The 120,934-nt window shown below is 42.3% G+C and overlaps 9 protein-coding genes and 1 pseudogene across 11 annotated transcripts in view; 3 read left to right on the forward strand and 7 right to left on the reverse strand.

Annotated features, from left to right (window-relative positions):
• The window catches only part of LOC110977244 (neurotrypsin-like), a 10,896-nt gene extending 4,508 nt beyond the window's left edge, over positions 1-6,388 (reverse strand). Inside the window, exons 1-4 of the mRNA XM_022231190.2 lie at positions 6,204-6,388; positions 5,829-5,885; positions 4,330-4,443; positions 1,817-2,022 (exon numbers count right to left, since the gene is read on the reverse strand). Of these exons, the coding sequence (XP_022086882.2) occupies positions 1,817-2,022; positions 4,330-4,443; positions 5,829-5,885; positions 6,204-6,255 (429 nt within the window). The 5' untranslated portion in view covers positions 6,256-6,388. The remainder of the gene's footprint in view (positions 1-1,816; positions 2,023-4,329; positions 4,444-5,828; positions 5,886-6,203) is intronic.
• A 2,478-nt stretch (positions 6,389-8,866) lies between these two features.
• On the reverse strand, positions 8,867-17,868 carry LOC110977207 (neurotrypsin-like). The gene is made up of 8 exons (XM_022231121.2): positions 17,606-17,868; positions 16,253-16,309; positions 15,674-15,790; positions 13,595-13,797; positions 12,661-12,793; positions 11,737-12,066; positions 10,712-11,023; positions 8,867-10,158 (listed from the first exon to the last, which is right to left on the reverse strand). Exons 1-8 carry the CDS (start codon positions 17,655-17,657, stop codon positions 10,154-10,156), a joined length of 1,209 nt encoding a protein of 402 aa, XP_022086813.2. The 5' UTR covers positions 17,658-17,868; the 3' UTR covers positions 8,867-10,153.
• A 4,490-nt stretch (positions 17,869-22,358) lies between these two features.
• On the reverse strand, positions 22,359-30,841 carry LOC110977149 (neurotrypsin-like). The gene is made up of 8 exons (XM_022231011.2): positions 30,578-30,841; positions 29,842-29,898; positions 28,959-29,075; positions 27,155-27,357; positions 26,160-26,292; positions 25,128-25,457; positions 24,271-24,582; positions 22,359-23,754 (listed from the first exon to the last, which is right to left on the reverse strand). The coding sequence occupies exons 1-8, from the start codon at positions 30,633-30,635 to the stop codon at positions 23,750-23,752; spliced, it is 1,215 nt and encodes a 404-aa protein (XP_022086703.2). The 5' UTR covers positions 30,636-30,841; the 3' UTR covers positions 22,359-23,749.
• Positions 30,842-37,757: 6,916 nt separating this feature from the next.
• LOC147800117 (neurotrypsin-like) lies at positions 37,758-46,970 on the reverse strand. Its single transcript, XM_087133800.1, has 8 exons — positions 46,721-46,970; positions 45,814-45,870; positions 44,020-44,136; positions 42,973-43,172; positions 41,867-41,999; positions 40,979-41,308; positions 39,484-39,795; positions 37,758-39,132 (listed from the first exon to the last, which is right to left on the reverse strand). The coding sequence occupies exons 1-8, from the start codon at positions 46,770-46,772 to the stop codon at positions 39,128-39,130; spliced, it is 1,206 nt and encodes a 401-aa protein (XP_086989926.1). The 5' UTR covers positions 46,773-46,970; the 3' UTR covers positions 37,758-39,127.
• Positions 46,971-50,125: 3,155 nt separating this feature from the next.
• Positions 50,126-50,992, forward strand: LOC147800118 (growth hormone secretagogue receptor type 1-like). The gene has a single exon (XM_087132612.1). The coding sequence runs from the start codon at positions 50,126-50,128 to the stop codon at positions 50,990-50,992; it is 867 nt and encodes a 288-aa protein (XP_086988738.1).
• A 3,050-nt stretch (positions 50,993-54,042) lies between these two features.
• Positions 54,043-63,062, reverse strand: LOC147800119 (neuropilin-1-like). The gene is made up of 7 exons (XM_087133506.1): positions 62,518-63,062; positions 61,407-61,463; positions 59,910-60,023; positions 58,775-58,977; positions 57,905-58,037; positions 56,026-57,238; positions 54,043-55,480 (listed from the first exon to the last, which is right to left on the reverse strand). The coding sequence occupies exons 1-6, from the start codon at positions 62,573-62,575 to the stop codon at positions 56,898-56,900; spliced, it is 906 nt and encodes a 301-aa protein (XP_086989632.1). The 5' UTR covers positions 62,576-63,062; the 3' UTR covers positions 54,043-55,480; positions 56,026-56,897.
• A 1,364-nt stretch (positions 63,063-64,426) lies between these two features.
• On the reverse strand, positions 64,427-69,696 carry LOC147800120 (uncharacterized). The gene is made up of 3 exons (XM_087133505.1): positions 69,514-69,696; positions 67,030-68,321; positions 64,427-66,694 (listed from the first exon to the last, which is right to left on the reverse strand). The coding sequence occupies exons 2-3, from the start codon at positions 68,312-68,314 to the stop codon at positions 64,755-64,757; spliced, it is 3,225 nt and encodes a 1,074-aa protein (XP_086989631.1). The 5' UTR covers positions 68,315-68,321; positions 69,514-69,696; the 3' UTR covers positions 64,427-64,754.
• A 379-nt stretch (positions 69,697-70,075) lies between these two features.
• trap1 (TNF receptor associated protein 1) lies at positions 70,076-97,113 on the forward strand. 2 transcript variants are annotated; one of them, XM_022231098.2, is made up of 17 exons: positions 70,076-70,229; positions 75,886-76,062; positions 76,680-76,762; positions 77,847-77,996; positions 78,698-78,769; positions 80,319-80,488; positions 81,477-81,586; positions 82,266-82,339; positions 83,433-83,712; positions 84,460-84,529; positions 85,193-85,340; positions 86,033-86,160; positions 86,994-87,187; positions 87,387-87,472; positions 88,075-88,220; positions 89,188-89,260; positions 97,036-97,113. In XM_022231098.2, the coding sequence occupies exons 1-17, from the start codon at positions 70,091-70,093 to the stop codon at positions 97,096-97,098; spliced, it is 2,163 nt and encodes a 720-aa protein (XP_022086790.1). In that variant the 5' UTR covers positions 70,076-70,090; the 3' UTR covers positions 97,099-97,113. The 2 variants fall into 2 exon arrangements, with proteins under 2 accessions (XP_022086790.1, XP_022086789.1); XM_022231097.2 differs by lacking the exon at positions 97,036-97,113 and adding an exon at positions 90,345-92,068.
• On the reverse strand, positions 92,302-101,032 carry fbxl3 (F-box and leucine rich repeat protein 3). Its single transcript, XM_022231117.2, has 5 exons — positions 100,790-101,032; positions 98,116-98,496; positions 97,354-97,527; positions 96,151-96,313; positions 92,302-94,708 (listed from the first exon to the last, which is right to left on the reverse strand). The coding sequence occupies exons 2-5, from the start codon at positions 98,488-98,490 to the stop codon at positions 94,041-94,043; spliced, it is 1,380 nt and encodes a 459-aa protein (XP_022086809.2). The 5' UTR covers positions 98,491-98,496; positions 100,790-101,032; the 3' UTR covers positions 92,302-94,040.
• A 2,698-nt stretch (positions 101,033-103,730) lies between these two features.
• On the forward strand, positions 103,731-116,848 carry LOC110977198 (acid-sensing ion channel 1C-like; annotated as a pseudogene). The gene is made up of 10 exons (XR_015423456.1): positions 103,731-104,116; positions 108,544-108,850; positions 110,184-110,436; positions 111,045-111,176; positions 111,875-112,021; positions 113,393-113,532; positions 113,933-113,997; positions 114,501-114,738; positions 115,349-115,440; positions 116,176-116,848. The product of XR_015423456.1 is annotated as an acid-sensing ion channel 1C-like (transcript).
• The last annotated feature ends 4,086 nt before the right edge of the window (positions 116,849-120,934 follow it).

The following is a 120,934-nucleotide window of genomic DNA, read 5'->3' on the forward strand; positions in this document are numbered from 1 at the left end:
GCGAGTAGCCGGTCCCTCAGAGAGATAATAACTCGCCGTGTCGAGACAGTAAGTAGCCATGGCGAGAAGTCATTTAAAGGGTGACTGCAATAGATTTTTGTGATTACAAACCTATGAAATGTACCTTTCTGCCTGAGTTAACCTTATTTTCAACTTCTCAAGGGGGTATTTTAACACATTTTTGGCTTTCATGCTAGTGAATATTTCCATATTCATGAGCAAAACTGTGATGTCATCTCAGGAAGAAGCCTGAGTTTTACATTGGTTTGCACCCAAAAAGTCCTACACATTTACAGATTTTCCTGGACTCAGTCTTCCCTTCTTTACTGATTCATTGTTGCTCATGTACATAGCAACTAGAAAACGTCAATCCCTCTCTAAAAAATAATTCAGTAGGTAAATTCTGGGTTCACACTTTGAACAGAAACACCTATGCACTGAACTTTGTCTTCCCTAGATGATGTCACAGCAAAGGCGCCCTCAGTTCCAAGGATAATTTTAATTGTTTAAAAATATGCACTTTTCAGTGCATTTAACTTAATAGGAGTCTAAAAGAGTTTTCGTATACCACAAAGAAGAGTAGAGTACAAAAATGCAGAAAAATTGTGTAAAATAAAAATTCATTGCAGCTACACTTTAAAGAAAATAAATGTGGCACTTAAACTCTTCTTTGAATAAGTAAGTAAAAGGTGCTTTCACCAGTTAGTCAACAAAATACAAGAAATTATTTACACATGTTTAACTAGTTTGTTGAATTAATTTGCTTGGATTTAAAGCTTGTTGTTTGTCCTGTTGTTTACGTCTCTGTGTTTGCTTCTCTGTGTTTGGTTTTAGTTTTTAAGGAATTACCTCCTTTTCAAAGAGAACTAATTAGACATTAATAAAGAACTGAACTTAAATGCCTTAGTGAAGTACACGCTCCCGTTTCGTGCATGGCAAAAGAGTTATTTTGTGTTTTCATGATTATATAAATGACTCTGTGTAAGAGTTAGAATGCGTTAATGAGCAACCCCAAAGGTGGAAGATCCCATAAACCCGGATTCATCGATTTTTGGTTACAAAAACTCACTTTTGAGACCCGTTTCTGCTGAGCGCCATGGTTAGCTTTCGTGGAAGGAGTGTGTTGTCGTCGCTTCATTTACATCTCATGATACGGGTTTTTGAGGATTTTGTCGACGGAGCACCCTGGAAACGGTTCTCCGGCTGGTGCATGTACGCAATGAGCCTGCGCGGTCACATGCACATAATTACACGTAGTATAGTAGTGCATGTGTATAGTTACCGTTGGTTGTCCCAAGTCCGAGGCGCAGAGCCTCACCGCTTCGAATCCATCGTGCCACCGGAGCGCCAACGGGATCCCAATCGGGCTAACGATAGAGCCGCCGCAGGTGAACCGTGGGGCGGTGAAGGAGGCGAAGATCGTTTGATAAATACGGCTTGGTAAGTTCAGAGTGAAGGACAGATGTTTTGAATGTTTTTATGTTGTTATTTTATTCCAAAAAAGTGCGCTGCTCAGGTGTGCAGGCCTTTGTACGAAAACATACCCACGAAACCAGGTCCTGCGTGGTCATGGCGAATTTCGTTTCCACGGTGGTGCGCACTGTTAATATTTATTCAGAAGTCACAGCGCACATTTACATAACTTATATAACTTATTACTTAGATACCACGTGAGTATATTAAACTGTATTCCCCGGTTTTTTTCACCACCATTGGGGTTGCTTTTTAGATTGTGACATACGTGTTAATGACTGCTGTGATTCTGGTGGGAAAATGGTCGATGGTCAACGATTCACAATTATTATCGAGTACTCACCAGTTTGCCTCCATCTGCATTGCGTAGGTCCTGCCAATCTGACTCGTGACTTACACGGTACTGCGCCTTGAATGCCGTCACATACCGGTAGCCAGTATCACCATTTCCATGTCCCTGTATCACAACCCCTGTGACTGCTACGTGGCTACCGAGAGAAACCTTGATCCACTGGTTAAATGGATTGCGTGGAGTCCATCCAACGTAGCCTGTTGGACATAATGACATTTACACGCAGTAGGTTACTTTCTTATCATATTACTCGATACAAATCTAGCATCAATGATGTAGTGCCTCTAGGATCCCTCAAGCCTTGATTGTTAGGGCCTCGCGGCCTTCACCTTGAGGACCAAAACCTCTGCTCAAAAACACCCTCTTTTAATAAAACAAAAACCATTAAGATCTTAAGCCACGAATACCAGTCTGTGATCTCTTAACCGAAATCTGTACTCCTTATCTGCCAGTGCATATTCTCAGTTTACAGAAAGTAAGTGGTGAAAGCATGTACAAGCAAAGTCTGTACAAGCCTGTACAAGCAAGGAAAATGGGATTGAATATATGCATATTTTCAAAACAGAGCTTATATGGAAAGCCTTGAAGACAGCAAAAGACAAACATCAGACACGTAGACAGGACAAAACCGGATATAACAATGACTACGAACTGACACCACATAAAAGGGAAGTCTCCAATTAACAAAGAACAAACTCAGGCCGTGTCCGAAACGGGCTTCCAGAGCTACGGCTAGGTCTATTGTCTACGCGTCGCGACGCATTTCCTATGCAGCGAAGACCTAGACCTAGCTCTAGACAAGAGATTCGGATGCAGCCTCAATCAGAAGGCACTCTAGCGTAAATGCTTGGACAGAGTAGGTTGGTTGCCCTCCGATGAACATTATATTATAGTTGCTAGCCTGTTGTTTACATCATGGAACTACATTAATTGATAGGCCTAATTGGATAACCATAAAATATTGTGTGACGATATTTTTTCGAAGATTTTGTAATAATTTTAATTTCATAACCAAATTGTTCCGTGGACAATGATTAAGAAATCATTTTTCAAGTAAAATAATCCCCCTGGGGTGGCGCCTGCTGGCTGTGAGACAGTCTGCTACACAAGTCAGAGTCCATGTCGACAATTACAATTGACAGTTTGCCTTCCCTCCAAATTTCTCTTAAAGCTTTGTTGTTTGTGCTTGTTGGAAATGATCTACTGTTTGTGCGCAGTGCAAGCGACGCGGACTGCATTCCAGAGCAAAGGAAAATATACAACTTCCGCTGAGTCTTCCTGTGTTTATAAGTCTTGTCGTGGTGACAGGATAAACAGGGTTTTCTTCAGCAAGATGTTCCACAATTTGATATTTTTAGATCAAGGAGTCAGAAAACTGGGCCGCACGAGAAACACATATTCTTGGGCGGTGCTTAGTTTCAGGTGTTGCTACTGAAACATTGAAACTCCCGCATATGGCAGTAAGTCCGGTTTATATTATGGACAAGTGACCCAACTGAAGTTTCAAACATTTAAACTGTATCGTTTTAAACTATGTAACCTTAAATTTCCATTGATGTAGACTGGCTTGGTGGACTTTAACAACACGAGTTAACCAAGTGTGTACGGGTTCCTTCGTCAGCGGCATAATGAACAGTTTTAGAAAGACGTTGGCTTTTCGGATTAACCAATAACCTTTGGTTGATTTTGTGAAAAAGCATAAAAAATAAGTGAAACTGACGAAACACAAGCGCTGAGATGACCGCGAGCATATGTAATTCAAAGTATATTTCGCCCGTACTCTAAAAAACGTCCGGGTCAGATTGAGTCAGAATTGGGTCCTATTCGGTATAACCCTTTTCAAATTATGACCAAGAAAGGGTCAAATATGGCCCGAGAGGGTGTCATATTTTGACCCAGAAAAGGGCCATACCGAATGGGACCCAATTCTGGGTCAATCTAACCCCGGAGTTTTTAAAGTGTAACTTTTCCCACATACTGGGCATTTAATGGCCTTTCTACGGGAACCTGATGGAGGATAATTATCGTGTTCTATTAAAGGTCACGTTACGGAGTGCGATGAATATCTCTTCTGCTGTTCCCTTTGATCTGGTGATAGTTTTCAATTTTCGCACTTTTTGCAAGTTCCTTTTAATACACGTATAGCCTGAAAGTTGATATCTGATAATCGACCGTTTCCGGACCCTTGGATTGGCAAAAAAGCCTGCAAAAATTTTAAAATGAGTGGTCATTATTTGTTGTTTACATCTTCTTAATGTAGGGATCTGGGAATTCCCAAGTTTGATACCAACAAATTATAATTTAACCTTTGAAATTTGCATGTGAGCAGGGCGTGATGTGGACGCAGGCCCATATGTTTGTATTGGGTTGGAAGTGGCCTGAAATATATTACCTCTTAGCGCGACTGGGAGGATAGCTAGAAGTTTCCGGACCGCTACATTAATAAATATCACCTCGGAAAATGCCTTTGTAACACCAACAGAGATCAGAGTCCAAATGCTTACCGGTATTCAGTCGTGCATCGCTTGCGGGGTGACTTGACCTAGAAGATGATGCAGTTATGCTACTGTCCTTTATGGCTCCACTTTCCATACCAAGTGGGCCACTGACACAGGGTGCTAAAATACAAAGGAATTCACGTAGAGGTTACATGTTATACGACTGTGAAGCTACAGTGTTCATTTCTGACCGACCATCAAGCAAACCAACCGACCAAATGACCCATATCGGTAAATCCATGATCGAGTCTACCAAATCACTGGACCCCCCAAGTCACTTGAATCAACGGACCTGCAGACGAACAACCTATCACTGGTCATCTCATACCCTTCCTGCCTATCAACCACCGAACTCAGCAACCAATACTCTGGGCGTATATCCGTGGGGACGAGGAGCATACATCCCCTTTCTGGCCAGGGACTGGCTCATTAAATCACCCTCTCTCCAACGTTTTCTTGGTGAAAAAAAGAAAGGGTGGATTGTAACAAAATTCGATCATTAACACGTTTTCCAAAGGGGGAGAACAATTTTTAAAAGCGATAATACGCTGTTTTAATGTAAATTTCTGCGGGAGTGTCATACATATTAGGTCTACAGATTTACACCTGTATCACGAACGTCGCCTCGGCATATTGTCCTATGGTGTCAGCATCACCTTCCCCCGGTTTTAAAATTTTCCACGGTCAGGCAAAGCATCCTCCTTAAATCCTCACCCTCCTTTTCCGGTAAATATTTTCACCCCTGCTTTACACACCCACTAACTCACCCCTTCTCATGGATAAAATAACGGATCGGCTGCCAGCAGTCTAATGCACTCATCCAGTGTTCTAGTTCTATGGGATGCCAGACTGCCCGAAAGACGAAGTTTATCGAGCAGATACACAAACAACTTACCAACCAACCACAGACCCGATTAAGTGACCATTACTCCACTGGCAAAACCTGCAATCGAATGAGTCTACTACAGACCCACTTGGACCTTCCAAATGGTCCATCAACTACCCACAAACCCGATGACCATGCAGTTCTGTGTTTGCTGGTCCAATCCAATGCCTTGTCCCTCTCATCCCTCGAGCCGATCAACTGACATCTCATTAAACTAACCCCAAAGACTGACCCACTGATAAGTTATCAGTGGGTCAGCCTTTTGGATTTAGGGTTAGTTTAAAGGCTAACCGATAACAGAAGCCCACCCACCATTGGCTTCTTTGCAACAAACAATCGATGTATTGAGCAATCTATAGCTACCTATCAGCAAACCTTTCTAGCTAATTTGATAACAAACCAAGTATTTTTTCAGCTTAAAACCTACCCGCTAATATACATCTCATCGAAATGACTAGCATCCGCAAATTAAGAAGACCTTCTACTGACTAGCAAGCCCGTTTGTCAAGGAAATGTCTTGATTGCTGCAAATTCTGATTCCCAAAAGTTAGAAAACTCTTTGTCTTGTGTCTTGCATTATTTCTGCCTTTACGTTAGGTAACAGTAAAAAGCTCCCTACCAGACATTCCTCCATCTGGAGTTGGTGCCCTGTTGACTGGAGAAGCGAAGCTCAGTCCTGAAACAAAATATACGTATGCCGGACTCTGAAAGGAGGACGGCAACTTGAACACAAAGATTATTTATTCAAGCTTTGTATATTAAAAAAATGATAATAATTCAAAATGGTGCGGTTTAAAACAAAAAATGACAGACCGAGCGTTATATTCCACTTGGCCAAGAGAACTAGGAAAAAGATCCTCCCATCTCTCTCCTCGTGAAATTACTCTTATCATTACGAAGAGAAATTTGTAGCACTACACGCTTCAGCATGATCAATTTATCTAAAAGGCTACTAGCAAACGTTATGTAATTAATGATGGAGTTGGAAACATACCGGCAAGTACTATGACCACCAACACTGCTCCAATGTAGGGAGATGCCATCATGCAGGAATTGAATGCGATGTCCCCAAATCGCAACTTTCGCACGAAAATGTAAGTGTAACGTTCAAAATCAACTAGTAAGTACGCGTAGCAACGAGCGCACTGAAGTCAAGAGTCGTTTGCGGCTTTAAATACCTCTCGACTATTGCAAGTCATCAGATCGTGTGTATTTACTGGGAGCAAGAGTGTTTTTACAAGAAAATAGAATGCAGGGATTTAAACATAAACACGCACACAATGACAAAGCTTACAGATCGCAAGGAAGTTGATTTACCCTCGAAAGTATAGGAACATTTGTCCATGATTCGAACAAGATTACCTTATGGGTAAACTTCAAACACGAGGACTTCAAAATCATCAGGTCATGCGGATGTAGAACCATTGGTAGGTTGCTGTATACTGCAAAGGAACGGAAGAAAAATACTTACACAGGATCAGGAGATACAAACTTTGCGAGGCCCGATGTCACGCAATCGCTCGATCGTATGTAAAGTGTGGGAAAGTTGCTTTGTGTCAGCAAAGTAGAGACCTGAGTTTCCACCTCCAATTGCCTTGAACCAGCTTCCTCTGGAAAAGGTATTCAATTGTTTATTTCCCCTTTAACCTCTACTTGGTTCGAAACTCGGCCTATTTGGAACAGCAGACAAAACTTAATGTGCCCCATTTGGAGGATACTGTAGCGTCAGCTTTCCTCCGTAAAGGTTCACAAAACCATCTAAACAACTTCACCGGTTAACAAGTTAAGCTTAGTATTCATATCGGCGTGAAGAGACGCACACATAATAATTAATACAATAATAAACTGATTTAGCAAACGCCCTCCGTTAAATTAACCTAACCTAAATTAACTTAAGTAAACTTATTTACAATAAATACCAAGCACACGAAGATACATACAAATCACAAAAAAATTGCTAAGGTCAATATCAATTCAGAATAGTAATATATGTTACTAGTGTGTACCAGCCTAGCATAAGCAAGCTGTTAACTGCAACAGTATATCAGAGGGAAGGAGGTCAGGCGTTGGCAATCAACCAGACACACAGCACTTAGTCTAAAACAGGTCCCGCAAGGTCGGTCGTTTCCCAGCAGTATAATTAATTAATTAATTAATTAAGGACCCGGGCCCTGCCGGTTTCCCCACAGGTCCGGTAGCGTGCGGTTGATGAGGGGACGATGGCGCTGAGTGTCTGGTCAGTCATCCACATCCACTCTCCAAGACAGACAGAACCCGCAATTTAAGTAGAAATCAGTGTAACAACAACAACAACAACAACAACAACAACAACAACAACAACAACAACAACAACAACAACAACAACAACAACAACAACAACAACAACAACAACAACAACAACAACAACAACAACAACAACAACAACAACAACAACAACAACAACAACAACAACAACAACAACAACAACAACAACAACAACAACAACAACAACAACAACAACAACAACAACAACAACAACAACAACAACAACAACAACAACAACAACAACAACAACAACAACAACAACAACAACAACAACAACAACAACAACAACAACAAACAACAACAACAACTACAACAACAACAACAACATCACACACACACACAAAAGAGGACTATAAGTTAAACATATTTTTGAAGAATTTGGAACAACTGACAGCAGGGGCAATTCTAACATAGAGAGGCAGCTTGGTCCACTCAACTTGCGCTGCTACAGAAAATGATCCGTCGCCATGGGCAGAAAAAGTCCTACCCTCTACTTGAGGATGAAAAGAAAGCAAGAACGAGACGTTCAGTAGTAGCCCTATCTATGAACCTCCTGAACTGGCTATAATTATCCAGGTAGAATGAGAGGCAACAAGACACAAATTGTTGATGTGAGATGTGTTGCGTGATCATCAAAAACAGCATTTAGATTACGTGACAGGGTTTACCTCGACAGGACCAATGTACACAGGAGGAAGTAACTCCTTATTCCTCCGGAAGCGTGAAGTAATGTGAATAACTTCAGTCTTGGGGTCATTGAGTAGCAACTTTTTGTTAATGAGCCATGATCTAATATCAGCTATGCAAAAGCGTGGAGGGCACCAAGAGACTGGGATCTAGAGAATGAATCGCAGGTTACGTCCAGTTATGTCTTATCCGCATACAATAATCCGCTGTTGTTGTCAGAATCTAGTATAGCAGCTACAGGCCCAATATACAAAGTGAAATCTTTACGACCAATGATGAATCTTTGAGGGACGCCATATAATACTAGCTGCTTGGTAGGTGAGGCTTTGCCTATAGACACAGATTGATGGCTATCGTCAAGGTATGACGTCATCCAGCGGAGATCAGCTCCTTTAAAACGATAGAGCTTTTCCAACGATGCAACAACATCCCGTGATCGGTGGTATTAAAAGCAGCGGACAAGTCCAAAAGCAGTGGGATGACATCCTTTTTCCTTGTCAATACTACGCAGAATGTCGTTCTGTTAACGGGTCAAGGCTGTCTCTGTGGGAGGGTTCTTCCTACAGGCTGACTGAATCTTGCGTTTAAGCTTACTGTTCTTGAGGTATTCTTGCAGCTGATATGCCACAACTCGCTAAATAATCTTACTCAGGATCCAAGTTGGGTTTCTTTAAAAATGGTGTCATTATATAGCAGTACAGTGTGGGGGAGACAACGCCGGTCTGAGGAGATAGGTTGACAATCTTAACAATGATAGGAAAGAGGGAATCAAGGTACTCTTTCATCAAGGACATTGGTATTGAGTCAAGATCTCAGCCTTATTTTTTTTCATAATATGATTGTGAGTTTATGTCAAACTTGCAGGAAACAGTGTTTTCTATAGGTGAAATTGTAACACTCAATTTCAAGTGTCTCTTGCAGTAAAACCGTGCCACTTTTACCACTGCAATCTTCTCGTTCCCGTTAAATAGCCTAGTTTTGTCTCTGAAATTGAAAATGAAGACCTTTTTCTCAAGATGGCTTCCGGTAGCTTTAGCATTCAGAATTGTCAACACTTTTTGTTAGTTCAATAACTGCTAGCTACTGTTCAAGTCAAACATTCTTTAAAAAACTACAGAATCGTGCTCTATTTAACCGACTAATGTATATTCCTTAATTTTACCCGACCTGATTCCTGACAAAGATGTAATTTTAATACAATGAAGACTCGGATAATGATACCGAAGCTTCTCTTCTTTGTAACACGTTGTGTAAAATGGAAGTTTAATATTATTTATTTTGGGACCTTCTTAGGGATTCAACTGTTGACTATATCGGCAGAATTCACATAATAAAACATAATGGGGTACAGAAAAATTGAAATAGTGTAAAAAAATGGGAATCGGTGCATGTTTTAGAGAGTTTGTGCACGAACCTTACGAACAGCAACTGATATTATTCTTAGAGAGTAAATATCGTCTTTTTGTTAATTAATATGTGTTACATATAAATGACAGAGTAAACAGCGATTATAGTTCTTTCTGCAACCACGTCAGTACTAAACAGTAACAAGACTAAAAGCAAAAGCAGTTCACATACCTAGACAAGTTGACTTGCTAGAAGACATCTTAGTTTGATAAACTTAGATAAATTTGCCATTGTAAGTAGTTTTAGCAGTTTCTGAGTAATATATAACGATGAAACTGATATCATTTAGCTACCGGAAATATTACATCAATTTTAAACTTTTGGATTTGCCATTAATATCGCGGTCCATCCAATTTTGACCGAAACCACGATTGGGCGCTATTGGAAATAGATTAAGAAAAAAATACATAAAAAACAATAATACAATAAAAAACACATTCTATTCAATGGAAGCCAAAAACAATCGTGTAAGCGAGAGACAACATGATGCAGTCCAGACAGGAAAATGTCAAGGGAGTCATGGACACCGAAGAGATACACCAGTCTCTATCCTGAAATGATACAAACACAGAATATTAGAAAAATGAGAAGATGAAAAAAATGATATCAAAGCCGTAGAACTGAATGTTATGCTGAAATGGTAAACAGAAAGGTGGGATGGCTTAACTTGAATGACTTAACCGTTAGTTCAGGAAGCGTCTGATTTTATTTGTCTTTTAGCGGGGGGGGGGACTAGACCTTAAAGGGTCTTAGGAGGTGTCCAAATTACTTGGCTGTGGCTTAAAATTACACACCACCGTATCGGTATTGTCTGCAGCTACTATCATAGACTCGTGGGTAATTGCAAGCCACGGCAAAGTAATTCGAACACAGTCTAACCAGCTGCTTGTGTTGATAGTAGTAGTAATTAAAATGACCCTTTGATATCAATGCAAGGATATCAACCAAGCAATAGACTCTGATGTTGGAAATGTTCACTTTCTACAACTCGTCAAAGATGCATAGCCTTCCAAGCCTAATTGTCGATTCAACAAGCTCACCTCCTCGCAACAGAACAAATATATGCTGCCGCCAAGCGGCAGTAAGCCCTGTAACTGCTCTTACCACTTTGACAGATGACACCGGCATCTTGATTGTGGCTGCATTGGGGCTCCTCCCAGCACGAAGACGGGCAGTCACCGAAGTTACCCTCTGATCCAGTGCACGCCACACCGTCCATGTGGATAGGACCGGAACCTTGACCGAAGTAAGCACCGGACTTAGCCGCCTGCGCTCCGGAGAAGCCCAGCACACGACAGACCACAGCAGCGTCGTTGATATCCCAGTCATTGTCACAAATGCTTCCCCAGGTGTTGCTACGGTAGACCTCCACGCGGCCGCTGGAGTTGTTGGAACCTCCCACCAAGCGAACAGTGTCTGGTGAGGTTGAAGAAAATGCGACGTTAACATGATCACCACTAGCATGTTCACACCCGCAAGAACGACGTTCGAATAGAATGGCTTTAAAATCTAATTAAATTTCTTTGAATACAAAACTGCCAGAGCCCATAAAATAAACTGTGGACCTTGAACATTAACGCCTGATTCTTTCTTATGATCTTAAATGAGAATATTTTTTGGACAGCTTTTCTGTCATAGAGACATGTTAATGCTCAGGAATAGATTGTCAAAATAACACCCCAGTATGTGTCTTGACACAACAGAGTTGGAGTAATGCAGGATTGCAGCCAATATAGAAAATATTAGTTTGATAAGAATGATCGGGGAGAAAAAGGAAAGATCTTTTATGTTAGGATTGCAAGCCTATTAGCATAGACTTTCAGATGGTCTCAACAAAGCGTTTGCTTCCCTTATTGAAAAATGAGACAAGTTGGGTTTGGGTACAAAGAAATAAAACGTGTTTAAGGAATTTAGAGGAGGCTGTCATACGATAACAATGATGAGCAAGGGAAATTGAGAAAAGAGAGATCTGAACCTGCATCGTATTGGAGAATTGTACGGTGCTCTGAAAGGGACCTCCTTTATTTTATGTCAGTTGGCAGTCTAATTTTGTAAAGGTTCTCTGCCTTTGTCCGGGGTAAAGTACATGCGCGAAGAATGTGTTTCCAGAGTGACATATAACAACGTACTCATTTGGGGTCGGCAAACCACCGTGGCGACACGAGAGCTATTGCACTGCTGATATTCGGTGCAAATAAACGGGCAGTCCACCAGGCGATTCTCCGTGCCTTTACAGGCGACTCGGTTCATAACGATCGGGAGGTCAGTCCCTGCCGAGCTCGCTGCAGCTTGAACTGCCTCCAGGAAACGGTGGTGTTGGCGGCAGGCGATATGGGCGTCGCTTAGATCCCAGCCGTTGGAACAGACTGCACCCCAGGAAAGTGTAGCCTCGTGGTAGATCTCCACACGACCGCTGAGGGCGTCATCACCGGCTACTAGCCAAAGCATTCCATCTGATACTGTAAAATAAATTGCACGACGTATGCACACTCCATCATGCACGTAATTGTTTCATCTGAGACTCTAGAAATAGCAATGGCATGTAAGATAATGGTCTCGTTTCATCGATTAACACGCTTTATCTGGATATATATGTATATATATATATGCTTATTAATAAACATCTTGTTTATTTTTTCCTGAGACCAACTTCTCAGAATGAACACGTTGTGGTCACTCAGTTTAATGTTAAACCCCAAAACTCTTGTTTTTAATACCAGTATAAGAATTCAGTTAATGGGGAAACGGGGTAATCCCCTGACTTTTTCAATTTAATGAAAGTCTTTTTTAAAGACATTTTTCATTGTCTTTCCTTCCGAAAGCTTGGAATTGTTTCATAAAGGTTATTTCAAAAATATTGCATTTTCCCCCCAAAAGATATTTGCTGCCCCTGAGGTGTGGCTTCTGAACCGCTTTTGGTCAGCATTGACTGACTGACCTGCGTATCTTCATTTGCAAACGATATCTAAATGAAAAGAAAGACGTGCTTTATTCACAAAAACGTAATTTTTCTTCCTGCTGAATTGACTGCCATTTCAGTATGGGTGTATTACCTCGACACCCCAGTACTTCGAATCTCAATCTGTATTCTTTGTGATCCCAGGTCTGAGGTAATATACGGAGATACCTTGCCATCGGTACCACGGGGAACGTCACATTTGTTGGTCGTCCACTGCTTACACTAAACTGAAACCAATTCATAGTGCATAATGTGTCATTAGTAGCATTCAAATGGTAAACACCCCTTTCAAAATGAGAGATTATGTGTACGTTACAGATGAGCATTTGCATATTTTAGTTTTGCCACTCAAATTGCCAAGTAGGCCTACAGGTCGGAGTCAAATAGGAGTGCATGGGAATGGAAAATAAAGATATAAAAGAGACACAATGCTGCATGGTTGTAGGAAAACTATGGGGATTTTTGCTATGTAGACCAGGTGAAAAAACTCCTTAAGTGTTTGTGATGCACAGCGCTCTTTGGACCCCATTGTAGGTTTCTGATTAACCGTTTTAGTACAGAATTAGCGAAAAGACAGCCTTTCATCGAAAGGCATGACAATTTCTTGAAGTCATTCACTTGCCAATGGTGCATTTTCATCAGATAGTCTACAAATATACCGGAGAACCACTCATAGTATCATTTAAACTAACGTCAGTTTCAGTAGTAAATATTTTTGTTTAACCTGAATATTTCTGTGTAATCTAAGTAATTTCCTGTCTGTCCGATAGACATGCGTTCCGTTATATCTCCCTTTCTTTCTGGGTATTTTTTTGGTTCTGTTTACCGTCAGATATGTCATGCCCAATTAATACATATAACCAATGGTCACGCTATTCGATGTTATATTTTCCATTGATACGCTGTCACAGGCAGACACCAAAGCGTGTGGGCATGCTACCAAAATGTAACACCAAGTTGGCATAGTCTCAAATCTGTTCATTTGCAGCAGTGATCAACAAGCACCGTGTTTCATAAGTCAAACTCACCCGGATAATGTCTCCGTCTGCGTCAAGCATGTCCTGCCAATCTGACCCGCCACTCACGCTGTACTGCACCGTGAATGCAGTTATGTAGTTGCTAGATCCTGTGCTATATCCCTGTATCACAACTCCAGTGATTGCAGTGCGTCCACCGAGATCGACCTGGATCCATTGGTTAGCTGGAAGGCTTGGTATCCATCCCTGGATGCCTGTTGGACATAATGCCAAATTCATGACGACAGTTACTTTCTTATGAAACTCTCCATCGCAGACTCAGCATTTTCAAGCCGTTCTTATTCACTTACAATCACCAACTAGAAGAGCTCCGTCTATGAATCCCAATCATACTCTATGATTTGTTTTCCGCCTACAGAGATGCAAAGGCTTGTGGGTGCGAGACTCGAACCCACGACCTTATGGTTACTAGCAGAGGCATCTTTGATAATCATGAATAATAAAATAGTCGGTTCCAGCTGGCCAATTTGAATCCAGACGAAAGATAATCTTGGAATAATTTAAAAAGAAGACCTTAATAATTTTCATTTCTGAACTACATTTCTCAACGAATTTTACACTTCGTTGTTAACAATATCGACCGTGGTAAATCTCTTAGTTACACTGCAACTGCATGGATTAATGCAGGGAGATGGCTTTTTCTACTTCTAAAAAGGACAAATGTAATCCAAGAAAAGTATATTGAACAGAAACATATTTTCGAAAGCAAAGCTTCTATGAAAAACCTTGAATGAATGTTCACATTGCATCAGAACAATGTGAAATATTAGCATACCCTTTACTGATATTATTCTGGCAATTTTTCAAATACTAAAGGAAAGCGCAGAAGCAAGCAAGCAAGCATGAGTAATTGAAATTATCAAAGAATATAGATGACTATGCTAAACGAATTTAATCAAAGTTGTGAACTTTTTTTCAAAAAACTGCATGACCGGAAAAGTAAAAACATTAAAACTAATCTAACATTTAAATCTCGCAATCATATTGGTACTTGACAATGATTTTAGAAAAGTTCCTCCTATATTTGGGAATGACATACTTTTGTATACATAGTTAGATTCCGTGACGTCCCTTATAATGGACAGTTTGTCTTCCTTCTTAGTACATGTATCTTTGAAGTTTGAAGTTTTGTTTGTTGTTGTTTTGATTAATTCTAATTTTCGTGTAATTCAAACAACCCTGCTCTAGCTCTCCAAAGCAACGAAAAGACGCAACCGCCCTTACGTCGTCTAGTGTTCACAAGTCTCGTATATAGGATGACGGCTTTTTTCCAACATTGGGCAGGAAGTAATGCAGAGAACAAGGTTACGTGGCCGCGCACGAGATCACTAGATTCATTCTTCGATGATGTGTTAGATTTCAAGTGTTACCACTGAAACTCACTGGTGTAGCAAAAAAATTCATTATACACAGCAGAAGTGGCTTAACTTCAGTTATTGGCGTGCAAAATATGCCTCGTTACTAGTTGCAGACTTCAACGAAGCATACTGACTCAAGTTATTGCTCTGGGTGGACTAGCAGTAGTTAACCCAGTATGCGTTCCTATATCAGCATATAACACGAGTAAAACTTATGCAGGCATGCACGTTGGTTAAATAAACGGCCATTCAGTTGTATAGGAATGTAAGCCATGAAGAGTTGTCAGAGCGAAAATGCAATGAGCAATCGTCAGTGTGGCTACTTTGGCAAAACAAACACACTTTAGTACTACTGGGAGATCATTTCTCGCTCTTTTAAACCTTTCCTCGTCAGATTCCTGCTCCAGCCGGAATTTGTCAGCTGAATTGTGAGCTTTCTAAGCATGAGGGTATAAAATCGGCAACATTGTGTGGGGAGTATTCAACCACTCCCCACTTTTAGTGGTTGGGAAAAATTAAGGCAGTTGATTAAGAGTTTGTTGGATTTCTTAACAACTAAAATGTATCTAGCAGCACTCAAAAATGAGAACAATAAAAAAGCCCTCCCCCTCCCGGTTTTCAAATGTTCCCCATCCCCGAATTTCTGGCACCAATTTACGCCAATGTTTCTAAAGTGAGAGATAAAAGTAATTTATACGATGACGGGTCTTACCAACATTCAGTCGAGCTGTGTGTGGTTCAAAACCACTGTTAATGAAAGAGGATGCTGTTATTCTGCTGTCCTCGATGGCTCCGCTTTCCATTCCCAGCGGACCGCTTGTACAGGGAGCTATAACACACACACAGACATACATATAAGTGTGCGTTTGCCTGCAACTGGGGACCCTATTGTTCCTCTTTTGTTTGTACTTTAACTTTTTTAGAAGACCATCCATATGTTTTGTACACAGTTGTCAATCGGGGACCTTCTGTCAATCGGGGACCTTATTGTCCTCTATTGTTCAAGGTCCCCAATTGAATGCAGAAACAAACTCACACACACAAAACAAAAAACAAATAAAACCCACCTGTTACGTGTATTAACATATTACTAACGAACTGACCGACCAACTTTGCTTACCGGTACCAATGAATTAACTAACCGGCAAACCTGTTGGCGATCAAACTGCCCTCTAACCTCTCTGGGGAAAGGTTTTCATGCTGAAAAATTTAATTTTCGAATGATCAGAAAACTGTTTTTTTTCTAGCATTTTATTTCTACATATACAGAGAGCGTCCAAAAGCTCCTTACCGGAAGTTCTTCTTGGTGGCGCTGGTGCGTTGTTGATTGGATGAGCGAAGCAAAGTCCTTTAACCGAAAAAGTGCAATGATTACAGTGACGAAAGAGTGTGTGCCCTCTCAGACATCGATCATTATGTACAATGCATGATGTCGCTTTTTTACTATAGAATAATTAGCCTCAAGTGTACCCAGAGAGGGCGCTTATTGCCTAACAACGGAGGCTTTCTCGGTGGGATGTGCACTTCGCTGGTTTGCAAAGGACTATGAAATGCATGCGTTGCGGTCGGATAGCTATCAACTAAGCTAGCAATTCCTTACTTCAACAGACGAGGGGGTGCTTCTACTCAAGGCAGATAAAGATTTTAAATATGTCACCTGCCTTCGTTAACAATTACTTTAGACCATGGTTTTGTGAACGGAATTTTGCTTGGTGATCTGTTGATCGTACGAGTTGGACAACTGGGATACTCATTGAAATCCGACAGAAGCGAGCTACTTGGAATGCAATCGAGTGTTGGCCTCGTACTCGTGGATGCAGGAAAACGAAAGAACTCTCGAATCTGCAAAGCTGTACGCGTATGCAAGGGGTATATATAAGTCGTAAGTACGAGATGAACACGTACGTATAAGTTGTGATTCACATGTGGCTTGTACAAAGTACAGCTCGTACGAGTGTTGCCCGTAAAGGCGCCTTGCCGTATGCGCATCAACACTTGCGCCAAGCGTTGCGTATATCCGTCACAATGGCTCCCGGGGCGGCTGGGAGGGCCGAACACAATGCACACGTGTGTTATGTTAATGATGTCGATTTCTGTGTCACGAAAGTGAAACGCATGTACGCATTGTGTTTGCAATACACCGTAAAAACGCATATATGGAAAGGTGGCTTAAGGCGCACGAGATTATACGTACAAATTAATATGATTTCATAAGTCCTGCATAGACATACGATCATTTTATGGGCCCAGAGAATGGCCTCCAAGCCCTAGTCATTTTTGCTAATTTCTTCAGTAAAAACGTTTTACGGCCAAATGCAATCACCTCCCATTTCATCCCCCCTCTGTTCATGCTGAACGTCGGGGATTCCCCTTAGCCAGGAAAAAAACTCCAGCCGGGTCTGGCAAAGTGCTATTCAACCGTGCTCAAACAACTCTGCCAGGCGCCCTCATCGGATTATTTACGTAGCTGACGCCAGGGCTAGCCAGGGCCTGTCATTTGTCATGTCTACCATGCTTGCAATCTTCAGACGTGAGGGGAAAAATAAACAGGAAGCGAGGTACCAACACTGAGCAGCCTCAAAAATGGTCGAAAATAAAACGGTTACAAGCAAAATATGACTAATATTGAAAGTTGCAAACATACCGTTAAGTTCTATGACCACCAACGCTGTTAGAATGCTGTAAAATGCCATCATGCTGGAAATGTAGGTGTTTTCCGAAGAGCAAAACTCTCAGCCGGCAGTTTACTGTATTAAGACCAACTGTGAATCGAAATACCGAACCGTCGTCTGAGAATATATCGTTTGAGTATTGTGCAGGGATGATGCTCACGATTGATTAAATGGGAAGAACACACGCAAAAGATATAACATTAATGCTGACACATAGAATGAACTTGGATATCTGGTGAGGTCCCACTGTGGACGGTGCATCAATCATTATCAGGTGTAGTGCGCTGAGCTAACTCAGATGGGACCACAAAATGAGTTTTCAAGACTGACTTTAATTGCCACACTGAGTTAGTGGTGACCCATTAATTCAACGCATAACTGTCTGGGTATTCAGGTGTTCTTGCTTCAGTTCATACAATTACAGCGGTCCGTAATAATAATGTGTCTCCACATACTGGTGGAGTTAGGCAGTTCCATGGTCCATAAAGCACAGACCGTCGCCACTTCATTGGCGTTGGCTTCTAGGATTTGGCGGATTGGCAATTGTAACATGCACTTGATCTGACAAACATATGCTATTGATGTAATGATAACACGAACAATTTTGGCCAAATGCTTGGCTTAGTTTTGATAATTGAGGAAGCTAATTTGTTTTCATCTAAAGACAGTCTGTTCAGCTATACTTGAAAAAAAAAGTCTTGTGTCAATAGATAGGATTTCCAGAAATTCATTCTGACTAAATATCTATAAAAATCAAGTTAGTAACATTTTATTTAACTTGATGGGTTTTTCTTTTTGAAACAAACATCTTAAACGTTTCCTATTGCCCTGGTTCCAAATGAGGTAAAACGGGAAACATTATGAAGCGCCTCATGGCCCGTAAGAAGGACACTATAACGGATGTTGAATGAATTAAATTCTTTTTAAAAAGTTACTGGCAATTAATTGTAGTACACAGATGCCCATATATTTCACAACCCCTGCCTATTATCTTACCATTCCAAGAACGTAATTAAGATCCAGAAAGTCCAAAAGAGGATTGTTACCTCTTTAGAACAGCTATATACACCAGGGTCTTTCATTTTTCTATCATGAAATCAGACACACAGGTAGATCAGGGTTGTTAGTAGGTATTGTACTCTACAAATCCTTTTCGTCATGACTTTCATTGTATAAAAAGAGGCCTTGCAACTGTCCATAATTTGACAAGTTTACAAACCAGATTGATAGAAATTTTTAAAGTCATTAATATATTATTGACGTAAAACATAAAGAAACAAAATAATGTCTTTGACATCATAGGATTTCAACACCTTGATATCATAAGACACCAACGTAATTCTTGAAGCAAGTTCGTGTTTTACACCATAAACGCTTCCAAAACACATATGTAGAAAACCTCCGTTGTTGAGAATTCGTGTGCTACCACCATGGTTTGTATGAAGGAAGATCAAGACTGTTACACATTCAAGAATTTTTCTCTGAGGTACAATTTCAAATGTGACCAAATTGGAATTTTCTGCGAAATGACATTCTCGCAAGAAAACGAGACAATGATAACAGTTCTGAGCTTACCCGAGGCGAGGGGCTCAAGTCGGTGAGTTACAGGTAGATTCATACAGGGAGTTTGACGTCCCTGCTATTTCGTGTTGGTGGCATGGCGCGGCCATTTTGATTGGAGACGGTAAATTCGAAAAAGTGCACCCCATTCGTACCGAAAGGTCAACAGCATTGTATTTTCACCGGTCACTGGACCTCCGTAAAATCGAAAAGGGGAGGGAGAGGGTTCTACACAATCTTTCAAAGGTGGCCCTGCTCCAAGCGGATGGGACAATGGATGGTGCTCCCCATACGGCTGCACTATTTCTGTCGCTCAGTGCGACATCAATAAAGGGTACTGTGCATGTAAAACGGTGTCCTCGAGATAGAGGCTCTTATTGGGTGAAGTGCAGTGCCTAACACGAGAGAATGGCCAATTGTCACAATTTCCAACCCTAGTTGTCACGCTGTCTTGGTGGCTTTTCACTATTGGTTTCAAGTCAAACAAACGCCAAGAAAAGCTTCAAACTGTACCAAATCTTTTTCAAGCTTCATATCAGGCACATTTACAATAAAGTTGTTGCTGAAACCACTATTTGAAAGGATTGACAGAACAAACTAGACACGAATACGTAAACCATACGAAAAAAAGCCAACAATTCGCATTGTAGCAACATAATTTCCAAAGAAAATAAAAGTATGAAGAGTTCTCTTTTCTCTTGTATATTGAGGGCATTCCTTATAAAACAATCGAACCTTTATGATCATGCTAAAGTTCACGATGGCCACAAAGGTGGTGCTCACAACACAACTTTTTGTACAGTACAGAAAATGTCAGGCAAGTCACTGTCAATTTAGCAAGAGCTTTAGGGATTGATCCTTTTGCCTTTATTCTCCATCCATGCATCTTCGTCTCGGTCAGGAAGTTATGCATAGTAATCAGGGGGTAACTATAGTAACCTAGATGTTGCATAAGTGAGCAACAATGTTTGTCAAACGCTCCTCCAAAACGCTTTGTATTTTTTGTGAAGGACAACATCGTCACTTAATTGAAATGACAACTCTCTGCGCAAAAAGGGAAAAGACTGGCAGCCACGAAGACAGTTGTCACCACGTGGAGATTCTCATCACCGGCCAGTTCCCGGTCATGCCTGTACCTGTGCGACTGTTTTATGGTAGCTAATACATCCCTCATGTCCCCACTAACTATATTTCATTATTCTGCTGTGGAAGTACAAGTAATACCAGGTCACAACCCAAACAGCCGTGGCCAGTCAGTACATGCTTGTGAACAAAAGAGCAGCCACGCCCCCAAAATCACACCATTACTTTATGTGGTTTTTTTTCTCCAGGTCAGTTTCCGGTCATGCCTTAACCTGTAATTTGTCGTACTTTGTTTAGAGGATGGATTATCTTTTCAGTGTTCTCGGTAGTTGGACATTCTTTTTATTTACTTACAATTCCTGCTTATTGAAAACGCTGCTCATACACCACGCGGGGCACACCAACACCAGTCTCTTACCGACGTTGATGCCGCTTTTAACTACCCTACTTCAGCTTACCCTACTTGTTTCTGATACCAATGATGCTCACACCATTCCGTCTAATATCCCAACAAATGAGCAGAGATGATGTTATTCATCTCTTGTCCCTGCTAAGGACAGGGATGGAGCTTCCCTTCCCCAAACCAGCCTTGGAAATGATGGCACGCGTATCAATTTCCGTGTGTTTGTGGTTGAGGGTCGATGTTACCTCTAAGATCCCCCTTCCACTGCCAGGAATTGTGGTATCACCTCAAACGTCCCTCCTGCTGAATTGAATGGTTCAGCTTTTCTACCCCAAAACAACCAACGGTAACGATGTCGTCTCTCTAATTCCTTCAACTGAAGATGATTGTGATATCGTTCAGTTCCTTCATCTACGGACTAGGAAAATGATAATGGTGTATCATTACTTCCCGGCCCTCTATCAGGGATGATAACAAAAGTGTGCTTTCCCAAGCTTTTGAACCTGAAGATGTTGCTTCTCTTTTCCGTCCCACTTGAAATGAAGATGTCCCCTCAAGTAACTTCTTGTGAGGATAATCATGCCGCTACTGTACAGGCTTCTTGTGAAAATGGCAAAGTCAATTCTCTAGGCACAAATGAAGACAAGTCTACGGCTCTTACCATTTAAGGTGTTACAGCTTGATGTCCTTGTAAAACGAAGGAACGAGGACGCTCAAAGCTTTGTCTCCTCGAAGCCCGGTTCCGCACAGTAACTGTCTCAGCAAGGGTGAGGGTAGGGGCAAACCTTTCGGATAGAATTTCCCAGATTTTACCATCCCTTTGACTACAATGTTGCTACTTTTGAGTGTTTCCCTGCCCCAAAGTCCAATTCCCTCCGCCCTGCAAAACCATATCGGTGGGTTTCAATACCGCTCAGAATTTGCAGGAAACAAAAAAACAAACAAAAAACATTGAGTAAAACGATTGCGGACACACCGTGGATCAATCTCTTGAGTATGTGTGGTTCTGAGAAGACTGCAGGATTCTGGCTGGGAGTGGAGCTAATATGGCGTAGAGAGGGATCCAGATGTAGGGATTAGCTCGGTGAGGCGTTAAGGCGGGAACAGTGAAGGCGGGAACAATGGATGCTGCACTGGATCCTGGTACTGCATTACCCGAGTGTGTGCTTACTCAAGTGTGTCAATTGCAGTTGGCAGTGGGAGAGTGAACAGCTGGTTGCCACGGGTAGAGAAGACCCATAGGCTAACTAAGGAGGGAACCTAACTAGGGAGTCCTAGGGTATAGGAGACCCATTGGGATGTGAGGATGGGGCGCCAGATATTGCTGATGCTGAAGCCGATGTCTTTGGGATACCACCCTTCGATGCTGGTGATGAGTTCAGCTTAAAGACGGACAGAGTACACTGTTCGAAACGTCGAGTTATTCCCCTAAAAAGAACACATTTTTCTCTTTATTTCCAAAGTGGCTGCCTGTAGCTTTAACATTAATAATTTCCAACACTTGTTTTTAGTTCTAATCAAGATGGCCTTCGGCGTTTGTTTCAATTCCACTTCTCAATTTGTATTTGAACCCGATATTAAAATTCCAACCCCGGCCTGATTCCCGTTTGAAAACGTAATTTTTATTTTCATGCACGTGGTGGAAACTGAGATACATTAACGCCACACCGCAACAAAGATCTCTTTGTAACACGGAATTGCCTATACGGCAGAAGTTGATATTTATTCACACAGTGACTTTTCAGGGAAGTCGGAATGGAATCTCGGGAAAAAAAATCGTAGTTATAATTTGTAGTAGCAAAAATTCAACGTCTAGAAGAAATGACTAACACTAGTTGCAAATATTAGGTTCTCCCAAAGTTTTTCGGCTCTTGCCAGCGCGCGTGTCAATTTCAGTCAAGCGTATTTTTTTTCTCTATGAGAGCTGCAACAGCGCCCTCTGTTGCCGCACAGCCACCTCATTTTGCAGTTAGCTCGATCTATCAGGGCGATAGATCCCGACTAGGTCGATGTTAAACGATTTTAGCAGGCTATTGATACGAGGTTGTTTGTTGTCAGAATTTGTCTCTATTATTTTATGATCATAATAAAGCTGGTCTAGTCCTGTGACACGACGACGTGTGTCTGCAGTTGTCTGTACAATCCATCCCTGGAGGAGAGGGGAAAAAACGCGTTGCTGCATTTATTTTGGAACATCAGTCTGAGCGGAGTCAAGAAATTGTTTTTCTTCTCCTTAGGGTTTTCGAGAACAAAAGTCAGGAAAAATCGATATGTGAAAATGGTACAACTCATGTACTGAACAGCGGTGTCTAAAGAGATCCACCCTGCCTAGTCACAACCACTTTCTTGATCAGAAAATGTGTAGTCCTTTATGTCAAATTATGTTGTTACGTTGATGTATGCGCCTTCAGCTGGAACGAGAAAAGTGGCAATTGTCCTAGCAACGGAGACTTTTTTGGTCAGAACTGCTCATGACTGGTTCAAAAATAACTGTGAAATCCACGCGCTACGGGCGCGTCGCTACCAGCAAAATGAACACTCCTGGCCCTGGCCCACCGATGAGGGGGGTAGTTCTACTCAAGTTGGGAAGAACAAGAATCTCCCTTCATGTAATTTGGAATAGGTAGTGTGCTAACTTCACCAACAGCAATGAATGTTATTCTCAGATAAAGATTAAAGGAATTTTAGTTCTAAGAGCCTATCTTACCATCTAAATTTAATGTGATATTGTTCAGTACCTAAATGTTATAAGTTTCACTGTTCTATATTCCTCAGAAGCTGCTACATCGACTGACATTGGCAAATTTATCATGCAAATCTAAGAGGCGTTTTGACAAAGTGATCTGTTTAAGTATATTAACAATTGCTAGTTTAATTTTCCTTGCCGCTGTTATGTTATGATATAACCAAAACAGTAATGGACTGGTGTTGGAATTCAATTTGGGACGAATCATTTCAGCTCAAAAACGAAGCACTGTATTCTTCCGCGGAGACTACACTAAAAACACGAGGAAGGCAAACACAAGGCATACTTCAAGGGAGTTGAAACACAGAAGAGATGCATCAGTCTTTATCCTGAAATGATACAAACACAGAATACCCAGAAAAAAATGAGAGGATGAAAAAAAAGAGATGAAACTGAGGTTGGAAATGTAAATTAAAATGACACTGGATATTACTCAAATGACTTAAATTTAGTGCAGTAATCATCTGACTTTTTTTGGGGGGGGGACAAACTTGACCAGGAGGGGTCTTAGAAGGTGTCCAAATTACTTGGCTGTAGCTTATAATAACACATCACTCTATGAACAATGGCTCCAGCCACTATCATAGAATCGTGCGTAATTTGGAAGAAGCAGGGATGTAATTCGGACAAGGCTTTATCAGCTACAAGAGTTCCTTCAAATGACCCTTTTGGTATTAAGAAAAGGATATCCACCAAAAATATGGATATTGATGTTGACATTCTTCGACTTGTTATGGATGCATGACCTTCCAAGCGTGATCGTCGATTCAACAAGCTCACCTTATCGAAACAGAACCAATAATATGCTGCCACTAAGTGGCAGTAAGCCACCTAGTTGTTCTTACCACTTTGACAGATGACACCGACATCTTGACTGTGGCTGCATTGGGGCTCTGCCCAACACGAAGACGGGCAGTCACCGAAGTTGCCCTCTGATCCAGTGCACGCCACACCGTCCATGTGGACAGGACCACTGCCCTGACCGAAGTAAGCACCGGATTTGGCCGCCTGCGCCCCGGAGAAGCCCAGAAAGCGACAGACCACAGCAGCGTCGTTGATGTCCCAGTCATTGTCACAAATGCTTCCCCAGGTGTTGTTACGGTACACCTCCACGCGACCGCTGGAGTTATTGGAACCCCCAACTAAGCGGACGGTATCTGATGAGGTGGCAGAGAATACATATAATGATATCAATTTTGCTTCCATAATCACTTTAGCAAGGACCTTGATATTCAAGTGAGAGTTACAATTCCCTTGACATTTTTTAAACAAGAGGCTGGAAAGTATTAAACCTCGTCTCCGTTCAGAAAAAAAAAAGAAAATTAAGATTGGTTGTGTGGATCGTGTAGATTTTCTTGCCATTTACCATTTTACCAGGTTAGAATCAACCAGACAGAGTAGACAAGTGAATTATTTCACTGAAAATGCTTTTCCTTTTGGTATTTCTTTATTCCCTTTGATCAGAATAGTTGTTGGTAGTGTTCTCGTTGAAGCCAAGTTTTAGAGTGGTTTAGCTATCCTGACAAAATGTGGATTTAAACCCGCGCTGCACGGAAGATCATACCGGTGCTTAACCAACGGAGCTCCTCCACCCCACTTCAGTTAGCGTTTGTCAATTTTTCAAGGTCTTTCTTGTTGAATGGCAACTGCAAACAAAAGAATTTCTAATTGCAACGTAATGCTTGGAGTCTTAAAAACTTACTCATTTTGGGTCGGCAAACTACAGTGGCGGTGCGTGAGCTGTTACACTGCTGATAATCAGTGCAAATGAACGGGCAGTCCACCAGGCGATTCTCCGTGCCTTTACAGGCGACTCGGTTCATGACGATCGGGAGGTCAGTCTCTGCTGAGCTCGCCCCAGCTTGAACTGCCTCTAGGAATCGGTGGTGTTGGCGGCAGGCGATATTGGCGTCGCTTAGATCCCAACCGTTGGAACAGACGGCGCCCCAGGTGGCTGTGGACTCGTGATAGATTTCCACACGGCCACTGAGGGCGTCCTCACCGTCCACGAGCAAAAGTGATCCATCTGATACTGTAAAATAAAATGCACGAAGTGTGCACACTTCATTAAACATGTAATTGTTCCATCTGAGACTGTAGAAATAGCAAAGACCTGCACGATAATGGCCACATTTCATCGATTACCACACGTAATCTGGATATTTACATTACTAGTTGGGCTCCTTTATAGACTGAACATCTTGCATTTTCACCGTGACCAATTTCATTTTGGGTGTAAAGATGGTTCTCTCTCTTAGAACGAACTCTTTTTTGGTCCCTCAGTTCCATTTTGAACCCCGTATCTCTTGTCTTTAATAAGAGTCCAAGTATTCAGCCGATGGGGAAACGAGGAAATCTTCTGGCCTTTTTAAACCCTGTGATGAAAGTTTGCATGGACGGTTTCCCCCATTTTCCTTCCTTCCCGAAGCGTGGAATGCGTCAAAAGGGTTGTATGAAAACATTTTCAATTTTTTCCCCTAAAACAGATCTGCTGCCCCTAAAGTGTGGTTTTTAAACTGCTTTTGGTCAGCATCAATTGACTGACCCGTGTGACTTCATTTACAAATGATATCGTTTTGAAAAGAAATACTACGACCTTTGGTTATCTACTTCAACTGTTTAAAGCACATCAGCATTGGTGCACTCATTTGCATGACAAAATATAAAGGCGTTTTTGCGAATTCAATTTGCTGTCAAGTCGATTTTTGTTTCCCTTTCAGTGTGCACGTATTACCTCGACACCCCAGCACTTCGAATCTCACTCTGTAGGTTGTGTAATCCCAGATCTGAGGTAATATACGGAGATACCTTGCCATCGGTACCACGGGGAACGTCACATTTGTTGGTCGTCCACTGCTTACACTAAACTGAAACCAATTCATAGTGATAATACATAATGCCTCATTAACAGTATTCAATTGGTAAACATCCCTCCAAAAATGAGAAATTATGTACACGGTTCGTCAGTGACTTCGTCAAAAAGGCGGACACGCCACGATTTGCAGGCTCCCATTGGACGATCGCTGAAGTTGTGCGTTCACTTCTGGTTCCATGGTTCCATGTAAACGGCGATCAATGCATGTAACCCTATGTGCAGTGCATGTACAGTGGGCGTGGTTTAAACTGAAGTGACGTCACACTTACGAACCGGATACGCCACAGAGCTATTTGCATACTGTAAGGGCTAAGTACATGTACAGTGGTAGCAGGAAATAGGAGCGTATGTAAGGCCGCATAAAATAATATATTTTTGATCTTTTTTTTTTTCAGACAGTTTGTTCGGGTAGGAGGCTTCTTTTTTTCCTCATGACAGCACTTACCTGACATGAAGTAATTGATTGTTGCAGTTCTAACCTAAAATAATTACATTTTCGAGTATATTGCTTTTTATCTTGGCTCCATGTCAATAATTGATTTCATTTACGATTTTTCCTATTTCTACGGAGCCAACGAGTCTGATGTAAGTTCAGAGCTGTGTGAAATAGAGCAAAATCTACTGACCTAACGCAATGTGTATCTAAGTGTATTGTGGGTGAAAAGTAGGGATATGGATCGGACACGATCATTAGTTATGTGAGTCTTCGCACGACTTTAGACGGAGCTAACTTGCGGTTTCGTGGAAGCTTGACAAAAATGGAGGTCAGGCGTTCGTCGTGTGCTTGATAAACAATGACACAAAACAGTTAACACGAACCATTTTTGACCGTGTTTCGTAAGTAAAAAACTCACCCGGATAATGTCTCCGTCTGCATTGCGCAGGTCCTGCCAATCTGACCCGCCACTCGCGCTGTACTGCACCGTGAATGCAGTTATGTAGTGGCTAGATCCTGTGCTATATCCCTGTATCACAACTCCAGTGATTGCAACGTGTCTACCGAGATCAACCTGGATCCACTGGTCAGCTGGAGTGCTTGGTATCCATCCATTGCTGCCTGGTGGACAAAATGATATGAATTTATACGGATAGGTACTTTCTTAACCAAACTCCCCGTTACAGACCCAGCATCTTGAAGCTGTTCTTATTCCCTTCAATCCCCAACCATAAGAGCTCTGCTCATGAATGTCAATCACACTCTGTGATTTCTTAGCCAAAGTTAGTACCCATTTCTGATGAATCAATTATCAACTGATGTTTTTCTTTGTTCATGTACATCCTCTGTTTCTTCTCGGTGATTTCCGCCTAATGGAATTTAGATGGACTTGAACCCATGGCTTTTTGGTTTATGGTAGAGGTGTCTTTAATAGGCGGTTCTGCTGAATTTGATTTCAGACGAAATGTAGTTTTTAATAATTTAAGAAGAAGTTCACCTTAACCATGTCCACGTCTCATAATCATTTCAAATATTACACCTAATCCGACTACCCAGCGTTGTTAACAATAACGATAGTGCGTTAAATGTCTGCAGTATCTCATCGATTAGTTTGTGTTTTAGGTAACGTGGTGGGTGCAAGACAATCTGGGCCAAAAACGGACCATAGTGGTTTGCACGTGCATTTGTATAGCTGGAGGAGGAGTCTGGGAAGGAAATTCACACCAGACAGAATTATCAAACCCAGTGGACTTTATTTGAAATTTGCGGGGAAAATAATGAGCTTGCGAAGCAACAAAGATGTTGCGCCTCGATAAGCCATCTAGCACTTGATGCCCATGCAGTATACTGGCTTGGCAGCATGGCCTGTGGCATTGTGGTTAATGATTCTTTCATGGTACCTGAATTTTGGAACGGAATATGCTAAACGACTTAAATCAAAGTTCTGAACTTTTTTCAAGAAACTGCATGACTTGAATAAAAGCTTACGATAGTAACATTTTAATTTCACAATCATTATTGGTATTTGGAGAATGATTTTAGAACTCATATTTTGGGGCTAACACACTTTCGTTAGCACTTTTAGATTCCAAGATGTCCCATAAACATGTATATTTTAATTTTTTTGGGTCGTTTTCAATAATTCTAATTTTCATGCACTAAAAATAGCATTGCTCTCCAGAGCAACCAAAAGACGCAATTGCCTTCAAGTCTCCCTGTGTTCCCAAGTCTCGTAGCAGGGACAGGACGAGGCGCGTTTTCTTACCAATGGACATGGAGTCCTGCAGAGAACCAGGTAACTGGGCCGTGCTTGAGACTCATTCTATGGTCATTCTAACTATCGAGTGTTACCACTGAAACTCATTAGTGCTGACATTAGTCCCATTAAACATAGCAAAAGTGGGCCAACGTATGTTTCAAGCCTGCAAACTATGCCTTGTTACTATGCAGGCTTTAATTTTCATTCGAGCTTGTATATGCGTTCCTGTGTCCGCATGATACACTCATTCAGAGACGTTGGCTATCTGGATAAACGATCGTCCAGTTGCGCAGGAATCTAAGCCAGGAAGAGTTGTCCGAGTAAATGCCTTGAATAATCGTTTCTGTGATCGCTACTTTCGAGTAAAAAGCATCTCAGTACCGCCAGGGAATTTGACAACTGAATGGTGGGATTTTCAAAGTGAGATAGATAAAAGCTATCTGATGATGGGCTGTGATCTTACCGACATTCAGTCGAGCAGTGTTTGGAGCAAAACTACTGCCGTAGACAGAGGACGCGGTTATTCTGCTGTCCTCAATGGCTCCGCTTTCCATTCCCAGCGGACCACTTACACAAGGCACTGTAACACAAAAAATAACACACATTACGTGCATGAGGAATGTATTTGAAAACAACAACAGTAACAACACGCATTTATAACACTAACATGGCAAATAGGCCTACAGTATTTGCCTACCATTCACATACTGGCTAGGGCCAAATCCAACTCCTTTACATCTGACCAACCAATTGTAAAACTAGCTGACTGGCTTACTGACTATACAAGTCACCTAACAACTATCTGCTTGACAAACCGTCATACCCATTGGCCGACAACCGGACATAACCACAAAACGCCAGTGTCCAACGGAATAGCAACGAAACAACCAGTAAGGGCACATTCAGACAACCTGTCGATTGATGCACTCTCTGAAGATCCCACCGACAAGCAATTATTTAACCTAGTCACAAGCCTTTTAATCAATGACTGAACGACGGACCCAGTTATACCGTATGATTGACGAACATCCTCAATACCCACTGACAATCAACCTCAATGCCGAGGGTACCGATCATTCGAATTGACGAAATGGCCTAGTGATCCAAATACCAACGACTGAGTGAACTGCTTATAGCTCCCCATAATACTGATACGCACACAAACGAACTGACCAATCAACTGTTGCTTACCAATGAATTGACTGACGCTAAAACCTGTCGGCGATCAAACTGACCATTAACCTCTCCCCGGAAAGGTCTTGATGGTGACATTTTTGATCAGTCACAAAACTCACGTTTTTGCATTTTATTTCTACTCTAGGAAGAGTATTAAAAAAGCTCCTTACCGGACGTTCGTCTTGCTGGTGCAGGTGTATTGCTGACTGGATGAGCGAAGCACAGTCCTAAAACAGAAGAGATGCAATAAATATTAAAAGTATTGATGAAGAGCATATGCACTCCGATGACTACATGATTGCCATTTACCTTTAGAATAGTGAGGATGTAAAAAATTTATCATGTATAAGCTACGATTCATACATTGAACGTACGGATTACACTCTTGCACCTAGTAGAAGTGCGAATTACGATTCATCCTATAGGATGGCAAAGTCTTAACCAAATAAGACAAAGGGCTAACACTAAACATTAATCACTGGCCATTCTTTTAACGATGCTTCTAGTACAAAGAAACCAAATTTGTATCGAAAAATAAGAGCAATTTGCCAGACAACTGTGGGAACGTCTGTTAAAACACAAACTGATTCGGAATGAAACAACTTCTGCCTGTGCCAACTGTATGCCAGACTGAGAAAGCACTGGCATTGCATCAAAGGAACGTTGAAAAATGCACATTTGTGCAGTGGGAAAAATATTTGCATTCGGTTAAAGATCGGGCAATCTATAAGGCGAGCGGAAATAAAACGTTCAATCTCTGTCGGCTGGTAATGTTCGTATACCATTTCACTCATAAACACCCATTGACATTGCGTGTATGGTATTGCGTTATAAGCTGCTAAATAAACGGAGCCGAAAGGATAGCAAGAAAAAACTTTGAAATATATGACAGTGTTAGAAACATACCGGTGAGTACTACGACCACAAGCGCTGTAAGAATGGTGCAATAGGGCGGTGCCATCATGCTGGAAATGAGTGCGATGTCCGAATAACACAGCTTTTCCCAAAGACGTTCAGTGCAGTGGCACCAAGGAACAAGTATGTCACATCGACGAAAACACTGATGTCAACAACCGTAGCCTACAGCCTTAAATACCATTCAAAAGCCTAGGTATAGTACCTTTGAATTATATCATTGTGTATGTAGAGTGAGCAAGATGCTTTATATTACAAAGATACAAGGAAGCATCTGACAATACCGGGTAATAAGGCCAAGCATAGCATACAAGTTGTTATACCTTCCAAAGAATTGAAACCTGAGACAGTACACACAACTTGATCTAGTAACACTAGGGTTGGTCTTAAAGAATTAGAGGATGTAATTGAATAAGATTCAGTTCCAGTTTAATGCAACGAAATGACACTAATATACGTCCACATGATATGATGAAACTCATATCACGCAGACGTCAAATGAGAGGGTGCGTTGCTTTGTTTTACAGGAGATGGGAGAACAATTTGTACACATGATATGATGATACTCTTGGAGGTCCGGCGTCATCCGATCATGTGTTGTAATAGAGTATGAGAAAGTTACTTATCAAACATAACCAAGAAAATATGCCAGCAAATACAACCCCTGCGATTTCAATGTCACACCAGCTGCCTGGGACCAGAGCTTAGTTTTGAGAGAGTATTGATTACTTGTTCACGTCCCCCTTTTCGCTGACCTCTGCGTGGTTTGACACTATTTGTAAGTGGGTTCACTTTCTAGTTGGTAAAGAAAATGCCATATCTTTAGAATACACTATTCCTTCTCGAAGGTTCCTTAAATAACTGTGCCTCTTAACAAGCAGATTTGAACTGAAGTTAATCCTAGATTTCACATCAACGTAAAGAAATCACCTCAGTATCGGCCTAAGTCCACAATTGTAAGCAATCTTAAAGAAACGCTTTATTACGACTGACGAAAAAAGGTCAGTAAAGTGGACTGTCTTCAAGATACCATTGTTTTGCTCATTTTGCCCCTAAACCGAATGAGATAGAGCTGATCACATGCGAAATGCTTCGAATAAAAATACAGATTTAACTCTAAGCAATAGGATGCAAAGAAAAATTTTTTAAACGATTTCTTATTCAAGTTCCAGACGTCGTTTTGCTTGCTCTCTTTCTCGAATGACGACACTCATTGTCTCTTCCTTAGTTATCTACGCGAAGACACGTTGTGTACTGTCGGCAATCGTATGATATGGAAACTGGGGTCCATACAGAACGCATCTATTCTTTAGACACTGAGTCTGGTATATCTTTTAAATTAAAATTTATCTAAGGCGTTTAATTCTCAGGCCCTGTGCGTCCCCTGGTGTTGAAAAATCAAAAACCCACTTCACGACCGTCAACTGATGTGCCCTTTCATGAATTGCCTATAATGTCCTCATCTGAAGGCCTCGAATAATCGAAATAAGAGTCCCATCCCTTTGCTGCACGGAAAGTTGTACAACGCTCACCAACCTGGTGCATCACCCATCGCACGGGTTCTTGGGGGTCGCATGTGTGTTTGCTGAGATCGATAGTCTTCAGAGCCATTTTGAGGAAAATCTTCTCGTGTCTTTATTCTCAGCGGAGAATATGATTAGCAATATTTATTAATTTTAAATACGCAAATAACTTCAAACGAACTGTAACTTTAAAAAAACCCGAAACGTTTCAGCAGCTGATCCTGTCATATCTTTGTCTTAAATACTGCTTTTCAATTGGCCCAGACCGATCACGTGACAAGGTGACATGAACACACTGTGGGGCAGGCACTAGTCATTTCGCAACGTGATATCAATGTGGCATCTAATTGTAATGGGGACAACCGTTTTTGTCGCCTGGTCATGAGATCGTTTTAGACCTGCTGCTGTTTTTTTTGAAAAGGACGCAGGTATGTTTTTGGAAAGACTCAAGTACACTGGGGTATCCGGTAAGGGATGATGTCTGCGCTGAATCTTTAAGTGTACCATCTAAAAGTTTCATGAAACGTGTTCAGCAAATGTTTGTACAAAATTCTGCACCGTAAAAAGTTAACTCTCTCATTGCTACGTGTAACTAGGCAAAGTTCACGCCCGCGGCGCATCATCTGAAAGGCCACCATGAACACGTCGCGTACACATTTTGATTTTCATAGTTAAGAGCCTCCATGTCTGGAATGCTTTTTTTCTCTCCAAAGGAGCCTGCACTTAAGCTTTACTCTTAGAAAGGATGACAGGGGCTCACACTTTATTAATTTGAGTACAGGGGCAGAATGATTGATTCCCCCCCCCAAAAAATCACAATTTAAAACACTGAGTAGGCCTACAACGCATCAACTGTAATTCCAATGTAAATGCCCAAATATTATCGTTCTGAACGCACTCTATAGGGCTGAGCCTTCAAAAGTTTTTCTGCTGGTGACCAGTTTCATTCTTATGTTACTCAGACATACCGTTTTCGCGAAACAGCCATTACCCTCAAACAGGTCAGCCAAAAATGTGTTGTTTTTCCCAATGACGCATTCGAGCACACGGACCAACGCACACGAGGCGATGAAGTACACAAAAAGATTATGCACATGGGTTTATTCCGTTTCCTTATAATGTTAATCAAGAAACCCACCCATTTGTTCTGCACCCACAATGGCCTAATGATACTCTGCGAGGTCATTTGTCATCGGATCATGTGTTAGTAGAAAATATGAGCAAGTTGATTAACATTACGAGGAAATGCAACCAAATACAGCCCGCCGATTCCAATATCATGGCAGTGCCCTGGACCAGTGTTAGGTTTAGAGAAGGCATTACTGAAGTTAATTCCCTACGCCCCGTTTTCATTGACCTCTTCATAGCTCGAAAATGCTACAGCTTCAGCGCACACCATTCCTTCTTGACGATCTGTTAACACAAAATTAATCCATTAACAAGTATTTTTTAACTCAAGCTGAAGCTCAGTTTTCACATGGACATAAAAACACTGACAGTTGTGACGGAACAGTCCTCGATGATACGCAATCGTGTGGAAACGCTTTATCACGACTGACGTAAACACAGACGCGCACAGTCGGCAAATTCAGATGATCTCCGACTCTACCGACTGTCATGAACTCCTGTTGATAAAAATATCCTATTAAAGACATCCTGGCGACATCCTAAAGACATCCTAAACATATCCAAACTGGCTTCCTCTGGTACGCATTTTGTTTGCTGTGGAAATAATGCGGGGGGGCCATCTTATGCTCATTTGCTTTTCCTTCTCAATGCATTTTTTAATATTATTAATATTGTTATATTTTTAATACACAACAGCTGAAAAATATACCGTGTAGCCTAATAAAGACTGTACTTCAGGATCATTTATACCCCTCAAATCGGTTTTTCCTTAAAACTGAAAACCTAAGAAACGGTTCAGGCAAATTGCTGTCGCGTGCAAAATCGTGATATTTTATATAGTTCCAGTGCTATCTGTAGTTCCAGTGAAACGGTAAAACTAGTTTGGCCCCACATAACTCATTGTTGCCTTTACAGAGCATAAATCTGTTAAAATAAGTAATTTGTCAAATAAAATAAATGCAGTGTAATTGGATTCTATGCAAATCTAATTTGATTCAAATAGATTTTGTCAAAAGTATTTTACCAAGTTATCTGCATAAGATTTGGTCATAAAATGCTGTTTGAAAAAGTGGCGAATTTTTTCCAAGTTCATCTCCTCATGCAAACGGTAACGACTTCGTCATTGACAGTATATTCTTTTCTATCCGGCCATTTCATAACATTCACCACTGTAGATAGGCAATGGAAACCAGACCCATGATGTCATACAAATGATTGTGATCTATTCGGAACCTCCATGAATAATGGTTTCCCTTTCCTGTTATGGACTCTGGCTTGCTGACAGATATGGGTCTTTGGAGGGAATATTGCATTGTAAATCCTTTCGTTATTCGAGTATATTGCTGTGAGATTGGTATGTTTACACCAACATTGTGACGTTCCTAAGTTTTCCATTTTTCTCAGTAGATTGAGATAGTTTGAAGTCACTGCCCCCTGATCGAGTGTACGCCACACCGTCCATGTGCACGGGACCGTTGCTTGTTTGCGGTCGAGAAACATGTTCTGAGAGTCAACAGGGGATAAATGTATGCTTTTTCCAGTCCACTAGAACAGGAGAATGGACGCTGAAAATACCTGCGCCAAAAAATGAAAGACATTATCCCTCCACTCCTCTGAAACACATTTTGAAGATTTTGTCGAGTATTTTACTTCATTTTTTCCGAACACCTTTCGAGCCAGTTTATAGTATGCATTGTTTACGACTACTGGTAACAACATCCGTATTGTGGAGGTGATGCGGAGCCAGCCAGTGCCTTATAAACCGTTCAAATAAGACAAATCACGTGACGGTCTCTCGTCCACTAGGAATGGCCGACATTTCTCAGGTATTTAGGGATGGAAATTTAAGATCTCTTAAGGGAAATGTTTCATCAGTATATTGCCTTAAGTCAAGTCCGGCTCAATATTAGGATGTTGTGAACGAAGGGAAAATTGTGGTTGGATTTCGATTGCTTCCGAGGGATTGCCACAATTTATTTCCCTTTGACCCAGTGGAGAAACTTCGATTAACCCCAAGACCATTCATTGTTACTGATTTATAATATCTGGAGTAATCGGAAAGTCGGAAATAAGGCAAATGGGCGGCGCTGTTCAAAGCAGAGGAAATCTTACAAAAGACGATGCTGTCTAGCCGTCCCCAGTTGAAGTGCACCCTCATTGACAAAGAAGAGACAGACTTGTGGGAAACTTCCCCACCTTGCAAATGCATGCACCAACACCCACGAAAAAAATTGCTCATTTCAAACAGACATTGCCCGAGTTCTGGGCTAAATGGGCACAAATGGGTGCGCAAACACCGTGGGTTCTCGAACAAAACACAGAAAGCATAACCAGAACGAAGAGGTCATTGCTATGTAAAAGCACGCCCACTCACGTTCCTGCTGGACTCAGACATAGCCCTTCAGTGCTGAAGATTGGTGCAATATTAAAAAGTGGTAGTGCGTAAAAGTCCCGAATTCATTAGGTTCTAATGAGGGAAGCTGGAGGGTACTTGTTACAAAATATTAGGCGGGCTGAGTTGGGGTAGAACCCCACCCCCATGCCTGCTTGCCCTTTTTAGTACACTCATGTCAGACTAATGAAAAAACCTTTCTAAATGTTTAGTTAATGCCAGTTTACTTCAAATATTTCAAAAATGAAACCGTGGCTGTATATTTTGAAAGGACAAACAGAAAAATAAACTAAAACCAAGACATAACACAAAAATCACATTCCAATATTGAACACTGAAGAAGCAGAAACAAAGAAGTATAAAGGGTATCAATTTATAGAGGGTCTTTCTGTTTTCAAATAAAAACATATCAAACAAATGGTGTCCCACTGAAGTTCACGATTGTCACCTAAAAATTCCCTGACGTTTTTGCCATTGCTATACGTTTGCAGGCATGTTACCGCCACTGACAAGTGCGCCCTCACCCGGAGCTCAAGAGATGGACCCCAGGACCTCCATTTCTTCACCAATGTATCCACAGCAACGCAATTCAGAAGAAGCTTTGAGAAACATAGCCATCAAGATGTTGCCTTGATCTCTGTCAAACGCTTCTTGGAAATGATCTGAATTGTATCAAGGACAACGCCGCCACGTTGCTGAGAATAATAACCTGCAATAAACTGTTTGAGGATTGCCTATAGAGCAAGCAGTGTTTTAGTTGAAACCATATTAAGGGCAAATAAAATGAGCTTATTTTGATATCCAAGTGACAAACGGGACTGAGAGATGAGAGATCTGTGAGAGAGGCCCTAGTGAATTTGAATGACCACCCGGTATATCCTGCACTAGCCAAGGCGAGACATCGGAGAATAGGGAGCAATGCAAGGAACACCGACTAAGAGAGAAGCCCCTGTGAAGTGTTAAGCCAATATGCAGTGAAACATTCCATGACTAGACCAGGCGTCGCGTCCCTTCATATGTCTCTGGCGTAGCACTGCCTTCATTTTCTTTAATCATAACGAAAGAGTCATTTTCTGCTATCTTATCATTTTAGCTTTTCACCTCTTTCCTTGCCCTTGCCACTGATAAGAAACACTGAGCAAACCCCATTAGGGATAAAGGTGTCTCGTCACCTGTTTCCACTACCAAGGCTGCTAATACCGTTACACTTTGCCAACACACCAGCGGCAATGGCGATATTCCTTCGTTTGAGTCCCATTTGAAATGGAAATGCCCTTCTTCCAATACCTTCATCTGAGGACGATGGTACCTCTTTTGCATGGCCCTCAACTGATAAACGCTGAGTCATTTTTCTTGACACGTATGAAGAAAATGGTTCTTGTTCAAGCGATAAAACTTGTTGTTCTTAAACGGCACACTTAACGAAAGAGGGCGCTCAAGGCTGTGCGGCGTTAAAGCACTGTCCAGAAAGGGTGAGGCAAGGGTTGGGGTAATGGGACTGCAATGAAAACGCATAAAGAAGTGGCCTCCCTACAACTGCTGAGTGGTTCCCCTTCCTTGAACTTCCAACCGAAAATATTAGCCACGCTAATATCACGTCGAATTTACAGAAGACACATTGAAAATTCTTTTTGCTGTAGAACGAAAATACGACAAATGCAATCAGTAAGTGTCCCTCATAGTGAACTATGGCTCTCCTGCCCCCTCTCCGTTAATGGTGTGGTTGGGTTTGCTTCATTTTTATTTAGGAAAGGAGGAAGACCTTTTGTCTTTTCGTTTCATAAGATTTAACAGCCGAAATCGCTGACTGTTCAATATCAAATTTACTGCCAGCTTTTCTTCTAATTATTCTTCTAATTCTTGTATTTTAAGTCAGCACGGATGTTATTAATTTTCACATAGGGACTTCCTTGGGCTTGCAGATATAGGTAGCTGGATACAAACAAAGTAAATATGGGATGCGGCTTCAAAATTGTATTTTTAGTTGAACACACTTATTTGGACAAAACTATAAAGAGCAGACGATCTTGTCATGAATATGTAAGATGTAAAGATGTATATTCTAGGATAGCTTTCTTCACACTAAATTTTGGATTGCAAACTATTTCAAGCACCGTACATGTCCTGGTCATTGCTCAGACGTCTTTTTTATTACTCACATATTACACGTGATTACAGAAAATGGGGAGAGGGGCAATGTTTTCAGCCACTGTAGAAAAAATGAGCTTTTATAACTTGTCGTAGATAAACATAAATGCTAAAATCGGACATAGATATAACTATCGTTCCCCACAAACGGCAAATCACTGGAAAATGAATAAAACAATACGCCATGAGTGTTAAGACTGTAAATTAATTACATTTCAAGGTTTCAAATAACAAGGTTCGGTGTTGCAATTTCATTGCGAATAAAAAGCTTGTAAAACTGTTTATAAGCTATAAAGTCGAACTTATTCAGTCACTTAAATGTAACAACGATATACTAAAGCTAAGTAGCCTAACGAATTGACAACAATAATAAACAATGGTGATAATGGTAATAAAGCTCAACGTTTAGCTAGGGTAACTGTCCCTGGTTACAAACTTGGAGGAAAAAACCCAACCCCCCCGAAACAAAACAAAACACGAGGGTCAACAGCTTGTGTATAGAGAAATTAGCGCCAACTAAGACTTTGGACCAAAATGGCTATTCATTATGTGAGCAGGAACACCATGCAGCGATTGTGTGCTAATTATCCACGTATAGTAATGCACAATCATCCATTTTGGTTCCAACGATTGAGACAATCACGTCACAACTCTGTGTATAAACAGCTCCCTCTGTGGCACTCACCCAATAATACATGGTCAGTTACTTTTAGAAAAATCTGTACGACACTCTCGAAAGATTACACTGTTACAACATTGTGTAAGAGTTATTGATGCTTCTCTGTAGGATTTGAGAGAGTCAAGCTCGAACTTAACCAACAGCAATTATTGTTAATCTCAGACGGTAAACAACTATGATTTTGTTAATAAATTTTAATAAATAAAGAAAAGCAGTAAACACATAAAGGTGCTTTTCGTACTCATGGTAGCAGAAATAAATTCGAAAAGTTTTACTTTTTAATGTAGAATGAGCAAACTTAATGGAATGTTAAACAGCTTGTGATTAATGTATAGCGATGAACCTCATATACGTAAGCAACAATTACATCTTTTCAAAAATTGAGATTGGTCCTAACCAGAGAAAGCCCACTGATTTAATTAAAACCGTGGTTAAATGACGGTAAAATTATTCTCTGGAAGAACATTTTAGCTCAATACAGACTCTGGATTCATCAATAAAGTTTACACTAAAATTGTTATACCATGTTTTCGGGAGGAGATATTTAAAACGTCCAAAATATTGTAGGCTTGAATAAATTCAACGCACAGTCTAAACATGCAAACTGCATACACTTCAAAAATAGTCCCACGTTGAACAGGACGTTGAACTCTGAAGAAATGCACTTATCTTTAGCCTGAAATGATATAGCCACAGAATATCAGAAAAGAATAAGAATAGGTTAAAATGGGGCACAAAACTCAAAACAATTCTTTTTCGATAAAAATTAAAAGAAAAATTTGATGACTTGGAGTGTAGTGATCCTCTGAATTTTAATTTTAGAGAAACTTGGGGAAGTGGCGAAACTTGACCTGGACTGGGGCTAAAGTCGTGTCTATATTACTTGCCTGCGGCTCAAAATTAAAAACAAACCAATGAGTAAAGGCTGCCGCCACTATCATAGATTTGTGTGTGAAGGCAAGCCACAGCAAAGTATCTGTACCACATCGACCTAATTAGCTGCTAGTGTTAATGAGATTGTTCTTACCACTTTGACAGATGACACAGGCATCTTGACTGTGGCTGCATTGGGGCTCCTTCCAGCACGAAGATGGGCAGTCACCGAAGCTGCCCTCTGCTCCAGTGCACGCCACACCGTCCATGTGGACGGGACCGCTGCCCTGACCGAAGTAAGCACCGGCTTTGGCGGCCTCTGCACCGGGGAAGCCCAGCATACGACAGACCACAGCAGCGTCGTTGATGTCCCAGTCATTGTCACAAATGCTTCCCCAGGTGTTGTTACGGTACACCTCCACGCGACCGCTGGAGTTGTTGGAACCTCCCACCAAGCGAACAGTGTCTGGTGAGGTTGAAGAGAATGCAAAGTACACATGACCATTAGCATGTTCACCTCAGCAATAAGGACATTTCAATGGAATAGGTTGAAAATCTGATTTCTCAAAATAAAAACTGCCAGATCCCATTGGTTAAACTGTGGACCTTAAACATTTACGTCTGATTCTTTCTTATAACTTTAAATGAGAATATTTTTCTGACAGCTCGGGAATGATTATATTAAAACTTTTGTCAAACTTACACCTTTTTGTCTTGACAACAGAATTGATGTCCTGCACGATCACAGCCAATATAGAAAATAAAGACTGAACAATAAAAGGCAGGCAGAAGAGTAACTTGGTAAGAATGATCAGTGAGAAAAAGGACCGTTTTTACGTAAGGATTTCATGCATATAGCCAAAGGGTTTCAGATGGTCTTAACTCGCCCCGAAAGCGTTAGCTGCCCGTGCTGAAATATGAGACAAGTCGGATTTGGGTCGACTCCAAAAAGATAAAACAGGTTTTGGTAATGTAGTGTGCTGGGGATTCCCCATTATCAGTAAGTTGTAAATGTAACATTCAAACTCTACAAGTGATCAGGGCGTGATTTTGGGTCGGCCCTGCACGTGACAAATCGTTCTGTAGATATTTGTTGGCCCGATTGTATTACTTTTGGGCGCGGGTTGTTATACATGTACTTTTCTTGTACACTCTCGAGTGGGATGTTGACTTGGCTATACGGACAGCAGTATGGCTGCGCTTGGGGCGACTTCAGCGAAGTTAGCCTGGAATAAAGATTGGGCAAATCCTACATCACTGTCAGTGTGTGAGGCTCCAATTGATATTCCCGGGCCGTCGCCGTCTCTTTCTGGCCGTTCTCTCCTCTTATTTTTCCTGACTCGATTCAGCATCCAATTCCTCTGACAGTGGCAGAAGGACCGCCACCCCGGAGCGATCGGCCGGGGGCTGGACCGTTACGATAAGGGTAAGAGGAGGCTTTCTTATGACCATGCTGATGAGCATGGGAAATTGAGAAGAGAGAGAGATCTGAACCTGCATCTTATTGGAGAATTGTACGGTGCTCTGAAAAGGACCTCCTTTATTTTATGTCAGTTGACAGTCTAATTTTTCAAAGGATCTCGGCCTTTGTCCCGGGTAAAGTACTTGCAGGAATAATGTGTTTTTTAGAATAATATACAGCAACGTACTCATTTTGGGTCGGCAAACCACCGTGGCGACATGAGAGCTATTACACTGCTGATATTCAGTGCAAATAAACGGGCAGTCCACCAGGCGATTCTCCGTGCCTTTACAGGCGACTTGGTTCATAACGATCGGGAGGTCAGTCTCTGCCGAGCTCGCCCCAACTTGAACTGCCTCTAGGAACGGGTGGTGTTGGCGGCATGCGATATGGGCGTCGCTTAGATCCCAGCCGTTGGAACAGACTGCACCCCAGGAGAGTGTAGCCTCGTGGTAGATCTCCACACGGTCGCTGAGGGCGTCATCACCGCCGATTAACATAATAGTTCCATCCGAGACTGTAGAAATAACAATAGTCACACTTTATCATTTGGGAAACTGTTGTCAGCTTTTACAATATCTTAAGGAGTGAACAGTAAGTTGGCCTCTCAGTACCGTAAATTGAATATCTGTTTTCAATTTCAATAGGAAAGCAACTGTGCATGAGCATTAAGCGTTTCATCTGGTCTAGATTTGAACCTCAGTGCATTGAATTAATGCATTAGAAGTATTAAGCAAGTACTGGATTTCGCCAACACCATTGACAGAACTGGGGGTGAATTAAAGTCTACTATGACCACCCCCCCCCATTAAAAAAAATGACACAAAAAAAAGAATTTTCAAATACCGACTTTATCCTCGCCTCTCAGAAAGGCCAGGAAAAGGTCAAAAATAAAAAAAAATTGGCCTTTTCAAATCTGACTTGGGTCACAGTAATTTGACCAATTTGTATGACTTCAAGGGCGGACAATATTTAAAAAGAAGAGTTAAGAAAAGAAAAGTTAAAATTTTTCAAAGAGTGTTTTATCTGCGGTCAAACTGCTAAAAAAAATTTCATAACAGTGTGCATGTTTTACCTCTACACCCCAGCACTTCGAGCCTGACTCTGTAAACTGAAGTTGTCCAGGCCTGAGGCAATAAACGAAGATACCTTGCCATCAGAACCACGGGGAACGTCACATTTGTTGATTGTCCAGTGCTTACGCCAAACTGAAACCAATCCATAGTGATAACACTCATCGCTTTATCAACAGTATTCAAATGGTAACACTAAAAAACGTGTGCACCGTTTGTGGATTAGCCTTTGCACACTGTGTCTCATGCGGAAATACAGAAAAGTTAATCAGGACACATGTCATATTTATGGGACAAATGACGATTTCGATTAATTGCCTCAAAGCATCGTCGTGATACGGAAGCGTATAAGGCAGTTTCCCGCTCCAAGAACTTAACTCTCTGCTGCGAAATGGCAACCAGTTCCAATTGAGAGAGAAAACTAAAACCAGAAAGAGACTAAATATTTCGTCAACGAAAGACAGAGATTAGAGATTCAAGTTTACATAATGGTATTTAAGTTTTCATTTATTTAACTGAATTTTCTATGGCTAATACCTCTTGCGTTGTAGGGGGCCTATGTGTTTTGTAATTTTCCTTCCCTGTTCCTTTTTTGGACTATTTTCTTAAGGAAGCGTATAAGGCACTTTTTTATGGTACCCCGCCCCCGTTCAACTTTCCCGCTCAGAGATGTTATCTCTCTGCTGCGAAATGGCTTTTGAAATTAAATGCCTGCTGCCTTATCATTCCTCACCATAGAATTACATCAAAGTACGGGCGATTCACAATAGTGCGCCTCCAATAGTTTTGCAACGCGTTAACTAATCACAGAGCACGCAATCTGTCGACCCTTTCTAGATGCGCAACGGGCCGACAGATTTCGCGCACTGCGATTGGTCAACGCGTTGCAAACTCTTGGAGGCAAACTATTGGGGAACGCCCGTATTTAAGAGATGTAATACGATACGTTGTCACTTTTAGACATTAAAGAACTGAATTAAACGCATCAATGGAGTAAATGCCTAGGCTCTGTGTCTACACGATGTCTGCATCTGGATTGATGGACACAGATGTGTTGCAGTAATCGTCGACTGTTCACTGTGCTTTAGGCCAGTTCTGAAGTACTCACCCGAATGTCTCCGTCTGCATCAAGTACTCCGTGCCAATCTGAATCGCCACTCGCGCTGTACTGCACAGTAAATGCAGTAACGTACCGATTTAAACCGCGGCCATCTCCCTGAATCACCACCCCTGTGACTGCTACATGTCTACTAAGATCAATCTGGATCCACTGGTCAGCTGGAGCGCTTGGTATCCATCCCTCGTTGCCTATTGGACAAAATAACGAATTTAAGGAGACAGTTGCTTGTTTTCTTATCCAACCATACCTGCTACGGACCTAGCATCTTGAAGCCTTTCTAATTCCCCAAGAAACACCCGTACAGATCTTTCGCATGAATACAATACTCTTATCCTCTTATCCGAAGTGAGTGCTGCTTCATATCTAATTATTCAAACATTCACTGATATTTTTGCTTTGCCATTGTTCCTATTCTCAGTTTGTTGTCATCGTTTTCACCTGTGAAAAATGCAATGGCTGTTGCAGGATTCTAACGCCGGACCTACTGGTAAGTAATACAGACGTCTTTAAGAATTTTGAACATCAAAATAGACAATGTTAATCATGCATGACAACAAACCAAACTAAGATCGCTTTTCACCCTTAATTTGCACCTCTCATGTAAGCACATCCCCTCGATTATTAAACTTAATCCAATTGCAAGTCGTTGGTAAGCCATGAATTTGACGGCTACCATTGCACACTAATTACCTGTTATGGTGGCTTATATGAGGGGGGCTTGAGCAAACATTCCTGCATTGTTACGTGTCCATGAGATTTCTGGGTCTCGGTTAACCTTATTCAAATGCAAAATAATAATAAAAAACAAGACTTCTGCGTTTCATTTTTTGCCCCCTTTTGTCGCTGCTTGTGACACCCAACTACATTGTGAAGTGTATCAAGAGCAAAAATTTACCTCGATCAGTCCGGTGTGTAGGAAGATGAGTTATAATAAACCACGAAGCTTTCCCAGGGAACTTGAAAGTTGAATGGTTGGATTGTCAAAATGAGTAAAGAAAGTTAGAGTAAATCTATGATTGTGGGCTTTCGTCTTACCAGCATTAAGCCGAGCGATGCGTGGAGGAAACCTACTGTCGTAAAAAGAGGACGCTGTTATTCTGCTGTCCTCAATGGCTCCGCTTTCCATTCCCAGCGGACCACTTACGCAAGGCACTAACATGAAGAAAATAATTGTTAACAAATAATGTTATTAGAAAAAAAAACACCCGAATTTTAAAAAAGTAAGAATCACAAGACAAAATGATCATTTAAATACTGGCTGTAGCCAAAACAACCGACCAATATACTGGCCAACCGACTGAAAGACTAACTGACCACCCTATCAACCAGAAAAAAAGTCTGATTGATGGACATTCAAACCAATTGGCCGATCGTCTTGCGTAACGGCAGTGACCAAAGCAACAGCTCGCCAAGACACCAACGGATAAACGTGGAACACTCACAAATGACTCACTCGTTGGCTTATGGACAAGCAGACTGACAGAGCAGTCAACCATCCACAAACAGACTGGCTTTCTGATAGATCCAATCGACAACCAGTTCACCAACGCACTTGTGTCGCCACATTGACTGGATGACAGATTGAATAGGTAGTCCATTGAATAACCAACTGTTTAACACACCAATGGACTGAGCAACCAACCATCAACACGTCTGAGTGCTTGGAAGAAACTACTCAATGACCAAATCATCCACCGACGGGCCTCCCCTGTCAGATGATTTATTGTGTGCGTTCGATCAATTCACAGGGCAACCATGACATTGAGATGGGTATGTGTCCTTCGCCAAAACAAGCTAGATAGTGGTTTAAACCTGAGTCAACGCAAGCCTTTGACTCTATGAGCCCCAAGCAGGGCCAGCATGCAGAGGGCGCAACTGGCAGGAACTGTACTTCGCTGGTTCACGAGCGACTATGAATAAATTAACGCTCCCCGCCCACATTGCTCTTTTCGACAGATGATGGGGGTGATGCCGCTATAGCTGAATTGACTGGAAAACCCAGTCACGGTAATGCCCAGTAATGAGAGCCAAATGATTCACGGATGCTGAAAAATGTGAAACGGTACCGTAATACAAATTTGTGCATCCTGACACCTGAAGGATGGGAAATTAAGCTACTATCACAAAATTTGGATAGTGAGTTAAAAGTGAGTTTCCAATAAACTTAAGACTATACAAGCAGCCGTTTGCGAAGTGATATTTGGCCGAAAAGCTTCATGAAAACGGGTGCACCACTACGCGCACACAGTGCGCACCACTAATGGAAAGAGCATTAACATTACGGTAGCACCACTGCACATGCACATTGTCAGGTATTGCATTTGTAAAACAAAACTAGCTAGGTTGTCCAATATGTATTCCTACTTGGACCTTTCACAGCGTCGGAAAATTAAATCTCCGCCTGTGGATGGTAAAATGCGGCACAGCATTGGTTTCTGAAGTGTATTCCCGCCTATTAATAGTCAACTAACGTACTGAAACGGTAACGATATATGGCCGAAATACCTACCATTAACTCAATCATCAGCCACTTAAATTCCCAGATGATCAACCAACCCATGCAATGTACCACTTGACCACCAAGACCATCGTTTGTCAATTTACTAACCATTCTGATTCAGTTACTAAGTAGATAGACCGGAATCCCTGTGGCCTGAAAACTTTCAAGTACCCGCTAAGCAAACCTTTTCGAGTAACTCATTAAAGTACTGTTTATATATTTACTGACATTCAGATTCAAACAGCAGACCATAAGGACTGAGTTCAAATTAGTCAGAAACCCTTAGATTTTTTCTTTCATTTGATTTCTACTTTAAACGATGCTATTACCGGACGATCTTCTGACTTGCACCGGTCCAGTGTCGATTGGATGAGAAAAACATGTTCCTAAAATCAATCAGAAAAGGGTGCAACATAACACATTTTACAAACGTTCCTCTGTGTCTTGAATATTGCTAAAATCGATAGATACTATTTTTGTTTCTTCAAAATATTGAAGGATATGAATTTTACACTTGTAACCTAGACCAGTTGTAGCTTGTGCACCGTAGCAGTGGCTCTCTGTTGTGTGGCAAGTGGGGCGCTTTTCGTGCATTGCTTATAAGACTCTAGAGTGTCGAACGTAGTCCTGTTACGATCCTATGATACCTACCTGCTTATAGCATGGCGTGTTTGGAGTGCAAGCCCTACTTATAAGTAGCGGTGGGTAGTCGGATCGGGTGCCCTGTCACATCTGACATATGATTTTGTAATTTTCTAATTTCCAAGAGTGATAAAAATTAATGCAAATTACCTTCCAAACAAATAGTAATAGTTTGAAATGAATTGTGGTGATATTTTCATGTCAAATGACAAAGGTCACATGTAACAGGGATATGAGACAATTTCTGCCTGTTCCAATTGTTTGTCAGACTGAGAAAAGAAAACGGAGACTTGTACCAAGAGGCTATAATCAGGTGTTGCATAAAACAAATTCAATTTTTTTGCAAGTTTGTGTGATGGGAAAAAATATTTCATTCGGTGATATATTTAGCATTGTATCCGATAAGTTGAAGGTGAGTAGAAATAAAATGATCGATTCGTCTCCTATGATAATTTTTCTTACCATTTCACTCATAAACACTAATTATTTGAGTGTTATTGCATGCATTATATTATGTTATGTGAAGCTACATTAACGGATTTGAGAATATTGCAAGCAAAACCTGTGTATTTAATGGAAGTATTGGAAACATACCAGTAAGTATTATGACCGCCAACGCTGTTAGAATGTAGGGAGGTGCCGTCATACTGGAAATGAACGCGGTGTCTGACTGAGTGCAACGTTTACACGAAGGTCACTGCAGCTTGTAAACCCAACCAATCTGGGAAACTGACGTAGGCAGTGAAGTCGAGAACCGTCGCTTATGGCTTTAAATACTTTTCGAGTATTGTGCCAGGTATGTTAGCGTCGGATCACGTGTTTGTACAGTGAGGAAGGTGCTTTATATTACAAGAGACGAAAATGCAGTGATTTAAACATTAACACACAATACCAGACAAGGCTGAGTATCATTTACACAGCACGAGGAAATTTGTTTACCATTCAAGGAAACGAGAAGAATAGTCCTCAATTCGAATAGGAAATAATTAGCTGTGGTAGACCTTAAGTTGAAGGAGACAAGAGAAAAAGACATAAACATGATCAGATGATCTTCCTATCATTAGGTCATGCGGATGCCCAAAGAATGGGTAGGTTGATCTGATGATCTCTCTACCGTCAGGTAATGTGAATTTCAAACAATGTCTATCTTTATTTAGGCCTACATTACCTGGAAACGGAAGGGGAAATACGTACAGGTGATCTAATAAACTTCTTGCAATCATGTCATGTGGATAAAAAAGAATTGTTACGTTGCTTGATACCCCTAGCAAAAAGAACAAGAAACATGCTCGCTTGAGCTGATGATATATATCCCTACTATGACCTGATGTCATCAAATCATGTAATCGTATATAAGGAGTATAAGAATGCTGATTCATATCACGAGGAAATGTCAGCAGAGTACATCCCCTTCGATTCCACTTTCACATCAGGTGCCTGGGACCAGTTTCTTTTGGAGAAGGTATTGATCAATTGTTCATTGCTCGCCCTTTACCGTGACCTCTACATGGTTCAACAGTAGGCCTATTTGGGACGGTTGACATCTATGATATGCTTAACATCAGCATACAACGTTTCTTCTTGAAGGGCTGTTAAACCACCTTACGCGTTCAAAACAGTTTGTTCATATTTAAGTTTAACCTAGTTTTTTAAAGAGAAGCACGCAGCATCACAGAGCAATCCTCAACTCGTACTTCTACCTTGTACTCCAGAAAGACTCCACACCTTGCATTAAGAGCAAGCCGCAACACAAGCTTCTCTCCGTCCAGCGTTCCAGCAACGTCTCCCAGTCCTTTCGCAGACAGTTCAGTCAGTCCAGCTCCAAGTGCCCAAAGATCTTTGGTCGACACAGTACATGCAGTATCCGGTTCGTAAGTGTGGCGCCACTTCAGTTTAAACCACGCCCACTGCACAAGATACACGACCATCTCAGATACGTTAGTTCGCGGTAAATTGCCGTTATTTTTTCGTTTGATTTTACGTGTTAAGTCATCCTGAAAGACTCTTCCACAAAAAGTAGAACCCTGGAAAGTCTTAATTTAACATAATTTTATGTATTTTGTGTCTTGACTCCTTACTTTACATCGTCTTATCGTTTTAAGAATTGAAGCTAACACATGCAGCCTCGTTTTCAAATGCACAAATGCGCAGATCGACGCTAAAAGCGTCGTATTGGGATCCTTCTATACTGACCTGTTACTCCAGACACCTGAAAACAAGACTGTCGTTGCTTGCACACAAGGCTTGCACACAGTGCGAAACCAGAATGCCACATAACCAACGTACCTTGAAATTTGTCATCGGGGGTATCAAAGCTTTCCAAGAGGTTAGAGAGGGGAGTAACCATAACATAAAAACTGCTCGACATCAGGTTCTTTTCAATAACATGCACATTTTAACATTTAAAACCTCAGGGTATTGGGTTTTTATGAAAATAGAAATTTAATTCCACTCAACCATGCTGAATGGGGCAGGATTTTTCCCCTTATGAAATAAAGAAGATAATACAGAGACAGACACAAAAGAAAAACAAATTACCAGATAAATTATGTGAATATGATTCATAGGTAGATCTGGATCCTCGGAAGGATATACTGCGTTACAAGTTCTTATCCGGCGTAGTTTTTCTCTGGGTTTTCCGTAAAGTACCAAAAAAGGACAATTTTCTCAACCAATTTAACAAATAGTTCTGCCTACTCTACTCTTCTTCAAAATTCAAACTTTTGAAATTTATGTACGCAATCAGACACTACATATGTTCTCAGTGTGGTGCGTTTTTTTGTACATGTAAATGTACATGTGTGTTCATGTAAGGGCAGGTGAAATATAAAATTAATATCTCCTATGCAAAGATAGATAAAACCACTAACTAGTTGCAGAACGTGCTGCTCGATTCACTTGATTCAAGCAATCCGCACGATCCCAGCAAACTTCAACAGTCGAATGGCTGAGACGTTTCCACCGGTGAGAGGTACGGCACGTTGTTGGCTCAAATCCCACCCAAGCAGGCTTGTGATGTTTTGTTTGTAAATATTTGTCAATATAGACTTAATACCAGTGTATATGCCAGGGCTCCAGACAGATATGTCCAGTTGCTGATGTCATCCAGACATCTCTTCCTCTGCCCTCCTTTACACTGTTTCTCTTCAACTTCACCCATCCCTGATCAGTGGCAGGAGCTTCAACTTCAGTTCGTTATAAAACTCATAGCGAAGCCTGGGCTGATGCTGAACAGGAAACGACCTGTCAGGATGTTGGACCCTTGTTATCAGTTCAAAGGTTGCTTCATAAGTACTATGCACAGACCAAAATCCGGAACACATCAATCACAGTGAATAAATAAGGCGTCCTCTCTTGAAACCGCCTACGCAGACTCAATGGTCTTCCTTCGCACACCGATCCGTTTTAATGGATGGACAGTGACACTGATTTGCATACACCAACTGAAGGGCTCAAGGGATAAATACCGTGGTATCTGGTGTGTGTTGCGCACTACTGTGAAGGTACACGGTGGTGCAGGATCAAGTTTGGAAACCTCCGCTACGGGGTTCTGCTGTCCGACAAGATATTACTTTCTTAATTGTGAGCACACTTACCAGATGTTAAGTGTATTTGCCGGGGATGAAGAAGCATTCATCAGAGAAGACTGGATGTGTATTCAATTAAAACACCATCTGAAGACCTGCAGCACGTCCATAGCAGGAAACACACGCAGGTCTAAGGAGTTGAGCTCTGTGTGAGGTACATGTAGTCCATTATTTTGTGAGGGACTGTACTGTTTGACACTGTGGCTGTCTGGGCAGGACATCCCAAGACATTGTGTTAACAACAACAAAAAACTAACAACAACAACAAAAGAATCTTGAGGGTGTGCTGGAGTCCTGACTGAATATGGAGAACAAAAGGCTATGGGAATTGAACACAACGCTTAAATCCACCCAAGGGGTTGTCAGTCACGCAAACTGGCTGACGCCCTTTGGCTTATTCGTAGCCATTGCAATGACGCTCACCGTCCTGCTGAATCTGCTGGTGAACCCGCTGATGTTCATCACCTTGCGGCGGGCCGCGGGCACCAGGTGCAGTACCAAGATCATCCTGGGCTCGCTGACCCTCAGCGACCTCCTCGCCGCACTGTGCCAGGCCTTGACACTGCCCGAGCTGTACATCGGAGCCTGGATGCTGGGGGGATTCCTCTGTGTGACAGTCAAACTGCTGCTGATCACTTCTTATTTCATGGGCATCATGTCTCTCCTGCTCCTGACGATTGACCGCTTTATTGCCGTTGCCTTTCCCCTGCGGTATCCTCAGCTGATGACCACGCGGAAAGCAAAGACTACCGTCTGCATCACCTGGGCTACCTCCAGCATACTGGTCATTCTCTTGTACGGGGTTTACAATCACAGTGTGGTCAGCCCCCAGCATCCCAAGATATGCCAGCAGACACTAAATGACTGGAGAATGTATATTTCGGGTGTGCTTGTAACGCTAACACTAATTGTAATTATCGTGCTGTACACGCGAATTTCTTTCATTGCGCACCGTCATGCCTGCGACATTGCCATTGTAAACCGGGTCCGACAGGCCAAGAGGCAGCAATTCAACGCAAGAGCCACGGTCACCATCCTCATCATAACAAGTACTCTGGCCGTCACCTGGATACCGTCGATTGCCTTCTTCGTGTCATCGGAAAGCGAGTTTTGGGATTACGAGACCGCTGCACTCACTGACGTTCTTGCATTGTCTAACGGCTGGCTGAATGTTGTCATCTACTACCTACGGAATCCATTTCTGCGTCAGGCGCTATGCGATCTGCTCTCTGCCAAGCCCAACTGTTTCTGTTTGTTCCAGAGCCCCTCGCCTCAATAACTGTTCACCTCATGATCTCATGATCTCTGCTGTTGCATAGCACTCTAGCCCCAAATTGCCCCAAAATGACGCAAGACATTTTTGTGGAAATTTTCATTCAGTGTGTTTCAGTACTTCTTTATTGATCCATCTGCGTAATTCTGTCTGAATACAAATATACACAGAATAACAAAATCACCTCAGGTTACTTATATTCAGTGTGACTGGGTCGGGAGGTCATGCAGTATTCAAATTCGCAAAGTGAAGTTAAATAGTTGAGAAACCACGGTTACCATACATGTAAATAGTCGACTTGACCCAAACTGCTTGTACATGTACAAGTTTGAAAAGTTGGTGTGGTCGAGGAACTCCTCGAAACTGTTCATTTTCAAGCATAAGTGCAAAACAAAAAACTTGTTATCCCTTTTTAAATGATGGGATTTTATTTATTAAAAAAGGTCCCCAGAAATAAACAAATCGAGTCTACCATGACCTACATGTACAGGCCTTGCTGATATCTGGATCTGGCTCACCTATGATGTATTTCAAACTCAAGGTGTACAATCTAGATGTCTTTATAAAAGCCAAACTGCACAAGCACGTTTTAATGCCAACCCCCTTTTTCAAAATGTGGTATTCGTACAACAACCGCGTATCCAGCTTTGGATTCAAAAGCAAATGTGGCTTCGGGCTCAATGTGCTCGAGGACAAAATCAAGGCTTTACTGTGTTGTTTTTTAAGGTTTTTGGTGCTAATATTTGATAAATAGATATACTGATTTCTTTCTTTCCCACTCACCTGTGAAGTAAAGTATTCAAATGGGTCACTTGGGAGACATTCCCATAAGAACGTGCACAAACTTTACTGTCCCATAACTCAATATTCCCTAATCTGATCGTAACCAAACTTTGCATGTTTTCCTTTCAAACCCTAATCTATCATCTCGCGAAATGTGGACGGTAAAAATTTTTCCTCCTTTTGGTAGTTGGAGCATTAGGGGGACATTGAAATGTCTCCCTAATGACCAATGTCTTCCTAATGATGAAAACTTTACTACAAAACGTCTCCCAAGTTACCTATTTGGAAATATTACAATAATAATTTTAATGATAATAATAAAATAAAACCTGTCGGGGATACTGTTGTACATCGATTTATTTAAAATGCAGTAATTTTCGCGTGATGAATCGCTCGGTGTACATGCAATACGCACTACACAATGTACCTGTGTTGCTACCATATATAGTAGAGACAGTTTTCAGACTTTACTTTATACGATTTGTAATATGCATAGCTAACTTCAAAAGCCTTTGACAAATGTTTTGGTGATTTGCTCAGTGCAGCTGCAAGACAGAAGGTTTTCAGTGTACACGTGTAACAACCCCCACATTTTCACATAGAAAATAGCACCTTCTTTTTCTGCACATAGGGCCCTCTTTTGGGGGTTTCAATATATTCTATTTTGGGTGTTTTAATAGAAATCAGCATGTTTTGATTTTTCGCTGGCTGAAAACTTAAAAATCAGCAAAGCTCCGATTGAATCGGAATGGTTGACAGCAACCTTGACTCCATGGGCTGTGTGCATGTTCTTTCACTAGCCCCTGGTCGTGTGGAATGCGAAAATGATGAACTCTTCGTTGCTGTACATATCCTGTTGGAAGGAACAGCATCATGATCGTATGCAATCTCTGATGAGGACTTGAATCACCATAGCTGGATGTGCAGTGTGCTCAATGAATGAAAATCCTGGGAAAAAATAGAAGTAGGTTTCACATCCCATTCCAACATTTCATCTACCATACACGCTGCAATGGAGCATTTGAACCTGCATTTCTGCTCACCAAGTTCACTTATGTTTCATTAAACTTGGCTAACATTCCAATTACGTAGTCAGTATCAACAAAGTTAACAGCTTAGGACCTATATGTTTTCGATCAAATTTACATTATAAAATGTAAACAAGTATCTACTGTCTGTCTCTGTGTACATGTACAGTGCATGTATTCATCTCTTGCTATGTTGTATGACCTTTGACATTTTATTGATCTTGCGTTGAAGCTCTATCTGCGCTGTGTTTAGAGAACATAGTGAACAATAACGTTTATTGTTGCCGTATTTTATTGCTCCCAAAACATTGTCTTAAGAATTGTTAGGTGAAGTACTGGTGTATTTAAGTTCTTAAGTATGGATTCACAGGAATGATGAAATCTGGAGCATGTTTTTTTATTCTCGGGCTCATTCCTATCCTGAGATGCGCATGGGCTAGGCCGATATAATTTTGGTCTGTACTGAAGTTGGTGTTGGGTGAGTTATTGGCATGTGACAATATCTATTAGGGATTATTTTAGACTACACTACTTTATTTTATTTTATTTCAGTTGTAACATGCAACAAAGACTTGCTGATTTATTGTCACTGTTATATTTCCAGTTTTTTTCTTATTGGGTTACCTGAGGTGCCAAAATAAAGAAAGAATCCGCCAAACTTCTATACTGGAAGTCCCCTTGCAGAGGTACATCACCTCAACCCCCCCCCCCCGAGATCCGCCTAGTAGGAACATCGGTATGACAACACCTGTCAACCAACCCCATCACTACACACATACAAATTTCAAACCAAAGGCCTACCAAATCTCTTTCAAGCTTCAGGTCAGGCAAATTGACAGTAAATAGATGCACAATTATGGCAATTTACTATTTGAAAGTACAGACAGGAAAAACTAAACCCAACAACAACAGCAACAAAGTGGGGAACAAAGTCGTCCCCTATCGCTAGTCCAGTTTGTTATTGAAATCGAAAAAGAAAACATTTTCTTTCCCCCAAGATGGCTGCTTGTAGCTTTAACATTAAGAATTACCGACACTTGTTTTTAGTTCAAAATGACTGCCAGCCTTTGTTTTGTAAGTATTCTACCGCCAATCAACAGAATCATTCCGTGTTGTAATTTATGCCCGTTGTGAATATTTCGTAATTCATATTTATGCGTGATTCCTGTTTAAGATGTAATTAGATTTATCTACGTATAAGTGATGAAGACTCGGAGATAATAATGCCACACCACAGCCAAGGCATTTGTTAACTCGTCCTCTACTGCCGAAGTTGAAATTTATTTACATATAGTGACTTCTCAGAAAAGTGGAGTGTGGACTCTTAGCAAAATTCAGATATGGGGAGTTGAGTACTGAAAAATTAACAAAGGATTTGGCATCCAAAATGGTATGACTGATCGAGAATATACCAGACTCAGTTTTGTCGCGACTATTCAAAAACAAAACCGCATTTTCCATTCTTTTCCTTCACATGGATCAAAAACTATTTCAGGCAAAGTATAACAGTTTTCATGCTAATACTCTGTAATGTATTACATACTTTTTAACACATGTAAACACACGATTAAAAGGATTGTTATTAGGGGAAATGATTTCATCTATTGCAGAAAAACGTGAGCTGTTTATGAACACATTGTAAATAAACATAAATACTTGGATGAGATTTGGATAGAATAATGATGCCAAAAACTGTGCTAAATGTAAATAATATATATCTGTTACAAATATTGTGATTGTAAATCATAGTTATTGTTGAAAGGAAAAGACTAAGTTTACGCTTTTGCAGCGGGCATTTTGATTATGGATACATTTATTTTGAAGACGATAGTCAAAAAGTCCCGATTTGGGTCAACACTAGAAGGGTTGAAATAAAAAAAAGGTCAATGTACAAATGTACAGTGCCAAAACTAAGGCTTGCAAAAAAAACCACGATTTTTCAAGCTTGTAGCTTTTTTTTCAGTTGAAAAAATGAATAAACAATAGCACTGATGTTCTACGTTTGAAAACTCGATTATAAATTGAAAATCATATGTTTCTGGTAATGGAATTCAACAGCCAGCTCTAATACTTTTGTCTCTGGCCGTAAGGATTTAGAAAAAAGAAACGAGGAAAGGATCCATGCGTAAGGGACCGACAACTGCAACCAACAGCGCCCTGATTTCTGAAGGCAGCCAATCCTTAGTTAATTCCACAGGTGGTTACTTTCAGAAAATTTTCAACTCTTTATAGCAAATGATGTTGCTACGTCACTGTAGGCTGAAGGAGAAACTGGAATTTCGTTGCATGTTTTGGAAAAGTTTGTGTACGAACTTTACGAGCAGGAATGTTGGCCAATCTCAGCAGTTTCTGAGTAACATACATATAACCATGGTATTTCTATCATTCATCAAACTATACTGAACAATATCACATCATTTTTCAACATCAATGTTGGCTTCAAATACTAAGTGCCCTCCATGTAACCGAAACCAGTGTTAAAATTACATTTTGACAAATATTTTAGCTCAAAATCGAAGCTCTGTATTCATTAATGATGATTACACTAAAATCCGCATTCTATTCAATCAATATTATAAACGTACAAAATGTTACTAAGTATGATATCAGAGACAGAAGCATGCCCTATAGATAGGCAAACTTCAAGGGGGTTGAACACTGAAGAGATGCACCAGTCTCTATCCTGAAATGATACAAACACAGAATACCAGGAAAATGAGAAGACAAAGAAAAAAGACGATAAGGCTGCAAAGGTAAAGTCTACGATGAAATTGTAAATGGAAAGGTGGAATGCTCACTGCCCTTGTAAGGACAGTAAGCATCTGATTTTTATTAGGAGGGGTGTAAAACTTGATCAGGGAGGGGTCTCAGGAAATGACTACTTGGCTGTGGCTTAAAATTACACACCACGTACCTTATGGGTCATGTCTGCAGCCACTATTATAGACTCGTGTAACTGCAAGCCGTAGCAATGAAATTCGGACACGGGCTAATTATCTGTACAGTTGAGAGTAGCCTACTAGGTGTTCCTTCGAAATGACCGTTTTGGTTTCCAACCAAGATATCAATCAAAGCATTAGACATTGATGTGGGACATTGCACTTTCTTCATTGTGTCATAGATACATGACCTTCCCAGCGTAATCGTCGATTCAACGAGCTCGCCTTATCGAAACAGAACCAGTATATGCTGCCACCAAGTGGCAGTAAGCCCCTTAATTGCTCTTACCACTTTCACAGATGACACCGGCATCTTGACTGTGGCTGCATTGGGGCTCCTCCCAGCACGAAGACGGGCAGTCACCGAAGCTGACCTCTGTTTCCTTCACCTGACACGTTATCACCCGCGAATACATATCAAAGGTAGAAACGGGGCATTATCCCGGGGGAAAGAGGTACATATTCGCCACTTTTTAATCGGCAGATCTGCTTTCGGATCATCCTCCACTTTTTGTGGTGAGCAAAAAATAAGGTTGACTGTGAAGATTTGTTGGACTTCCAAGTAGCCAAAATGTATTAATTACCACTGGAAATGGGAGAAAACATCAATATATAATCTGTGTTGGTGAAACGTTCAGTGTTATTTGTCAAAGACAGATTTTTTTATCATGAAAGGCGACGATGACACAAAAGTGTCCTATGTTGTCTGGACCCCTCCATTTTTCAGTTTCCGTGGTCAAGCAATTTTTGAATCACCTCTCCCTAAGTCCCTGGGAGATGTTCACGTCACGTTTTCAAACTCATATTTTGGCAAAAGGAAAACTGACAGTAAGGTCTAATAATATACGGCATAATCATTACGAAGACCGAAATTACTGACGACGAAAAGTGTGAAAGATAAAAACGGGGAAAAAATCATTTGTCTCGAGACAAGGATGACTTGGATCCAGAAAGGGGGTAAGAAGGGGCTGTTATATAAATGCTGCCGAAAGGAAAGAAAGGGGAGAGAAATCTTAACCTGCGTCCTATGGGAGTTTGGGCACCAATGCCCTAGTGAGATAAAGCGCCATTGTTATATCGCTTGACCCTTTTTTAAGGCTTTTTATTTTGGTCTTTGTTCCGGATATGGTTATATACAAGGAGAGGTAAAAGTCTTTATTTTTACAACGTACTCATTTTGGGTCGGCAAACCATCGTGGCTACACGCGAGCTGTTACACTGCTGATATTCATTGCAAATGAACGGGCAGTCCACCAGGCGATTCTCCGTGCCTCTACAAGCGACTCCGTTCATAACGATCGGGAGGTCAGTCCCTGCCGAGCTCGCCCCAGCTTGAACTGCCTCCAGGAAACGGTGGTGTTGGCGGCAGGCGATATGGGCATCGCTTAGATCCCAGCCGTTGGAACAGACGGCACCCCAGGTGGCTGTGGACTGGTGGTAGATTTCCACACGGCCGCTGAGGGCGTCCTCACCGTCAACGAGCAAGAGCGATCCATCAGATACTGTACAATAAAATACATGAAACAGGCTGCACTTCATTAATAATAATCAAATGCACAATAATGGTCACACGTCATCTTGAAAAGGTATTGAGAACATTACTTTTCTTTCTCGCAATTAAAAGCCGGTTGAATCTTCTAGAGGGCTGTTCAAACATCCTTTGATTTAATCACTACCGTTTCAGTATAATGCAACTAATGATGCGTTTTTTCAACGTATTAAAGCAAACGCTATTTGTCCCTCGGTTTTGTATTGATCGTGGACCTTTTGTTTTAAAAGCCTAAACCATGCGGTGACGGAGTTTGTCGAGATCATTCGCGGATCGGGGAGAAGGGATGGTCCATCCCCCGAAATGTTTTTTAAAACACAAGTATACTTGAGGAGAAGCCAATTAGGAGGAATTTCCACTTTCCTACCTGCCAAACGCTTGAGAGAAAAGACCTAAAAATTTACCGTCACAGCACTTTTTTATTTTTAAAGACTACCCCCAAAAATGTGGTCCTGGACCCACTTTTTTATAGCATCGATTAACTCGCTCGTGCGACTTCACTTGTAAACGATGTTTAAAAGAAATGTGTCCATGGTTTATTCCTTAAAGAAGTATTATTTATTGTTTGTAGATTTAATACATGAACGATGAAATCAAAATCTTAGTAAGTGTGTATTACCTATACACCCGAGCACTTCGAATCTCACATAGTAACCTCCTGAAGTCCAGGTCTGAGGCAATATGCGAAGATACCTTGCCATCAGTACTACGGGGAACGTCAGATTTGTTGGTCGTCCACTGCTTACACTAAACTGAAACCGATGCATAGTAATAACGCATACATGTAGTTCTCATCAGCAGTATTCAAATAGCTACAGCTCTTCAACACTGGATCCGTCTTTTACGAATTTCCATTGGATGTTTTCTTCACTCAAATATCACTTGACAAAAACAGATTTCGATAGTCACAAAGTATCGTGATGTGACCATCACATTTAGATTTTCCCAGGTCAAGGTGTTCAAGTTAGCTTAAATTTTGTAACCATCTCCTTACTTTGCGACGTAGGCCTATGGGGCAGTGTGTAGACGGCACTTTCAGTTTCTGTCGAATACCTCTTCAAATAGAGCCCTTCTTAGTTAGGTAAAATTAGGGTCTAAAAGTTCCCCTCTCGGTACTTTGTCACTAGCAAATATTAAAAACACTGAATAAATGTCTAATTAAAATTACTTCTCTTTAGTCAGCTAAAACAAAAAGTTATTTCACGTCGAATTTGTCATAATCACATGTATATCTTATTCCAAATGGCAAAATAAGGAGGGCCTGACGTTTCGATCTTAGTAGATTCTCTCTCAGAGGTAAAATGCCTTAAAGTTAGTAAAGTTTGAAAGGTTCAGCGTTGTGTTTGAGTCCACAAACACAAATGCCTCCCGTGACTGCGGTGTGAAAATGTGACCACGATACGACAAGGTCTCACAGTTGTTGATAATCACAAATTTATTTATTTTCAGAACAGCTTATAATCACCATCTTTAACAGTTATAAACTCACCCGAATAATGTCTCCGTCGGCATCAAGTAATCCTTGCCAATCTGAGCCGCCACTTACGCTGTACTGCACTGTGAATGTAGTCACGTAGTAGTTGGAGCCTGTGGAGTATCCCTGTATCACAACTCCAGTGATTGCAACATATCTACCGAGATCGACCTGAATCCATTGGTTGGTTGGAGTTGGTGGTAACCATCCAGCGGAGCCTGATGGAATATAATGACGAATTCATTCAGACAGTCATTTCTTATCAAACTACCCGTTTCGGACCCAGCATCTGAAGCCTTTCTAATGGCCAAGAAAACACCAACCACAATGACCCCTTGCTAAGAATATCAGTCATAAACGACTGCAATTTATATTTACATATAGTTTCCCTTGCCTTCGTATATATTTGATGTTTTCCACCCATGTAAAACAATCAAAGGCTTTGCTGTCATAAAAACCCTTAACCTGCTGGTTAAAAGCGTCACATCTTCTATAATTTTGATTTCCAAAATATTTGATCGTATCTGGTCGACTGAAATCATTCATAATAAGGATCCTGACTGATATCAGTTCAAGGGTATCAGAACCAGTTACCTTCCTCTAAAAGTTTTCAATGACTGAGCATTTAAGAAAGGTCGGAAAATTCTTGTATGGTTTCAGAAATTTATTAGATTAAATTTACAATGTCACAATTCACAAAAAATAAATTGAGAATAAAATTTCTTATTACGGATGATTGACTCTACCCACAAGTCCAAATGGGTACACCTTCAAATTCCTTCCTTAATCATTGTCTACCTGTTAATTAAACAATACAACTTCCAGTAACTGTTGCGCGCTGAGCAGAGACGATACCCTTTTTGGACCAAACGACCATTCAGTTGTGGATGAATTTAAGTCAGGAAGAGTTTTCAGAGCTAAAATGCCTTAACCAATCGTCAGTGCAATCGCTGCTTCGGAAAAACCACCTCAATAAAGTCGGAGGATCTTTTTTATTATTATTAAATATTTTACTGCTCTTACAACCCGCTCCCTCTTCATATAACTCCTCAATGGAATGCATCTCCAAAAGGAATTCGACAAATGAATGGTGGAGATTTCCAAGTGAGATACATAAAAGTGATCTACGACGGCGGGGCTGTGGTCTTACCAACATTAAGTCGAGCAGTGTGTGGGTAGTAAATGCTGTGGACAGAGGACGCGGTTATTCTGCTGTCCTCAATGGCTCCGCTTTCCATTCCCAGTGGGCCGCTTACACAAGGCACTATTGAATACGAAGAAAAACTTGTGTTTTAAAATTGCATTTGAAAAAAGAAGGATTTACGAACAGTCGCGAAGCTGGGATTTTACTAGTGGGTTGGGGGGCACAAGGGGCAACAGCATCTTACAGGGAGGGGCACCAGCTTTCACGGTGTGGGTTTTGGGAGGCAAGATTTAGTTAACCTTGTTCAATATCCATTTATCGGTTTTGTAGGGGGGAGGGGGCACCTGGGAGGCACCCGGAATTCGTGGGGGCACGTGGCTATGGCATTGGTTAGGACAATAGTGATAACAAATATGTATAGACTAATCCGATTAGACGCCGTAACTGCGGTGGCACCGCATTCACACGCACATTCTTCAGCTTGACGCGCGCGTGCATATGGCAAATCAAGACACCCTATTGGTCGAAGAGGCATGTAACGCGCGCGTACCACCTGTCCATGAGCGTTGTGCATGCCACCACAGTGATGGCCTCTAATTCTGCTGGTCGAATTACACTATACAGTTTTTTCAAACAATTTACAGACTGGCTACAGCCAAAACCAACACTGTTACTACTGTACAACCAACTGTAAAACCGGCCGACAATCAAATTATCTATTCGACTGATCTTCATACCGACTGTCCGACCATCGAATACAGCAATACAGCCCCACAGTGTTCAATGTAATGGTCACCTAACGACCAGTCAGGGCGCCAAGAGACAAACCGCTAACAAATAACCAACTCACTGACTGACACAACAGAGCAACCGATCAACCATCCAATGCGTTATGGCTGACTGACTTCAGACATATCGAATGACTGATCATCAACCGAATACACCGACGAAATACCCCAAAGCGGCTCAGTGACAAACTTACCAAAAGACTCAGCAATTGACAAACCCATCGATCAGAGCACCAAACAAACTGACTAACCCACCGTGAACCCGTCTGACTGACCACTGGTCCATTGATGAAATAACTCAATTACCGAATCATTCTCCGACTGGCTACAGTCAAGATCCTACCGACAAGCAATCATTAAGCTATAGTTACAAGCTTATTAATCAATGACCTATCGACAGACTCGGTGACCCTATGACGAACAATCTGTTTAACCCACTGACATTCTGACATTCACGAATCATTCTAATTGACTTTGGGGCTTAATGATGCAAAAAAACGACTGAGTGGCTCGACTTATAAATACACAACAAACTGACCAACCAATTATTGTTTTTTAATGGATTAACTGACCGGCAAACCTGTTGGCGATCAAAACGACCATTAACCTTTCTGGGAGAGATCTCCATTCTGAAAACTTTAAGTTTAATGTCAGAAAACTTATATTTTGGCGTTTAATTTCTACCTATCAGAATAGCATTTAAAAAGACCTTTACCGGACGTTCTTGTTGTTGGCACAAGTGTATTGCTGACTGGATGAGCGAAGCTCAGTCCTATGACAGAAGAGAGGAAATTAGGCCTGATGAAAAAAGGGATGACAGACGGTGTGCACTCTAACGCGTGAAATGACTAAACTTTTAAGTTCAGAATAATTTGGAGCACGTAAAAATGTAAGGACTTAAAAAGGACGACGTAGCCTGCCTTTGTCAAAGGTTACTTTTGACCATGGTTTTGAAATAGTTTTACAAAATTCTGCATTCTCAATCGACTGAAAACCAAAGTTGGACTGCAGCGAATGAAATTCAGTAAAATCCAACAAAAGCAAACAACTTAGGCTGCGGTCGAGTGCCACCCTCAATACTCGTAAATGCTTGTAAATGAAAGGCTCTTTCATCTACAAAGCTGGGGATTTATTCATCTTAACCTGCGAGTACGAGATCAAAGTGGTGCTTTTGAGATATACAGACTAAGGTTCTAATGTCGAAAGTAAGAATTAGACGTCATGTGTACGAGTTGTCAGTCACACTGGTAACCTACGAGATCACACGTGCGACTTAAGATTGTGAGACCGATAGGATGGCGTTGTCAGTGAAAAGAAGACAGGGGGCTAACGCTAACATTACGCCCTGGTATCTCTTTTAACTTATGGTTGCGTTTCTAAAACTCACATGCTTCTACCATGATGAATTATGATAATCGATTATCAAACAATAAAAGTAAAAGTTCAAGACACTTAGGAACGTCCGTTAAAACACGAACTGATTCGGAATGAGGAAAACTCTTGACACTTTGGTATGCCAGACTGTGAAGGGAAACGATGGCTTGTACTGTTTGGCTTTACTCGTGCACGCGTTGCATTAAACAAATATTGAATGTATTACAATCTTGAACAGATTGAGCGTGTTATTCTACATGGAGAAGCCACAAGGATATAAAACCGTCAATTTGTCTCCTTTGGAAATTATTTAAACCACTAAACTATCTACCTATAAACATTCATTATTTTGTGTACTATTGTATGCATGATGTGTCATGAGCAGGCACGCAAAGAGTTCTGAAAAGATGCAAGCCAAATCTACGTAATGACGGGCAGTGACAAAAACATACCGGTAAGTACTGTGACCGCCAACGCTATAAGAATGCTGCAGTAGGACGGTGCCATCATGCTGGAAATGAGTGCACCGTCCGAATAAAACAGCTCTTGCAACGACGTCCAATGCAGTGTCTGAGCCCAAGCAGACCAACGTAAACACTGAAGTCGAAACCGTCGCCTACGGCTTTAAATACTCCAAGTAATGTGCCCGGCATAGTGTCATCTAATTATTCTGTGTGCCAGATACCTCACAATTAAAAGAAACGAAAACACAATGATATAAAAAATATAAACATGCATATGACAATACGAGGCGAGGCCAAGTATCATTTCCGGAGCTTGAGGAAGTTACTTTGCCCATTGAGATCCTAGAAAGTACACACTTAACTTGATATGATGATATGAGGGTGGGCTTTGTAGAGTCAGAAGGTTCGGTTCCAGGTAGATGCAACGAAATGACACTAAGATAATCTGACGATACTCTACCATGCGGTTGTAAAATGAGAGGGTACGCTGTTTTGTTTTACAGGAGATGGGAGAACAATATGTACACATGATCCGATCACGTGATTGTAAAATGAAGGCGTGCGCTGTTTTATTTTACAGGAGATGGGAGAACAATAAGTACACATGATCCGATCACGTGATTGTAAAATGAAAGGGTGCGCTGTTTTATTTTACTGGAGATGGGAGAACAATACGTACACATGATCTGATCACGTGGTTGTTAAATAAAAGGATTCATTGTTTTATTTTACAGGATATGGAAGAACAATATGTACCCATGATCAGATGATACTCTTGGAGGTCCGGCGTCATCCGATCATGTGTTGTAATAGAGTATGAGAAATTGATTTTTAAACATAACCAAGGAAATGTGCCAACAAATACAACCCCTGCGATTTCGATGTCACACCAGCTGCCTAGGACCAGAGCTTGTTTTTGGGAGAGTATTGATTACCTGTTCATGCCCCCTTTTTTGCTGACCTCTGCATGGTTCAAGACTACTTGGGAAAGAGCTATATTCCAGCTGATGAAGAAAATGCTGGATCTTCAGCATAACACCATTTCTCATCGAAGTTTCACTCTAAAACCAATTTGCCTGATAACAATAATTTTTAAACCCTATTTAAGCATATAGATGTACATCCTCCATATCGACATAAAGAGACCAACCTAGCATCGCCCTAAAGTCCCCGATGGTACACAATATGGAGACGCTTAATCACTCGGTCGATTGTCTGCGTCGAATCGTCATGGTCCCATACAAAGACGCGCGCTGGCATAACGGATATTCAATGATGTGCCCTCTCGCTCGAGTATACTATTATTTCGCACATAAGGAGGGAAATACAGTTGATCAAATACAAAATGCTTCGCATTAAAATACTGGTTTAGCAATTGTACATAAAAAGACATTACGTAGCATACTGTTCAAAGTTTTGGAAGTCATATTGGCTTTTCTTTTTGTCGAATGACGTCGACGTTACTCTCTGTCTTTTCCGCAGGCTTTCTACATGAAGATATTTTGTGAGCTGTGAGTAATTGCTACAAACATGATGAGGAAGCTGAGCCATACATGTTACTTTCATTAGCCACTGAAGCATTTCACAAGTCACTTCGGGTGCTTTGTGTCCCCAGATGTTAAAACATCCTCATCATCATCTGCTTCATCTGAAGGCCTCGAATGTGAAGCCAAACGAGTGTTTCATCCCGTTCATGCAAAGACAGTTGTACCACGCTCTGACTTGGGTGGTCACCCAGGCTATAGGTTCGTGTTGGTTATACGTGTGTTGCTCAAAAGTAATATTTTACGTCTTGAATCTATTTCTGAGGAAAATCTGCTTGTGTCTTCATTTTTAATGTAGGATTTTCACGGATTATTCAATTCCATTAAGAAATTGTTTCCTGTAGAATTCGTACTCCAGATGACAGGTGTTTTAATTTAAATCGTTCATAAACATAAGAAATTAAGATTCAAGTCACTTTCGTTTTTCTTTGAGTGACTTTTGCTGTATTTCCAAGAGTTCATTTTTTCTACACTTTTTATCTATATGATGCAGAAAAACTGCTGCGAACTTCTTGATAGCTAGAATGACTTATTACATGTATACAAATCCAGAAGGCTTGACGTTTCGATCCTGGCAGAATCTTTCTCAGGACACATCATGGAAGTGGGTCAAAATATCGAATTCAAAGGATGGTATAACCCCTTGGAAAAAATCCTCTTAAATTTTTTGGCCATACATTTCTAGTTCTGTTTTGGGAAGAGCGGTAAATCATATCCGAAGCAAGCAAAGGCTGAGTTGTGGTACCAGTGTGCATAGCGCGGATCTTGTCTCATCTCTACTCGAGCCTCTTTGATCGCTTGTGACGGACGCACGCCAATTTGACACAGTCGGTTGTAGAAGTGCTTGACAAATTCAGCCGCGTCCAAGTCTAGGACCTTCCAGAAGGTGGCCACCACAGTCTCCGCTCCAGCGGCCCGGGCAGCATCGGCCAGGCTGCGGACGGATTCCTGGAACGTCGCAGAGCCCACTCCAGACAGGCACATGGAGAGCACGACTAGCCGAGTCCCCCGGAGATCCAGGCCAGATATGGCAAGGGAGGACAGCATACCCGACCCGGTGCGTAGATCGATTTCGCTGTAGCGCCGGCTGGCATACGTGTTGTATCCTGCCAGAACCACTGCCGATTTGGTGTCGTCCCAAAAATTCCCACGGTAAGCACTGATATCAGGTTGACTGAAGCCGTGACTGCTTAAGTGGACAACAAAGGGAGACTTCAACCGCAGGACAGCTGAGACGGTGGCGTCGTCGCCAGAAATTTTATGGACATTTAACTCCGGCCCCAACATTGTCAGTATTTCTTCCACGTTGTCGCTCTCCTCCCTGCTGTGCAGCAACTGGCTAACTGTACCTCCTGTACTCGAAGGTTTCCAGAGGTCCTTCAACCTCTGAACGAGATCTCTGTTATTACCTCCCGATGAATCTTTCAGGTTGAAGTTGGGATCGCCGATGATGAAGCAATCTGTGTTGTCAGATAACGTAGACAGGCATTTCTTCTGTGGTGTCTGCATGTATTGTTGATTCTTCTCTCTATCAGAGGTGTCCGGGGGCTGCTCCATCTCTGCGGTTTGATGATGCTCTTTATCCGTCTTGTCACCGCTAGTTGCCTTTGAATTTTCTGCTCCCCCAGTATCTTCGTCGGCTGTGCCATTTGGCTGATGATCTGCGACGTCTTGGTTAGGGGTTTGGTTCCTGGTGCCATAAAGTGCCACCTGATGCATCACTTCTTCTCGAAGAAGTTCCCTCCCCGAGCTGATATAGGAGACCGAACAAGTATCAAAGACATAGTCACCGCTCGGTTCTTGGAGGAGCTCCAGCGGAAGACAGGTCAGCATCAAGTCCGGCGCAATGTAAACATGTTTCACCTGCTCACTTTTAAACTGCTGTAACACCGAATCGGGGAATATCGCTTCCGTCAACCGTAGGCTCGCGTCAGTGTCAGGATCGTTCATCTGTGCAACTGATTTGTCGAGCGCCTCTCGCCACTTCGAAGCAGCAGCTTTGCACTTGCTGCTGTCGAGGGGAAACCAGTGCGGTTCCTGGGAGTATTCTATTACAAGCAGATGCATCCTGAGGACTGCCCGGGAATCCACCTCTGCCGATTCATATTCCCCGAGCAAGATGTAATCCAAAACCATCTCATCCGGCTTTAGCGCTGCGCGAATGCGGGCGGCTGTCGGGGTCTCGACGACGGCCTTGAAACAAAGGTGCGAGTTCCGCCGGAGAAACTCCATCTCTTTGGCCTCGTGGGTCTTTCTGAGGTCTTGGACAACATCAAGGGGGTAAGGCTGTTGGAGATTGCCCGTGGCTTGCAGACTGAGGATGGTGGAGTAGGTGTCCAGGTAGTGCCGTCCAAGTCCGTGCCGGATGAGGGTGGCTCGGAACTCAGTCAGCAAGGACCTCCAGCGAACGGCCACATCAATGAAGAAGCCTGGGTTGTCCTCCTTGAGCAGTAAAGCATTCATCATGACGCCCTGTCTGACTGTGGAGAGCTGTGTTGGCGCGTCATCCAGACCTATCACGCCACGAGCCATCTGGAGACCGAACACGGTGAACATGACCCTCTCCCCCAACTCAAAAACCTCCTTAGCAAGGTCTTTCTCCTTAATCCTAAGACAAACATCTGTAAAAAGGAAAGACAATGCAAAATTGACAGGATATATAAACTCAACATTTCTTCTGTACGTATACTGATGGTAAAGTTTTTAACGCCTTGTTTCTTGTTGTGCACTGTGATCTGACTGTCATAAAATTAATGGTATTCAATATGAGATAATCTTTCATCTACAGAAGGAACACTATGAGCAAAATTTCTGCATTAATCTGTACATCTGAGAAGGAACACGTCAATCAAACAGTCTGTTTTTTTACTCTTTCAGTTTTAATATGATTTTGATATGGTTTCTAATCTTTTATCTAAACATTGTTTCAAAAGTGCACAAGCAAGGGGGATAATACTTGTCAATGTCAGCAGGTCTTCACCGTCGCGTATGAACAGTTCCCCCGCTTGTTTCTCCTTCACTTTTTTCAGTCGTTCTGCAATGTATTTCCTGACCTCGGCCAGACACTTGTCTACATCTCTCCGCGCAAACTCCGCGTTCATCTTGACTGGCTCATCGGGGAGACCCCTGGTGGTGACGAACGCACCCGTCTGGTGTGCCGATAAGATATTCCTGACGTTTGCAACGATGCGGGTGCTGATGTCGACCAACTCCGTGTATTCCAACGCAGTGCAGGGATAGGTCTCGAGCAGTCGGTCCATCTTGAGGCAATACTCCTCCATCAGTGAGGTGTCTTCTCCTGTAAGCGTCCCCCCTGCGACGAACGAGTCCAGAAAGCCACCTACTGTTCCCAGGTGGACGCCAATGTACTCCGGAGTGTTCATGATAGACTGCTCGAAGATCGGCAGACACAGACTTAGCTTGTACTGTATAACTCGGTGGCAAGTGTTTGAGCAGTTGAGGACATAGGTGCGGGACAGAATGACTATCATAGCCAGGGCGACAAGGGGCCGGGCGATGTCAGCCAAGGCCACGTGCAACGCAGAAAGGTCAGAGCAGAATTGCTTGGTCTTCTCGAGGGAACTGTTTAGCAGTTTAACTGGGATACCCGGTGCAGTGGGATCCAGATTAGCGGCTACAGCCTCCACCCAATTCATCACCGAATGGCACGGTGGCTGTCCAAACGCAGTCATGATGTGCTGAAACTCCTCCGCTGTTTGCTTCAGAAGCATGGTCATCAGTTCCTCTGTCATTCCTGCGGACGTGGACGTCCTGGAAAACAGCGATAGCAAGAGGATTGCTAGATAATTCTCCGAGAGTAGGACTATGCCGGTTGGCAGAGACAGGGACTTCTCGAACTCGCCAAAAATGGAGCGGCAGGCCCTCAGCCAGGCGGACGCGAACTCTCGGCAGGTGGCGTTGCTCTTGAGGAGTTTAAAGCCGTCCTGTGCAGCCGGGAGGACCTCGAGGTGCCTCTCCAGGGCAGCCAGGGCGCTGCACTTCCTCCAATAGCCTTTGGCCCACCCGGGGTCGATCGTTATAGCCAGCTCGGCATCTTCTAGGGCCTTTTCGTTTTGATTGAGTTTCAGGTATGCCAGGCTTCGATTAGTCAGCAAGCAAGCAGCTACTTTGTCCTGTGTCAGTGTCAGGGCGCGACTGTAGGCAGACAAAGCCCCCTCGTAGTCTGGTGGCTTGGCTCTCATCAGCTGGTTCCCCAATTCCTTCAGCTCCTCGAACGACATCTTTCATCTTCAAAGAGGAAAGGAAATCAACTTATAAACGGATTCTTATTTGTGATAAATTAACATTGACCCTAAAAGAGCCGAGGTCAAAATCCGCCCCTTTCCAATTTTATTTCCAACATCGTCGTTTTCTTCACGCAAGACCAGCGGTCTATGTGTTTATATGTTTGTGGGCCTATCTGCCCTGAGCTGAAGTGCACCCCCAATCGGCGAAAGAAAGACAGGTGGTTACGCAGACCATACAAGCCAAAAATAAATTAGTGACGTGTACTCAGCGAGCTTAGCGTCAAAGGCGCATATAATTGTGCGCTTCATGGCGCTCGGATCGGAGCGGATGTGCCCTCCTGTTTTTTTGAGTTCCTGATCTAGTAGTTTCGGGGGGGGGGCAAGAAAGAAGGAGGGAGTGTCAAGTCAAATGGCCTAGTGGGTAATTTAATGCGAGCATATTTGAAAAGCATTAACGCAAAAAATACCTCACTGAACTACTGGTGGAACGGGTTATTTCAAGGATGAAAAAATAATAACGGCCTTTCACAATAGTGCGCTTCCAAGAGTTTGCAAAGCGTTGGCCAATCACAATGTCTGAAATTTGTCGACCCATGCAATGATGCCTGCATTGTTTAATAAAAAAGCTAATATCCTCATGCCCATAAATTAAAACCCGAATTGGGTCATTGCAAGAAATCCACCTACATGTAGGTCAAATGCAACTTCCGGGACTTAAAACCGGTCCATCCATATTCGGTGACCCGGAGCAGTGAAGGCCTACCGTAGGCCAGTATAGGCTCAGATGGGGGTGGGGGGAGGGAGGCGTTTCGGTGGATCAATCCGCCCTTGCTCATGGCCAGTTTTTAAGAAGCCTAGAGGTAATATGCGTCTGAAGGGGATTTGAAAAATTACCCTAGTGCAGGGGTCTTTTGTCTCATACGACAAAATTCAAATGACTTCATCAACGGCATCGGACAAATATACATGTATCATGTATAGTACTGCCCGGGAATGTATTAGTACCCTATCCCCCATGGTCCATAAAATATCCCGAACCTGTAGGCCTACTTGTAAAAATGGTGGATCCGCCGCCACCAATGCATCGTTCACCGTCGCGTCCCCGTTTGCAAATCGTGCGAACCGCGACAAACAACGTTAACACTAAAATCATGTGAAACATTACAGCAAACCTTTACAATAATGCAGTTTACCTGAGATGCTACTTTTAATCTGTCTGCAATCAAGAAAAATAAGTGTTTCAGGAAACTCGATGCCGGGGGCTGAGGATGGAGACGACCGCCGGAATGTGCCACGCGACGAAACGAAAAACCCACTCAAAGATTTGGCAAGATGGCGACGTATATACAGCATTCTTGTATGCTCGCTAGATTACATGTTCTCATGCATAGATTTCATAGAATTGCTCTATATTAAGCTCGTGGAAGGGAAATCCCCGGCAATAAATACGGGTTTCTGTACAATTTCTACCTGCATGGTCGAATTCAGTGAATTCTTTCTTTCATTCTTTTCTGTTTGATTACACAACCTAGAAAAGTGAATTGGGAAGTCTGGGTAATAATCATTAGAACACTTGTTAACATTGCTTTGTTTGATCTCAGTTATGTCATGTACATAATACATGTACATGTACAGGTGTATGTATATGTACACGTACAATCTCAATGTACATGTACATGTACATGTACACGTATTGTATGTATAAGGTCCCTATTCAATCATACTGTTACCACCAGAGGGCGCGCTTTCACTTTTCACGTTCAAGAAAAAATGGCGACATCCATGAGAAACGGCGTGAGTGCGGTCAAACGAGTAGGCCTAGTTCCTCTGCTTATTCGAGGCCAAACCAGACCTTTTCGGACTTCTTCCGTTCTTGTTAAAGATCATCTGTGTCATCCATGTATAAATGGTAATATTTTTGTTGTTTTAAGAATGCTTTGAAGCCTTCTCGATGCCAAATCTGTGACTTCCATCACCAGACGTGTCAGAGTCAGACTACATGTACATGTACTTTAGCGTACATGTACATGGGCCTACATGTAGATGTCCATTTCATTGCAATGCGCGTCCTCCTTTTCATAGCTCCCTGCACTGACCAAACTGTGGGATTCACTGGATTTCCAAAGATAATAGTTAGGTTCCCTCGTCCCGCACTTTTTTGGAGAAAATAGAAATTTCCTGCGCGGCCAACCAACTCTATCATGTCTACTGTTTTAAACATCCATTAAAATGAAAACTAAATACTGTCAGATATCCTGCAAGCTCTGTTCATGTCACGTCTGTTTGACTTTCAAGGCCTGTGGTGATTAATGGTTATTTATTACTATTTGCAACCAATGGTTGGATTGGGATACTTAAACCCTCCTATGCAAGTGTACAATGTATTTATGACATTGTTATTTCAGTCAAAAACAGTCAACTGATTGATTTTGACTGTTAAAAAGACTATGTTTACAAGAATTGGGTTGACTGTTGGTGACTGTTGTAGTACTAGTAAGTGAGTGTGTACATGGTGTGACTGGCTGTGATAGGGCTGCTGGGAGTGTCCAGTGTCTATTGATTGTTTTTGATCAGATTGAGTACTGTCTGTAGTTGCTGAGTGGCTGGTACTGATTGATACAGAAAGCCAACTCCTTCACAACCTTGCTTTCAAAATCACGCCCTTGGTCGGAGTGAAGACGTTGGGACAATCCCACCGTAACAACAAAAAGTCCATCTTGGTAGTGACTGATCACTTTACTAGATATACCCAGGCATTTCCCACAAAAGATCAAATGGCTCGCACTGTAGCTAAGGTCTAATGGGAGAACTTCTTTGTTCACTACGGATTGTCCCAACGTCTTCACTCCGACCAAGGGCATGATTTTGAAAGCAAGGTTGTGGAGGATGTATAACTGTGACCCTCATTGATTGGGTAGAGTGTTTCAAGGATGGATAAGCAGGTAAGTGTGTGGAAGTGATTGATATAAACAGTACCCCCATCTTGGCTGTGTACATGTATGCTGTGGACTTAACTTTGCACTGTATGCTGCATATAAAATGGCATGTTCCACTACTTAAAGGGGAATGTTCAAAATGCTTTGTAACATTACAGGTAGAGAACCAATTATAATAACAATAATGAATTTTTGTGAGTTACAGCTTCTCACATGATATTATATAATGCCAAACGTTAAGAAAAGGAACAGAAGGTATATAAGGAGACGCAACATCCCTATAGTTCACCCTTTGCTCAAGAGCAGTTTCAGTGTACACGAAAGAAAAGAAAAATGGTTTATCGAGAGGCTCAGAGCTTGCAGGAAGATCTGAGGGAAGAGGAGCTGCCGATCTTTACCAGATCCATGGCTAAGAAAAGAAAGCCAGTGGACGGAGCTTCAGATATGGAGCTAGCAACAGCAAAGAAGAAGAGAGAGAGAGGAGAATAAGGAGGGAGAGGCATCAGCTTTGATTGAATCAGGGTCTGAAGGAGATCTGATGTCCTCTATGCGAGAGGACTGGGATGAAGAAGATGACGAAGACGAAGATGAATGTTTCTGTGCCGAGAGTACAGTAGATTCTTCATCAGGGCTGGAATTCAAGTCTGGAGAATTATCAACAGAACCCGATGATGAAGAAGAGGCACCCAGGAGAACTCGTGGAAGAAGACAGAAGCGAGTTTACCCAGGATCTGTTGATGACCCAAATAAACCCACTCTCCATAAGCCACCGCTGTACAGGCAAGACAAATACGGTTGGACCAGGGACCTCCTCAAGTTCCATATTCACCGGTTCAGGGGCAAGGAGTTTGGCCCAACATTTTAACGGCCAGAAGACGATAATCCACTGACCTACCTCTTGCAATTTTTTTCTGGAGAAGATGTTCAAGAAAAGTGCCAGGTGGACCAACATCAACGGGGGTTCAAACCCCCGCTTCATCAAGGCAACAACAAAAGAAGAAATCAAGGCTTGGGTGGGCATCCGAATCATCCAGGGAGTTCACAGTAACAGCAACCCCGAGGATGACTGGTCTACCAGTGAGTCAGTGGTCAACCTCAAAATTGCCAGTACCGTGACCAAGGCAAGATTCGACTTGCTTTCGGAAGTCCTCTGCTGCACAAATCCAACAAAGAGCCCACACAAGATGAAGCGGAAGGCAGAAAGGTTCATGTATAAAAAGGCTCATCCTCTGTATCTGTTGGAGCTCATCTGGGACACAGCGAAGGAGCACTGCATCAACATCTTTGCCCCCATGATAGAGTTGACCCTTGATGAGACCATGGTGAAATAAAAGGGCACCGAGGCAAGCGTGAAGCGCTTCTTCTTGCCCCTAAAGCCATGCAAGATGGGGTTTAAAATCTACGCAGTCTGCGAATCCCGTTCTGGCTACCTCCTCAACATGATCGTTCATCCAGAGGAGAAGACGAAGATGTTGAACATCTCCCTCAAGGTGATGGAACCGTTCTTTGGGATGTACCATCAACTGTTCTTTGACCGGCTCTACACTTCAGTCTCCCTTGCCTCATTACTTCGGGAAAATAAAACGTACCTCTACAGAGCCATCGAAAGATCTTCCTGAGGGCTCCCCACCGAGTTCAGCATGAACCCAGAGGTCAACCCCACCGGCCACCAGGACATGACCCAAATGAGCAAGGCACCTTGAGGAACCATCTATGCCCGCCATAAGGACAAGGTGACGATGGTCCTGTGGCGTGACACAAAAATTACGTCATTTCTCTCCATACATGTATGCCACCAGGGCTATCCCAAGAAGAACACCAACTTCCTCATGAGGAGTACCAAGGAGAAAGATGAGAAGAAGGCCTCCAAGAAGCCTGTGAAAGCTCCTCCCCATGCCATAGACTACACCCAGTTTATGGGTGGGGTCGACAAAGGCGACCAGCTTTGTACCTGCCACACCTGCAGCCGGCAGTCCATGGCATGGTGGAAGAAAATTCTCTACTTCCTTCTCGATGTGGCCAGATGTGCTGCAAGATGAATTTGGAGAAAGACGGGACCACAGCCATCCCCATCACCCACCGCGTCTTCACAGTGGAGATTTAGAGAGAGGCTAATTGCAGGCTTTGCTGAAGGCTCCATCAGGCATCACCAGCAAGCTAACCTCCCACTTGTACTACACATCAATGGTCCCCTCCACCAGTGCATCCTCATGCCCGTCGAGGCTGCCAAGATGTGTGTGCAGTGCCGTCAGCAGGGGCGCAAGACACCAAAGGGGCATCCTGTCACACCACGTTCCGGCTGTGCCTCCTGTAACTTTCACCCGTGCAGAGGAAGATGCTTTGTTGAGTTTCATTCTGCAGAATAAAACCTCAAGGATATAAAAGTCTACCAGAAAAGAAAACAAGAGAAACAAATGGAATAAAAAGAAACAGAGAAAAGTTGTAAATAAAGGAAAACAGAGAAAAGAGGGGGGAAAAGTGAAAGATCCCAAAAAGTATGTATGTTTTTGAAAAAAGGAACAAAAAAAAAGGCTGTGAGGATTGTTAACCCCTTTGCGACAGATGATGGTGAGAGCCGCCATAAAAATTGAGATCCTCAGCCCACTTTTAAGTTATTATTCTCAGCCCACGCTCGAGCGAACACCGTGAAAGAAGGCAGACCCTGGCTCTTGTATGGTGATTGGCCTTTGTGTGTAGCCCAGAAATGAAAAGACTAAATTTGCATCATTATCACCAGCTTCACAATAGTCCCCACTTTGAAAAGAGGCAACGGGAGTAGAGCCGCATACCACCGAACAATCAGCCTTTTCACTGTGTAATTCACAGCGTGCAGAGCACGCAGGGCCACAAACCGAGAATTTGCGGTTTAGCAGGTGGTCTTCGTGGCCAAGTGAGGCTGGACTTCTCAGTCGGCTTTCAGAAAAAACTTCCATCGTCAAGGGGGTAACCAATACGGCTTTTATAAAGTCTGGGTAAAATCTGAGCCTAAAACAAACAAAAACATGTCATTATACAAAAACAAAGTAGAACATTACAAGTTGGAAATGAAGCCCCAGTCATGCCAGTAGTAACTCTAAACACATATTTCCCACACAAAACCTTGTGACTGTCTAATGTGACTGTTATATCAATCAAAACCAGTCGACTGAATTTGACTGGTCAAACTGCCTGCCATAAATGTAATTTCACTGTTTTTGACTGGCATGTACATGTATATTAACCCTAACAGTCCTCAGTCCTCCAACAGGTGAAGGATTGAGGACTGTTGGGGTTAAGTATACATGTAGCCACTTGGATTGGATTGATATTTTGACTGTTTTTGAGGGTTACAGCAAAAGGAGGGATAATACAGTCTAAAAACACCATTTGAAAATACAATATTTCAATACTCAAGCCTGACATGTACATTGTACACTTGGTGAAATTTTTGCTCTCTGAAATAGTCTTGCCAACTTTTTCTTTAAGAGGTCAGACAAACTGTAGCTAGACTTTATGCTCATAGTGTGTACTTCAAGTAAGAATACTCAGAGACATTTATTATGGTTCCAAATATTAATATTTCTGGAAAATCATTTTGTGAAAATTTACATTTACCCCGTTATTGCTGATCAGAAACACTTCAGAAAGTGGCCCACTGCGACTACGTTATGTGATAAAAATTACATAAAGTGGAGCTACATGTAAATATAAGTGTTGGAGTATATTTACGTAAAATTTTGACTTTTTTGTAAATGTAAATTTGTATGAATCATGTACATGTATGTCCCTGGGCATTGTTATTTGATGCATACGCCATGTACATTAAGTAGAGACCCAGCTTGTCCGTCCTCGTGAAAAGACGAGTTGGTAGGAATGAGTTAAGTGGTGAAATTTGAGGAAGACTGTTTTGTTCTACCAGGTGTACAATGTACATGTATGTCAACTTTTTGCCTCAACTGCATGTGTACATGGGTAATTCTAGAAATCAGGTGTCCATTTTTTTTCGTGTCCCTGTCACATCTGACGTATGATTTTATAAGTTCAGAAAACATTTTCTGATTTCCAAGAGGGATGAACTAATGCAAACTACCTGCCAAACAAATACTACTAGTTTGAAATCCATTCCGGTCATGCTTCTGTGTCAAATAACAAAGGTCAGATGCAACAGGGATACCAAAATGTCACACTTTTGGACCCTTAATTTCTGGAATTTCCCACATGTATGTACATGTATGTACAAAAAAAATCTTTGTTAACTTTGATATCTTGTCACCTGTTAGCACCCATACTCCCTGTCAGTACTGTGACATACATGTAGGTACATGAACCTACAGGTTCAGGAAGGTGTATTTTCATTTTCAAATGTCAAAGGCTTAGAAGAATCCATAAGCCAGTGTAAAAAATGGGAAATATATTGTTGCACCATGTCTAACAAAAATCATCTGATTTCAATTATGATTGAAAATGGCGATTTAAATGTCCATGTGATGGGCCATGGAGTAGGTCATTGGTTTAAGGATTGATTGTAATGTTCTCCCCCCCCATAAAAAATGGTTCTACTTCCCATTTCATGTTATCAGAAAGCAGAGTTGGTACCATAGGTAGGAACTTTTTTTCTCCTTTTTTCAACCAATTCTGTTGACATTACAGTCCTCTCAGGTCAAGGATTGGCATTCAGGCATCTTGGCGTTCCTTCTCAAACCTTCTCATCCAACCCCCAACGATGGCTGAGCACCTCCCATAGGTTGTGCAGCGAGACGTCCGACCAACCTGCCGAAGAGGCCGAGCAGCTGCACAGCATTATTCAAGATTCAGAAACGGTCACTGGTGTGTGAACATCATTGATGAAGCTTGCTTAGTGATGTATTCCACTTATACAGTGCCTGCATGTAATATACATGTACATACATGTACATGTAAAATGTACATTTCATTCCACGTCAGCAGATTGTATTCGCAAGGAAGCCATTTTTATCATGTTCCCTGAATCAATCTTATTCAATTTAATTTGTCAAATGGGTGGCGCCAGACTATTTCCGCTTCCTTGCCTTACTTTCAGTATTTTTCAATATTACTTAAAATAGAAATTTAGATATAATAAATCATTCAATAAAATCATTAAATCATTTATCATTGTAAATGAAATTAATCTGTGATGAAATATTTTCATCACTTTCATACCTTTGGTTTTTTTTAGGTCCCCAATTCGCTTTCATTTCAGTGTGGCAGACTTGTCAATATGGTCAACTGAAAATGTTTTTCCATGCAACCTACTCAAATTTAAAGCAATAATTTGTATGATGATTGGCATGCACGAGGAACCTCCTAAATTTGTCATAAAATCATCTTCACTCTCAACTTTAGAAAAATGAACATTTAACCTGGCTTTCAATTTCGACATGGCCAACCCATGAATCTGTTACACATCTCCTTGTTTGCTACAGGGACGCCAGAGAATCATGAGTTTCAAGCCGAGACGAGGATGTTGCTGGATATTGTGGCCAAGTCGCTGTATTCGGAGAATGAGGTAGGAATATTGTCATTGTCGCTGAACAGTGGTGGCTGCAGCAGCATGAAAAAATGCTTAGGACATGCTGGACGTAGACTGTTCACTAGTTTGTGGAACCTCCCTATGTCCATAACAAGGTCGTGTCCGAATCACTTGGCTACGGCCGGAATTTACACACGACTTCATGGGAACTGGCTGCGGCCACTGCCATTGACTCATGCGCAATTTCCAGCCTTAGCCAAGTGATTTGGACCCAGTCTAAGCCTTTTGCTAGTTTAATTTGAATAAAATCTGGTACACTGAACTACCTGATTGCACATAATCATAACAATTTAAATTCCCCAGACTAAAGATACTGTTGCTATACCTCTGGTAATTTCGAGCAAGCTTTTGCATCGACCTCCATCTCTGGAATGGACTGGTTCCTTTGTGCCCTTCTTATCCATTGAGGACAGTGTATTGTTGCAAGGCATCTCTTACATGTATGCAACTAAGCAAAAACTTGCCCCAAATCATGAGGTATAGCAACATTGTCTTTAGTATGGAGAATTCAAATTAGTATGTTCGCGTGAATTTGAAGAATTCAGTGTGCCAGATTGTATTCAAATTTTATGCGCAAAAGTCTTATTCACATGTGTCCCGTTGGCAGTATACAAATATTCGAATATTTGATCAAGTATCAACTATTCAAATATTCAGAGGTGCAATACAGTGAAATGAGAGATGGAAAAGAGAGCAAAAAGGAACAAGCCAATCAATATGCACTCATCAAGCTTGAGTTGCAGCGGATATTATCAAATGTTAATACACGGTCACACAGGGTAACTGTCTAGACATCGGTTCATACTTCGCACAAAACTAAAACTGAACGTATATTTGTGAGGGCAGATCAGAATATTTGCGCTGCAAATTCGTAAAAGTTGAACACATTTCAACTTGAGCAGATTTTTAGTGATATCAAAATCCCTTTGCTTTCGTATTCGCCAGATGTGTGAACCGACCTAGGTATTTACGTGTGTGAACGGCATTTGTTAATGAAGAGAAACATGTCTGTTTATGGAAATGAACCTTAAAGTTGGAAGAACCTCTGATCTCACTGCAGGTTTTCATCCGGGAGCTTATATCCAATGCCAGCGACGCCCTGGAGAAGCTGCGCTACCTATCATTAACCTCTGGGTCAGGGGTCAGCGGGGACCTGCCCTTGGAGATCCACATAGCAACCAATCAGGAAGCTGGAACTTTCACAATTCAGGTGAGAAAGTTCAGTTGGAACTGACGTTTGAGTTATTTTGCAACAGGTTTTTGCTGCAGTTTTTAGCAAGTGTAACTAGATGCAGTCAGCAGATTTCTTACATTCACGTGTTTAAGAGACTAATTAAAACGTATGACATTTTTCACCGTTCTTGTAACTTTTTGAAGTACACCGCTGTTTCGTTTGTCAGTCTTTGTTTCCCAGTCAAAGGGCCCTTCAGGTCAAGTTGTTAGAATTGTTTGAAGATCTTCTTTCGCTGTTTTATTCATCAGTGGTCAAACTGGCATGTGACTAAAATTGTTCATGTTTCAGCCCATAGTGCAGAGAGAAAAAAAAGGAACTTCAGCTGGAAGGGTTAAGTTGCAATGTCTTGCTGACAAAAAATAGCGCAAACAATGCAATTAGAACAAAAAATTGGTTTGAAGAGAAAGTCAAAAGGGGTGTCCAAATATTTGTGTAGCATTGTGCCACATATTTTGCATCAAATGCGCTTCCGTGTTAATGTTTAAATTGTTGCCTTGTTCCTTTTACTTGCAAACACGCCGACAGCGGGTTTTGCAATAAATTCAGTCGCTGTCCTCTTGTGCCAAATGTCCATCAGAAGACAGCAGCGAAGCAGTCGTGTGTGTTGTTATTTGTGAGTTTCTTGCCCGTCGTGTAATGCTCCAATTTATCCCAGTTTTGTGTCTGTCGCATTGCAGGACACTGGCGTTGGGATGACTTTACAAGAAATGATCGACAATCTGGGTACTATAGCGAGATCGGGCTCCAAGGTAAGGCATTTTTCTCACATCTCAAAGCCCCAGGTCTAACTTACGCTTAGAACGGTGTACAATGGAATTCCATGCGGTCCAAAAATACTGCCTGCGGTTTCCTGTCGGACTGCTTACTTTGAGAGCTGACAAACCACGTGATAGGGCCGTGAGCCATGCTGTTTTGATACCTGAGACAAGATGCCTTGTGAGACAGTGCGTCCTGGCCAATCATCGGTCTCGTTCTGTGTTACATCACATGGTTGTACATATCCCCATTGCGCCTTTGATACTTCCGTTTGGGGCGCTTTTATTGTGGAGGTTTGGTAACTGGCAAACCAAGCTGGTTTTTGCCTTGTCTTTAAATTTCACATATTGCACTGTGTAGCACGGTTCATCACCACGACTGGTTGCTTCTCATGTGCAAATGAGCAATCATTGGCATGTCCGTGTACGTGTACCACTTTTTTATAAACGCTATCTGCTTTTGAAACCACTTCACGCCAAATGGCACAGAAAAACCCCACGTGTAAAAATGAAGGGATTTCCTGTGTCATTACATGAGGACATTGAACGTTCTGGCAAATCCCTATGCAGTAAAGCATGACAACCGTACTTGTCCCCATGCTCAAGAGATTCCCATGTAGTTTGTACGCACATGCGGGGTATGAGGTTGAGTGTGTATGGAGCTTTGGAGAGACCATGGTCCATGATGTTGTCTTCGAGTTTGAAAAAAGTGCATATGGGGTGAGAAAGGTTGCACAATATTTGAACAGTTACCAGGCTAGAGAGGTCACTTATGAAGTCTAATGCTGTTACGGGCTGTGGCTGTGGTTTCTTGTCGTTTAACAAAGTCAGTGTTTACAGCTGAAATTAATACAAGAATCAGGGAGAAGATGGTTGTGTTTATGACACTAATCCTCAAGGAGCATTTCCAGGCGAAGTATTGGTTTTTGCCAAGGGGATGATTCAAAATGTCAAGGGACAGTTCAAATAGAATCGGATCGAATCAAACTTTATTGCTACATATTCATAAAAAGTACAAATAGTAGAAATGACTTGACTGCTCACTAAGTAAAAACCTAAAATACATATATCTTAAATATTCACAAAAAGTACAATTACAGTCGATTTTTGATTAAATTAGGGTAAGATTTAAAAAAACACCAAAAACACAAACTATGTATATATTTGAAATTTATTTAAAATTCCCATATACAGTAGGTACCTGACTGCAGTGTTATAAAATGAGCGGTTTGATCTCTTAGTGCATCTCAAATTGATCTTTATTTACACCTCATCATTTGCAAGAGCTCATTGGCCGGATGAGACTCGTCTGCAGTAATAGAGTAAGCACGTGCCAATGTTCGCTGTTAATAAATTGCTGTTTCTAGTTAGGAAAACCATGTGTATACATGTATGTTTAGACATCATCAGGCATGAAGTGATGAAGAAATGAAATAAGTCGTCAAACGATGCTAGTCTTAGTCTCGTCATTGTCATGCTGTGTTTTACAGTCTCGGTCTTACGTCATTCGGTTCTGTGTCTTGTCTTCTGTGTGTCCCCGCAGGCATTTCTGGAGGAGTTGCAGAAGGACGGTCAGACAGGGTCGACCGGTGGCAGCATCGTGGGTCAGTTCGGGGTGGGTTTCTACTCGGCGTTCATGGTAGGGGACCACGTGGATGTCTACTCTAAGTCCCACCAGCCAGACTCCAAGGCTTACCGCTGGTCATCCGACGGGTAAGCCAGGAATGTAGCTGCCTGTCAAATAAAGCGCCCTCGCCGGGGTGTGCACAGGACCTAATAGAGCTGTGGTCATTGTTGTAATATTCTATAATTGATTATTTATCAAATCTTCAAATGTTCATGTCTCAGAGGTGAAATGAATAATAAGGAAAACATTCATTTATGTGGCCGATCCAGAATTGCATTCTTAACCCTAACCGCCAAGCATATTGTTTGGCTTACAGTACTCAGTACTACAAAATACTAAGTAATAGTCTAAGCCTGAAGGACCTAGCGCTACAGATTACTACTTCTGGCTAGGTTACTTCCATTGTTACTTGTACAGAGAACAATAAAGCCATGCATTCATAATGCCACAGCACTGTATGGTATATTGTCTTTTCTATTGTATCTTATGGCTTCAGAGAACAATGCGGTCATGTCCTCTTACAAGGGAAAGCACTGATTACTACATTTTACTATAAGTAGTAATTTGTAGTATTATGTAGGGTTAGGGTTAGAGTATTTCAGTGCGTTATAAGTAAAGCTTAGGCATGTGTTCAACATCAGTGTCTTAATACATGTATGCCAAACACTGGGACCAAATGTTCCATTTCTTCCAAATTTCCTTTTTTTCCTTTTGTACAAGTGTGTATATTTCCACTTTTCTAGGGATTCATGACAATCGAATATTCAAAAGGTATCATTTGACCGTGTTATTTTCAGCTGTGAAGTGCCTTCCAAATGAGCCGTTACAGTGTTTCAGCTAGCTATCAATAACTCACCGTCCTAGCATTGTCAGCAGGTCAGAGAGTATGCCAGCCATTTCAGTGGGCACCCAGTGGGCCATTAGAGTTACATTCGATCAATAGTTTCTCATTCGGTGCTATTTAACCTGTCTTTACCAGACTGCACAGGGCCCTCTGTAGTGCATGCTCAGGGACCATTAGAGTTACTTGCTTATCAATGATTTCCCAGGCTGCATTTTCTCCATCTCTGCCAGGACTGGGAACTATGACATCGTTGAAGCGGACGGGGTCCAACTGGGCACCAAGATCGTCATCCATCTCAAGAAGGACTGCTGGAGATTTGCTATGGAGGCAGATGTCAAAGGTCAGGAGTCATCTGAGTTTTATCAAGTCCGGGCATCACAAAACTGGAATTGGTATCCCAAAAGTGGGACATTACTTCATGAGATATCACAGTGTGGTCACAGACATGAATTTTCTCACACAGATGTATATCGTGCCTTAACTTGAAATACTGATAATCCATATGTAGAATAAATTTAAAAGAAAAACGAACCAAAAAAAAAAAATAACATCCACAAATACGTCAACATTTAAATATAAAGCATAGCAATGAAGACGTTTGTGACTTGCTCTGAAAAAAAGAGTCATAAGTCACCAGAGCCACTTTTGAGTTTAAAGGCCTTCAAATGAATCTTGCTTAAATGTAAAAGCAAAAGGAATCCTCGAGGCGTATAAAACCAGAGCAAAATTTCCTCTTTCCTATACAGTCTCAAACTGAGAAGTGGTTGTGGCGACTTGTGACACATTTTCACAGAGCGCATCACATTTTCTGGCTGTGAAATGTTTGAAAGAAGTATTTCTTTCAATCAGGCATTTAAAAAAAATGACCTGTGGCTGCCGATAATGGGAAGCCATTTTACGTTTCCTCCAAAGTGGAAAAATTGTCAAAGCATTTTATCCTGGAATTCACTCTTGAACAATATGATACTAAGAAGTTTTCTGGTTCCAAACTGAATCAAGCTTTTCCTTTTTCTTCGCAGAAATCATCAGTAAACATAGCACGTTTGTGGGCATGCCGATCTTTCTGAATGGCAAGCTGATGAACACCACACAGGTGGGTCGTGATGGCATTTAACACCATGGTCACGTTCAGAAAAGAAATAGTTTCTGGTCCATGCTGTTGGGAAGAAAGGGATTAGGAGGCCGTTTTTTGCAGATGATGGTAGAAATGCCAACAGAGCTGACAGATTTTTTTCCATTTTATTTAGTCGACTCATTTTCCATGTCAACATGTAAATTGTTTCCAATAGCAGTTACCATGGTTACACTACTCAAAAATGTTTTCAATGACAAACTCCTGACAAATTTGGTGATGAAAGAAACTTACATATGCATATAACTGTAACTTAGAACCCCCAAGAGTTTCAGCTCTTTGGAATGGAACTCATCATGTTTGGATGAATGGCAATAACAAACACAGCATGATTTATTACTGTGCCTTATTAACATTACAATATACTTCAAATTCCATTTATACTCCAGAAATACTTGCTGTTAGTGCTGTTGCATGGCGTCAGTGTAGGTACAAAATCATGTGACAAATTTGATCAAACAGACTTTAAACTTCAAATTCTGTGTTGTAACATTTTGCCAGTGTTGTAGTTGAGACCACTTAAGACCTTCACAAGACCACACGAGATCACCACAAGACCTCCAGTCTGAATTCAAGTCACAAGCTATTCAAATGAACTGCAACCAAATCATTCCTTTGTCACTGTTCAACCAATACTTGTGTCTGGTCTTGTCCATCTTCTTGTGTCTGGTCTTGTGCATGGTCTTGTGTCTGGTCATGTATCTGGTCTTGTGACTGGTCTCGTGTCCGGTCTTGTGTCTGGTCTTGTGATGGTCTTGTGACTGATCTTGTGACTAGTCTTGTGTCTGGTCTTGTGACCGGTCTTGTGTCCAGTCTTGTGTCTGGTCTTGTGCATGGTCTTGTGACTGGTCTTGTGACTGGTCTCGTGACTGGTCTCGTGTCCGGTCTTGTGTCTGGTCTTTTGATGGTCTTGTGACTGGTCTTGTGTCTGGTCTTGTGATGGTCTTGTGCATGGTCTTATGCACAGTCTTGTGCACGGTCTTGTGCATGGCCTTGTGTTTGGTCTTGTGAAGGTCTCGACTTCAACACTACATTTTGTGCTGTATACATGAAGGCCTTGTGGACAAAGGAGCCGCGCGAAGTGTCCGACCAGCAGCATGAAGAGTTCTACCAGTTCCTGACCCACAATTCCTACGACAAGCCACGCTACACGCTGCACTACAAGACTGATGCACCGCTCAACATTCGCAGCCTGTTCTACGTCCCCAGCAGGCCCCCTGCCATGTGGGAGCTCAGTCAGGACCACTCGGGGGGTGTGGCTCTGTACAGTAGGCGGGTGCTTATCCAGCAGAAGGCAGACAAGATACTGCCCAAGTGGTTCCGATTTATTCAAGGTGGGTCACGTCCTGGTCTTGTAACCAAGGCTACAAAAGTGTGTTCCCTCTTTCAGTTTGTGGATTTATATTACTTTTGTCTATGGGTCTACAGGGAATGAGGCAAACATGGCTGCATCATGGTAAAGGTCTCTAGACCAAACCGCCCTGAGCCGAAGTGCACCCTCACTGACGAAAAAAGACTCAGTTTTTTAACTGGGTTCTAGCGCGCGTTCAAAGTGCACGCGAAGACCACACATTCTAGACTGAAATCATTGCGCGTACTCATCGTGCTCCACGTCAAATGCACATAAACTTACACACCTATGCGATGCGTGAGTCCCAAAGAACTGTCAGTTTCATTTAAAAACACGCCCTCTTTTGTTCCTGCTCGGAGCAGTGCAGTGGCACCGTACTCGCACGCACATCCTTCCGACGAGCAAGGCATTTGGCAAATCACGATGCCCTATTGGTCGAAGAGGCATGCAATGTGACAGTTGTGCCACCGCGGTAATGCCTTCCAATTACAGTCGTCTAGTTACGCTCTATAGAACTACCACGACCCTGTTGAGATGTTTCATGGTCAGTTATATGACCCTTAATTTTACATTCTGATCAGAGCAATGCAGAAGATGTATAAATTCAGAAGTTTTCTTCATGACATGTTAACAGGAGCGCAGCACAAGAACTGTACGCTCACTTGCATGACTTGTGATGCAAGATTTGGGGTCATAATTTTTTGTCTCTGCTCTTTTTTTGGTAAATTAGGTGTTGTAGACAGCGAGGACATCCCACTAAACCTGAGCCGAGAGCTACTGCAAGATAGCGCCCTCATCAGGTCAGTAATGTCCATAGAGCTACATGTGCGCACGTAGCCCATTGCTTCCAAATTGGTTCCGTCTTATTACATTACATTTCGACGAACATATGTATGAATTTACTACAGTGGTGGGGGCCGGGTGACATCAACACTGTCAGAGAGCTCTAAGGCAGTGTCCCATATGAGTCTCAAGTGTGGTGCACAGGGCTGTGTGTAAACTTTAATTGGCTATGGCTTGGTGTTTTACACAGAAAGTCTATGGCCAGTGGCTATGGCTGCTCGCAATATGCTGATGTCATGAGCATATACATGTATGTATATGTGAAAGCAGTGTGGGCACCAGTTAATGATATGAGAGTTTAAGTGACTTTTAGCTGATGCATGGATGATTTACAAGCAATGAGGGTCATACATCTTGAAAATGAGGGTCATGTGCTCTTAGATGCAGTGGTCACATGATCATTCTGGGCCAATGGAAAGACAGTTTTCAGGATGGTGATGTGACAACATTTTACATGTATTTGACCTTTGTATCCAACCAAACACCATTTACTTCATTGGCATGTTAAAATCAATACTCTTCGATTGAAATCCATCCTGGGTGTGGCAAGATACGCCAACATCTGCAGCGTTTCAAACTGAAAGCATCTGGATTGTGGGATACCTGTATGTAATGTCCAGGAAGTTGAGGATGGTGATCACAAGTCGTCTTGTGCGCTTCCTGCTGGACCAACGCAAGAAGGATCCCAAGACATACGAGCAATTCTTCACGGAATACGGGACGTTTCTACGGGAGGGTATCATCTCATCTAGTGAACAGGCTGAAAAGGTTTGTACGTTTGCATGTCATGAATATGCATGCATTGTTATCCATTCAGTGTCAAGACACAAAACCGGGGTTCTAGATCTTCCCAACTTTGTAAGTCAAGTAAGTCAAGTTGGGACACAAAACAGAATTTGGTGTGAAGTAGTTGAGTGGTTATACTTTGGCTTTGCGTCGGGCTGTTGTAATGCCATTCTCAGCAGAGGAAAACTTTAGTCGCATTTTATTTTCAATGCTTTGCACACTTGATGAAATACTTGTTTGACTTTGGACTTTCTTGTTAGTGCTTGCTACAGTTGAACCTCATTAATGACAGGTCCTCGGGACTTGGCAAATTACCTTGTATTATCAGGAATGAAACCAATGAAAATCAAAGGACTGGGACCTAAAAATTCTCTTGCTACAAGCAGAAGCTTGTATTAACAGTGCTCTTATTAACGAGGTTCGACTGTATCTGTTTATGAAGATATCAGGGAAGAATGCAAGAGCACACCAACTTGTGTTTTGGTTTGTTCGCACTATCAAATCACCAATAGTGAAATGCATTTCAGTTCAAGTGGGTATCCCTGCAAAGATTCAGTGACGTCACATTCGCTTTGCTTTCACCCATGCATTCGCCTGAAGTGCGAAATGGCCTTTACAGGTCCATTTTGGAAAAAAAAGCAAGCCAAACTAAAGTATATTTTGTTTCTGTGCAGGAGGAGATAGGCAAACTCCTCTGCTTCGAGACTTCGGCCCAGTCAGCTGGAAGCCTAACCAGCCTGCAGGACTACGCATCTCGCATGAAGGCCGGCCAGCGCAATATATACTACATATGTGCTCCGAGGTAGGCGGCAGAAGTAGTGACGTGACCAAATGGCTGAGCTTTAGTTTGTGTTTCAGAGGAGTAACATGTGGGTTTTAAAGTAGCTGCTCTCGTGAACCGATTGTCTGGACATACGTACATGTACTGTACATTTATACTTCACAGGCGTGATGATAATTGCTTGTTTTGTTACAGTATAACTGATGTCACAGTCCAGTCCTTGTAGACTTTTGTGACCATCCCAAAACCAGGCTGAAGCAGGTAACCTTACAACGCTAAAATAGAGGAACTTCCACTCTTCAGATATTCATGGGAGTTTTACGGCTATCATTACCTGTAAGAGGCTTACTGCAGAGAGAGTTTCGATTTAAAATGGATCACTTTTTAAAGTGTGCCAAAAGACTGAAGTAGAGTGATTGCCAAATATCAAAAATACTGACTTCAGCCTGGTTTGGGGATGATGGGTCAAATTTTATTGGCTTGTTTTCTGAGCTTTAAGCTGATGTCTTTATAGTCGGATACCTCCGAAAGGGAAATAGATCACTCTGGTACATTTTGCCGGACTACCTTTTCGGCCTTATTTGCAGTACTTTTCACACATCTGTCAAAACTGTATCGTGTATTAGTGTTGCCCACGCAGAGTATGAAAAGGCCTCCCCTTTTTAGTGTGTTGAAGACACGTATTTTGTGTCAAAAGCTGTGGCAAAGTTAGTCTGAACTTTCTCCAAAATTTGGCTTTCTGTACAAAATGGAGGCCAGTATTTGTAAAAACAAAAGAAAAGTCCGCCTTGCAGTGTTCTCACAATATTTTAATATTGCCATTTCTCAATCAACTTCGGTGCTGGTATATATAGCCGGGAGTTGGCCGAGTCATCGCCGTACTTTGAGGCCTTCCAGCGTCAAGGCCATGAGGTTTTATTCTGCTACGCGGAGTACGATGAGCTGACCATGCTGCAGCTGCGGGAATTTGACCGCAAGCTGCTGACCTCGGTGGAGAGCGAGATGGCCGTGCAGAACGCTGGCGCGGAGACCAGCGACACGGAGACAGGTAATCAATCAAATGATTATTTTGTCAGGTTTAATTCAGTGGACAAATCAATTTGTGAGTTGTCAGGGCGTTCACCTTTTTTGAAAATATTTTTTTACTACCGACAATACTGTCAAAAGCTACTACATACGTGAAAGTGATGTGTTGTCAAGAGTGCCTAAACTTGGCTTCGTTTTCATTTGCTCATGATGTCTTTTAGTCGAAGGCAGCCTGACGGAGGAGGAATCGGACTCTCTCATCACCTACATGAAAGATGTCTTAGGCACCAAGGTGGCTAATGTCAAGGTGGGTTCCTGCAGGCACTCGTAATGCAGAAATTCCACAGAAGATGGTATTGAATGCCAGTTCCCATGACATCTCTGTATGCTCAAGTGCAAATCCTGAATCGAGTTTTTTTTTGGGGGGGCAAGATTTTCATTCTTTTATGGGGGCGTGCTAAAAGATTTTGACCTTTTTGCATGTATCAATTTTGGCCCTTTTGAGGGGTGAAGTTACATGTAGGCACCTTTTACACACTTTTAAAAGGGAGAAAATGAATACACCAAAAAAATCACCTTTCTCATTGTTTTATTAAAGGAAAAAACAACTTGTGGCACATTTTTGGGGGAGGGGTCATGGCCCTGATAACGTCCCCCCCGGGATCCTCTCTTGTATCTATATGCCGTGTATCTTATCCCATATTGGGAATTGTAGTTTGCTCATGAATGGCTGTGCACGTGCATACTTTATGTAGCTCCCACTAGCTCTGTACTGGGTAATTGGTTGTATTTGACAGTAAATGTGGTTCCCACAAGGTACTCAAATACAGCACTGACTTAAATGGGTCGCACAGTTCCCGTGCTGACCGTGCATGTATGTGCACACCCATATGCCCTCTCTGCCCCCAGGTGACCCAACGTCTGGCCCAGCACCCTGCCATGGTGACGGTGGCCGAGATGGGGGCGGCGCGTCATTTCCTGCGCACCGCGCTGAAGAATCGCAGCGAGGAGGAGAAGCTGCAACTGCTCCAACCCACGCTGGAGCTCAACGGCAGGTAGATGAGAGAGTTTGGCTACAAAAGTCCATCTGTGTTTAAAGCTTTAACTTTACACAATGAAACATCTGAAGGGATATTACTCCCCGTGTAGGAGGGGATCTAGAAGGATGTTATTTCCAAGGATGGATTTGTGCCGGGGAGATGTTATTTAATTTTGGATTACTGCCCCGCCCGACGTGTATTTTAACACTGTATACTCAGTGTTTGCCCCTGAAAGCTTGTGAAAAAAAACCACAAGCTTACTCGGGTGGGACTCGAACCCACGACCTTCTGCTTAATAGTGCAGACGTCTTAACCACTCGACCACCGAGCTTGCCAGTTTTTCACAAGCCTTCGAGGGCAAGCACTGAGTATACAGTGTTATAATACATGTCGGTAGGGCAGAATGGAAAATTACTTCACATCTCCCTGGCGCAGCTGCATCCTTGGACATACATGTACATGTAGTTGTTTGCGGTACCCACTGCTACATCTGACTTAAACCAGCTAGCCGACACCAGCAAGCTCGGTGGTCGAATGGTTAAGACGTCTGCACTAGTAAGCAGGAGGTCTTGGGTTCGAGTCCCACCCAAGTACGCTTGTGGTTTTTTCACAAGCCTTCAGGGGCAAACACTGAATATACAGTGTTATAATACATGTCAGCAGGGCAAAAATACAAAATTAAAGAAGGATGTTGTATCGATGTACAAGCAATTTCAATGCCAAATCCTTAACTAAATGCTGATTGAAAACTGACTTCGTGTACCGGCATGTAGAGTTTTCCACTTTTATTGGCCTATTTCATTGGAAATGCTGTGAGCAGTACCTCACTGAGAATTTGTCTCAATTCTCTGATCTTTGGATTTAAAAAAAATGGTTCTTGTTGAAGCCAAATTGCTCTTATTCTAAAAAGGGAAGATTGTTTATACTGTTTTCTCCTTCGGTTTTGACGTTTTTATCATCAACATTTATGTCTGGTTTCTAGCCACCCCATTGTGCAGAAGCTGTTTGCCCTGAAGACCAGCGAGCCAGCCTTGGCCAGACTACTCAGTGAACAGGTGAGACATTTATACACCAAGAGGTCAAATGTTGTTTTTTCAAATGTTCAAATGGGATGATTTAGGCATCATGGCAACCTCAGAAAAAAAAAATTTCCTTCACCCGATAACCTCCATATCATTCAGAAGCTACTGGCATATTTGAAAGATTTTGATGGATTAAGGAAGATAGAGTACAACTAGGTTTCCTTATAATATATGCAGCTTGATGCCTCTTGTAGGTTGAGGTGCAAGTGTTTGCTTGTACACACATATCGCAGATGAAAAGATCAGATACAGCAAGAGATGAATTTTATTATTGGTTTATTAAAAACCTGCTCATTGCAGCCCGATGGCTGAATTTAGAGACAGTTTACAAACATTAAAATATAAACAAACTGGTACAGACTGAAATAAAAAAATTAACAATGAGTAAAATTACAAATATGAACCACATACAAAATTTATCCATAAAATACAGAATAAAAGAGGTCAGCTAAAATATTACATATAAGACAAGGACACAGCAAATGCACAAAAAACTAAACACACAAATCCAACTAAACATTGATGCCTTTTGAGAGAAATCACAAGTAAAAAAAAGACACAAAGGCCACATTTGTACACAAATGGGCACTATCCATTCCACTGCTATCACAAGACCTCGCTTGGAGTTTATTTGAAATGAAATCCCTAAACATTTTGGAAAACCCCAATCTGTGATGAGACAGTGTTTAAAGGTGGTCATGCCTATCGTTGTGCAGCCATTGCACGATTTGGCTACCGTAGATGCTGGAGTTAGCTTCATCAAGTGCAGGGCCCACACACAGACAGAAACTACTATCGTGTGCCTTTGGGTCGTTCTATAAATTTTGAGTCATTTTTTTCATGACCTCTGCCACATTTGATTTTTGAAAAAATAGGACGCTTTCTCTAATTTCCAAGGTTAATAAGTAATGCAAACATAGGATGAAGCTAATTTTAACATTTCCACATCACTACAAATTACAAATCACTACAGATGTCACATGGACAGGAAAATGTCACACACTATTTGACCCCCCCCCCACCAATTTATAGAATAACACGATTGTGTTTAATTCAGGTGTACGACAACGCCATGATTGCAGCCGGATTGGTGGATGACCCTCGACCGATGCTGGGCCGCCTAACTGCATTCATGGAAAAAACGCTGGAAAAATACTAAAAAAAAAAAAAGGGACGGCTGTGACTTCCTCCTCTCTGTGCCAGTGGGCCGGCATATCCCAGACAGTATACTTTCGTTTTTAACTATTAAAGTTTGGTCTCAGAAATGTAGACCATTTCGGTGGTGATGCAAGTCTGTAGTTACATCAGTGCATGCGTCATTCGTTGGCCATGGGGACGTTGGCACAGACCACTGGGGAGATTATAAGTATTTGCCAAGTTTTTGATGCATTTTTATAACAAACTGAATGTATAAAACATTTGAGGGACTGAATTCCTGACAGACTGTGGCATATGAGCTGGGATTGTTTTTGTGTCTGGTACATACGGTCGCACCGTGGCCCGTATAACTCTGTCCAAAGGTCCAGATGGGAAAAGTAGAGGGGCGGGTTTCCTGGTTTCACCAGAATTAGGCTCAGCCCGCTGCACCAGGAATGATAACAGACGAATTTTGATGAAGTCAAAATCTCAACTTTTTTTTTTTTAATTGGTCAGCCAGTAGTAATTTCAATAGCCAACGTGGCCAATAGCCAGTTCTATAGTGTGCCTCCCTAAAGGGCAACATCTGATCAATAGTGGACATGAGGCGAGCAATCCCATATGACTTCAGATCCCTACTCAAATAAAGAGCCAAAAAAGGGAGCCAGCAGAAGAGCTTACCCAAAAAAAATAAGGCTTTTAAAATTTTAGTGAGGGATTTGTTTGGGATTTTTGGCTTTGTTTCGTCTTTTGGAAGCATCTGCCTGGTTTGTACACCACATGAGATGGTGGGTCCGGGGGGAGGTCCCTCTGTGGTTAGAAATTCAAGAAAATACCTTACGTCACAAAGCAAGCAGTGACGTCCTTACTGTTTGAGGACTTTACTTCACTGAGAAACGGTCTATTTTTGGTTGTTTATTCCAAAATCCCCATCTCCAAGAAATACCAGTTTCGTAATGGTAAAAAGCACGTGGGATGGAAAGACTCAACGTGACCGATTAAACTTAATCCATTTCTGCTCCGTTCAAACATGATGGAGCCTCTTTTGAAGTGATGAATATTCTATCGACGTCCCCGAACTCTTAAGGCTGTCCATATTGAACTTTTTTTTTTCCACGTGCAGCTTGCTCACGAAGAAGATTTGGAGGCTTACCAGAAAGTCCTTCCTCAATCCCCTCCCCCATCCTTCGAAGACGCAGATGTTTCCGTGCGCATCTGTGTAAATTGAAAGCTGACCATCAAAAAATCAAGTGACAGAAATCCTCTACAACCCATCGTAGCACTAGAAAGCACTTTACACAAAGTTTCAGACTTTCATAGCACATGGCATTCAAAATGTTCTTTTGATTTTTATTAAGCAACTTTCAACAATCCAGACGCACATGGTATGTACAAGGGCTGTCATTTCAGCATTCAATTTCTGAAGTGCATATTTCAACACTATTTACATTGTAGAAAGGCACGTACGAATGTGCTGTGCTGTACTGTAGGGATTTTTGAAAAACTACTTTGTGATCGGGGAAGTTCATTAAGAAAGGGATTCCTTTGTATTGCTTCAATTTTTGTATTTGCTTCTGTAGTCATTTGTTGCTGATCCTTCAACAGCATGTGTCCTGAATAAAGGGGAAAAGGGATGCCCGAAAACACACATGAGAATTTATCATTTTTTTGTGTGTTCATAAAAAGTGTTTTTTTGGGGGGTAAGAAATTTTGAAAAATTCAAATAGCCTTCCTTAAGGTGAAAAATTTTAACAGCCTTTCGGAGGGATGAGGCTATACATTTTGGGGCTTTCTACACACTTTTGGTAAGAGGGGAACTGAATTGAACAAAGGGTTGCCCTTCCCCATTTAAAAAGAAAAAAAATCTCTTTTTTGGGGGGGAGGGGTGGAACACAGCACTCTTCCTCCACCCCCAAGCAAATGCTAAAGTTTTGTTGACATTCTCTTTCATAAACAAAGATCTTACTTTTTGGAAGACTAGGCAGAATAATGAAAAAAAAAAAGGATTCCATATATCCACATGGGCATCATGGACTCGGTAGGCCTGTGAGGAAGATACATATGGGTCAACGAAGTACCGAATATTGGAACTATTTCGATTCAAATGTTTGTTGATGCAATACAATATTGACAAAAAGGGCAGGGATCAAACTTAGTACCAGCTTGCTGCCTTGAAGCGTAATTAAAAAAGAATTTCCTACTTTTGTGTTGTAAACTAATGTGCAAACTAATGCATAACGACTGTGATGACTATGCTCTAAATGACTGTCTACAGGTTTGGCTGATAAAATAGCACCTAACCAAATATTCAATTACATTTCAGGTCGAATATTTGTGTGAGTAGTTTTTTGATGCGACTCGGACTTTTTTAATACACGTTCATGCAAACCGCAGTACATCCCCAAACCTTTACGGACCTTTTCTCACGGGGAATTATTGAGAATATTCTCGGAATGAAATCACATCTTTGTTCTTGTTTCATGCATACATGCATTTGGTCATCCCACCTGATACTTGAGAATCCAAAAAAGAAAGGATTCAAATCAACAACTACAAAACTTCCTTTGTGCAGGATACATGTGTATGTATGTTGATTTCAAATCCACGCTCACTGTATTTAGAGGAAGTGAGATCTTCAAATATGAGTACAATTACACAATATTTCTTCTTTAAATGGCAAGGGTGTTAATGTTCAGGGTTTTTTTATAGTACATATGCGTCTGTTGGAGACTGCCTTGAATATTTGAAGTTCGTACATATACAAAGGACATGTACACGCAGACACTTGTCCGAAGGAGACGGTCTAGCAGACTACAGTATAACATTAAATGATAAAAACAAAGGTAAAAATGAACTCTGTCATCTATACCCAGCAAGAAATGAGACCGAGGGGTACCCCCCAACATGTCCAATCCCTATACACATTCCAGACTATTGTTACTTAACACATCCCCCCCAAGATGTCTGAAAGGAATTCCCCAGATTCCTGCGAGACAATGACCAACACAAAGCAGGGGGGTTCTCTCCGTCTCATACCTTGCTGCATATGCTGTCATCTGCATTTATAAATCTGAACAAAATGTGTAAAACTAGGATCCACGTGAAGACTCTGAATACAGCATATTCTGCATGCATAATATACGTCTAGTCATGCATCTACACTGACAACAGCTGGACTAGGCACTGATCTGGGGGGGAATGGGTTGGCAGTTGGGGGTTGGGGATTGGGGGTTGGGCTTGTACGTTATTGCATGTTTTCATGATAAAAATATAGTGGTTTTCTTTTGTGTGTTTGCTATTTGCTCTAATCAGACATGCACGTAAAAAGAAATCTGAAGCCCCCCTCTTCCCCGGGAAAATGCCTTTATCCCTTCCCTTGGGACTTTCCAGTCCATCGCACTAGCAACAAGGTCTGTTGTTTTGTGTACATTTCCAGGGGCACTTCAACAGAATCCTTGATTTCATTACCAAAAATAAATAATAACTTTTATAATGCATAATGATGTTAAAATATTTTTTAAAAATTTAATTTCGCCATTTCATGTTACACTGAATTCTTGCAAAAATGTGTACTGCAAAAAATAGTCAGTTGCACTTGGAATAAGCTGGTTATTGTTCATTCTGGCCATGTGGGAAAGGTTTCCGCACTCCACGGTCTTTGCAGGTAGTGTGAGACTTCCCGGGTCATCCTTTCCTCGTCGCATTCCTCATCCGGCAGCAGCATGTCCTCGAAGATGTTGAGCGTGGTCAGGCGGGGCCCACAGAGCTTGGCCAGGCACACCAGCCCTGCACAGCTGACAAGGGCGCCACTGAGCTGCACCTCTTGTAGCTGAAGGCAGCGCTCCCCGATCTCGGCCAGCGGCCCGTCGATGGGCTCGTCTGTCCCGGTGTTGGCCAGCAGCAGGGTCCTGAGTCGCGGGCAGTGCCGCGCCACCCGGCACAGGACCAGCCGCGGGATGAAGCAGCCGAAGTGCAGCAGGGTCGCCGGCAGTCGGTGGCGAAAAAAGTGGTCGTAGCTCTCCTCTTCGAGTTTGAGGAAGTGCAAAGCGAAGGCAACGTCTGGGGAGTGCTGGGACAGGGAGTCCCAGCCGACGTGGCTGATGACCTGCCAAGGGACCGGCTCACTCCCATCTCCACTGTCTGGCTCAACCACCCGGATACTTATGTCTTTCATCGGTACATGGGCTGGTGTCGATACAGCCTGGAGAAGGGCATCACTCACCTGGTGATAGTCCATGGTCAACTCGCACAGATGTAAACAACTGCCAAGAACGCTGGTGATCCCTGCAAACATTGAGTGGAAAGTTTAGTTCATGGTTTTTCTTAGCTGAGTATCAGGACGCAGATTTCATACCAAGAAGCTGCATCACTGCAATTTTGTACTGACCGAGATGATAGATATATGTATATCAATGTGTCATTGACATCGCTACCTTCTAGGTACATGTAACAATACCGCACATCTTGAACGAGTTACTGACTGAGTGGTTCAATAAACTCACAGGGAAGACCTTTATGCTTGCATGAAAACCCAAATTCTGAATGTGCTGAGCAGTTGTGCGAACTTTAGAGCATGTTTGAAATCCAAATGACCTGTGTGCCCCCCCCCACTGGTTTCTCTTTCCGCTTTTATGTTGTACTGGCCTATTTGAGGTGTGGCAGACACAATAGGGGGAGCTATTTGGCTTGTAAAACCTGTGTGTTTACTCCAAATTCAATGTTGTATTTGAGTCCATCAAATGTCTTTTCACAAGTCCTTTCACAAGTCCTGTCACAAGTCCACTCGTCCTGTCACAAGTCTGGTCACCATGGTCACAATTCCTTCACAACTCCAGTCATAAGCAACAGGGTGAACGATGACAAAAGAATGCTTTGGGCACAGCTCCTGTGAATAGCTTGTGAATTGGCCTAAAGACTGAATGCTTTGTGATGGACTCGAATACAACACAGTCCAAAGTTACCCACTTCAAACAACACACTCCTATATCGTGTCCATACTTCAACAAGGTCAAATAGTCTGTCTTTATATTTCACGGGAGACATCCGTGATGATACTCTACCAAACATTAAGATATTCATCGAACAGTCCCTTTCGCTCTCGGAGCTTAGCTCATTCATTATAATTCTAATCAAGCAGCCAAAACCCTTTGTATGGTCGCATCGTCTTGGAATGTGACTTGAGAGCAACCCAAATATGAAACATGGCAGAAAATGAGCATGTACAAAAGGTAGTCACAGGAGCAGACTCACATATGTTCGTGAGGCAGGCTGTCACACAATAAAACAGGCAGGGGCTGGGTGCAAACATCGCTACCGAAAGGCTGCTATATACATGTACCAATTATATTTGTGGATACCATAGCAACATTGTACTGTATTTGGAAGGGGGGTTATAGCTCTTGGCCCAAGAAACAGAGCGTGTTCCCTAATTTCAGGGAAATAGGGATGTTCCCTCCCTTGCCATTCTCTGTCAATGTGATCGTACACAAGGGTGGGGTCCAGGGGGTTGGACAGGGGTCATCACCCCTCCCCCCTTCCAAAAAAGGAATAGTCTTTTTTATATGACAAGAGAAAGGTAATATTTTTGGTCATTTTAATTTCCCTTCCTTCAAGAGGCTCAACCATTTAGCCTCACACCTCTTACCCCCTCCCGCCAAAATGATTCTGCCCTGCCCCTGTAAACTCGGTTCTGGACCCGCCCATGATTAAACATGGCAATGCCTGACCTGATGCAGACAGGGCGGGGCAGCAGTTAATCTTCAGCGAGGTCAGGGTAGCCTGGCTCTTGTCTGCCATTGTCTGCAATGAGGCATCGTCGATCAGCGTCTTTGCAACGGCCAGCTCCTTCAGAGGCGAGTTGGTGAGGATGCCCCGCATGGAGTCAGTGACCTGAAATAAGACGTTTTGAAATTGGTACTTTTTCCATCAGGTTCACGCAAAAATGGTAGCATATAGGTTCAGAGACATACATGTACACAGGTACAAGAAACTGTCCTATTGGATGAGCTCACTGACTCAGGACGTGACATACATGTACGTGACCACTGTCATAGGCAAAGACTGCAGGGCTACGCACAGCATTTACGCAGAAGGCAAGCCTTAAAAAGCTTCACAGCGACGCACGACAAGCATAAGCGAGTACTGGATGACAATTGTACAAGTACATGTCTGTGGCACAAGCAGGGACAATTATATCATCCGATTAAGAATTCCCAGTCATTTTATGCGAGAACGAGTTCCTACTGTGTACAGCCCACGAGGCATGGATGCTCGCCCAAGTTACGTGGATGCCTTTTGATTAGACTCTCTATACTTTGGAAATGTTCTGAACGGCACAAAGTCTGTTGACAACATGGTGCATGTGAATACTGGGTGGCCATTTGTGGCCACCACACGAGTTTCAAATTACATGTATTCTATAGATTAAAATGAACAATGGATGTTTTGAGTGCAGCTGCAAGGCTGACTTAACGAGGTGACAGACGGAACGATTGATTCCTCACGGACAATTCACCTCAACGAATGAAACATTCCACTTTTGCCAAAACAAATACCTCATTCTTTCCACTGCATGCCAGCTAACCATTCATTGTTTGTTTATTCACTGCCAGAATAGATCACGAAAAACTAACTGCGTGAAGAAATCCCTACATCACCGGATGGATTTCTTTTAACGGTGGAATGGTAAGCTCTATTTACCATGGATCAGAACTTCTTGTTTCAGAATGTTGGCCATGCCATATACGAGGAGAATCCATTAAACTGGAAGTCGAGGAAGTATTCTATTCATTAGCAGTTTTTCTTCGGATCCTCATCCCACTTTGCCAAGTCCCCTCAACTGTTTATCATGTTTCTGAACTTGAAATTACTTTCAGGAATCTAAATGTTGGCCCTCAGTATGAAATCCCTCTAAAATTGGATAAACTGACCTGTTTGGGTTGCACAGATGTGAAGCTGTGGCCCAGCATGGAGCTCAGCTTCAGGGTGTGGAGAGAACACACCCCAAGCTGTGTGAGGACATCGCACGCCATGGCTACCGACTCCTGGTGGCTGTCCACCTTGATGGTGACGTGCCGCAGGTCGGCGCTGTGCCTCTCAAATACCTATCCAACAGGTTTCAACCTTTCAATTCACATGCATCTCTCAAGTACGGTTACAGTCAATTTGTGCAAATAAAATGTTTGCAGCATGGAAGACATTCACGGACTGTATTTGTGCCGAAAAAAAAGAGCATACAATGGAGTTCCGCCAAGGGCTTTCCGAAAAAAATTTAGTGTCCTCTAAGCTACAGGAGTAGTCTTGAAGTCCACCAAATTTTGCTTGACTCCCATCAAGAATAAAATGTACATGTAGCCACCGTGCTTGAAAATCTTGTTGCCAATTTCAAATATTTGGGTACTTTCCATGATTTCTGGAATATTTCATCTTACACAGTATTTTGAAATATCTACATTTATCGACAAATATTCTTTCCTGTCCATGCACACGTACCATATGTACACGTAAATGCCGGTTTGAAACCTTTGGGATAAGACATGCACAGGTAGGGTGTCGGCTTCTTTGTAAAAAAGTTTAAGGCATGAGATTCAAAAATCTACTTGCCATTGTAGATAAGATTCATCATCTGAGAAATGGGCCATCTCCTCCTGTTTTTCAAAACAGACAAGAAACTTTTTTTTACTTGGCCTCACCTGTTTGATAAGTGACGCTGGTGTAGAGCTGGCCATCAATGCCGTCTCCTGCACAAATTCAAATGCGAACTGGTGCCACAGGTCCGGCATGTGATAGGTGGCATGCCAGCGTGTGCAGACCTGGGCGCAGCGCCCCCGGTCGGGCAGGGCCAGCAGCTTCAGAATGCGCACCAGCAAATCGATTGGCAGCAGCGCCCAGACTGACTGCCGCTCGCCGGTCAGGTGTAGGTCCCGAGCCAGCTGCTCCAAGTGCAGCTGGACAGCCCGTTTGCGCTGGGCCCGTGACTCGCGGGACCTCAATTTCACTACGCCGCCTCGGAGTGGTGGCTTCTCTGCATCCCGACGGCCACTGGTCGCTGAGCAACTAGGCTCCATGACGGTCTGCATAAAAAAATTTAATCAACCCAAGTACAATACATAAAGTTTGGTCTTTGACAGAACTATGAATGGGGACCTGCCAGCAGATTACCACAGGCACTGACAGGGTGATTCTTTCCTCGCCTTCCACCTCTGGGGGCCTGGGTTCAAATCCTAGCTCATTCCACACGTGGATTGGGTTTTCAGTCCCTACCTGATTCCGTGGGTTTTACCCAGAATATTCCTCTGGGGTTTTCCTCCCACCTCTAAAACTGTAACTGCTTCTCATTGTCTCCTCTCTACAGGTTTCTTCAGGCTTGTGAGCTACAGTGCCTAGGGCACCTTTGAGGAATCGGCATTATTACCAGAAATGATTAATAATAATAAGTGCATGTCAAAGTTAATTTGCTTCAGTACCGCCAGTGCCCCCCCTAAAAACATGTGTGTTCACACCCCCCGGAGCCCCTCGGACATTGCAGCCCAGTTATACTGTTGGCTTTGGTACTCAATTTGTGAAACTAAATAATACTTTCAAAACTTGAAACAATGAATTTCCTAAATTCTCTCTTTAACACTTCTCAGCGAGTTGGACAGCTACATTTGTGACCCAAACTAAAGATGAGCAGCACTTCTGCAAAATTAAACCAGGAACCTGGCCTGTCCATAAAAAATGGATCTCTGACTTTTTCCTTGAAAAAAACCTTCAGGGGTATGAATCTACCACAAAAAAAGAAATGAACAAGAAAAAAAAACACCTTTGGAAAATACATATAGGCTCAGACCAAGAAAAATTAAGCCCCCAAAATTACCAAAACACTTGCTGTGAGCAGGAAGCGTATCACTAAGCTAGATTCCAGCATCTCAAGGGTCTAGTGGAATGCAAAATCTTAGTGCTGGTTCACACTTGAGGCACATGCTACATTGACAAGCATTTTCCGCACCACGAGGAAAAGTTTGCAGCAAACTTTGCATGTACTGAATCGCCCTAAACTTTGGTGAATTCGCAGAGTGAATAGCTGTAGTAAATCTGTGGTGACATTTACACCAAGCAGTATGAACCAGCTTAAGTAACCATCACAACAGGCTGAAAATTCCTGTACGTATTTTCTCCATCTACATGTAGATGCCTGACACAACAGCAGAAGTTTAAAACCACTGAAATCTTTGAACCCCTTTGAGGGTAAAATGTCCATAACACATGAAACACTTCGTAACCTCACTTCAACAGCGGCTGAACGATTTTCAAAAGTAGGGGGCCGGGGGAGGTTCAGTTGTGAGACCATGCTATTACAGGTCGATCCATTAAGCCCCATCCCCATTATCATAGGATCTGCAAAAAAGTGTCGGGTGCCATGCTCCCTCAGTTGAAAAAGTGAGGTCCCTCTGCAGCCTCCCCTGACCCCCATTTGACTGCCAGTGACTCAACCCATGGTGTCTCCCTTCCTCCGTGCTCACGCTCCTGCAGCCCTTGAGATTCATTTCCAGGGATCGTGGAGGAAGAGAAACCTGACTTTGAAGTTGAGGGAAAGATTATGTATATTGTTTTAACACATCCAATAGATAAAAATGGTAAATCATGTTGACATGGACATGATAGGAGTAGGCCTATGGAGGAATAGAACATGGGTTAATCGACCATCACCTAATTAGGCCTACTGCAGTCTGCAATGTAACGTTAGGGCCTACATACATTGCATAATAAGACTGAACCGACTAACATTATCGTGTATTTGAATGGGTAGGTCCAACCTCTATCTCTGCACTGTGCATATAATGCTATAGGCCTAGACTCAGTATCACTATATAGGCCTACATGCTTGATAGTTGATACACATTGTAAACAAATGTTACGCCCCAACTATAGCATCAGTCCCAACTATAGTTGGGCCCATTCCAACTATACTATAGTTGGGCCGTCCCAACTAGAGTGCTACAGTTGGGTCGGCCCAACTACAGCAGAGAGGTCCTGAGTGCATGATGTGCCCACCATGTGCCAAAGTCATATTGTTTACAAATGTCATGTCACTGGTCATAGGGCTAGATGAACAGATGAAGTGCCACATTTTAGATGAATTGTGTCAAGTGTGAGACACATTGACTTCGATAATGTTGAGACATTTCACACAGACATTGGTCAACAATAGTTGGGCCAGCCTAACTGCAGCACTACAGTTGGGACTGTCCCAACTATAGTTGGGACTTATGCTATAGTTGGGGCGTAACTTACTTAACTTACTAATAATACCATGGAGGAAGGTTGGCCCAAGACACTTTTTCAGCGCAAAATGCCGAAGTTATTGGTCCACTTCCTGCTTACCTCGTTATCACCACATCAGAGCAATTTATGACTTGTTGATGCAGGCAGGATCGGAGGAGTGACTGCTCACTTGCAGCTCAGCTCGAATAGTTTTAATGGTTTCGCCTGTCATGATACCGTGGTGCATGCGAAGCGGCATGCACGGAGCTAGACACGTGTGCATGCACGATCTACACCGGACCAGGGATGTCAACTCAACACACACATTGCAAGGTGCACGTGCAGCATGCACAGCTATCTAACAGTACGCGAAACCCAATTGAATCGACTCTTATCAGAGTTCGAATACATTGCACCGAAATACAGAGTCGATCCCCGCACGCGGATTGTTCGGAGGGCGTGTACCAGTCAGTCTCTTTACTAAACTTGAACTTTGTTGGGTTTGTGTAGTCCCATAGATTTCCAAGCGCTAAGTGGGAGCAAATACGATAACTGGTATTATCATTGCACGTTTCTTACTATAGAACAGCCAGGTACGATAAACTCCGGACTGAACTACAATCAACTCTTGAAATTTGTCTTAAACACGAATCGAGAAAAAAGGGCTGGGAAAGGAAAAGTTTGCAGAGGGGCCAAATTTATTTTATGAATGTGTTGTTCTCATAGCAGACAAAGACTTCAAGCGGCCTTTCCGTTATACCCCCCCCCAAACACTTCTCGTTACCCGCGAGGGCTCAGCAGCGTATCCAGTTTTTGGTGCGGGGGGACACTGAAACGCGGCTTCGGGCTCATTCAACTTGATGTAGGAGGAGAAAAATATATCTTAAGCCTTACTCGTGGTCCCTACATCCTTGCTTTTATCTCTTGGTGTTTTCATATACCGATTACTTTTTTACCCATGAGGTATTTTTTGTTTGAAAAATAAGAAAAAAATTCGTCAGGAAGTATTCTTTGTTTTAAAAAATGGTTTGGATCTGGCCCGGGCAAACACTCAAGTACAAAGATGGTCCTTATCCAAGTCCGAATGTTTCGAAAATGAGGCTTTCATTACCTTTTACATTCCAACAGCAATGATATTTTCAAAAAACTGAGCGCACCGCTGATGTGTAAATAGGCGCTGCTTCAATGCTTGCCTGTTTATTCGATTACATCCAACATAATACCGACTAGTAGTGGGATCGACGAATACCATTCTAAAAATCCAGGTACAAGCACGAGGCAGTGACTGCAGCTGTCCGGGAGGGTTGATGGATCACATGACATAAAATTGGCTCGTGCACGTGACAACGACAACAGTATACTGCGCTGCGCTGACGCATACATGTACATATTTTTTATGTACACGTACATGTACATCGTATGGGTGTGCGTGTGTCATTGCGCGCAAACCGATGTCAACCTGATCTGTTTTAATTCCTCCATGACTCAAGGAACTCTCGAAACTCCCAGGACATGTCAGGTCACGAGTTAGTGTACTTTGCTCGAAATCAAGGCAATTTGCTGCACTGGGTGTAAGCAAAAGATTGTTATTTTCTTTCAACACCCGTGACCAAAACGACCTGTTGAAAGTATGCTGCACAGATCGTCAAACGGTGGACATGGTCATCAATTTGATCGGTGGGTCCGGGAAACGGGGGTAGTCCCAATTTTTGAAAGGAACTAAAATGCCAAGAGGGACCAAGAGAGGGCGCAATTTTCCTAGCTACGGAGGCTCCTTTGGGCTGCACCTCTAAAAATAAATTCCCATAGACACCAATGATAAATCCTTATATTTCAAAACAATGTAAAAAAATACAGCTCTCATAGGTGTTCAGGCTGGATAGAAAAATGATGTTTGACATGTCCTCTTTCATTTTCCTTTCAAGTTTTAGTCGGTCGACCAATGCATTTTGAGAATTTCTCAAATAAAGCAAACCACCTCTTAAACGAAGGAAATTTCGCTGCCCGGAAAAGTAGCCATTTTGAAAATGCATCCCTCTGCAAAACGGCTAGATAGTGCGACTTTCGAACCCAACTGCATCCAAATTGCTTAGAATTGGAAGCCGTGAGTCCGGCCCAGAGGTTCAATGCCATATTTCTTCAATTCCTCAATTCCATGGCTCTTGGACTCTCTAATGTAGAATATTTTGAGCGTATACCTTATATTAATAAGCACGGCGGACATAATTCTGGCCTATTTGCGGGGGTGTACTCTTTCGAATAGCATGCACCTCGCTGGTTCGCAAACGAATGTAAAATGCATCCGCTACAGTCACGTCGCCACCAACCAAAATGAACAATTCCCCACCAACATGACTCAACAGATGCAGGCGGTGCTCAGTTCGATCTGCTCAAGGCGAAATCAAAGCACATTCCTTTTTAAGGGGGCGGGGAGGGGAGGATGTTTTATTGGAGTCAGGCCGAGGTGTAATAGACCTTTCCTAACCTGTCACATCTTGCTGCGGGCCAGGTTCGAATCCCACCTAAGTCGGCAACTTGGCTTGCGGTTCCGGTCCCTACCTCAGTGGGGTCTACTTGCGAATATTCCTCTGGGGTTTTCCTCCCACCTCTAACACTGTTATTTCTTTAATTGTCTTCTTCTATGTCGCTCATTGTTTGCTCTGGGTGTGTTGTTAGATGAACAAGTACTGTATAACTAAAAAGATGGGGAAAAGGACAACCATTTTGTATTGTCCCACTTTGCCCCCGTCTGAAAACCAACACGCTACTTGCAAGGTAGGCGTTACCATGAAGAAAGAAAGAGATGGGGGTTTAACAGGGAAGGGGAACCCAATTTCAATCAGCCCATGAACTGTCAGTTAACTTGTCAGACAGTAACTATGGAGTTCTGCATGCGTTTCATTTGGCACTGTTACCACCACAATAGTTTTTTCTTAATTAATGACAATATTCACTCTTCCCGCTCGACAGCGTTCCTCGGCGCTCCACAACCCACCATCCAAAAGCTATTATACCGGCAACAATTTCTCACCAGGAGTGTTAATTCTGCTTGGCATTGTTGCAGGTCGCCAAGCAGCCGGAGCAAACAAACAAAAAATCAGGACCAACAAAAGAAGGACAAACAAGGCGAGAAACCTGAGGAACAACTCCTGAACTCTGGACGTCGTAAGCTCTCGCCATTCTTTGCACATCAAGATATGAGAGGATTACTTTTTTCCGGGCCCTGGCACCCTGACCCATACACGAAACAACAACCCTCAGATAGGTGGAAGGTTACCAGTGTAGCGGCAGATTATGTAAGTGGATCGCAGCGCGAATGCGTGCAGTGAAGGTATTTGGAGACAGGCTGGTTCGTAAATTAAGCTACACAATTTCCCAGAGATGGACGTCTTAAGTTGAAGACTGGTGTAAGAGACCTACTTCTGGCAAGAGACCGTTCCTTCCGAGGTAAGTGTGAGTCTGTTTAAAACTAGGTACAGATCAATGAAAAGGAATCCACTTAGTCATGGTACAGTCTTTGGTAACGTAGGCCGTGTCCGAAACGGGCTTCTGGATCTACGGCTAGGTCTATTGTCTTCGCGTCTCCAATTTCCAATGGAACGAAGACCTAGACCTTGCTCTTGACCAGAGATTCGGATGCAGCCGTAGTTTCAAATCTAAAAATGTCCTCCGAACCCTGTCGTCTCTAACAAGGTTTTAAATCATGATAAACAATGACTATTATTTTAATGTCGACGTCGATATTATTGGTCCATCCAACACGATATCCGTGAACTATATGCATTACCCATGAAATCTATTGAATTGTTTCGTTATCCATTAAACTGATTCCATAAATGAAAATCAAATGTGTTATCTGTTAATATTCTAGGCCCTTTTTAGATCAAGCCTCTGCGTGTGTCGGCACCTGCTATTATCGTTTTTAACCTGAAGACATTTCGTCGCACTAATCAGACTCAAACAAGTTAATGACAGTACTTTTTTGGCATCGGAATATCACTCAAATAAGAAGAAATCAAGTGAATGAGACGGTGGCAGTGGTGGTCTGTGACTTAATTCTCTTGAGTCCAATTCCGGATGATTTAACTACCAACCAATCACAATGTTTCATGTACGTCCCAAACCGTATGATTTTCCATGGTATCAGCCTCTGTGCGTTTGGTGTAAGAATTTTACAAGGCTACGTAAGTAAGTTATGATACTCTGGCTCACTGATAAATTCGTCATCTTAGCCTCTTAATCAAGTATTCAGCTTTACAGTGTATGGTGTTACTGCATTCATGGAATGCCTTCTTTCTTATCAGTGCCATTGCTCAATACACTATACTTCATGAGTGGTACCTCTTGGAATTGAACGAACAGAGACAGTGATGAGATGGGTAAACCTGCTGATAACCTTCAATTAACAACGATATATGACGGAATCCTCATCGGTACTCTGGCAAGGTTTTGTTCCGATTGTTGGCGTATACGGCACTGATGTCACGTGAGGAGCTGGTGCCCACGTGGTAAGACAAAGAAATCCACAGGTCACAAAGTGATGAACGAAACTGGACGTCCTTGATGAAATCACGACAGAGCTGTGAAACTAGCTTTCACCATTCAGTGGAGTTATCCTGGCACCCGTATATTCAGGAAACAGTTTAACCTAAACTGTTAAAGTTGCCTGTGCCGCGGTACTATGCACGTAGATCGAAGGGACAATCAGCGAAAATAGCCGGAGGCAGGCCTACGTGGTTTTAAATGCCACTCGTTTGATTTCTTTTGAAGATCGGTGTAAAGGATTTAGCTATTATTATAACAGATTGTTCGTTCCGGATAAGAGAACGGCACACAGTGTAGAAGGTCGGTGGGCTCAACGGGGTGCAAATCAGTCGGATGGAAATGCGGGTAGTATTCGGCACGTGTTAACAACGATCATGAATTTAGCACGAAGAATGATCCACGTCATAGAAATTAACATCGAAATCTGACGGAGTCGAAAGTGTTCCTGGTTGAACAGTGGGATGTTGGGTAAGAAATAAAGTCTTAGATTAACATCACCAGCCAGGGTTTAGGTCGCAGTAAACCGCTTGCACCCGCTAAATCACGTGACCTTTGGTGGGTATCAACCCCATAGCAACGCGTGTTTTGAGTGTTGTTCACAGCCAAGTCACGGTACACTACCCAGCACATCAGTAGTCTCAGTACGGCACTTGCCCTCCGCGTTATTTTTGGAAAACTATGCTTATGAAACACTTTGCTTTTGGTGGTGAACGCCGTGTTTGTTAATTTCTATAGGACTTTGCGTATTCCAGTTGTAAACCCAGAGCTGTAAAGCGTCAGCTACTGTGTGCTAATTGTCCATGACTGTGCGCTTGTACATAGTGCCTTGTGGGGTACGGGAACAATGGAAGGTACCCCCACAAGGCCAGTTTTGATCCTTCTGGGGTACTAAAGTGGTACCCCACAAGAATTTCACGAAATAGATATTTCAAATTTGCTCAGAAAGTAGGAATTTTCAAGTGCCATTCATCCGCCGCAAATTGAAGTGTTTTATATAAGGGACATACGGTCGAAATTTCAACCCAGGAAACTGAATTTGGTTGAAATGGCAGTGATTTGAAATTTTTTCCGTGTGGTGTGGGAGTTTTGTACACGAGAAGAAAGGAAATACGTCACAAGTATACATATGCGAGGTGTGTGTACTGGCGAATGATCCACCATTTTGGTTCCGACAATTAAGACACATCATGTTTCAACGCTCTTCATCGTTTTGCGCTAGAGACTTGAGAGAGTGAAACCAGTCGACTGAAGTTGACAAAACTTCTCTCTAGTCTGGTAACCTGACCGTGGAAGTGTTGGTGATGCTTTGTGTGTGTATCGGGGGGGGGGTTGACCCAAGTACATGCACCTGATTTATTTGTAGTATGTACATTAAAGAAGCCTTGTAGACTGATTGAAGTTACAAGATGGCTCGACTTCTCTTCCTGTATTGATTCACGTGTTCAGCACCATCAGTATTTTCGAGTCTTGCCCACAAAAATGACGAGTCACAGATCTTTGATCGATGCAAGCTCATTAGAGGATTAAAGCGCTGACTATGAATTTTAGAGGATTAACCAAAAACCTGTTGATGAGTTGGCAAGTTATCAGCCCATACGATATACATGTACCTCATCGTCTAAGTAGTTTCATGTGTTCCTCATGAAAAATGTGACTCGTCTAATAATCTCCATCATTAGTCATTTCTGGCAGGTTTTTGAATGATCAACAATGCATCATACAGGGAAATATGCCATAGGGACAGTGCAATAATTTTCAGCCGGAAATATCGTACTCAACAGAAAAGAAGTAAGTTCGCCGCTAACAGATTAGATGGAATCTTTTTTGGGTGGCTGGATTTGGATTTCCGAGCGTCAGTAAGCTTTGAAGATTTGGTTTCTATTTGTTCTCCTCGTTTATCTTTGTTGCTCTAGGACACTCTTCAAAGAACACTTGAAAGAGGTGATCTAGAGGCTTAGCCAAAAGCTAACAAACGCTGCTCGATGTCTTGAAGTTGTGCCCGTGCATGGCCCGGAGGTGACATATTTGTGCTATACTTGGCTTTTGGGGATGTCTTGGACAGCCGGAGTATGGGCGGATGATTTTATGGCGATATGCCAGGTATTTTGCCGCGAGGTAAAAACGCGGGCTGAGGCGGATGCACATGAGCAGTGTTCGTAAAGCTTGTAAGGAGATATCCGACTTTTTAGTTGACTTAAATTAGAAGTTGCCAACCTTCTATCAGCAAAACATGAATATACAATGCCTGACATTTTTGTATCGATACTAGTCAGTATCTTAAATGACCTCCACGGGACAAACATACATCTCATAAACACTATCTGTACCAGACTATGCAGTCATCGCCGCTTTCTAGATACAGTAATTACAATAATAATCAAAGATGGCCGGCGTTTAAGTTGACACCTTGGGGGTGAAGAAAGCAATTATTAGTAGAAGTAAATAAGGGTGAAAATTTGGGGCAACTTTGACGAAAGGAGGAAGTGATGCGATTAGTGATTGGAAGATTGGTCGAAATAAGTAAATTAATCGGCAATAACTGATTGATAACTGGACAATGTCCGATAAGACGGAAACTTCAAGAGTTTACAAACAATGCATTTCAAACGAAGATCTGGGATTGGAAAAGCCGAGACTTGAAAGGGGACAGATTTCGCCATTTTTTGGCCTTGGGAAGGCCCAGTCCTCGGCGTAGGCCTGGCCTTCCACACTGAAGTGACAACTCAACCTGTGGCAATCCGATGCAGGAACTCCGTACAAGATCAATACTCTTTTGTACACGTATAGGGCTTTACATTGGAGGAATCAATGGCTTTATCATACGGGGCAAACGCTTTATGCAGCTAAGCATGTTGTGGTCGCTGGCTGTCGCATGATGATTCCAGAAAAATCGATGAAGTACCAGTACCCAATATTTCTTTTCATGGTGTTGGGAAGGTTGTTGGTTCGACTCGGTATTAAACGTAGCCCAGGCAGCCGAAGAGTGGCACAGTACAACGGGCTGAGAATCTGAGAGCAAAGTTGGATGAGCGTCCGAAACAGAATCGGTACGGGAAATTGATTACGAAATCGATACTAAAGATGGTGAATTTACTGACGCGTTAGAAAAAAAAATAGCCAAATCGATGCATTCACAGCCTCAATTGAGTTAAACCGCACGTCGGGAGGACGCCCTGACCCGTCCAAACTTTACAAAATCGTTGTCAAAATAAGAACAAGAAGTCACTCAAGAAACTCATCGAAATCGACGGCAATCCCGAACGAACACCCTGCAACCCTATGTTTCTTTTTCCCCTTAATTTTTGATAGGTTTAATTTGCACTTTGCAGATCGGAGAGGGGCGAACTTGAAGTAACGCGTCACCATGACGGCCTCTGCACCGGACACTGAGACGAATCTGGAGGAGGAATTCGTCAGCAACACCACCCTCCACGGCATCGCCCGGGTGGCCCACAACAGCCGCACCATCTTCCGCTTGGCCTGGCTGGCCATTATGCTCGTCTTCCTGGGGGTCTGCATTGCCCAGATTACGGACCGTCTCCAGCGCTTCTTCATGTACAAGGCCAACACGGCCATCTCGGTGGAGTACGTGGGCGACCTCGATTTTCCCGCCGTGACAATTTGCAACTTCAATAGGTAGCTTTGACTTCATTCAGTATATCAACTTGCTTTCGTTTGTACTTTTGTTTACCACTTTTGATGACAGTGCCTTTTATTATTATTTTCTGTAGGTATGACGTCTAACATATTTTCTTGCCATAGTTCATTTTCACTGACGTCATACATTTCCTCAAAACCTCTTTGATCCGCCATCTTTGATGCAATGTTCTTTTCAAAACAAGCGTTGGCATGCCTCTAACCGCGACTTTTTCACTGAGGTTGCCAGAGTTTCGAAGTATCCAACTGTTTTTCCAAAATGGCCTGAGGTAGCCTATAATGTACAGTGCATGACGAGCCGCAGAATATTGGGGGAGATGTGGAGACTGCACAGGGTCTGTAATAGACCTGTCAGTACATTGACATCGACGTGGATTACGTCATTATTTGCCTGTACGCACACTTTCCAAAGCAATCCGTTGTTCCATGGGAATAATTGCTCACAAAAGACCAGCTCTTAGTTTTAGCCTCTTCTCAAGCAGTCACGTTCTGTGTGTTGCTTGTTATCATGACAGATGCCTCTCCGTAATATGCCAAGCACACTGGTCTTTACAGATCAACGGGAAACCGTTATAGACTAGAGAGTATGACATACAAAATGAAGCTCCTGAATTTTGCTCACCTGTCGGGGTGACTAAGTTAGTAGCGACTACTAGTCAGTCGCGTCTGACGTTGTGACTTTCAAGTATCTTTCTCGGAAATTGCTCTCACTTCCAACTCAGAGCAGCTAGAAATGTTTGGGGAAATTTTCATATCGCATATTCGGAAAAAGGTGAGTACCTCTGTGATGTATATAAATTGCATACAAAGAGATTGTTGAGGTCAACTCGGAGGTCAAGCCTATTTTCTGTTTGATTTGGAATAGCTGGCCAGAGTTCACCGTACATGGGTTTCCCTTAAACAAAGCACCAAATTCATGCCTTTTCGCTGTTTAAATTTCATAAGGACGGTATTTGACACTGGTGTATTTCGCCTTGCGTCCAAGTGTGAAAAACTAATTTGATTACCCGCCTCAGGCAGAAGCATCCCTGCTTCGGTTGAAAAGAGCCATACTGGTCGGGAGATTCCCTTGGAAGGGATGCGACCGTAACGCGTGCATTTCATAGTCGTATGTGAACCAGCGAAGTGCAGTTCCGACCAAAGGAGCCTCCGATGCTGAGAAAGTCCGACTATTCGATTCTAGGTTCACCCTTCTGACCATTTGTCCGCAGACGACAGCGCTAGCCAAACGTTAGTAGACAGATTAAAATTTAGAATTAACAGCAACTTTTAATAAACTTTTAAACTGGCCTTGGATTGTTCCTAAATATAGGTACCGCTGGAGTGAGCTGACGTCAAGTGACCTTAGGTCGCTCAACTACATCTTAGAGGCCACCGATTACGACTATGACTCGTACGGGGAAGCCAGCTCGTCGTCGCTCTCCGATACCTACCCGCTGGACGACGACAACGCCAGCTCGGCCTTCAACTACACCGAGTTCACGCTGAGGGCGGGGTTCCTCATGGACGACCTGACCCTGCTGAGCTGCGAGTGGCGTGGAAAGACCAACAGCTGCTCGGCCGCTGTAAGCTATAGCCTGGTGCCCTTAGTCTGTCCTTTCTCTTGTTCACTCGATCTTTGGGATCGTGCTACCTACCTATCCACCTACCTATGTCCCATGGCAGTCACTCCGTATACACCCCCCCTTTCTGTCATCAAAAGGGGCGTTTTAGAATGTCCAGGTCAGATTCGATGGATTTCTCTGTCGGAATGAAGTCAATAAATTCAGTGCTGTTGAGCGATTCCTTCCATGACGGCATAACTCGCCGGCACAGTGCCTCTACACAGAATTGTACACAGAAATGCCGTCTTGACCATGTCTAGTATCTGGCTGCTGTGGTATTTACGTCGCTCTAGCTAGGCCACCATTTTTGAAGGGATGCACATCTAAGGAAGTTAGGTTTCCTGCCTGATTATAAAACCAAATCAAAGTTGTTCTTTGCTGAAAGTTGTGATAAACGGACAGAAAGCGAGCTCTTAGTTCGGGATTGGCTGTAGGATTCAAAATCAAGCAATGCGCAAGGCAGTAACAGCACAGGAAACATGTCTGGCGAATTCTCCAGAAACTTGAAATCATTCAAATTGTTTTCCTGAGCAGGGTTCAGCGGTTGTTGTTTCCTTTTTTCTTTCCAGAACTTTTCGCACGTCTTCACCTCCTTCGGCAACTGCTGGACCTTCAATTCGGGATCTGACGGCGGGCCGCTTCTGAAGGAGATCCAGGCAGGAGCTGGCAACGGACTCAGAGTGCAAATCGACATACAACAGGTAGTCCGGTACACGTGAAATTAATGATTTGTCACTTATTCCGATTTATTGGATGTGATTTCGTTTGACCCACAAATAGCAAGCACTTTGAGCGCTTTATACGAAACAACCACGGAGATTTATGTCTACTTGACGTTACATGGTATCTGTCTGCCTTGAATAAAGCGCCCCTCATTGGTTAAAAGGAGCCATTTTGCTGGGGAGCGTTCATTTTGTTGGTAGCGATGCGACCGTAACTCGTGCATTTTATAGCCGTTTGTGAATCAGCGAAGTGCAGTTGCCACCAAAGGAGCCTCCGTTGCAAGGGAAATGATTGCGCCCTCTCCTAGTCCATGCCGAGGCTCATTGGGCTAAGATGTACATACTTCCGGGCTGAAATGGCCAAGCACATGTATCCCCTTTGAGCCCCGAGTGCAACCAAGAGAGGCGCAATTTCCCTAGCATGAGAGGCGTTTCTGTCGCGAAGCTCCCAGCCAAAATGAACACTTCCGACCATCATCTTTTTTAACCGATGAGGGGTACCTCTACCTCACATTAAAAAACGAATGTTTTACTACTTAAATCACTCGATTAATTGAATACATTAAGTTGTCGCTTTTGATCATTCTGTACAATCCCCTATTAACATTTTGACGCTGAATCTCAGCTCCAGGCTTTTGATTTAAACTAACTTTATATTATCTGCAAACTACATGCAGAATGAATACACAGAGCCCCTGTCGGGGAACAGGGAGGCTGGACTGAAGGTCCTAGTTCACGACCAGCAAACCCCGCCAATGATGGACTCGCAGGGATTCGCAATACAGCCGGGGGTTCACGCCTTCGTGGCCACTCGCAGACAACAGGTCAGTGTTCAAGTCAAGTTCTGGCTTTGATTTACGTGTAGTAGACCCACCTGAATGTCCCTTGGTACCCAGCAGAGAGTCCGGACTTGCGCCCAGAGGGGGGCATTTGTGTCTGAAACACGACTTTTATAATTTTGCGTCCCTAAAAGAATCCTCTCTCCTCAGGTATGGAGATATATCCTAAATGCCGGCTTTCAATTCCTGGAAAAATGGCAACCTGCCTGTCATGGAGAAACTTGCCCCCCCCCAAAAAAAAAAGAGGGAAAGGGGTGGGTTATAAATACCTTGAAAAGTACCACTTTCACTGTATGTAGAGGAAGGTTTTAGGTCTAGCAGCCACAGCGGTCATTTTTCCGAAATCGACCGAAATTTTCTCCGTTGATTTTCAGTACTGTCGTCAATCCACCTCGAGCAGAAGCACCCCCTCATCGGTTGAAAAGAGCCATGTTGGTGTGGAGTGTTCAATTTGTTGGCAGCGATGCCACCATAGGCCTAATGAATGCATTTCGTAGTCGTTGGTGATTCAGCAAAGTTCCGCCCAAACGGGTCTCCGTTGCCAAGAGACTTGAGCACTCTCTTGTCCAGCTTGAGGCCACATCCACAAATACTGGGCCTGTGTCTTTATTTCCTGTCTCCCCATCTCCCCATTACGTACTACAGCTTCAAATAGGGTCATTCCTTTTTCTCGGTATTTTTTTGTATACGGATTCTCTTTCTCATAACTTTTATCATGTTGAGTGTCCAAAAACTAAAATGAAACTAAACAGAAGTGTGCAACTAAGATACATCATGCTTTATATTTTGTAGACGACAGTTTCTTGCCATCATATAATTTGATTGGACAGAAAACCAGGCTAAGCAGCCTCCTTGATTAAAACACCAATAACTATGACAGATTAGCCAATCCTATTGGTTGAGAGCCCGTCACGTGGCCGGTCTTGAACGACTGATAAAGCATCCAGTTAGCCAATAGCATTCTGCGCCAGCTCACGCAATGAGAAGCAAGTCGCCATTACAGAAGATTGCAGTACGGTGACTTGTGACAGGAGCATACCAAGGCATGGCCAGGGGATGGTTAAAATGAAGTGAAAATTGCTGAAAGAGATCGTTGGAAAATGGCAATTTTTTAATATTGTGACTTTCTAACTTAATTTAAATGGGTATTCGTGAATTGGAATAAATCTGTGCTTGGACGGTCCTTAACGTTTATGACCGGAAAAGGACAAGTTCATTGCCTTACATACATTTGGCTTTCACAAATGTTAGACTTTCAAATTAAAAATCGATGTGGTGTTACGATATAGGTAGACGCAGAAGTAAATTGAGATAAGCAGTCGATTAATATTACACATAAACCGTTTCATGCCTTAGTTTCTCAACCTCGAGCCCCCGTACGGCAAGTGTGACGCTTCCAGGACACTAAACAGGTTCCCGAACTACACACTCGAAGGATGCAACATTGAATGTCGGACCGAAAAAATCATCGAGAGGTGCAATTGCAGGCTTGTCAGGTACCTCTGTATATTATTGAAAGACCCAGGTTGTCTTGGTAACCATATATTGGAAAGAAGTAGACTACGGAGGCTGTCAAATTTTGCTCTATCAGTTCGCGTCAGTGATATACGATTGCTTGATGACAAATGAAATCTCTTTTCTTTCAACGATGAAAACAGAAATGAAACCAACAATGTAACGCGTGCGTTGGATTTTGTTTAATAAAAGTAGAAACCCACGAGTTTCGAATTTTGTAAAATTGAAAATGCTGAATATTGAAAAGCTTTCTGCTATTTTTTGACATCTGCTTGTTGCTTTGTTGATAGTTTAATAAGAGCAGGGAAATTAGGGTAGGTAATGCGTGATAACTGTTTATTGTTGTTAAAATTGGGTACCGGTATTTGTTCTAATGAACAGGCATCCTGGCACTGAAGTTGAATGTACACCGAGGCAGACGAGTGAATGTGCAAGAGACGTACTGAGTAAGTTTGTTCACATTGCCTCCATGGGTTTCACATCACAGAGTGTGTTGTAACGTGCAGTTATTGTCTAAGATATGCATGTAGATTCCATGATTATGAATTCTTCAGACAGTTTACCAAGTTCTGTTGGCCAAGATCCTGTCACACTAGTTTGTTTATAACAAATGACGAAAGTACCACGTGGTCTTAAACGTATTCTTGGTCTAATCTAGAAATTGGACTCGTATATTTCACAGGACTCTAAGCCACATACATAAAAATCATCGCTACGGAGGCATGCACTGTAAAACTGTGAATCGGAAACGACACCAGCTGGCTCAGTCTATTTCCATATTGGGGAATTTTCCGGTTCGTGTGAGAGATATCATACATATGACTAAACGGGTGACAATTGGATATCTTTGCACTACCTGTAGCGCCCTCTGTCGTACCACAATGTCTTTTAATTGCTCACTGCACAGTTGTGTCTTAAAGTCTTAATAACGCCGACGGCCTTTCTACAGGCAAACTTAGAAGCGGGGAGATACCGGCATGCGACTGCCCAGTCCCCTGCAACTACACAACGTTCAGCACCAGCCTGTCCACGGCCACCTTGCCTAACCAGCGGGCGACACAGCTACTGGTCGACCAGTATGACGACCTTGCGCAGTACAGCTCCAACATTTCCGATACGACGAACACTGGCAGCGCAAGCAGTGCAGGGCAATCTAACCCGATTCTACTCGACAGTACTTACATGCAGTAAGTCTTCCTCTCTTTGCAGAAAGACTATTTGGCCTCCATTTCGGGTCACGCGTATTGAAAAGTGCAACATTTATACATATGAAACTATCCATGCATTTTTATACAACTGAGGACGCTGTTGCTGTAATGTCAATTTGAATAGACACTGTTCTTTGTGTAGATTTTTCTATTAAGATTGTGAAATCAAAGTTACCTCGTTGAAAGAATTGGGCATGTTAGTAGATTGGAAGGCCCCCATTGAACACATGATAATTACTGTCGATGGCCTTTCCAAAATCGGACTTTCGACATGCCTTCCAGCAATTATAATGTACGGTATAGCAACAGAATTATCAAAATACATATTGCTCCTTTTTACATGTAAGAGAAACCTTCGCGGTTCCTTCACGTGGCTGAAGAAATTCAAAGGTTAATTCATGATCAATTAGCTGGACTCATATAAATAATATATATAATGTGTGCAGTTCTGTATATAATTGTGGAAGACTACTCGGTCTCTGTGGTCGTTTCCTTTTATTTACTGGCAGTTAAAACGATATAAAATATACGACATGAACAGTAAACAAATATATTGGGTAATATCTGATACGTATTTTTTTTTTCTCAGAAACAATTGGATTTTACTGGATGTATTCTATGAGAACATTAACTTTCAGCGATACGAGCAATCGGAGGCTATCACACCCTCAGCATTAATTAGTGAGTACCCAAACTTCTGTCATAACGACCATTATCTGAAGTTTCACTTCGCGTCCGACATTAAATTCATCCTTGGATCTGATTCACGAATGAAAATACTCTAACCTATACCTTTGACCCCACATTTCATGCTTTGAACCGAAGCCAGGATTTAGAAGATCTGCCAGAAGATACTGAAAACCCTACTCTTTTTGTAGCCCCTATGCGGTTCACAATTAATCGCTTAATCTTATCCCAAGATGCAGCACTTCAAAATTTTTGCTCTCCCTTTTTAACCGTATAGTTTACAGTCTCTTGTTATATTGAGAACTCGTTCATATAGTGGGCTGTAAACCCATCCACCTCCCTCCCCACCACACTTATACCTTGTGATCGGGACATCCGTCAAAATAGAAAACAAAATACTGCAAAATCTTTCAATGCACCATTTTGATGAAATATTTAGGAAATGTACACTGACATGTTTATTGAGTCCGTTACCTCCGGCCACAGCCGGCATGTAATTATAATACGCGTCCATGGAAACCGAAAATGCACTTGTTATAATGCATAAGTGGAGGTCAAATATTCCCAATATAACAAATAACCTAAAATAGATTTGGGTGGGAGAGAAATTGATTAAAAACTGGTCTGGGTCATTCTTGCAAACCCGAACAATGATCAACCCAAATGAATACTGAACCCAAAATGTTGTTGACCGGGTAGGCCTAAGCTAAGTTGGTGTCTCTCCCACAGGTGATATCGGCGGTCAGCTGGGATTGTTTCTCGGCGCAAGTTTCATCACCCTGACGGAGATTCTCTCCTACCTGGGCCGTAAGCTGGGCAGTATCCTGGCATCGAGGAGACCGAGGAGGGCAGCAACAAGCCCTGACACGTCCCCAGGGTGGGATATGAACGGTGTGAAAATTACATAGCTCTTATGTGCCTCCTTGAGTTGAGAGTGCTCTCGTGGTGCTGTGAATATATGGAATATATGTACGGTTTTATCGTATTTTATCGTGGTTTCACGTCGGTTTGTGATTCAGTAAAAACTTCTTTATCATGATTTATCGGCGCAGATTCCTTATTCCTATATAATAGGAACTGATATGCAATAAGGATAATCTTCCTGAGATAAAAGGGTCATCCCACGTCTGAAGGTAGATCCCTTAAGATCAATTTGTGTCTAGCATCAGCATTTTGACAAGCGAGGCTGACTATATTAACAAGCGTCTGAAGTGCGATGCCTCATTACACGGGCGTTTATATCAAATGTGTTTTAATTGATCACAAGTGGCAGGATTGTGGTGGAAAGTGCCTTCCGCCCCAATTTCATTTTTTTACCCAAATCTACACGACCTATGAAAGTTGCAGATATTTTGCTTTTAGTTCCCCGCTTGAAAAAAAATCTGCATCCTCGAATGTATTTCACAGAAATGTCACCCTACTGTATCTATTATAGTCCCGTGACTGTTGCTCAAGTTTCTTCTGAGGCATCATTTCCTGTAGTTCATTTAACTGTTCTTCTTGCGTGCATGATAGATTTTCGGTACAAAAATTCCTCTTCCCAAAAAAATGCAACTTTTATAAGTATGTTTTTAAAATGTCATTGAAGCTGCGTAAAATATTTGTAGACGTTGTTTATGTTTCTGTCTTTTTATCAAGGAAGACTTACTTTCAAGGCGATCTATTTTGCCTTCTGTGTGCTTGGGCTGGTGATCGTTTTCTCACCGGTACCCGCAATGAGTTTAAATATTTACTAATAAATTGCACGGATATTTCGATGCTTAAGTTCTGCTGAGAACCTCTCAAAATTGTTTATTTGATCTTTATTATACTGATGGATAAGGGCCAACTTTGGGGGGGGGCGCCATTTGAGGACGAAAAGTAAAATGGCGGATTAATCCCTCCTCGGGCTATGCGTTCGAGGTTGCTCGTCTTTCACTTGCTGCGCTCTTCCCCGTCTCAGGTTTCAGGGCGTAGTGTCTTTACAGACAGAATGGTAGAAGCCGTACGAGTTTGTGTACACAGCGGAGTATATTTACATGTATTGCGCACATTGCAATGGGCGCCATGTCATGTAGTGTGGTGTTCGAAACCGCACAACGAAATAGCTTGGCGTCATGCCGACATTACATTTACACCTTGTTTTTAGGGAGCACTCATCACGTGTGCTTGAATTAAACTAAAGAGTGTTCGTTTATTATTTTCCCGTTTGAATACCGGTGTCCGAACTGACAACCATTATACGCAAGCTAATTTACACATTCACCCAGAGGTCTCGAGCGGTTGAAAGGCTACGCTTTTACACAGTCCATTCTCATTTGTTGTAAGTTGTAAACCGAGAAATTATTACTCTCTATTTTTGGGCAAACCTTAGTTTCTTAGTTCTGGGTAACGGCATCAGTGGACTTTTTGTATGAAAGTAAACAGATGTACATTATTTTCAAATCCAAAATCAAAATGAATGTCGAAATCTCTGATGACTGGTGCACTAAGCTTCCAAGTGCACTATAATATTATGTATTGAATATCTTTTCCAAAAGACAGATATGATATCGTATAGAAAATCTCACGTGTAGCCTGTAACTGCAGACGGATACTGGCAAATTGCCGGCAGCTATTTTGCTTTAAAAAGGCTTGACTAGCCAGTTAGACGTCAAAATTCTTTTCTGTTAGTAAACAACCTTGTCTTCAAATTGGAACTGTTTTTGGCGGTAGAATCTTTTTCGAGTGCAGGATTACTCGCCCAAAACCTATCACAGAAATCAGAATACATTCACCTCTTTTGTTAGCAAATTGCAAAACTTATTTTACAGTTTGGTTACTGTTGCCAAACAGTCGTTGGACTAGGCCCTTTTCCAATACTCGACTTGGGCTCCGTCTCAGGCTTCGTTCCCAAAACCAATCCCTGATTACGGGCCTGAAGCGTTTAAATTAAATTAGATTACTGTAATTTCTGGCTCTCTTGCATCTTATTTGATGTTTTGTGGCACTATTAGACTAATTGCTGCGCTTACAGCTTCAAAGTCAGCTAGTTAAAAAACGGGTGAAGCCTGGACGGGGCCGAAGTTGAGTATTGGAAAACGGCCCTACTTCAAGTTTGTCTAGACAAGCCTGGTTCCCTAACGTCGCACGCAGATAGTAGCGCATAGTCAGTTATGTTGCTAGCAGTTCAACTCCAGACGCTGTGCAGCGAGCAGTGTTGTATAAGTTAAGGTCGAGATACAGTGGTCAGTTTCACCGGGGCCTGTGCAGCGTGGTGGTGTCGGTGATCTGTCGAGAGCCAAATGGTGAGACCTTTGAGTAATTGTTAGCAAGTTGGTTCACTTATCTCAAAGTGAGGGTGGGTTTGAGTGGCTGTAAAGTTGAGCAGAAGAGACTGGGAGACGTTAATGCTTGTGTGGCTCGATAGTGCTAGCTCTACTGAGTGGAGTGAACAGTATTCCTCTTTTTCGAAAGTTCCAAAGACTCACCAAAAATGCCCTTTTCATTTCATGTACCTACTGGCTTTCCTAAATGCCATAGGCAAACTTTTGGTGCATTTGGTGATATTTCCAACTTCAAATCGGTCAAAATCCAACCATTTTCGCTCCACACATGCACGACACTTAGGCCTACACTTTTAGATGCCACCTCCCATTCAAGTATGCGTGCCAAGATTTTGTTACCGCATACTCTATGTTTGCAAACATGGTCCCCCCAGATGCACACATGAGTGGCTTATACGTGGTCTGGGCACAAGACTTGTTGATTCTAAGGTTTGGGAGTACTACTAACGACTGTTTGCTGGTTAATATGTCTTGTGCCCCGACTACATATGGGCTGCTCCTGCGGTTTCGTTTTAGAGGACCATGTTCCTCCATAGAGTTACCGTGCCAACAAAATTTAGGCATGCGTATTTGAATGGGCAGAGGCGTCAAAAAGTCTATGTGTTGTACGTGTGTCGAGCGAAAACGGTCAAATTTTGACCAATTTTGAAGTTGAAAATATCACTAAAGCCCCAAAAGTTTGCCTATGGCATTTAAGAAAGCCAGTAGGTGGTGAAAAAGGTATTTTTTGGTGAGTCTTTGGAATTTTGGAGAACCGTTGTCACAGTACCATATGTAATGTCGTGGAGCATTAGTATGACCGATCGATCCAGTCCAAAATTTGAAAAAGAGGAATACTAACGCTCCACTCAGTAGAGCTAGGCTCTTGCAGTACATGTCAGGACCCCCTTGTCGGAATCAACTTTTTTGACATGTTCTCAATGTACTTTGGGTTGAATGACAAAACAAGTAATTATTGCATGTTATGCACAGCACTGTAGGAGAATTGTACCTGCTAAATATTTCTCTTTTTCCTTGTCATTAAACAGCTGTCGTCTTTTTTCATAGTGTTGCATGTGAGATTTGTGATGAAGATATTCAAAACCTCAAATATTAACCCTAACCTTACATAATACTACAAATTACTACTTGTAGTAAAATGTAGTACTGAGCGCTGTCGCTTGTAAGAGGACATGACTTTATTGTTCTCTGAAGCTATAAGATACAACAGATAAGACAATGTACCATACAGTGCTGTGGCACTATGAATGCATGGCTTTATTGTTCTCTGTACAAGTAACAATGGAAGTAACCTAGCCAGAAGTAGTAATCTGTAGCGTTAGGTCCTTCAGGCTCAGACTATTACTTAGTATTTTGTAGTGTAAGCAAAACAATATGCTTGGTGGTTAGCTTAACAGCAAAACAAATTCGTGAAAACCAGTTTTTGTCTTGGACTAAGATCGTGAATATTAATGAGCTAATGTTGATCAATCTGAATCACGACCTGAAGCTCAATCGTTCGTCATGTGCTGACCAATACTTTCCATTTTTCTGTCTTAAGTGACTGTTACCCTTTAAGAAAGTAATTAAGGACAATTTCTTTTCCTTTTACAAACTATTGAAAACTTGCTTGTGTTTTTGAATATTTTTCTTCAATAATTTGCATGTACGTGTTACTTGATGAGCAGCTAGTTTAGAAATATTCTGAAGAGAATTGTAAATTGATTTCTGACTGGTTCACTTAACCTATAGGTTTATGCATAAAATGCTTGATTAAATGTTTGTCATCCAGTTCCAATTATCCACTGTGAACTTAGAAAAGATTTATTGAGAGGCTGGAAGCGTGTCAGCCTGGTTACCAGTGGTCACACTGAGGTTTACCTGGAGCTCCGTAGCCTATCCGCCTTCGGAGCAGAAGCATCCCCCCGTCAGTTGGAAAGAGCCATATTGGTAGGGACTGTTCGTTTCGGTTGGTAGCTACACGACCGTAACACACGCAAATCATAGTCGTTAGTGAACCAGCGAAGTGCTGTGCCCTCAACTGGAGCCTCCATTGCTAGAAGATTTGCACCCTGTCTTGGTTGCGCTCAGGGCTCATAATCTGAGGCATAGGCTTACTTATTTTCAGTTTGCTCCGAGGCTTTCTTGAGGATTCTTTTGGATCATTGTGTACAGTTGCATGATTTGTTACTGTTAATCATACT

This window comes from Acanthaster planci, linkage group LG02 (assembly GCF_054643075.1).
Source record: "Acanthaster planci isolate LZ-2023a linkage group LG02, COTS_SCS, whole genome shotgun sequence".
NCBI lineage: Eukaryota > Metazoa > Echinodermata > Asteroidea > Valvatida > Acanthasteridae > Acanthaster > Acanthaster planci.

Excerpts from the sequence above, each read along its gene's own strand:
- LOC110977149 (XM_022231011.2), bottom strand. The coding sequence starts at position 30,635 with ATGATGGCACCGCCCTATTGCACCATTCTTACAGCGCTTGTGGTCGTA. Across the intron at positions 29,076-29,841 it reads ACCAGCAAGACGAACGTCCG|TGCCTTGTGTAAGTGGTCCG; the intron begins GTAAGGAGCTTT and ends TTTGTGTTACAG. Across the intron at positions 27,358-28,958 it reads CACTGCTCGACTGAATGTCG|GCAGCAATGGATGGATACCA; the intron begins GTAAGATCACAG and ends TTTGTCCACCAG.
- trap1 (XM_022231097.2), top strand. The coding sequence starts at position 70,091 with ATGGCGACATCCATGAGAAACGGCGTGAGTGCGGTCAAACGAGTAGGC. Across the intron at positions 76,063-76,679 it reads AGATTCAGAAACGGTCACTG|GGACGCCAGAGAATCATGAG; the intron begins GTGTGTGAACAT and ends TGTTTGCTACAG. Across the intron at positions 78,770-80,318 it reads TAGCGAGATCGGGCTCCAAG|GCATTTCTGGAGGAGTTGCA; the intron begins GTAAGGCATTTT and ends GTGTCCCCGCAG.
- LOC147800119 (XM_087133506.1), bottom strand. The coding sequence starts at position 62,575 with ATGATGGCACCGTCCTACTGCAGCATTCTTATAGCGTTGGCGGTCACA. Across the intron at positions 60,024-61,406 it reads GCCAACAACAAGAACGTCCG|TGCCTTGTGTAAGCGGCCCA; the intron begins GTAAAGGTCTTT and ends CGTATTCAATAG. Across the intron at positions 58,978-59,909 it reads CACTGCTCGACTTAATGTTG|GCTCCGCTGGATGGTTACCA; the intron begins GTAAGACCACAG and ends ATATTCCATCAG.
- LOC147800117 (XM_087133800.1), bottom strand. The coding sequence starts at position 46,772 with ATGACGGCACCTCCCTACATTCTAACAGCGTTGGCGGTCATAATACTT. Across the intron at positions 43,173-44,019 it reads CATCGCTCGGCTTAATGCTG|GCAACGAGGGATGGATACCA; the intron begins GTAAGACGAAAG and ends TTTGTCCAATAG. Across the intron at positions 41,309-41,866 it reads CGAAGTGCTGGGGTGTAGAG|TCTCGGATGGAACTATTATG; the intron begins GTAAAACATGCA and ends TTATTTCTACAG.
- fbxl3 (XM_022231117.2), bottom strand. The coding sequence starts at position 98,490 with ATGGAGCCTAGTTGCTCAGCGACCAGTGGCCGTCGGGATGCAGAGAAG. Across the intron at positions 97,528-98,115 it reads CAGCGTCACTTATCAAACAG|GTATTTGAGAGGCACAGCGC; the intron begins GTGAGGCCAAGT and ends CCTGTTGGATAG. Across the intron at positions 96,314-97,353 it reads CATCTGTGCAACCCAAACAG|GTCACTGACTCCATGCGGGG; the intron begins GTCAGTTTATCC and ends GTCTTATTTCAG.
- LOC110977207 (XM_022231121.2), bottom strand. The coding sequence starts at position 17,657 with ATGATGGCATTTTACAGCATTCTAACAGCGTTGGTGGTCATAGAACTT. Across the intron at positions 15,791-16,252 it reads GCCACCAAGAAGAACTTCCG|CTCCCTGTACAAGCGGTCCG; the intron begins GTAAGGAGCTTT and ends TGTGTGTTATAG. Across the intron at positions 13,798-15,673 it reads CACAGCTCGACTGAATGTTG|GCATCCAGGGATGGATACCA; the intron begins GTAAGACCCGTC and ends TATGTCCAACAG.
- LOC147800118 (XM_087132612.1), top strand. The coding sequence starts at position 50,126 with ATGACGCTCACCGTCCTGCTGAATCTGCTGGTGAACCCGCTGATGTTC.
- LOC147800120 (XM_087133505.1), bottom strand. The coding sequence starts at position 68,314 with ATGTCGTTCGAGGAGCTGAAGGAATTGGGGAACCAGCTGATGAGAGCC. Across the intron at positions 66,695-67,029 it reads AGACCTGCTGACATTGACAA|ATGTTTGTCTTAGGATTAAG; the intron begins GTATTATCCCCC and ends TCCTTTTTACAG.